The sequence below is a fragment of the Lytechinus variegatus genome, chromosome 15, assembly GCF_018143015.1.
Source record: "Lytechinus variegatus isolate NC3 chromosome 15, Lvar_3.0, whole genome shotgun sequence".
Lineage (NCBI taxonomy): Eukaryota > Metazoa > Echinodermata > Echinoidea > Temnopleuroida > Toxopneustidae > Lytechinus > Lytechinus variegatus.
The window spans coordinates 14,095,511-14,220,981 of NC_054754.1; the positions used below are offsets into that span (position 1 = coordinate 14,095,511).

The window sequence follows — 125,471 nt, forward strand, 5'->3', positions numbered from 1 at the left end:
TAGCAAAGATAGGACCGATGCCCTTGTGTCTTCGTTTCAATTGTTCAAAAAAAGATATGTTAATTGTATGTATGAAAAAGCAAATTCCATCCTTTTATACAGATCTATTATGTTCATGGTATGACATACGTTTTACTGACTATCATAATATTAATAGTATAAAACACGAAATTTTATGGTATAACAGTCATATAAAATTTGAAAGAAACCTTTTATATTTCAACAGGTGATTTGACCACAATATATTTTATGTTCACCAATTATTACGTAATCATGCCTGGAAACCTTCCGAAGAAATTTTTGAAACAGTAGCATGTAAATCTCTTTTAGTTGAATTTGAATATTCAAAGCTAAAAAGAGCTGTCCCAGCTGAATGGACTGACAAATGTGACACCTTATCTCCAAAGCTTCCAGAAGATCTTTTTGAAATTAGGGGAGGAGATATTGTAAATTTAAAGAATATGAAATCAAAAGATTTTTATGATTTACTCATAACCCCCAAAAAGTCCGATCCACATATTATACAATACTGGCAATCCAAATTAGGATTACCAGTAAACTTTGAATGGCAAAATGTTTTTAATTTCAAACTTAAGTATTTAAAGTATAACAAGATTCGACAATACAACTTGAAAATGCTTCATAATTTATTACCCTTTAAATTCAATTTATGTCGCTGGAAATTAGCTAATGACACATCTTGTATGTTCTGTGAAGCAAACGAAACTTTTGTTCATATTATGTTAGAATGTAACCCTGTTGCTGATTTTGGAAAAAGATAAAGAACTCTCTGCAATTTATGTTTAAAATCACAATTCCTATTGACGAAATGACGTTGTTCATTGGATATGAAATTCACGATCGCAAGTTTACTTTAGTTAATTTGTTTATGATATTTGCACAGTACGCAATATACAAATCATATGTCTTGTATAAAATGCAAGGAAGAGCTTTTGATATATATTCAATTTGGTATGAGTTCAAGAAAGAGATACTTTTTTATGTAAAATGGAGATTTAAATCCAATGTTCATTTAATTGAAATGTTCGAAGAGCTTTAACCTTACAAATTTCATTTCTATTACAAGTTAGCTTATTTAAACAGTTGATGTCTATTACATGTACATGTTTATATGCAACTTGTTATGTAACTCTATACGCTCTGTGTTACGAAAGAAATTGTTAAAATGAGAAAGGAATATGAAGAATAAAGTACCTCTGAAAGAGGAAAAGAAAAAAAAAGAAATGACCTTAAAAAAAAAATATGAATACTAAAACACCGCCAGGAGTTAGACAAGTTATAGATATTCAATGCTTATACTTCCTATAAATTGCAGCAAAAAAAATATTCTCTCTCTCCTTTGGCCATCGAGGTAATTTCTTGCACACGTGTGTCAACGAAGATATAGATGAGAACATTTGGGTTTATATTTTTTTCGAATCATTATTCCTCTTCAGCATCAACGGCATTGCTTATAAGAAGAAGCATAATAAGAGTATGTAGGCTAACATATAGTATATTTTATTGTTTTTTTTTCCGATGGACCTCTAAGTTGCTTGCTTATAAAAGATTATTGATTTTGATACATGTCGACAATATATAAAGTTGTTAAGACCTCTCAATTTCCTCACTGCTCTCAGACATATCAATCAGTGTATACTTGCCACACCCTGGACTCCTTTTCCTTGCAGTAAAGTACGACGTTTATCCCCTCTACGACGATCTTTGTTGACAATTTCTTGTGTTTCCTCAAGTCGTACGCAGTTTTCGCGAGGATGTTACGACGATCTTTCAGGACTGGGGGCAAATCTGTACGTACAGAGATCCTTCTAGCTTCTTGTCCCTCTACTCTAGGGGGGCGTCTGGATTCGAAGGTTGACAGAATTCTGTTGCGTTGGTGCATGTATACCATCTTGGCAATTATTGGTTGGGGAATGCCCTCCGTCTGTCTCCTCTGGGGCAAGCGGTGGGCATTTACGAAAGCTACCGAATCCGCCTCTTCTCTCGTTTAATGTAGACAAGCGTTTCCTTTAAGACTTCGTACACGTTTTCTTCTTTTTTCTGTTTGACTCCGTAGAAAAGCAGATTACTCTTCCGTTGGTAAATCTCTGCCAGCATCATTTTGTCCTTAATTTCCTTCATTTCTTTCTGCATCTTCTGTATATATAACACATACCCGCACGCTATCTTGGAAAAGTGAGTGATAACATGGATATATAGTTATGAAGAGATGGATAGCGGCCGTGAATTCACGAACAAGTGACTGTAATCATGGTAATTGCCATCTGACTAACATTCTATTCATATTACTTGCGCAGAAGATAATATATATATCAATTAAAGTGGTACTCAAGGCTGAAAATGATATATATAACACATACCCACACACTAGTTTCTTGGAAAAGTGAGTGATAACATGGATATGATTATATGCTTCGGTGATTTTTTTTTCATGCAGAAACGAATTTTTATAAGAATTATACAATTTATCCATGCCTTTGCATGCATTGGGGAAAATGCAAACGCATAAATAAATTACATCGATAAGTCTTGAATAAGAATGATGGATACAATTAAAGATGAAAATTTAAAACTGTTAATGATTAGGTTTGATTTCATTGGAGTAGTCACAAATGGATATCTCTTTTAAGAAGATCACACACATTTTCTTTAAATGACTTGAAATAGTTATAAGATATACTTACACGTTGGTTGCACTGTTTTGGTTTTTGCCTCAGTGTTGATATGACTTGAAAGTTTTACAAGTGATGCAACTGAATAAAAGAGGTCGTTTTTTACGTTTCAGAAGAACATGTTCTGAAGACGACTCCCGACGACTTTATGTTGATTGACTGGCAATATAGATCGTGTTTCTGATCTATTTAGTGATTTCGTTCGGAATGATAGCATCTTCATCGACAGACCGAAATAAGAAGTCACCGTGACCTTGATTGTGCGCGCGACGCAACAAGCAAAGATGAAGTATTTCCGACTTTCTGATTGGTAGTCTAACATGGACACAATGTAATGAATGTTCATCATTTCGGAATAGATTTGCCTCCGTATAATTGGTGCATATACCTTACCTCCATGCTATGTGAAATCCATTTCCGCTTGAGGACAGCTTCCTCAGACGGGGATGTGAATCTTCTGACAAAAAACTTTACCAATGTAAAGTGTCGAAAATCTGTCTATCTGACGGTCAATCAGATCGGGGTTGCCCTAGCTACCAATCCGTCTCTGTGGTTTGGTGGTTAAGGCACCGGCGTTCAAAGCTGGGGGGCCCGGGTTCGATTCCCGGCAGAAATTTTTTTTCGCCATCACCTATTTTTCTCTTCATCCATTTCTTTACTATATATATATTTATATATTAGCCTAAAGCGACCAAACCATTTTCTTCAAAAAAATATCCTTAAGAATTTAACAATCTCAAAGCGCTAACTTTCGGCAAAATAGACAAACCCGGAGTTAAATCTTGAATTTTACGATATGAATATTCGTGTTAAGTGAAGTGGAGTAGGCATATTTGAAGAAAAAAAAGTCGATAGGCATTTTATTATTTTTTTTTCAATTTTAACATTTTATTGTATTGCAGGGGATCGATCATTGACTTGATAAACTCGTACTTCATGATAGCATTAATGTATTATGCATTATGCATATTATGTTATTTTGTTGCAAGGGAGCGTGTAGCGACCGAACTAGAAAATATAAGGCATTAATCTTAGACAGTTAGAGCACTTGACGACTTGAATACTGCATTGCTAAATACATAATATACGCATAGGGCCTACATATCTATTTTTTGTTCTTTGAGGTCGATCTTTTTATTTTGGGGGGGCTTCAGCGATTTTGAGGGTGGCTTCAGTCCAAATTCCCCGAAAATCCCCCCCCCCCCCCAGAACCGCGTCTGGTGCCAAGTCGACTTACATAGAGTTTTGTCGGCATTAAAATATACATTAAGTCCATTACGTATCTTGGCAAGTCGACATGGACTTGACATGATAGCATATCTCACCATGTTAACAGGACCACATGGAAGAACAGTGGTATCTTATTGATACCGCTGAAATGGGCCATCCTTCATACGGTCGTATGTTATGTTATTTCAAATTGAGCATGTATATTTTTTATCTTTTTATATGGAAATAAATACAAACAAACATACATGGTCGAAAATGAAAAGATTTATCTTTCCCTCTTCTTCGATACGGCACTTTTAAAGCTTCCATAATGAGATCAGATAACAGACCGGCCTATATATAAATATATATATATATATATTTCCCTGTTTGTCTCGTTCTATGCATGGTCATTTTCTCGTGACACAACTTTTTTTTTTGGGGGGGGGGGTAAAAACAATTCAACTTGTTTCAATTTTTACTAAAATACGTAATTGATAGAACAGTCCTAGAGGGTTTAAAAAAACATATATCTTATGGGCCTCGGTTATCAACCCCACATAAAAAAAATCATTAAATCTATGCCCCCTTTCCATTCCCAGTCTTACCCCGACCCCCCCCCCCCCCCCACCTACGTCAAGTCTCCAAATAAATGGTCTGACTACCATTCAATGTCCAACAAACTAAATCTATGGCATAATCAAGATAACTATAAGTGCAACTCAATAATGTGCCGGATGCGATCGAAATGGATGAATTCATCAATTTCGAAACTCTCAGTTGCGTTAACGAAGAATTCCCCAACACTAAATAGTGATTAGTTTTGGTAGACTTACCCAATACTAAGGTGTCTTATAAAATGATATGTAATTGTACAATATAGTTGGCCTCCGCATCCCAAAAGAAGAGACATGAGATGATAAAAAATTATTTTCCTAACCAATAATCGACGTTTAATTGCATGCATTGGCGTATAATGTGCTATTAAACAATTTTTAGGGACCGGATATGGCGTATCGGGCACAATTATTGATAAAAAGTTACATTTTTATTAAAAAAAAATAAAATTTTGTCATTGATCTTGATATTATCAGAAATGATTTCATATTTCAACCTTCTCTCTTTCCTTTTCTTTTCTTTTTCTCTTTTTATTGGTCTTGGAAAACTTACTTATGATTATTTTCCATTATTTATGTACTAATTTCTCTCCCCTCTTGCGCTTATTCACTTTTATTCCATTCTTTGTCAACTCGATATTCTGTACGACTGTCACTGCATGCATATACATAGGAGCCATAAACCAACAAGCCTTCCTTTTCCTTTTTTGGCTCTTTTATTTCCACATCTCTCATTTTCTTTTCTCAGTCATCATTTCAGAATAAATACAAGATATGATTTTTATTCCTTCCTATATCCATGTAATCATTATTTTTTTATTTTGTATAGGCCTATTTTTTTTTCATCATTTATGTTGTCCTGCGTTGGAAAAAACATGAGGGCGACGGGCGATTTCGCCATCATGACTAGTGCCCCTAAAATTCCCCAAAATGAGTGCTTTGGGTCGGCCATGCTTTCTAGAGTCGCCCCAAGATGATCTGTCCAAAACAAAGTTCAAGACTATTTAGAAATTCACTATTCTATACCTGTGGAAAAATGATATTGAAATTCGATGTTTATTTATTTATTTCTTTTAGTTATAAAAACTGTTCGACGTATGAAGGGGCCTAGCTGTATCAACAAAAAGAAAAAAACATAACAAAACAATAATATATGCAATAGTCAACAAAATACACATAATATGATATAATTGTTAATGATAAAGAAAAAATACACAAAAAGGAGGAAAATGCAAATAACCAAGAAACTGATAAATTTTAGTGGTGTATAATCGCTCAAAATGATTTACAGTCACAATTTGCATACATATGTATTTTCGCGCGCGTATACATGGTATAAGGACCAATAGTCATAATACCGGCTAATACAGTAGTCATAATAATCATAAGGGTCACGTTCATAAGGTCTATGTTCATAGAGGTCGCTAAAGTCATAATCAACTATGGGGACGCCCCCCCCCCCTACAAAAAATAGTAGGGGGACACAATATCAAAATCCCCTTCTATTTTGGTCTTATATGATAGAGAAAAATACATCATGCACAATCGAAATAACTGTATTTTGGACCAATCGAACTTACATTTAGCATGTTTAGGGTGAATGAAAACCTTTTTTTTGGGGGGGAGGGGTAAAAATGGACGTACGTTGTTTTTTAGGGGGAGAAGGGGGTAAATGACATTACATTTTTAGTAATAACTCTTTTTTTTTGCTTATCAAATTTTCCAGCTCCTGGTCCCCCTAACTTTGGGAACAGATTTACGCCCATGCAGTCATAATAGAGTAGAAGAGGTTCGTCAGTCATAATAGTATATAGAAATACAGATATGTATACTATTAGGGTCGCCAGTCATAATAGCAAAGAGGTTTTCCAGTGATTCATAAGAGGGTCGCCATATTATGAGGGGAATGAGGGTAGTATCGGGTTCTCCTGACTTCGCCAGTCAAGATAGTGAGGGTCGCCATGCAAAAGAGGTTCGCTAGTCATAGTAGAAGAGGGTCGCCAGTCATAATAGATTCGCCATCATTATTCTAGTACCCCCCCCCCTCCCCCCCATGACTGTTCTGTTTGCGGCTGCACGGGCCCCTTATCACAACTGGATTCGCAGGCCAAAGATATTCATTCGAGCTAACCCATTGCTCAATTTTTAAATTTGATATTGCTGATTGACAAAAATGAATGAATATGACTAACAATCCAACACTGCATCTAGGGCAGGCGCGGATCCAGGAGGGGGCCGAGCCGGCCCCGCCCCCCCCCTATTTTTTTGACAACCTGCAGAAAAAAAGTGTACTCTTTACCTTGATAGAAACTACGAAAAACAGAAAGAAAAGTAAGAAAGAGGTATTTTACCCATGATGTGTTAGCCTCGTAACAACCGGCCCGACCCCGAAAGGAAACAAAAAAAGGTGAGGGGAAGAATTGGAAAATAGACTTTATATAAAATTTTTCGCTCGCGCTTCGCGGCTCGCATTGCCTGTGTAATGATTCCCATTCAAAAGGGTTAAATGACACTAATATATATATATGCAATCCAGTTCTGATATCAATTTGCACACAATTTTTTAGCTCGCCCATCAAAGCTTTCATTATTTTGTTTGATTTACACAAATTGTTAATGTGTATCAAAATGTTCAGCTTGCGCTCCGCGCTCGCATTGTTTGATTTGTGAGAAACCTATGCTCTTTGGAAATTCTTACCAAAATTTTTCAAAATGCTCCTTTATCATGACAGTATATCAAAAAAATTAAGCTCATGCGTCGCGCACGCATTTAATTGTTTGAGACACACAGCTTGTTTATTTAAATAAAACGCGCTTAGACTGTTCATTAATTTTTTTCAGATCGGAATATCAGAAATTTTGAACTCGCGCTTCGCACTCTCATTATTTAATTGGCGGTACTTGCATCTTTTTCATTAATCACTAAAAACAAAAAACTAATTGAGTCACTTTTCACGTTACTATGTGATAAAATTTCGGCTCGCGCTTCGTGCTCGCATTGTTTAGCTGGATACGTATCTTTGTTCATGATTATAAAAGTGCTCCGAATCTTCAGTTCTAAGGACATGAAATATCAAAGATTTTTAGCTGGCGCTTCGCGCTCGAATTATTAAGACCACATGAGAAACCTTGTATTGTTTATAAAAACTAACATATACTTTAAAACTTCAGTCTTTAGTTAGGATTAACCCTAACCCCTGTAAAACCAACAAAAAAAGCCAGGTTGTAGCGGCCAATCGAGAAAAATATTGATCAAAATATTTTCGCCCCCCCCCCCTATTGGCGAAAGCTGGATCCGCCCCTGTAGGGAGGGTACCTACTGAACTTACTTTTTCCAAATTGGAAAGATATGGAATATGGAATATATTTTCACTGGCGGAAGAATTAGGGTCATTTTACTCTCTCAAGTGATGAATCTGGTCCGTCAGCTAGGTGTAGTCTTCGTAAATGCTGATTTATTTTTAAAATGAGCCGGTCGAGGTACCCTTTTCTCCGGGCCTTTTCTGGTCAGATATGGAATGTCAGACATTTATCCTATCTACTGGTAGTAAGCATTCAGCCCTCGAATTTCCTCATTTTTTTATGAATTCTTTTTAAGTGCCACACGAGTCTATGGCAAATGAATTAGGCCTGTGGTACGGTACCGTACGCCGCGCGGCGTGCGGAATAAGCTAGGAGAGCGACCTCGAAAACAAGGGGGGCGGTTTGGGGAATCCCCGAAAAGCTTGGCGTACCCCGGAACTCATTTATTTTGGATGACGTACGTGACGGAATACCGGCGGATGACTGGAATCACATGTGTTCTTTGGAAGAATTCAATCAATCAAGTTCAACAAAAGACCAGGGTAATGCGCAGCTTAGCCTTAGAGTTAGAGTTAGACTCACAAATGGTAAAATTTGCATGATATGTTACTTTGTCTTTGGCGCAGCCGCAGCCATACTACTAAGCTAACGTTAGCGTTGTTGATGTTGGATGAGTGGCTTTGGCTTGCTTTGGCAGCAGATAAGTGTCCGGTCGGTATGTAGCTCAGACACTGACACAGTGACAGATATGTGAAAACAAGGAGCTTCCTCCTTCGTAAAAATGACAGGGGTATAGTCTACTAAATTATTACTAAAACCCCAGGAAAGTCATTTCTGAATTCTGGCATTTCTGCCTTAGATTTTAGATATGTTGCGGAGAAGTTTCTGATTTTTTTTCCCTCGATCCTCTTCCACTTGAACTGTCTTGCCTCTTGGACTTGGTCCTAAAACATTAGTCATACAGTTAGACCCTACAATTTATTATGGAGGCCAGGGGCAGAGTTGATGTCGCGGATGGTATGAATTGATTTTGAAAAAGCAATTAATTGTTTCTTATTTTTTCATTTTCACGTAAGCAGGGTCTTTCACAGAGCTAACAAGGTCCAAGTCTCATGCATTGTGCATGAGACTCATGCATCAGGGTTCGTCTCACAATCTCACGCATGGCACCCATTTTTCTCACACATCGGGACCCGACAGAAAAAAAAAAAAAGCATTATTCGCCAGATTATACGACTGGCCGACCGCCTTCGAGTCTAGCCCGGCACGCGAGACGAATCGAGAGTGCAGTCAGCGCACAGCTAGTACGTGATACGATGAATCGCGTGCGTGCATCGCATGGTTTTGAAGCCCATATCTCATGCATGCGCGCCTTTTCGCAACATACGAGTGTAAGTACTGGCCGCGTGTGCACAGAGACGTCGAGTCATGAAAATCTCACGCATAACATTTCGTTGAACTTGGCATCTCTGCTTTCAATAAATGTTCATTGATACACAAACTGCTACTGAGACTTACTAATACTAGTATGATGGTGGTCCCCAAGTCTGCGCACCTAACAATTTGAGTTAGATTTAAGATGAATTTCTTCTTATTTCACAAAATCTTTCAGTTGATAATGTTCCTTACATCATAATGAGTTAGTGTGCCAAATATCTCATAAGACTTTGAAAGAAAGGTATGATTTTCTTGGAAAAAACCTCGGGCAGTCATTTTCAGATTGAAAAAAAATGGTACCCCATGTCTGCGCACTCATTCACATTGCACACGATTCGGGGATTTCGATGACAAAAGGCTGCATTTTGAGGCCGTCACATGAAATGCCCTGAATTCATTATTTTTCCACCATTTTGAGTCAGATTTTTAAAGAATACCTGTCTATGCAATGCATGTGTAAAGTTCGTGCTCGTTGCGTATCTTTTATACTAGAATCGCGCAGATACGCAGGTGCACAGACTTGGGAGACCGCGCAGACATGGGGGAACTGACCATACAAACTACAATGAATTGTCCAGTAAACTGCACATTTTTCTTTTCATTCTGAAGACGCGCTTACATTGTCCTCTTTTTTCCTTTTAGCTTTTTTGTTGTTACCTCTTTGTTGTTACTGTGGCGTCGTGGTCTTGTCGTTACAACTCTCATCTTTCAATTCAAATTTATTTCATTTATTTGATTATTTAAAAATTACATATCAAAATAATAAGCAGAGAAGAAACAGGAACAAAGCAAGGCAATCAGAGGGGCTTTAGTTCTAATCAAAGTCATTGCATGTTTCCTACAGCAAGAAATTTACACAAAATGTGCTGCACTCAACCCAGGAGAGGTAAATGGGTACAAAGCAGGATTGATTCCTTGAATGCACTGAGTGCTGCACACTGGAAGGCACCAGGTGCTAAAGCTGGGGAAATAATAATAGTGCACCTCAGAATAGATTATTTCTAGAAAGATGATGGTAATCCTTACTATAATTTGGCTAATCTTGTGTGTCCTTCCGTTTGTTTGAAGCAGCTTTTCTCCGTGGTTTTCCACTCAATAGAGCTGGAATTTTTTCTAAACATGATTAAATTGTTCACAGATTGTCATGAGGGGGGTTGTTTGTGGTATTTTGGTCGCATTATTTAAAGTTTTTTTACAATTCGTAACTTTTTGGCATTCCTTTTCGCAGCCCCGAGTATAGCTTCGAAGTTCCCAGTCCCTTTTACCTCTCTCGGGTCAGCAAAATACAAAGCGTGCATGCCATCATGCCGACATTCGACCGGGTAGCTACAGTAAACGGTAAATGCGCTGGCTGCATTATATGCATGTGTGTGCGGCGCTGCTGAAACGTAAACAACATACCGTAATCGGCCGATGTCCTCAGTGGTTAGGGTTACCGTACCGGTGAGTACGACTTTCTGACAAACCTATTTATTTCTTTTATTTTGAATGATTCTGCAGTGAAGCCCCATTCTGTCGTTCTAACGTATGATAAATTTGTTACTTAAAAGGCTCAAGATCTAGAAATCTATATAGCCTAGCCCTGGCCTAGGCCTAGGCTAACAAATGCTGGTCATAACTGGTAAGAAAGTCTTTATGTTATAGGCAGTGAGTGTGGCCACACGCGTGTGGTTATATCCAATACAAGGCCGGTAAGCACTAAATAGGTACATCCAGACGCAAGCTCATAAATATTCTTAAATATTCATAGGATTAGGATGAGGATTAGGATCCTAACACTGGCATTTTATTTCTTTGCTACACACATTCAACGAAATTAATGTCTCTAAAATTCATTTACAAATATAAATGAACTATACTTAGTATTATGTTCGCCAATTCATATGTTTAACTTTATTTCTGTGTGATTAACAAAATACTAATGTAGTGTGATCGTAATAAACAAGCATTGGTAAAATGATTTTACAGACATGTGTTGCCAATTTAATGATTTCAGTGCTTAATTTCCTTCTTTTAATTCCTGATAAATGCCAAGTGGCCCGGGGGGGGGGGCCACTTCCACCTTGATCGCGCAAATCGGACTCTAAACACATGAAGTGTTGGGGCCAAAAGGACATCCTTTATCAAACATTTTAATTTTGTTTTATCATCCCCGCAAATTCGACCCTTACACGTAATTTTCCAAGCGAAATAGATAGCCTTTTTCATTATTTTTGTGTTTTTGACACCCTTATCACGTCACGTACATGTACATAACGTGCCCGATCGTGAAAAGGACATCCTTTTTACGTGTTTTTTTGTTCACGCATGGTATCCACTCGTCAATGTAAGTGGCCCACCCCCCCCCCCAGTGGCGTAGCTAGGATTTTTTTCCCGGGGGGGCACTAGGGGGTCATTGCTTTTTCAGGGGGGGCACCGGCCATTTTTCCGGTGTGTGTGTATGTGTCCACAAGGGCGGATCCAACTTTCGCCGATAGGGGACGGGGCCCCAAATTATCTTCACCTATATCAGTCATTTCTTAGTTTTATTCTATCTTGTTCAGGATCACACATAACATTGCCCAGAAAATTAAATTTTCAGGAAAAAAATACATTGGAGTAAAAAAGAAAAATCGCTCGCGCTTCGCGCTTGCGATTATTTATGTTTATATTGTTTTAAAAACAATATAAACATAAAATAATCTCAACAATATAAACATAAAATAATCTCATAAGCCTCAAAAAGTGCGAGCGCGAAGCGCGAGCGATTTTTTTTTTTACTTTAATGTATTTTTTCCTGAAAATTTAATTTTCTGGGCAATGTTATGTGTGATCCTGAACAAGATTTGCATTTACCCCCAAGCGCGAACAGATTTTTTTTATCAACTGTTCTAGCATTATCGAAAAGGGACCTGTTAAGGACTGCTTACAGTTACCCACGAATACGGTATATATTTCAATAATGCGAGCGCGAAGCGCGAGCAAATTTTTTGAAATTCCGACCTAAAAAAGTGGTCATTCTAAGCATTTTTTGTATTAATTCATGGGATAGGTATCTAACTAAACAATTGGTGCGAACGCGAAGCGCGAGAGGAAGAAAATTGAGACTTTAGACTTAAAAGTGGGACACTCTATTCATATTTTGTAAGTCATAAATATGATATAGTCAATTGGGTATCATTAATAATGCGATCGTGAATCGTGAGCAGACAATTATTGATATTTTGATGTAAAACTGGACTAAGTACATTTTAGATAAAGAACATGCAGGCTATCGCGCATGTTTTAGATTTAGAATCTGGGCATTCTGAATACATTTGTTTAATGGAACATTATGGAATACAATAGTAGACAATATGAACTTGGCAAATCAAACAATGTAACCACGCAGCGTGAGCTTAAAATGCTGATATGTAGACAATAAAACGGACATTTTACAGAGCAAAATATAATAATGTAATTAAGCACGATGTCCGAGCTAAAATATGTTTTGCATATTGACTTCAAAACTTGCTCCACATCAGCCTATTGAGCAAGATATGAATCTCATCGAACAGGAAATTATGGCGCGAAGCCCCAGCAAAAATTTTATATAGTAACATGAAAAGATTTTTTTTAATTGCAAGTCTTCCCCTCACTATTTCATTCACTAGTCTTCCTCCTCTTATTTTCCTCTTCTTTTTTTCTTCTGTCTTTCTTCTTCTTTTCCTTTTTCTTTCTTCTTTCTCCCTTTTCTTTTCTTTTTTTTTGCTCTGCCAATTTTTTCTGGGGGGGCACCTGGGGGGGCACACCAAATCTCAGGGGGGCACGTGCCCCCCCAGGCCCCCCCCGTAGCTACGCCACTGCCCCCCCCCCCCCCGGCCAAGTGGTAACACTACACAAATGAGCTTATTGTGTGCAGATATTTTAGCTCCTTCTGCTGATGCATCCAATATATATTTTTTAAGGCTCTGAATCGTAAGTTATTGAGTCAAAGCACAAAATGTGGGCAGTTGTCACAAAGAGGTTAACCCTATTCTGACTTGGCTTTTTGAAAACAAGTGTTGACTGGGGGTTTGCTGGGGGGTGAGGGTCTACATATTTAATCCTATATTTTAACAGATTGGGCTACCTGCTACTCAGTGCTCCAAAATCAAACTGTGCCAATGCTCTGTTGTACACAGTTCAGTGCATGGTTAGTATTTTGACGTAAAATGTGATATTTATATTGAATGATTGATGCCGCAGTAAATCTAAATACCAACATATGATGAAGTTGTTTGGTTGAGTCAGATTGTCAACTCAGTGTTAAGTTCCAAAACCCAAAATTAAAATTGTCTTAAAAAGATTTGCTATTAACCCTTTTAAGGCAAATTTGATCAGATTTTCTTCTGCAAATTGGCAACACTGGCATTTTTTCTTTTTTTGCTACACACATTCAATGAAATAAATGTCTCTATTATCATTTACAAATAAATTAACTATATTTAAACATTATGTTTGCCAATTCATATGTATAACTTTGTTTCTGTGTGATTAACAAAATACAATCCTTTCTATTAAACATAAAAACCTGTGAGGTAAAGTAAGAGTTTGAACACTATACATGTACATACACTATCACAACTACTACTTTTAATAATAATAACAATGATACTATTACTACTACTTTTTTTGGGGGGGGAGGGGGGCGGGCGAAAATATGTTTTACCCCTCCCCCACTTTTTTGTTTTCGGGGGCGACTGCCCAGCACCCCCCCCCCCCCCCTCCCCCCACTTCCGGCGCCTATATGCTGGGGGGTAAGGCTCTAGATCTAATGTTTCTGCCCAGTTTCATTAAAACATTTAATCCTGTATTTTAACAGATTCAGCTACCTAGCTGCCACTCAATGCTCCAAGGCCAAGCTGTGCCAGTGCTCAGCTCTGTTGCACACAGTTCAGTGCATGGTTAGTATTTTGACGTAAGACATAATATTTATATTGAATGATTAATGCCGCAGTAAATCTAAATTCCAACATGTGATGAAGTTGTTTGGTTGCATGAATCTGATAACAACTCAGTGCTAAGTTCCAAAAGCCAAAATTAAAAATTTCTTAATAGATTTGCTATTAACCCTTTTATTTAAGGGCAAATTTGATCAGATTTTCTTCTGAACATTGGTAACACTGGCATTTTTTTTTCTTTGCTACACACATTCAACAAAATTAATGTATCTAAAATTCATTTACAAGTATAAATGAACTATATTTAGTATTATGTTCGCCAATTCATATGTTAAACTTTATTTCTGTGTGATTAACAAAATACTAATGTAGTGTGATCGTAATAAACAAGCATTGGTAAAATGATTTTACAGACTGTCTCACTCATTTTATCACCCTCCCCTTTCTCTCACTCTCACTTCTTTTCGACATCCTGCCATACTTATATATGATTGAGCAACCTTTAATTTAAAAAGTACAAACAACCGCAGTCTAATGTACATTGTAAGGTACATGTGCAATGTACTGACATATTTATTTCTGACCCAATACATGTAATCATAACATTTCTATATCACAATAATTGCCTCTTGACTGCTTACTGAATACATACATTTTTCCATTTTATAGTTAGATTTGGATTTCACTCTGTAATGATTATTGAAGTTCTTCCTCCAGTTCAACCCAAGATGCTTAACTTCATTGAACCTCCTATCTATATTGAAAGAGAAGTCTGCTATGAATCAGTTGTCTAATATATTTCATCAATAAACTGCTTGGCTTTCAGTATGAATAGGCAGTCTAGCTGTACATACAAGATTGTCACCCCTCCCCCCCCCCACACACACTTTGATAAAGATAAATGACTCCTACCCCCTGTGCTGCCACGGGTAATTGCTGCTAGTAATGATAATAATAATCGCGCATGATATGGTCTCCATAGATGTGCTTCTGTGCATCTTCATATTGGCCTACATTACATTACAAGATATCAGATGAATTATTAATTTGAGTTTCAGTGAATTACAATATTATTCTACACTATGGTGCACTAGATTATACATAAATGCCTCCATAATGCGATTATTATTATTATTATACATTTACTTCTTAGGAACACCATTTGAAGTAAATCAGGAGAGATGGCCATAGGGCAAGAAAGAGCTGAGGAAATCCAGCGAAAATTATTCAAAGATATTTGCAATGAAGTAACAGACCGAGAACTGGATCTTATAAAACGTAAGAGTTTATATCGTTACCTGTGTTATGCAATATTGAATTAGTATCAGTATCCTGATTTATTGGAAACTACAGGCTTGGTCATTTGGCAGCAAATTCAGGGAGATACGAAGTTTCAATAAAGTATTTTGTTCTGCCCTCAATTGCTATGTTCCTTCATGATTTTTGTCTTGCCTGCATAGCAGAGCGAGCAAATTTCCGACGGCGGTGGCGGCGTCAACATCAAATCTTAACCTAAGGTTAAGTTTTTGAAATGACATCATAACTTAGAAAGTATATGGACCTAGTTCATGGAACTTGGACATAAGATTAATCAAGTATTACTTACCATCTTGCATGAGTTTCATGTCACATGACCAAGGTCAAAGGTCATTTAGGGTCAAAGAGATTATACCATGTTGGGAGAATTATTTTCAAAATCTTAACCGAAGGTTAAGTGCCCCCCAACCCCCAGGCTACAGTCATATCTGTTAACAAATACATAATGACAATCAAGTTTTTACTCTTCACTGTTTGTAGCACATTTTGTAAAATTATTTTATTTAGCATTTTTATACTGGTCTAAAAGTTGTCTATTGTAAAAACAGATTTATTCAATTTCTCTGCACAGCCATGATAAGTTCAGTATTTGTTTTTTCAGTGAATCTATTTGATGACTTTTTTAAAATGTATAATGATTGCCCATTCTGTGTTTGTAATTATCTTCGTCTTTGAATACATTATATTTATTGTAGTAAATTTGTATCTTTTATTTCAATGTGAATGAATAGATCTTGATTGAATGAGTGAGTGGGTGGGTGGGTGGGTCGGTGGATGGGTGGGTGGGTCCGTCGGTGAGTGAGTGAATAACCATTATTCAGATTGTGAACCATTCTTCTTATTTCTGCGTAACTGAATGCATTCTCCTTATTTATTGTGTCCATGTAATCTTTTCTTTTATAGAGGAACTTAAACAAAAAGCCTTTGGTGGATTCAAATCTGGTGAAATTGAAAGGGAGCTGAAAACAACAAATGATATTTTAGAAAAATTAAAGAGAAAAGGTTTGATTAAAGTAAGTATGGTAACAAATATTACTGGTAGTCATTCTTTCATATAAATCTGTTCTTAATTCATACAAAAAATGTTTTCAACTTTATTGCACGTTGTAACCGTTAGCAGAGTTCATGTCATAGGACTATTATACAGTGTGTCCCAGAAAAAAGGGAAAGTGGGGTTCCCATATCTTTTTTCTGCAAAGGCAAGAGAATGATGATAATTCATTTACCCAAATCACACAAATCAATTATTATTCTAAATTTTGATACCTAATAATAAAAGATAAATTCTTTACGTTTGAACGAGCAAGACGAGTTTGACATTTTAATGTAAAAATCAGGTTCCACAAAAAGATTGGACATTATTGATTCTTGATAAAACGACTGCTTATTCGATGTATGGCTCATCACCTTTTCTTTTGTATTCTTTGGTAAGTTTCTCTCACTGACTCCTGAAATGAGAGTTGATTAAAATACACACTTGAGTTTCTGCGCAAATCGTTTATATGTCTCAGTGATTCTTGTTTCTAATTTGCCATGCATGAACATTTTGCTAAGGCTAAGCTATCGGTTTCAAATGAAAGACAAGATGTCACTCTTACCATGAGTATCAAATTGATAGTATGGTAAGGTCCCCCATGTCTGTGCAGTCCCCCTTGTCTGCACATACACGCATCCGCGCGATTCTATAGAAGATATGCAACAAACTGAAATCTAAGTCTCTAAAAATGGGTTTCGTTTTTTGTGGGATGCACTGTACATTAAAGAGGCACACACATGATATCAAGAATTAATTGCATCTACATGTTCCTCCCAATTTTCTTGACCTGTGTCTTTTGCACCACAATGTGAACAATAGGAAATATTGACCCGTTTATACTAACTGATTATTATATTTTATTGATATTTTTGCATGGGACATGTCAACAAGTTTACTGAATTATTTACAATTTCAGGGCCCCATCTTGCAAAATTTTACAATTGATCCAATCAATCCCTACTCTATGGAAATTTATCCATGCCATAATTTTTTTCTACATGAAATTTGCACAATCTTAGTAAACTAAGAGAATCTCACTGAATCTTCAAGGGAATGATGAACATGAATATGCATCATACATGTAATATCTAGAAAATATTTTGAACAAATTTGCATTTTAGATGTTGACGTTGCTGGTTGTCCATAGTTGTGGTTAATTGGATCAATCGCAACTCCTTGTAAGAAGGGGCCCTTTTTTGCTTGCGGCCATCCTGCATCAAACACATTATGGCTATAGTATAACACTGCTTAAAATCTAATGTTATTTTCATTCACTCTTCTGTCAGCATCTTAATCGTTGTTTTTCATAGTGTACATGTAGTGTATTGAAGTACATGTATAATGAATTCTGACGTTCTTCATTTTCATGTATCTTTGTTGTCGTCCTTGCATTGCATAGATTGGTGATTATGGAATATTACGTAAGCTTGCAGGAGCTATAGAGTCACAGCCTCTACTGGATTATGTAGCTGAAGCAGAGAACTCATTGGCTGCAATACGTAAGTGGTGTCAATTTCATACACTCTTTTTACAATAGCTGAAAGTATTTGGATTAATTCTATGAAATCCAAGAATCGTGCTTTTGTGTATATAGCATAGTTGTGTTCGAAGCACGAATTTTGCTAGACCACACTTTGGTATTTCTCTTAAGATAATAATGTAATTATATAAAATGGGTAACAGGAACGAGAGAGTGTGATTTTGCCATTTCATTTTTTTTTCAAAATGATAGTAACACCTGGGGCCCGTTGCAGAAAGAGTTGCGATCAATCCCAACTCTAAAAATCATCGGCAACTTGATTTTCAACCAATCAACATTTGGGACTTGCGATTGATTTTTTGACTTGCGTTTAAAGGTCAAGTCCACCTCAGAAAAATGTTGATTTGAATCAATAGAGAAAAATCAGACAAGCACAATGCTGAAGATTTCATCAAAATCGGATGTAAAATAAGAAAGTTATGACATTTCAAAGTTTCCCTTATTTTTAACAAAATAGTTATATGAACGAGCCAGTTACATCCAAATGAGAGAGTTGATGATGTCACTCACTCACTATTTCTTTTGTTTTTTATTGTTTGAATTATACAATATTTCAGTTTTTACGAATTTGATGATTAGGACCTCCTTGCCTGAAGCACAAAATGTTAAAATAATGGAATTCTACGTGTTCAGGGAGGAATGAAACTTCATTTCACATGACAATGACGAGAAAATCAAAATATTTCATATTTCAAACAATAAATAACAAAAGAAATAGTGAGTGAATGACATCATCGACTCTCTCATTTGGATGTAGCTGGCTCGTTCATAAAACTGTTTTTGTGAGATGAAGCGAAACTTTGAAATGTCATAACTTTCTTATTTTACATCCGATTTTGATAAAATGTTCAGTGTTATGCTTGTTGAATTTTTCTCTTTTTATTCAAATCAAGTTTTTGTTGGGGTGGACTTGTCCTTTAAATGCAACTCTTTCTGCAACTTTCTCCAGGTAATTTATTTTGGTAATGATCTACTATCAAATGATGGCAAACAGAATTTAGATATACCAATATTTACCCAAAAATGAAATTTAGTGTGGATTCATACTATTTTTGTGAATGGTCAAAACGTATTTTCTGTCTCATAACCTACTAAAGTTTATCATGTGATTTTGCAAACATGGTCTGTATATTTGAGATCTTAATTTGATCACAACTGAAGTACTGTATTTTTCATATAATTATTATTTATTTCTTTGTGAACTCTTTGATCACTAAATTGGTAAAAATCTCATTATGAGTTTGAATAGAATCCAATAAAATGACCACCCAAGTGTTTGTATGTTATAAGAAATTTAGGGATCTTATGCCAATTGTTTCAGCTAGAGAATGCATAAATGTTGAGAAATAAACAAGTAAGCAAAGTTACTTGTAGGTTTGGACGAAAAGTTCCCATAATTATCCTGATCGAGGGTGATGTGATTATGATCGTCATTGATTTTAATGCTCTTTTTTAATGTATCATTGTTTGCCGTATTTGCTGCCATTTTGATATTTTCTACATGTATGTATCTTGCCTTTATGATACAGTTGACAGTGGACTATTCTCATGTAGAGGTAATACAGACTAACAGTCATTTGTCTGCCCCTGAAAATGAGAGCGAAAACTACATGTAATGTGACAATTTTTATGCATTTTCAGCCCTCACACTAGTTTAATAGTTCTCAGCTTGGCAAGGGGATTTTTTTTAAATCTCCATAGTTAGAAATACTCTCGGTAATAGTGGAATGAGGCAAGGCGGTCAAGGCCGGCAGCCAAGCTGATTGCCTTCGTTGGGTTTGTTTAATACAAGCCATGGTTGATATTGATTGTAGTGATGAAGAATGAGCACAATATCAATACCCACTTGCAAAGTATTAATTAGTTTCTCCTTTTTTCTCTCCGTATTATAGACTGGCCTGTGAAGCAGCCAAAAACCGATCCATCTCCAAGCCCAATGCCTGGAGCAGTAGGCTATGGAGCATATGGTGGACACCATGCCCAGTTCCCAGTGCAAAATACCCGTCCTCCACCCCCCTACCATCATTATGATGACCCTCAACCCTACCAGCCTACAATGGGACCTCCTCAGCATCAGGCTCCTCGTCGCCAGCAGCACCGTCAATACCAAGATAGCCCCACGTTAACACGTCATCAGCAGCCTGGCGCACCTATCCAACAGAATCCTTATCAACAGGGTGGTGTAGCGCCCTCTCAGTTGACCCAACCTACAACCGATCCCCACTATTCTCACCAAGATGGTGGGAGCAGTAGGGGAAGGCGGGGTAAGTTGTGGCACTTTTTGGATTTTGCATGTTTGAATTGATGTGACTCGTAATGTAGAAATAAGTACCTTGCCCTTAAATTTGATTCTTGGGAAATCCTTTACACCTATATATAACTTTCTACCCCCACACTGAAAGTCATCGTGACCTTTGAAAAAAACGATGTCAAATGGCTCAACTTGCCCCATCTGTGGGGTAAGTTGTGCCACTGTCCGGGGTAAGTTGAGCCACAAAAACTGTGTACAAAATGTATGCAGGTAGAACCAGGATGTCAAATCAATTTTTCATTTAAAGTATTTTCACTTGCTAATTCTCCATAAATACTAACATCTTCTAAAAGTAAAAGAACTGTCATGTGAACAAGCTCCTCTCTGCCTGCATATCAATGACTTTTTTCATTCTTATTTTTTTTATTATACATCACCATAAGAATTACCATGGCTCAACTTGCCCCAAGTTGATTTGGCTTAAATTACCCCAGTCCAAACTTATTGCGATATTTTCACTCCACACATTTTTTATGCATTCATCATGTAAAAAACTATGACAAGAATGAGAATCCATGCCTGGACTATCAATATTGTTGGTATTCATATAATATATTTAAAGATGTGTGTGGGTAAAAAGCACTTATCTATTTTACACCCTTTTTTACTTTTTTGGGCAAAATTTGTATTTTTCCCTCTGAAAAATTACTTTTGTTTCAAAATTGAAAACAAAGTGGTGGGGTTAAAGGTTATTTAATGGGTCATCAATATATGACACCACCATGATGTAAGACTCATTCATTATTAGCCTAGGGGTGGTGGCTCAACTTGCCCCTATGCTCAACTTACCCCGCCTTCCCCTACCCATCCACAGTCCGCTTTCCCACAGTAGGGGAAGGCGGGGTAAGTTGTGACAGTTTTTGCTTTTTGCATGTTAGAATTTATATGATTAATAATCTTGTTGAAATAAGTACCTTGCCTTGAAATTCAATTCTTCTGAAATATTTTCCACCTATATATAACTTTCTATCCCCACACTGAAAGTCATCGTGACCTTTGAAAGAAACGATGTCAGATGGCTCAACTTGTCAAATTTTTGTTTAAAGTCTTTTCACTTGCTAATTCTCTATAAATACTAACATCCTTTAAAAGGGAAAAAGCAGTCATGTAAATTTGCTCCTTTCGGCCAGCATTTCAATCGATTTGTATGGTTTGTTTGTTTTTTAAGATACATTACCATAGGAATTACCATGGCTCAACTTGCCCCATGCTGTTTGGCTCAACTTACCCCAGTCCGTACTTAGTGCAATAATTTTGTATCCACACATTTATTATGCATCCATCATATAAAAGACTATGACAAGAATGAAGATCCATACCTGGACTAATAATGTCGTTATCATCTCTTTATCATATTTAAAGACGTGTATGTTTATAAAGCATTTATCTATTTCACACTCTTTTTTACTTTTTTGGCTGAAATTCATGTTTTTCCCTCTAAAAAACTACTTTTTGTTTCAAAGTTGAAAACAATGTGGTGGGGTTAGGGGTTATGCTATGGGTTATCAATACATGACACCACCACAATGTCTGACTCATTCATTATTGGCCTGGGGCTGGTGGCTCAACTTGCCCCTATGCTCAACTTACCCCGCCTTCCCCTACACTTCCTCACCAGGTGATTTTTAAAATAATTTCTAACATTTGCTTTAGTAGCCCAAGTCCCTACCCCATTGGAGCTGAGAGTAGTTCACTCATTTACATAATAATATGTCTTTCAGAAATCAAGCCTCAGGATCTTAGCTTCCATTGGCAAGTGCTAGTTGAATAATTTATTAAAATCTCTATTTGGTACATATGAATGATAATGATAACAACATGAATAGTTGAGCCAAACATTTATTTGAGCCAAAACTGTAGCCAAGTTAAATATTTATAATATGCATATTAATTGTATAGACGTAAATAAAGAATAATTTGAATCTACTAGCCTACTCATTTGGAAAACATAATTTTTTTATTTTCAGACCTACTTTTCACAACCTACTGGGCTTAATTAATCTGCAACTTTGCATAAGCTTGAATATTGCAATGAATGATGAAGGCCTCTTTTTTTATTTTCCAGAGTTCTTTTTGAGTTTTCCGGGGTTGAAACCGCCCTGAGCCCATTGTAACGATTTCCCCTGGCACTCATTGTTAGTTAATCATAACTCATGATAGTAGATTTTAGATAAAAATCAAGGATTGAATGCAAGTACTTATACACTATATCCTTCACATTGGACTCACACTAAGCTTTCACAAAAGTCAACAGGTCAAAAAATTAATACTCAATTAAATATTTCCTACTTTTCTATGACACAGCCGAGATGCAATTAAGATCAGGCTCATCCTCAAGCAGAAGCATTGATGACGTATTCTTGCCAGAACGACGAAATATTCCGTTTGATAATCGCACCGAGTATGAGCCAGGAAAGGGGTATGTTCTCTTCATCAACAACATGTTCACCAGGCAACCAGATTACCGCAGGGGTAAGAACGGCATATGTGTGACCAGCCACCACATAACCAACAATAAGTTGCCAGCAACAGTTCTCTGTCAATAACCAAAATTATTATTTGGTCTTTAAAGAGAAATGCCAGTAGTTGCAGTTAACACTGATTTCATGAGAAAGTCTGTAAAACCAGGCTTAATTGTCAGTGTATCATCAAGGATCTAGATCTGGTAAAGTTGCATAAACTGAACTTTGTGAAATCTTGAAATCTACGCTAAAAAATGTTCACACTGAAGATCACCAACACAGATAGGCACATGTGGGACAGTGTATTATTATTGCTGGAATAAAGACCCAACGAAAGTGACCGAATCCGCGCTTATTTTGCCGATTTCTCAGCAATTACACAATTTCTTCCAGAATCCTTTGGCACATATTTTTTATTCATACAAACAGACACTTGGGTGCTCATTATATTAGATTCTGTAAAAAGTCATTTTGAGATCGTTACCAAAACTGGAATTTATCTTTAACAAGAAAAAAATAGCTTATCTGAAAGATTGATTCTTCTTCATTATACGGTCAAAATTTGAAGTTGTAAAACTGAATAAAATACAAGATACAAGAGTTGCTGTGACACTAGTATTTTTGCAGACTGTTTGGAAGTTTGGGTGAGATTGCATAGTGTGCACATGTATGTCATACTTTAGTGAACCTCCACAAACTTCAAACATTCTTTTCTCCTTATATTTCGAAGGTTTCACTTGGTTTCTTCTGCATTCATCAAGTACTTGGGTGGGTTATTGGTGATCAATTTTGACAAGTTATATATTATTGAATACCTTAGGATGTGCTCTTTCAGATTAGATAAAAATCACAAAATTCATTTTGGGCACCTGTTGTTTGTTTAGAGGTAGCTGGTCACATATGATAATAATATATTGCATTTTAATGGATATTCTAATTTTTGCGACCCGAAGGGTAGAGCTACACGATATGGCATGATGGGTATCATGAGTAGGCAGTCTTATCCCCATGAATAATTTGCATACCATTGTTGCTTCAAAGGCTGACATATGCCTTTTTTTATACAATATTATAAGATGCATTGTATCATTACTGAAATATCATCAGCAGTATTTTAAATACACAACATATGATTTACCCCTGTTGCAGAGCATGATTCACTCCTGTCGCAGAGTATTTTATCAAATCATCTTCAAACATGATTAGTATTAGTGTAATATTGAACCATGAAATGAAACAAAGAAATTAATGTGGGAATTTTGTTCAGATTTATTGGTTCCTACAATTAAAGACCAGGAGTGGTAGCAACATACATGTAGCATGCAATGTACCACCAGCATGACTGCTAGGAGCAGCTAGGGTTGCGGTAGAGGCTAGCTACCTGTAGGTACAATCAAGATTTGTTGACCAATCTTTTCACCTTCTCTTCTTCTATGCATGTTCAGGTGCTGAAGCTGATGAGACAAATGTTCGTAATCTTTTTTCAAATACCCTGAAGGGTTACTTCTTGCAGTATATGAAAGATGTAACATATGAAGAGCTCAGGGGTTACTTGGAGTCCTTTAAGGACACCCTCTCAACGGGCGTCTACAAGAGCTTCATCCTAATTCTTGGAACACACGGTGAACCACAGATGTCTGAACGCAACAAATCCATGAAGGTAATCACTGAATTATTATAAGGGGAGGTGTTGTGCTTCCGTGGATAAGTCCCCAGACTTTGAATCACAAGGTCGGGGGTTTGATTCCCAACACAGCACTTGTGTCCTTTTCTGAAATAATGGCGTCAGAATATTGGTATAGCGAAAACTATATCGAGGTCTGACGTCACGCAGGATCATAGTTGAAATATATTTTGTCACATGATGCTATTTGAACCAATCACTATAAAGGATTCAATCAATGTAGGATATAGAAAACAGTATACTTCCTGGGATATATTTAGATTACTGTCCAAGGGAAATGGATTCTTAGAGAAAAACACAAATCCCTGATAATTAATTACATGGCCTATGGGAAAGTTGTCTTTGCCCCTTGTCATAATTTACTTACCCAGTTGCCAATCTGAAATCTACATATAGTCTTAGTGATCTCAATTTCAAAACAGCCATAACTTGCTCATTGCTTGACTGATTTCTTTCAAACTTTCACCATTCTGTTTATTTTTTTCTCCTTTCCAACACAACATTTTATGACCAAGGCTGGATTTCCCTTTAATGTTTAATACATGGTTTGGGGGTAAACTGAACGCCTATAGTGCAACGATTCTTTTTAGCTACTCATACCTGATAGTTGAAATTATACATTATAAATTTGTATCAAAAGGATGCCAAAGACACTATCCTCAAAAGTCATGAAAGCTATTGATCCATCAATATTTAATCAAAACTACCTTCAGCGACTGCACAAAGTGGTCAGAATCCCATAGACTTTTTATGGTATTGGGTGTTCTAACAATTTTGGCCACAACTGTCGATTGATGATGATATATTGGTAAGAACATTTTAACCTTGGTTTTACTGCTTTTCTTTTGAAAGCAATGTGTACGGCAGCTACTCTGGTCTTTAATTTAACCATTAAAGTTCATTTCCTTTGCACTACCCATCTAATTTACATCTACTCTACATCTCTGGCAGGATGCTGTTCTTATGGCTGATAATAAATGGATGATGGTGGAGGACATTGTTAACAGTTTCCATGGCGACCAGATACCTGCAATGAAGGGTATGTATGAAAAATATTCAAACTGGCCTGTCATCAAGAGTGGAGGCATTGGGCCATCCATAGTTTGCATGCCCAAAAATATTCAAATGACTCTTGTCAAGTTTATGGGGTTAATCAGTACTCCATCTTGGATTGTTTTCAACTTTTATTTTCAAATTCACTCTTTGATAGACTTCAATATTTTAACAATCTCTAATTCTTTTTTTTTTCCTTTATGCTAGATAAGCCAAAGGTTTTCATCATCCAGTCTTGTCGTGGAAAGACGATTCAGAGATCCGTGTCTTTGTCTGACAGTCCTGCCATTGTGTCGGATACTTATCCTCGGCAACAACCAGAATACATGACCCGGCCCGTCAACTCAGACATTCTAATTGCATATGCGACCTCAGAAGGTATGACTTGTTTTATCCCAAATTCAGATTCGTGAGGGCATGTGTGGTTCCTGATACTGTATTTTGTTTTTAAAAATTGGCGGTGGAGATGGTAATAATGACAATGATGATGAAGTGTTGATGGTGACAATGTTTGTGGTGATTATGGTAATGATTAAGATTGATGATGGTGATGAGGGAGAAGAAAATTTTGATGGTGGTGCCATGGATGTTGATATTGTGGTGGGAATGGCGAAGATAGAAAAAAATACAGAAGTGGTGATTATGGTGATGATGTTGGAAATGTTAATGGTGATTGTGGTGATGTCATGATTACATTGGTGATGATAAAGATGATGGTGATGAGGATGAGGCAAAAGAGGGGTTTGATGGTGATGCTATTGATGTTGATAATGATTATGATCGTAGGGATGTTGAAGATATAAATTATAGTGGTGATTATGATGATGATGATGTTGATTTTGATGAAATGTTGATGATGGTAAAGAAGATGAGGATGATAATGATGGTGGTGATGGCGATGGAAATTGTGGTAGTGATGGTGACAGAAGTAATGATTAAGGTGGGGATGATGAAGATATCAAAGGTAATACTAATTACTATTGATTTTAGGGTGATAAAAATGACGATGATTTCAACTTTTTAAAGGAGATTAACATTTGTCATATGATAACGCTTTGTCAGAGTGGGTTAGTACATAGGTATCAGTGAGGTGCCATGTTTCATCCAGAGAAACACAAGACTATAAGTACCGTAATTCAAACTCAGGATAATAGGAGTAATAGTAAGGCATTTTCCCCCCAGGAACCAAGGCATGGCGGAACGAGGACGAAGGGTCTTGGTTTGTGAAAGACCTATGCGACGTCATCACCGAGTACTGCGAGAAAGAACACATGCTAGACATCCTTGTACGTGTCAACAGCAGAATGGTATGGCGAGAAGCAACCGAGAACCGCGGGAAACAGATGCCGTGCTTTGTCTGCACATTCACCAAGAAGTTCATGCTTGCATACCCTAATAAGTAAAGATGATGATGATGTTTGGGATAGACGACACGAGTCGGATGAATCTAGGGTAGGCGTTGAATTTGTATATTTCTAGGGTACTTTTCCAGAAAGCACATTCTCTATGACAGCACAGATGAAAAAAAAAAAAGGTTACGACCGATATCCAATGCCAATGAAAGGGGCACTTTTTAAAGGCCAGTCACTAGAGAATGAAAAAGGTCATGGCCTTGGTGGCCTTGGATGGAAGGAAGCCCCATTGTAGCCCTATTCACCTTCATGGTGCCAATGCAAGATTAAAACCATCTGAAAAAAAAGAAATAAAATGAAACTTGATTTCTTAGATTTGGAAACTTAGCTTCATATCGAGCGTGTATGCCTCTCTGCAATGAGCTTCATGAAATAAGTGTCAACTGAGATTAATCCCACTGGACCAAGCGCACTATCTGTACCGTCTCCCTCAGGGTCTATTGTACACTGAATCCATTTCACATCGGTCAGTCAGTCAACTAATACCTCATATCATTGGACCCAGGTCCATAGGTACCACATCCCATCCTGTGATATTATTTCCCATTGATGCCAGTGTCCTTGGGTAACATATAGAGTTGGTTAGACAATTCGTTAGTAACCCGTCACATAAAAATTCAGTCTACCAGTAGCACCTGCCATTATTTAGATGGTGCAATGGTTTCATCTACAATTAGTTTGATGTTCCATAACTCTTACCTCCCACTGGTCCGAGAGTTTGCTGGTTCCATTTCTAATTGATCATATGGTACAGTGATACCATATTCCGTAAGTCTGAAATTTATTAAGTACTACATGTATATCACATTCGTCCGAGAGAAGTTTGCTGGTATCATCTTCCTTTTATCATATGGGAAATGATACCATATTTCGTAAGTCTAGCATTCTGTAAGTATATCCCAATAGTCCAAGAGAGTTTGATGGTGCAATGGTATCATCTTCTAGTAGTTTGATATCTCCCAAGGATTACCTCCCATTTTGTCCAAAAGAGTTTGCTGGTATCATTTTCTATTGATCATATGGTGCAAATGGTATCATATTCTGAAATTCTGACATTTAATAAGTACTTCCTTCCACTTGTCCAATAATTTCAAGGTACAATCTCCCATCGAGCAGACGTTCCACAATTACTACCATTATATTAACCTTCAATCTGTCATTCCATTGTTATGATGTACTTTTTCCACATTAGTCGAGCAGTCAAATCCTTCCAGCATCCACTACTCAAACAGTTCATCTCAAGTTTCACTGTATTTTACAGCATATTTGTATAATAGTGATCTTTGATTATGGTCTTTGATCAGTTTATAATGAAATTACAAATATATTTTTTTCATAAAAACAATGATAGATGCAACTTATAGTGTACCAAATCCACTCTGCAAAGTGGAATAGCCACACCTTGCCTGGCTGCATTAATCATTGGATGTTTACGAGTGATGATAAATTCTTTGAAAAAAAAGGGGGCAGCCACAACAAATTCTCCAAAAGTCGGCAGCGAAGGTTCTTCATAATAGCCAAAATAGTAAATTTGTCTTCAAAAAGCCAAAATTTTAAAATATGCTTTATCTAAAGGAGTATTTCTTCTTTTAACTGTAAAATATTCAAGTTGTAAAAGATACGACTTTTGCAAGAGTTTCTTTAAATTAAAAAACACATGCCTTTTCAGACAGCTTGGAAGTTTCATACAGATTGCCCGTGTGTCCATCGCATGCTTGAATGAACTCTGAACTTCAAACCTTGTTTCACCCAGATGATGAGTTGGTTTTTATAAAAGCAGAAATATAAGAGAAAAGGATTGAAGAAAAACCAACTTACCATCAAGGTGAACTTCTCCTTTAAGGCTCTTGGGTCATGATTGAACAATTGTCTAAGATTTTTTTAAGTACTAGTAATAACAGTACTTGATATATGGGTAGGGTATAATACTCTATTATATTTTTTATTGACAAACTTTGTAAATTAGTACAACAGTGTTCTGTAGAATAGTCAAGCACTGTAGAATAGAATGTTGTGATACCCAGCATCATAACATAGCATTTAATTCTAGCTCTGATTGAGTTATGTAGGCCTACTGATTTTATATTATGTAATCATAATCAATTATATGATTTTCGTATTAATAGTGTACAATGTATATATAATCTACTACATTCCTGTAGTGTCTATGTGTTCACATGAGTGTTCTTTGTATCGTCATTCTAACGCTTCAGTACTACACAATTTGCTTCGTAGAGCACAATCTGCATAACAGTGATATATCCATTTCATATGGTGTAGAGCGCATAATCCTAATGTTTCCAAATGCTGCTGATTATAATGTACAAGAAATTGTTTGACTTTTTATCTATTCAGATCAATTGTGTGTTATTCTGATTAGTACTAGTATTTATTGCTTGTCCTTTGATTCTTAAATCAGATTTTACAGCTCCTCCCTCCCACCAAACTTCGTTTCGTTTGGTGGAATACTGTTTAGGTTTCGGGGGGGGGGGGGGTGTTTCACAAAGACTGCATGTAAGTGTACCTTAGAGTAATGCTTGCATTATGCTAACGTGCTCATGTTATTTCTTATCGATGGATATGGGGTAGTGCACATCCCGAGCACATGATCTGACCAATGCGGTGATGTGATGATACTGTATGTAACTGAAATCAAGTGTGTCTTCACATCACACCTAGATCTTTGTGAAACATCCCTTGGTCATTTGTCTGATTAGCCAGAAACCTGCCCCTGTTCAGGGGTGTGAGAGTTCAGATATTTAGCTGATTTCAGATTTTTATTCAGCTTAGTTTCAGCTTATTTTTGGCTTTCCTCTGTACAAAAAGTATGGGAGCTCTTTCTATTTAAGATTTTTTCAACACTCTTCAGTTTTTTCAGATCTTTTTATTTGTGACCACTCACACCCCTGTCCTCTATAATGTAATTAATCGTCAGCATACGATGGACTGTCCGGAAACATGGCTCATGTATACAGAAGACTACATGACGTTGGATTGTTTGATAAATTATAGGCATACTGAGTGATTCAAGTGTATGCTTGTTTCTTTATTGGAAACCCAATAACAGAGCCCCCTAACAAGCCTTTAACATGTTAGTAGTACGGCAATAAAGAAATTACAGTACTTAATTGAATCTGGTTTAGCATGCAACTTGTTGCTATTAAAGTCTGTCAATTTACCTCTGGCAATGTTTCAGGTTGTCCAGAACAACCTTCATTCGAAAAGTATGCATAGAATTTGAATATGTTAGTAAACGTGTCTGTTATGAACCATTTTACAATCACAACTCTATGCATGCTTGTATGGACATAATGACCTGATTTGACTATTAATGTTTTGGACAATTGAAAAATTGGTTTATTTTAATTGGATCTATCCATTATAAGTACATGTAGTTATAACAACTAATGTAGTCTTTATTAGTATTTTTAGTATTAGGCAAGTATTCTGTATTAACATCTCATAAATTTGCTTATATTTATATTCTTGCTATAAATTTAATTATTTTTTAGATAAAAATTATTACAATTTTTCCCTGCTGAATTTCTTGTATTCAACTCCAGATTGTGCAATCTGAAATCAGATAAATAATGTATGCCTTGACAACTTGTCACTAAATCATTTTGTTTTGTTTGTTTTTTCTTCTTGTGTGTTCAAAATTCAAGCTAATTGTTTATAACATTTTCATGTGTTCTTTGGTTGTCATGTGTCTCTATACATTTTGCATATATATTGTAAAATAAAGAAGTTTTTGCATCATTATTTTTATACCTAGATTGCAAAATATAGACATTTTTACGGAGTACTTCATATATCTGGATTATTCCTTATACCTTTTTACCTGTAGACAAATTGCAGTTTAGTAGTAGAAGTATAGTTTAATAGTGCAGTTGTGTAACACATATCAGTTCGCTTGTTTTTAACAAAAATGCAAATTTTAAATCAGTAAAAAATTATATTTTATATTTTTTGTTCGTCAACTTGGTTTCATTGTAATGGAAACTTGTGGATATAAAGGTTACCGTTTGATAAAAATTGAAGCATTTGAGGAATTTGAATATTATGATTTACTACTATGTTCATTGACTTGGTTTCAATGTTCATGAGATTGCAAAGCTAGCACTAGGTCCAATGCTACCTATTTCATAGCCTTGTGGAAATGTGTCGTAAGTCAATACCGTTAATGTAACCAAGCTGTGTAAATAGGTGTCAATCTGCATTTAAGAAATGTAGCTATGGATATCCAGTAATAAACCCACATAGGGAGTGTGTCATGAAGAGGCCTTAACGCAATTTCACTTGCTAGATCTACACCAGCCAATCAGATGCAAGTATTTCAGTACCTTATAACAGTTTGATTTAAAGCCTCTTGATCAGTTACTTCATGAAAGTGGAAACACTCCACAGGGCGCAAGGTGGCAATTTGAATTGAAGTAATGAAGGCATACCTGGTATTTTGGGAGATAAAATCTGTGATTAGACCAGATTTAAAAGCCATGTTATAAGTTAGTTTTCATTGTGGGAGTGCATTGGTTTGCTGCAACCCAGGACCCAGAGTTATGAAGAGAACTAGAAACAACAGTGATCTAATGTCACAGTGAAATTGCGATCCTATCCGATTCAGAAATATTCATTGACCTGAGTTTCAGGCATTGTTGTCATGTGATATCAAACCTTCGGAGGAATTGTGTGGAATATCAAGTCCATTACATGATTTTTTTTAGTAGTTTCTTCCCCCTTACGTGATACCTGTTCTTGAATAAGCACCCAAATAATATGGAATTTTCCATAAAAGCATGATAAAAATAGGTCTTTGAAGCTATTAAAACATTCATGAAATGAATTTTATTAATAAATGCAATATTTTCCTCAATATTCTTGGTGTTTTAGAAAGATTTTTAATCGAAATCATACTTGGAGGATATTTGGATATTTGTATAAATATACTGTGTATAACACAATGTGCCTGTTTGTACAAAATGTATAAGTTTGTTGTCCAAGATCTGTGTATAAGATCTTTTGTGTAAGATCATGTGCAAAGTATGCAAGTTTGTCGTATAAGATCTATGTGTTTGCGAAGGATCATTGAACAAAATGTATAAGTTTCTTGTACATGATGACTGTATAAAGATCTTATGTGAGAACATTGGACGTGATGTCAAGTTTGTTGTACCAGTTCTTTGTAAAGACCTCTGTGTAAGGTCTTTGTTCAAAATGCACAACTTTGTTGTACAAGATCTTTGTATTATGTGCGAGATATTGAAATATTTGTATTAGATCAAAGCACCATCCCATCTATCTTCCATCCTACTTGCAAATAAAAGACAAGTCCACCCCAACAAAAACTTGATTTGAATAAAAAGAGAAAAATTCAACACGCATTTATAACACTGAAAATTTCATCAAAATCCGATCTAAAATAAGAAAGTTATGGCATTTTAAAGTTTCGCTTATTTTCAACAAAATAGTTATATGAACGAGCCAGTGACAATCCAAATGAGAGAGTTGATGACATCACTCACTATTTCTTTTGTATTTTATTATATGAAATATGAAATATTTTTATTTTTTCGTCATTGTCATGTGAAATGAAGTTTCATTCCTCCCTGAACAAGTGGAATTGCATTATTTTAACATTTTGTGCTTCAGGCAAAGAGGTCCTAATCGTCAAATTCGTAAAAATTGAAATATTTTATCATTAAAACAATAAAAACAAAAGATATAGTGAGTGAGAGACATCATCGACTGTCTCATTTGGATGTAACTGGCTCGTTCATATAACTATTTTGTTGAAAATAAGCAAAACTTTGAAATGTCATAACTTTCTTATTTTACATCCGATTTTGATGAAATTTTCAGCATTGTGCTTGTCTGATTTTTCTCTATTGATTCAAATCAACATTTTTCTGAGGTGGACTTGACCTTTAAATTGTTACTACATTTAGCTATATGGTACTACGACTACTAGTATTGCATTTATGTTATGCATTACTTACAAAAAAAAAGAACTAGGCGAGCCAAATGTGTTTCTCAATCATGTCTCATTACACCAGCTAAAGCATGAATGTGCAAAAAAGAATTGTTCTTATTGACCAAAACTCATATTCAACTCACACCTTGACCATTTCTAAAGATTTAATCGAGTTAATTTTGAATACAGTTGTTGTGTAAAATGACAAAATCACAGAAATGATGACACTTTATATTCCAGTCCGAGAGTTTTGTTTGCATAGCTTACAATAAATTAATTAGTTAAATCTTGATTCCACCTTAAGTTGTCGAGAAGATAATATGTCGATGGATAAACTTCTCATATAGTTATCAAATTTCCAAATGAATGATGAATTGAATTGAATTGACATACAGCCTTTTTAACTGAGAGGTATAATGGTTCACTTCAGTCTTTTAGATAATTTTTTAAACTAAGTATATAAGACATACCTACGAAGACGGCATTCTAGTAAATGAAAATGTTGAAATATAAGGTTCATGTACATGTAAATCAATTTTCTTTCTAGGGTCAAGAATAACGCTAGTTCCGTAATTGACATGCAATTTACTTTTAGACAAGTCATTAATGTTACAACTAAATCATGTTTTTAAATACGCAAATATTCAAAATATTTTCTTACAGACATTTTGACGAATTCAATATTTATTGAAATAGAATGTGGTTGAAATTGTATTTTTATTTGCACAATGTTTTCTGAAACCATGGTACAATAAATTGCGATTTTATCTATTACCCTCAATCAATAATCCATGTGTTATTTTGCAGTATTTGCACACTTCAACTTTTCATCTTTTGCATATTCCTCCAAAAAACTTTCAATTTCTACCTTGTTTTCATACATCGAGTTTTCTTTTTTTATGTTAATTCTTCTTCATTATTATCGCCCTCATCTTCTTTATCCCCACTCTCTCTCTCTCTCTCTCTCTCTCTCTCACCTACACCCATCCCTCTCCGTTCTTCCACACACATACGTACCGCATACATTCGTAATTCCAAAGCTTTGTTTTTCCGAAGGTTCGGATATTCCGAAGGTTCGTTTTTCCGAAGGTCCGTATTTCCGAAGGTTCGTATTTCCGAAGGTTCGTTAATCCGAAAACGAAATAAGGTTTGTTGTTCCGAAGGTTCGTTAGTCCGAAAACTAAACACCAAACTTTTAACCTCTGTGTATGAATTACACTATCCATGCAGTCTCAACCATCTCACAACCCCCCCCCCCCCTTCGTTCTCCAGGCTGACCCAATACAACCTGGCCTAAAAATCGTCTTTTGAGAGCCATGGTGAAATGGACAGGGCATTCCAATAATTGATATTTTTAGCAAACATATCGGCATTTGTTATAAATCTGACTTTTCCATTTTTTTTGTTTTCAAAATTCAGTGAAATCGAACAAATGCACAACTGATTATTTCAACAAAAAACAATGGTAAGGTACACATTTTTATATCTTGCTTGGGACACTGCAATAAATCAATTTTCCTGACAAGGCGTATAGATCCCAAATTTACCGTGGCGGCCACATTGCCAAAAAAATGCCAAAATTGACCCAAAAGAAACCTCGGGAAGGGGCAAGGGCGCCCTCGCCCCTGAATCAAAACGCAATTTTGGATGTCAGTTTCGAAATGCAAGTTAGTTTATTAAATCACAGAGGAATCGAGTACAACAAACTCAAGATCTTTTGACAAAATATGATGACTGTTCCATTGTTATACATGTACAAACAAATTTATACAAAACATAGCGATAACTAAAATATGCAAAGTGGCGTTCTCAGAGTCCGTGTAAGTTTTGAAAGTATGATAACATTATGTGAACCATATGAATCGACCAAGAAAGTAGTGGGTATGTGCCGCGGGCGAGACAAAAAACTGGGGCCTTGCTTGGAGCGGGCTTATTGTAAAAAGGAGGGTCCTCGGAACGGGCTTCGGAACGACAAACGGTTGTGAAAACGGGGGTCCTTGGAACGGGTCGCCTGCGTGTGATTGCGTATTCGTCCCTATGGAACGGGCATACGTGCATGCAGCTAGCCCGGCGCCGGGTGCGCTAGCGCAGATGCGATGGTCGGACAGCGCTCTGCGGCCGCTTTTCACCAAAATTGCGGCTCATTGTAGCAGATGAATATGGCTGGAACGTCGTAACGGAAAATATGCGAAGCTTTGGAGCGGATTTCTTCTTTTCTTTTCTCGATAAGAAGAAAATGCTATGCTTTGGAGCGGCTTTCTTTAGCTTTTTCTCAATAAGACAAAAATGCTATGCCTTAATTGGAACGGAAATTTGAGTGTAAAAATGGGGGTCCCCTCCGCGGCACATACCCACTATGCATTTATACTGAGTGCCCCTCCCCCCCCCCCCGGTGGGTGGTGAAGTCAGGAGGTTACTTTATAGGATGATCATTAGGCCTATCAGGGTAAATAGCTTATGAAAATAAATGCTTGAAATATCAATGAGCATGGTACTATGACGGTACACGTGTGTCAGTATAAAATGAAGCTTACAAAGAATTCTTCCTAAATTTATATTTATATACTTTCAGGCAGTTTCCTCTTAGCAGCATAGTATGAGGACATAGCTGCCCCAACCGAGCCGCCGGTTACACACAGAGCACCAATGATCTTCCATGCATTTGGAGTTACATCAAAGAAAGCATAATCCAAGATGAATGCGATACTAATGCCTGTGGTCGTAATAACGGCAACGACTGCAGCATTTTCCGTCTGAAGCGCAAAAGTAATGGCTGTGATTTGAAGGTAGCTCATGATGCATGTTGCTAGGAGCAAGAGACGATCGTGTCCACAGCGCGGGATGGACCAGTCGTTGAGGGCGGTCTCTAGTAAGACGCATCCAAGGGCTCACGGGCCTAATTACTAGTGGTAGGCCATAGATATTCATTCGAGCCAACCCATTGCTATTTTTTTTATTTTGATATGGCTGATTGACAAAGTGTATGCATATGATTGTACATCTAACACTGATTCTATTTTTGGTAATTACTGAACTTCCTTTTCCCTAATTGGGAAGAAATATCACCAATTTTGGACTATATTTTGACTGGCGGAAGGATTAGGGCCATTTTGCTGTTTGAGTTGATGAATCTGCTCCCCCCGACGGTGTCTTCAAACACGCCAATTTATTTTTGAAATGAGCCGGTCGAGGGACCCTTTTCTGGTCAGATATGGATTGCCAGATATAAATCCTATCCACTGGTAGTAAACATTCGACCCCCGAATTTCATCCTTATTTTTTATGAATTTTTTAAAGTGCCAATTTAACACATGAGTCTATGGGGAATGAATTAGGCCTGTGAGACCTATATATAACCTGGCATAGCCTATTACATGGGGAATTCCTTAGTGGACGAAATACCTGCCCAACTCTTCAGTAGCAGATTATTTTTACTAGTAGACATGTTTCAATCATCAAGAGGTCCAAAAACTGAACTTCATGGCTATACAAGGCTACATAGGGGGTACTACAGGTAACAAGTTGTTATTAGTAACTAACTCTGTGTTTGTGTACCTAGGTCCTAGGGCCAGGCTAGGCTGTGTAGGCCGTGCGTGGGACTTGCTAGCATGTTGTCGTGTGTTTTTGTATACCGACAAGCGCTGCTGTAAATCGTGTATTGCACCCATCACGAGATAAAGTACACATTAGATAGGCCTTGCATCAATTGTGCTTGTGAAATTGGTTCATGGGGAAGGGAATGAGAAGAGAAAACTTTAGAATTTGGCTGAAGAGTGGTGGATTCAAGAGGGAGGGGGGGTAGAGAAAAAGCATAGTTAGTATGTGGGGGGGCTGAGAATGAGTTCTACATACTGCTATCTTGTTCAACTTTTACTGACTTCTAGCCAGACTAGCCCCCATCCATTTAGAATACAAGCCATCTAACCCCCTGTCTCTTTCTCTTACACCCTGGCTTGGGCCCTTGTCATAGGAAGATGTGAATTTATAGTATGCTTGTATGTTGATTCTCATTTCTTTTTATTGTTATCTAATTAAACTCATGTGAATCTGGTATTTATATTGTGGGCAGATCTTGAATCCAGATATGCACACTATTCATATCTACAATTTGCATTATAGGATTTGGGCCCTACATTGCATCCATTGTTGAGCTACATATAGGCATGTAGGATGTGTGTAAAGCCATAGGGCACTACACATTAGGAATAACATTAGAAATGGTCATTACATAACACATCTGTATATTTCATGCATTTCTTTGTGATAAAGTGAGTGTACAGATGTTGAAGAAAAGCCAGGAAGGTAAATTAAAAAGAAACCTTCATGTGCCATACAATACAGGTCTCACGGGCCTAATTACTAGTGGTAGGCCATAGATATTCATTCGAGCCAACCCATTGCTATTTTTTTTATTTTGATATGGCTGATTGACAAAGTGTATGCATATGATTGTACATCTAACACTGATTCTATTTTTGGTAATTACTGAACTTCCTTTTCCCTAATTGGGAAGAAATATCACCAATTTTGGACTATATTTTGACTGGCGGAAGGATTAGGGCCATTTTGCTGTTTGAGTTGATGAATCTGCTCCCCCCGACGGTGTCTTCAAACACGCCAATTTATTTTTGAAATGAGCCGGTCGAGGGACCCTTTTCTGGTCAGATATGGATTGCCAGATATAAATCCTATCCATTGGTAGTAAACATTCGACCCCCGAATTTCATCCTTATTTTTTATGAATTTTTTAAAGTGCCAATTTAACACATGAGTCTATGGGGAATGAATTAGGCCTGTGAGACCCATCCAAATAGGCTGATGCAGCCGTACGTAAAAGTAATAAATTGTGCGGTCATCTTGAAGGGGGCAAGCAAGCGGAGTGAGAGAAAGGTCAGAGATATAGCAATCGCAGCAAAAAATGCTGCGAGTATGCCGAGCAACGACTGGTCACTGATATTTTCAGGGAGGCCCCCAAAGATAGGTGTTGGCTGAACAACAAGCAAAACACCGACCATACTGGCGCAACATGATAAAGTCATTATGATGGAACAATTCTCCTTCAAACAGATGCATGCCAGGATACAGGTTATGAAGCTAGATCCCTCTATGATATATCTGGCAGTGGAAACATCGAGTCGTTGGAAGGCATAGTACGAGTTTAGTACACATGACATGCCGGAAACTCCCCTGAGAATTAGGAATCCCCAAGCTTTCCGTGGCAGAGAACGCGACATATTATGTTGCCGTAAGATGTTTGGTGCCGTGAAGAGGACGAGTGTTAACGAGCGACAAAGTGTAATTTGATTAGGGGATACCCCACCAGACATGAGCTTACACGCCAGAGCAATGAGGGACAGAAGGATTGCACTCAGCAGCGCCCAGAGGGTCCCCCTCCGTTGGACAACCAGCTTACAGATTCTTTCCCATACGCGTTTCTCTGGCTCTCTTTCGGGGTACCCTGCAGATAATGTGCCACAAATAGAATCCTGTTGTGTCTGATCGAGGCCTACGTGGAACTTGGCCCTCATACCATCATCTTGTGGAAGACTCGTTCGGGACATCTTTTAAGTTCGAGTGACTTCATCAACATGTTTTCTTGTGGACCTCAAGTTTCATTTGCAGGAACTCGTGACACATTCCAAACGGTTTACCACCTCTGCCTTTAGGACCAGTTCGCGAACGAGGCCAAGTCCGAAGTTCAGCAGCTATTATTGACCTGAGCAGTCAAAACTTTATTGTACAAATTTCATTATCTCTTCTGGGCGCACAGTACTTTAGTTTATTTGTTAGCTCCAGTGTGTACGAATATTTAAGTTACTCAGAAGAATTCCGTATTCACACTGATATATCCTAGTCTGCTATGCAGACTCTGAATGGCCCGTATGGTGGGATCTTAGCGCGCGCTGATACCAGTTTGCCAAGCAAACCAGCCTGAAAGGGCGAGCGAAGCGAGCCATCTGCAGCCACAGTAGACCTATAGTCTGCTATGCAGGCTCTTTGAATCAGCTGTGGTACACACACTGCAGATGTGGGTCTACATTTTGTAGACTAGCTATATCCCTTGCTGTTAGTAGTCTGAATGGTCTCAGTATGCTAAACCACCCCAGTGGGGAAACTGAAATCGCTGTACTTTTTCCACACAAAAGCAGTTTTTCACTTAATATCTTTTCTCCTTCCCCTCACTCTCCTCGAATCCTCTTTCATGATCATCCCTGCTACCGGCCCCTTCCCCCCACCCCCCCTCTCTCTCTCCCCCCTCACGCGCACCCGTTACCTGTCTCTATCAATACATGTTATACCATATTTCTTTATACCATGTTTACTGTTTTTCCAAAATACACAATAAACAAGTCGACCTTCCTATCACGTTGGCTACATATACCCAACGCCCGGGGGGGCCACTTACATTGACGAGTGGATACCATGCGTGACCAAAAAAACACGTAAAAAGGATGTCCTTTTCACGATAGGGCACGTTACGTACGTAACGTGATAAGGGTGTCAAAAACACATGAATAATGAAAAAAGGGTATCTATTTCGATAGGAAAATTACGTGTTTAGGGTCGAATTTGCGGGGATGATAAAACAAAATTTAAATGTTTTATAAAGGATGTCCCTTTTGCCCGAACACTTCGTGTTTAGAGTCCGATTTGCGCGAGGTGTAGAAGGTGGGGTCGTACTAAACCAAATAAGGTAAGCCGACGACCGAAGGACCCGTAACAATAAAACATTCCTGTACTTGTTTAGGGGTTCATTTCAGGGAATATTTGCCAAGAGTAACGTTTTGTTTCCAATACTTGTTAAGGGTAGGGTTTCACACGCCAATACTTGTTAAGGGGTGCATTTTCAGAATATGGAAATTACGTGTTTAGGGTGCTTTTCGAGACCCCATGGTCGCGCATGGTATCCACTCGTGAATGGAAGTGGCCCCCCCCCCCCCCCCCGGACCCAGCGTCAAGAAGGTCGACCTGTTTATTGTGTATTTAACTCGCCCTTTTGAATACATGTATATTCAAAAGGGCGAGTTTATGGCATAATACGTTGGATCTGGACAACTGGCTTGTTGGCAATGCGATGTCGTACCACGTACCGTTGTAACGTTGATCGCGATATCGCACCGGAGGGGGGGGGGGGGTAGTCAAATGTATTGCTATATACACATGCGTGACTAAATTATTTCCAAACACCCCCTAAACGAGTTTTTCTTTTTGTGAAAAATAACCGCCAAAACAAGTTTATTCGCTGACTTAATTCATTTACATGTTGTCCCCTACGTACAAGTTGTCTCCAGAATATGACTCCAGGGGGGGGGGAACATACCCTAAACAATATTTGGTTAGTCTTAGAAAAAGATTTGGAAAAAAAAACATACCCTAAATACGTTTGACCCCGAGATTGACCATTGACTGGTCTTTCAAAACCACCCTTTAAAAAATGTGAATTTTATACCCTTAACCATGTTAACGAGTGCACGCGCGGCCCGCGTCCAAAACTGAAAAAAAACCTATATAAACGCGTTTTTTTTTTTTGGGGGGGGGTCACGCATAATTATGTACAGCAATATATTTGACTGCCTCCCCCCCCCCTCCCCCGATTGATGAAGAACGTTCATGCAATAATATACAACCGGAATAAGCATACACCCATCGTTTGTAATACAAGTATTAAAATGAGGTGGATTTTAATTTGGACATTAATTTTGTATTAATTATTTGTCAGATATTGTAAACTGTTCTGATAAAGAGGTCAGTGACAGGATTAAGTGGAAAGGACCAGGATAAAGGATTGCAGATGCGATGAGACTGCAATGGCGATATTGGTCAGTTTTCATATCCTTTAAACAAATTTCTATTTTGATCGTTTGCCAAATGTTAAAAACGTAAAAATTGGGTGCTTTTATTGTAACGACGTTTGAGCGACCTTGCAGCGTCAGAAAAACGTATAACTACGATGGACAATCGCGGCGTTGTAAACATTGCATGGCTAAATAATTATGTATGTGCTTACACTTCTATCGGCCAGTGTTATAGGCATGAGCGAAAATCCCAGGGGGACGCGTCCCCCCTACCAGAAATAGTAGGGGGACACAATATCAAATGTCCCCCTACTATTTTGGGTATTTTATGATGGAGACAAATACATCATTCACAATCGAAATAATACATGTATTTTGGACTAAATGACGTTACATTTTGGGTGAAAACCTTTTTTTGGGGGGGGGTTAATGGGTGAAAGCCCTTTTTTGTCCCCCCCCCTACCTTTGGGGACAGATTTCCGCTCATGGTTACAGGGGACCTTTAATTAATGGTTCACCAGCGTTGGAACAGCTTTTCTAGACTAGCCTTGTTGCTAGTTGACGTTGGGCCAATGTTGTAAACCTTGTTTGACACGATGTATTCACGCCATATCTATCTGAATGAGATGTTTAATCAATTTCTGTAATTGGTCCGTCATTGCAGTCTAAAGAAAATAAAGAGCAGACCCATAGGCATGCTGAGACTATCTGACGTGCTTTTGTCGAAACAACTCGCAAAATTGAACAAAACAAACCTCAAACTTACAAAATGGGAATCTAGAAGGATCATATGGTGCAAACAAAAAAACAACTTGTAGTTTGCTTGGCCTTATTTTTTGTGCATCAAATAAACGTGTCAACCTTTTTTTTATTGATCCAACAAGTGGACTATTATAATATATCATGAATATTCGAAATGCATGTATTGATAAATTCATAGAGGAACCCCAAAGTAAAACAAACCTAAGATCACGGACGGAACAAAGTATAGCAAAATGTTTGTTTTGTCAGGGTATACAGTTCCAATATACAGATCAATATACCCTGTGTCTCAAAAAAAAAGTAACACTTTTGAAATGGTTGCCAAATTGAAAAAATGTCAATATGTATGAAAAGCTAAAGGACCAACCTTTCATATGAAATGAAAAAAATGAAGAAAAAAATCATGCTTCGATGAACAGGGTTCACTTAAGTTAGAGGTATGAAAATGGGCCTGCGCAGGATTTTTCCTTCCAATTTTGGACAGGTATAGCATACAAAATAAATTTGATATGAGATATTCATGATCGATGGATTAAGAGTTAAAAGGATGGTTTGAATACCAGTCCTTTCTCTCTGTCATTTATCAATCCCCAAACACCACCCATGCCACACACACACACACACACACACACCAACTTCCACTCCCATCTTAATGTATCATTGATCTGGTAGATGTGAACAGGATGAAGGAAGAATTGGAAAATGTTTAATTGAAATATTCAAAATCATAATCGACATGCAACCCAAGGTGACGGTGTGGGCCGGTCTCACTGGCAGAGGGGACATCATCGGGCCTGTCTTCTTTGACAACAATGTCAGCAGTGAAGCCTATCTCCAGATGATCGATGGACATGTTGTACCTGCCCTCAATACAGTTGCAAGCTATCGCCGTGGCAGGAATGGACGGTTCCGACGCGTATGGTGGGCGTAAGATGGGGCACCTTGCCATCGCTCCAGGGATGTCACAGAGCTCCTCACCCAGCTCTTCGGTGATCGAGTGATTTCCCTCAACCGCGAAGTTGAATGGCCTCCACGTTCACCTGACATGACGCCTCTCGACTTCTTGTGGGATGGCTCAAGGCCAAGGTCTACACCACACCTCCCGACACACTGGATGATATCAAGGAGAAAATCACCCATGAGATTGATGTCCTTCGTCAGGACAGAGCCACAGTCAGGAGAGCTGTTCATGAACATCTTTAAAAAAAAAAAAGATTTAACTTGTTTTTGTCATGTCTGCCCTAATGTGTGTGTGTGTGCCCGCGCGGGCGTGTGTGTGTGTGTGCGTGTGTGTGGTTTGTGTGCGTGTGATAATTGGTTTGAGCAATTAATTGCTTGATGGAATTAATGTTTCAGTGATTTATCGATTGATTTCATTGATCAAAATGAGTGACTGGTTAATAATTTGATTATTAATGGAAAAAAAATGATCCACCAAACTTTCAGAAGAAAAGTGATAAAAAAGGAAGGAGTAGGTGAGAGGATAGGAAGAAGGTTGTATGTGTGTGTGTGGGAGGGGGAGGACAGTGGGTTGCGTAATGTTAATTATGATTTGGAATATTTCAATTTAGCCAATTCCCATTCATCCTTAATCCCGTTCACATCTACCAGATCAATGATACAATAAGATGGGAGTGGAAGTGTGTGTGCGTGTGTGTGTGTGGGGGGGGGGGGGGTTGGGCGGTGGTGTTTCGGGATTGATAAATAACAGAGAAAAAGGAATGGTATTCAAGGTATTCAAAATATCCTGTTGATCCATCGATCATGAATATCTCATATCGACCTTATTTTGTAAGCTACAAGTAACTTACCTGTCCAAAATTGGAAGGAAAAATCCTGCGCAGGCACATTTTCATACCTCTAACTTAAGTGAACACTGTTCATCGAAGCATGATTTTTTTTCCAATTTTTCATATCATATGAAAGGTTGGTCCTTCAGCTTTCTATACATATCGACATTTCTTCATAAAATTACATATGCTCAATTTGGCAACCATTTCAAAAGTGTTACGTTTTTTTGTTAGACATACGGTATTGATATACAAGAGAACCATTGTCCTGAAACAAAGTGAGCTCAAAGTCAATGTAAATTTTGAAAGTTGAAACTTGAAAATGTAGGAATTAACATACAACATGGCCCTATACGAACAAACACATGAACATTTGAGAGAAGTCACATATATTTCGACAGAAGTATGAACTTAACGAACTTAATAGTTAAAAATTATATATATATATATAATAGTTGTATTCCTTCACCTATACCGGTTGTTATAACAAGGCAAAGGAAACCAAAGTCTCTGGTTTCAAGAGAAATCAATTGTGATAATCTTAAGGCAGTCCCTATTGTATGTAGCTCTGTAGTACAATCCAATAATAATGTATGTCTATGGAATGCACATTCTATTCGTAACAAATCAACCGAGATAACAGAGTATGTACAAGAAAATGATGTTGATATGCTGTTTATTACCGAAACATGGTTAAGTGAAACAGATTATGTAGTGATTGGGGAGTGTACACCACCAGGTTATACATTCATAAGTTATCCCAGAATCTCTAGTACTCGAGGAGGTGGTATCGGCGTATTGTTCAAAACATCATTAAAAATGAAGAAGAAGAATGATGTATTCGTTTCTTCAACTTTTGAATTTGCCCATATTACAGATATCTCAGGCTCAGTTCATTTTATTGTTGTGTACAGACCCCCTCCTTCAACCGTGAACATGTTATCTTTGTCAGATTTCCTTGCAGAATTTGATGAATTTATCACAGAAACTTCTCTGATTCCAGGAAAGTTAATAATAATGGGCGATTTTAATGTACATTGGGAAAATGCATTAAAGAATGATGTTAAACACATTATGAATACTGTGAGCGCTGCTGGGCTGGTACAGCATGTCCAGGGCCCGACCCATATCCAAGGTCACACCTTAGATCTTATTTTTACTCGTGATGATGCTTTCTTATTTGATTGTCATACGCTAGAAATGTGTTCATCAGACCATTACATGATTCATTTCTCCTTAAGAAAGGAGAAGCCCAATCCTAGTTTGATTACAGAGACCTTGCGCAATTATCGCAAGTTAGACAAAGTAAGGTTCATGAATGCATTGGAGGAATTAGTATCGTTAAGACCACATGATCATGATTGTGATGCACTTTTTAATTGGTATAGTGTTGAAATCACTAAAATTTTGGATGATCATGCACCACCCAAAACAAGAACATGTGCTCCAAAGTCGCGCTCTCCCTGGTTCAATGAGTCTACACTTGTTGCCCGCCAGCACCGCCGTCAAGCGGAAAGAAAATGGCGCAAAACAAGGCTAGATTCGGACCGAAAACTATTTTTGGAGCAAAATGATAATCTTAACAAGGTTATTAGTGTAGCTAAAGTGAATTACTTCCAAGAGAAATTGAGTTCTTGTGATAGTAAGGAAGTTTATCGTATTATTTATTCTCTTTTGAATAAGAAGTCTGGTCATCTACCTATACATGACTCAGCATATACTTTGAGCTCACAATTTTCTCAATTTTTTGTGGAAAAGATAAGGAAGATTAGAGAAGAAATTGACGCTCTGAATGTTGTCCCTGACACTAGGTTTATTGATTCAGTTGACGAAACTATTCCTCTCTTTGAAAGTTTTCAATCATATACTCAATCTGATGTGTCCAAGCTTATTATGAATTTCACTAACACATCCTGTATGTTAGATCCAATTCCGACATGGCTTCTAAGAGATAATCTTGTTCAGTTATTGCCATTAATCACCGACATAATTAATAACTCTTTATCTACAGGTAGTTTCCCTTTAGGAGCACATTCATCAATTGTTAGACCACTGTTGAAAAAGCCGAACTTGGATAAAAATGAACTTTCAAACTACAGACCAGTTTCTAATCTCTCCTTCCTTGCTAAACTCATTGAAAAAGCAGCTTGTTCACAACTAGTTCAACACATCGAAAGCAATAATATGTTTGATTCTGTTCAATCTGCTTACAGGTCGCATCATAGCACAGAGTCGGCATTGGTTAAAGTTAAAAATGATATCATGTTTTCCCTTGACTGTAACAGAGTTGTTTTGATCGCACTTCTAGATTTATCTGCTGCTTTCGACACGATCGACCACAAAATTCTTTTATCTCGTCTTTACAGCAGAATAGGTGTGAGATCTACAGCTCTGTCATGGTTTGAGTCGTACCTCACAGGATGGTCCTCCAGAGTTAACATTACTGGTAAACTATCCAAACCCACTAACCTTGATTTTGGTCTTCCGCAAGGTTCGGTAGCAGGCCCTATCGGGTATTCCATATACATCCTACCAGTTGGTAATATTATTACACATCATTGTATCAACTACCATCTTTATGCCGATGACACCCAATTGTATATTTCATTTAATCCGAAAATCCCAGGAGATTTAGTTGTCGCTCTGTTTCGACTTCAGAACTGTATCTCAGATATTAGAAACTGGATGACAGTTAATAAATTGAAGTTGAATGACTCAAAAACAGAATTCTTCATAGCGGCCTCTCCACACAGTCTACGCAATCTGCCAGATCTGAAGTTAACAGTCGGCGATATATCCATAAGCCCTTCAGTTACTGTTAAAAATCTTGGTGTAATTTTTGATAGAGAAATGTCAATGGTTGACCGTGTTTCTCAAATATGCACTACTGTAACTTTTCATTTAAGGAATATTTCTCGAATAAGAAGATATATTACTCAATCTGCCTGTAACAATGCAATTCGTTCTCTAGTTCTGTCCCGTTTAGATTACTGCAATGGTCTTCTCTCTAACATTCCTGTTACTCAAGTAGATCGCATTCAAAGGCTTCAAAATTGGGCAGCTCGAATAATTTATCAAGTAACAAGATTTCACTTCTCTAAACCACTCCTTGAATCGTTACACTGGCTTCCCATACGACATCGTATAGTTTTTAAGTTACTTTTGTTAGTTTTTAAGTCTCTCAATAAGCAGGCACCTTTATATCTGCGTGATTGTTTGACCCTATACACCCCTCGCAGGAATGTACGAGCCTCCAGTGACCCATTCCGTCTCACATATAAAATCACTAAGAAACTGGCTGGAGATAGGACTTTTACCATAACCGCTTCAAAATATTGGAATCGCTTACCTTTTACTCTTAGACAATCACCATCTGTTCCTTCATTTAAAAAGGGACTTAAAACCTTTCTTTTTTCCAATCCAGATTTTTAGGATTGTACGTTTTCATTTGTATAGTTGTAATAATCTCCTTTTCTTCTTGTAAGCGCTTTGGGCCATTCTGGGAAAAGCGCAGTATATAAATAATAATAATAATAATAATAATAATAATATATATATATATATATATATATATATATATATATATATATATATATATATATATATATATATATATATATATATATATATATATATATATATATATATATATATATATATATATATATATATATTGCATTAATTCATGAGTTTCGTTCCAATTGCGGCTTATAGCACACTTTCTACCCGTAAATTTAATGTATTTTTTTTCGTTTCATTTCACAAATATGTATATATACAGTGCATCCTAGAAAAGTCAAATGATTTATAAAATTTCATTTACATAATCATATAATGCAATTATTTTTCTTTATTTTGATACCTAATATAAAACGAACTCTTCACGCATTATTGAGCAAGACGAGTTTGAAATTTTAATGTCAATACCAGGTTGCGCAGAAAAATTGTACAAGACTGGTTCGTGATACGACGACCGTGCATATTTGACGATTGGCTCATAAGCATTTATTTTGTATGCTTTGTTAAGCTTCTCTCACTGAGCTCTGAAATGAGAGTGGATACAGACTTACACGTAATTTCTGCGCAAATCGTTTAATCTGATATGCCTCAATATTTATTGTTTGTAATCTGCCATGCGTGAACGATTTGCTCAGCTGGTGGTTTCAAATGAGAGATGAGATCCCACTCTTGCCACGAGTATCAAATTTATAGTAAAAACATATTTCAAAATTGTGAAATTTATCTCTGAAAACGGGTTTCCTTTTTTTGTGGAACGCACAAAAATATATATATATATATATATAGGACTTCACCCGTCCGTTGTAAAATTGCCGTTTAGTTCACTTCAAATTCCCACCGCTAAGGATCATCGGGTTAAAATGAAAAGACGTTTAATATGTACAACACAGAGAAAAAAAGATGAATGAGTACATACAAAGGCAAAACATATAGCTTTACAAGATATAATAATAATAATTAGACCATTTATATAGCGCAGTCACTATGTAAATATACTCTACTGCGCTGTAGTGTAACAGAGCTCCCAACAATATCACCTAGTATTGTAATATTTGAAATTTATCGTTGGTATGTAGGCACTACATATACCGTTACAAAAAATTTGTGCACTCTAATCTAGTTATGTGCCATTCTCCCATGATGGACCTAAGAAAATCGTGAATGTCAGTGTAAATACATTTCTTCCTTTTAGTCGCACATTTTTGATGAATTGAAATATCAGTTCTTAATGCAAGTAGAACCTTTACTTCAGTTGGTGTACTGGTATGACGGAGGATTTTTTTTATAAACATACTGTGATTTTACATCTGATATGTCTTTAGATTCCTGTATGCAGTTCGTATCCCACTAGCTGCTCCCAGCATTTGATAACAAGTTATATAGTTTACAGCAGCAAACGATAATAGATGGGGCAGAGATTGTAGCGAATTGTGCGTCAGGGTGCATCAGTAAATATATCTTGGGTTGAATATGGTCGCCGGCTAACAAACTGTGGGTATTAAAGTGGTGGCAGATTCACCCAAACTCAAAATCCTCTTGTACTTTCAGAAAGTCTTCTCTTGGCTGCATAGTACGACGACATGGTTGCACCAATGGAACTACCCATTACACACAGAGCACCAATCACCTTGAAAGCATTTGGGATAACATCATAGAAGGCGTAATCCATGACAAAGGTGGCAAAAACTGCTGTTGTCGCAACGACGGCCACAACTGCAGCACTTTCCGTCTGGAGTGCAAGAGTGAGGGTTGTGAGCTGAAAGTAGCCAATGATGCAGGTAGCTAAGAGTATCTGACGTTCATATCCACAGCTGGGGATGGACCAGTCGTTGAGGACGGTCTCCAGTAAAGCACATCCCAAGAAACCGATGCAGCCGTATGTAAAATTAATTTGTTGCGCATTTATCTTGTAGGGAGCAAGTAAGCGGAGTAAGAGGTATATAAGAGCAACGCCCATCGAAGCGGAAAATGCAGCAATTAATCCGAGAGGCGAGTTACCATTGCTGCTCTCCAGAAGACCCCCAAAGATTTTTGGAGGTTGAACAACGAGGAATACACCAACCACACTGAAGCAACAAGACAAAGTTATTGTAATGGAACAATTCTCCTTTAAACAGACGCATGCCAAGATAAAAGTGATAAGGGTCGAGCCCTGTCTGATGCATTTAGCGGTTGATATATCAAGTCGTTGGACAGCGGAGTTAAAGCTTATGCCCGTTACCGTACCCACCATTCCCCTGGCAATTACGATACCCCAAGCTTTCAGAGGCAAGGAGAACGACACTCGCTGCCTTAAGAGATTTGGTGCCGTGAAGAGTACGAGTGTGAACGAGCGGTAGAGTACAATCTGATTGGGAGATACCTTGCCTGATAGGAGCTTGATGGTCAAACCAAGAAACCCAGTCAGGATTGCGTGTGACAGCGCCCAGAAGATTCCCCTCCGTTGGATCACAACCTTACATATTCTAGTCCAAATGCGTTCTTCTGTCTGTCTTTGAGTACAACTCTTAGACGATTCCTCATTACTAGAGCAAAGACGATCGCTATCAACGCCTTTCTTCTCTTCGCACCAAGTAGGATCTTCTGCCTCTGGTTTGGCCATTGCAGTTTCCTTCAGGAATTATCTATCCGATTTATACTTTCTAGATTTACTCTCACTCAGCTCCATTTATCATTGATAAGCTTCTCGACCCCGGCTTTACTTCCAGCATGTCCAGTAAACAGTGATCCGGTTGTTCCGTTCAGAAATTATCTATCCGATTTATACTTTCTATTACATATATATTATTGACTGGCAAATCGATCTTTAGTACCGGCCGGTATATTTGTTTGCTCAAACCTTTTCTAACCTCCTACGCCAAGGTTAAAGTCCAACGGCTATCATAGGCCATGGCCGATGTTGGTGTACTTTTAGGTAATAGCATAATAGACGAATTAGACGAAGTGCATGTTATTTTTTTCATGAAATCAGAAGTAAATTAAACTGTGACGTTACTGATCTTGCTAGCTTATAGAATAGAAAATTTCCTTGGGAAAATTACACAGTGACTTTACTGATTTTTTTTCGTGCCCTAGCTGACAGAATAGAAAACAACACGGCTTTGCTGTTGAAAATAGTAGTAGTCTTCATATCGAGCCTCCTCTCACGTTCCTTTTCTCGTAACTTCTCTTTGCGACCTTGGAATCTTTAATACAAATTTGTCAGGCATTCAATGCTTGAAAAGTGATATTTTTGTTTTAAAGGGATGGTCCGGGCTGAAAGTTTGTATAGCTTGATAAATAGAGTAGAATTCACTAAGCAAAATGCCGAAAATTTCCTCAAAATCGGATAACGAATAACAATGAATTTGAAATTTTAGCAATATTTTGTGAAAACAGTCGTCATAAATATTCATTAGGTGGACTGATGATGTCACATCTCCACTTGTTCTTTTGTATTTAAATTATATGAAATGAGGTTTATTCAATTTTTTTCCTCCAAGAACTAGAAAACTTGGATTGACAAATGATTTAGTGCATTAGATATTTATTGCTACAACGTATCTCATTATAAAGGAGACATATTATTCACACAAATATGAAATAATGAAAAAAATATGATTTTATGTAATAAGATAACAAAACGGAAAGTGGAGATGTGACATCACCAGCCCACCTAATGAATTTTCATAACGACTTTTTTTTTTTACAAAATATTGCTAAACTTAAATCTTCAATAACTTTATTATTTGTGAACCGATTTTGATGAAAATTTGGGCATGTTGCTCAGTGAATTCTACTCTATTTATTAAGATATAAATATTTTCAGCCCGGACCATCCCTTTAAGTTGTAGGTGGTCATTATCGATCAGTTGGTTGAAGAGCACAAGATTGCTTAGCAAAATACCTTTCCATTTAAAGTAGGTTTTGGTGCTACGTGCAAGAAAGACTGGGTCATAATTTGATCATAAATTGGATCATACAGAAAATATGAATGGTGGACATATAGTGGTATCGAAACCCGGAGGGGGGGGGGCAGTCAAATATATTGCTGTACACACGCGTGATCAAATTATTTCCAAACACCGCCTAAACGATTGTTTTCTGTGTGTGCAAAATAACCCCTTAAAGGGGAAGTTCACCCTGAAGAAAACTTTGTTGTAAAAATAGCAGAAAAAATAGTAAAAAATATTGGTGAAGGTTTGAGGAAAATCCGTTAAAGGGTAAGAAAGTTATTAGAGTTCAAAATTTTGGATTTGTGACGTCATAAACGAGCAGCTACCCCATGTGTTATGTAATATAAAATGTATGAATTTCAAATTTTGTATGGTTCCTGATGACTTAATTTTGTTTTCATTTCATGATCGGATGTGAAATGATTTGTCTATTGATATACGAAAGTTACAGTGAAAACCATTTTCAATTCTCTGAGAAAATGACATTTCATTGATTTTTTACCATTCGCTATGAAGGAATGCTGCTCGCATATGACGTCACAAATCAAATAATTGAATTTCTAATAACTTTTTAATTATTTGATGAATTTTTCTCAAACATTCGGCAATATTTTTTATCATTTTTTCTGCTATTTTTACAATAAACTTTTTGTCTGGGTGAACTTCCCCTTTAAACAAGATTTTCGCGGGCTTTATTTATACAATATGGCCCTTAAGCAAGTTGTCACCAAAATATTACCTCGGCGGAAAAGCTTGGGGCAAAACCTTGGGAAAACATATCCTAAACACGTTTCGCTACTCTTTAGAAAAATATATTTTGGGGGAAATATATACCTTGAATACGTTTGACCCCGCGATAAGCCCTATAGGCCCTACACAAAAAGTGCGAGGGCGAAACTCAAGTATTTTTTTTTCATATTTCATTTTCAGGACCAGGCTTGTCCTGAAAATTTAACATTCTGGGCAATCTTTGTGATCATGAACAAGATGCGTATGTAATGAGATAATTACTGCAAACGCCAAGCGCGAGCAGAAATTTTTAATGTTCTAGCATTACCGGAAAGGGACCTGCTAAGGACTGTTTACAGCTACCAAGAATACGGTACATATTACAATAATGGAAGCGCGAGCTAAAACTTTTTGACATTCCGACCTTAAAAATGGACATTTCAAGCACTTCTTGTAATCATAAAACGCATAGGTATGTAACTAAACAATCGATGCGAGGGGAAGAAAATTGAGATTTTAGACCTAAAAGCGAGGCACTCTATTTATTTTGTAAATCATGAATAGGATATGGCTAATTGGGTATCAATCATAATGCCAGCGTGAAGCGCGAACAGACAATGATATTCTGACTCTGAAACTAGATAATTTAAGCATAATTTTAATAAAGAACATGCAGGCTATCTCAATAAGCATGCGTGCGCATGTTTTATATTTTAATCTAGAACGGGACCTAGAATCTGGGCATTCCAAATACATTTTTTTATCATGAAGATCAATAATGCAAACGCGAGCTGAAAACATTTGATATTGCGATCTGAAAAAGGTCAATTTAAACACTATTTCAAGACTGATTAGGAAATTGTAAAGTGGATGCGAGCACTAGCGGATGTTTTTTTTAAATATTATTTTAACAAAGGGCCGGGACATTCTAAGGGCGTTTTGTCATCATATGAAAATGATGACTATCTTCCCATTATTCCTAAGCTTGTCGGTATTCCATTCTGAAAAGACCCAATTTAGTTATTAGGAATTCATGAAAATTTTATTTTCATTGATTAATAAATTCCGAGTGATAATGTCACACTTCTGCCTGATCATCTCAATTTCGTGTAAAAAGGCTTAGCAATAAACAAGGCACCTAAGGGAAACAAGTGGAATGCCTCTGGCCGTCTCACCTGCATCACGCGGTTCAATATAGCATCAGTGCTGACTTTGAAAACTACTCTAACTCGCACAAGATGTTCAGTGATACATGGTTACTTTTATGTCCACTTTTTATGAACTAGACCAATAAACTTACAGAGATATGATGGTTATTCAACAAAAAAACCCAACATGGCCAAAGTTCATTGACCTTACATGACCTTTGACCTTGATCATGTGACTTGAAACTCGCACAGGATGTTCAGTGATACTTGATTACTCTTATTTCCAAGAACATGAATCAGATCCATAAACTTTCAAAGTTATGATGGTAATTCAACAGATACACCCAATTCGGCCAAAGTTCATTGACTTTTGACCTTGGTCATGTGACATGAAATGCGCACAGATGTTCAGTGATACTTGATTACTCTAATGTCCAAGTTTAACGAACTAGACCAATAAACTTTCAAAGTTATGATGGTAATTCAACAGATACCCCGATTCGGTCAAAGTTCATTGACCCTAATGACCTTTGACCTTAATCATGAGAGCTGAAACTTGCACAAAATGTTCAGTGATGCTTGATCACTATTATGTCCATGTTTCATGAATCAGATCCATAAACTGTCAAAATTATGATGGGAATTCAACATATACCCCCAATTCGGCCAAAGTTCATTGACCCTAAATGACCTTTGACCCTGGTCATGTGACATAAAACTCACGCAGGATGTTCAGTGATACTTGATAAACCTTATGTCCAAGTTTCGTGAACTAGGTCCATATATTTTCTAAGTTATGATGACATTTCAAAAACTTAACCTCAGGTTTAGATTTCGATGCTGATACCTCCAACATGGTCTAAGTTCATTGACCCTAAATGAACTTTAACCTTGGTCATGTGACATGAAACTCTAATAGGATGTTCAGTAATACTTGATTAACCTTATGTTAAGATTTGATGTCGACGCCGCCGCCGTCGGAAAAGCGGCGCCTATAGTCTCACTGCTATGCAGGTGAGACAAAAACGGCAAATCACAATAAATTATCAAGAATGTACATGTATTCCATTTTACTCCTTGAAATCAATTTTTAGAGAATCCAAGATGAATTCCACTCATCTTTACTGAAAGAGATGATTTAACTGTGATGGTTTCATTCTGTTTATAAGTGATACTCTCACATTGACAACACCAAACTTGAGACCACAGACTCCAAATTTCTAAGGACTGGGGATGGAAAATGGAGAAAAGGCACAAAAAAATGGACAGCTGTGATACTCAGTCCAGCAGACCACAGTTAAGACCCGCTTTCAACATAGACTCGGTCATATTTTTAGAGGTAAATCCCAACACCAACTTGCCTCGGAATAGAATGTTTCTAGATAGATGGCGCTATATAAATGCCTATTATTATTATGTGAAGTACAGTGATAAATAGCACGTTTTGTTTTTACTCCAACAAAAATACATCAACTATCAACACCTTACCATATTTCATGTATGAATTAAAGAAAAATGAAATTGTTGCCAAATTAAAGATGATTTTCAGAAGAAACATCTGATATTTCAATAGAAAATATGACCCCGTGAAAAAAAAGAGAAGGAAACAAAATATTGTTTGATATGAGGGGCCCTCTTAAATTGCCTTTTATTCACATTATGATCAGTAAGTTTAATATTTACATTATAACACATACTTCTATACATTGTACATTCTCATATACATTTAGACATATATATTTACATCAGGAATTATATGTACAAGGCATTATCATCTTTACAAAATTTATATGCTTTTTTTCATTCAGGCTTCTCATCATTACAGCATCCTAGCAATAGTTGATTTTCAATGAAATGTTCCAGTAATAATGATAATAATAATAAAATTCATTAAAAAAATCCTACAAACATGCAAGTTAAATGCACTTGGTAAGAAAATTTCCATTATAATGCACAAAGTTACTGGTAAAATAATAAATAAAAGGATATTGCAGCCATCACAATTTTCCTGCAATAAAAAAAAGTGGAGATGCTTAAAAACTCTGAGTATATGACACATTTCACGTAAAATTTGTCTTATTTCAGGCATAAGCAAATAAATAATAGAGTTAATGGATAGAAAAAGTGAATACGTCTGTGATTCATTAGATTTTTATCCAGGTGAAATGAATATACATGCCATCTCGCAATATACCCACATGTTAAAATATTACACATGGAATATCATATTTGCACTTGGCCATGTTTAACATGATATGCCAATTGAAACATCATCATCACCTTGAAAATGATCCAAATATATATATTTACATATCAACAGCCCAACACATACTTGACAATAAATGGTAGGACAAAAGTGTAAACCTATTCACTTGCATCTATAGCTCAGTTTCATCTAAATACACACCAGCTGCAGAATCCTTACTGTCAAATTCCAAACCATTTCTGAGTAACATAATTGCCCCTTGTCATCAACACTTTATCAAAAATGTACACTGAATTACAAATTATTAAAATACCTTTTTTTATATATATGAAAATGATAGCAAAATATAGCATGTACATCTTGGTGAAGTGCAGAATACTCAGTAGAATGTCAAAATAAAGAGGATTATTCCTCCCTGTACAGATATATGATATAAAGATAAGCTGTAAAATATTGGACTGGATACATACAATATAAAAGGCAAGGATTCCGGTAACGAGATTAGAATGACTCGGTTGTCAATATGCCTGTGTTTGTGGACCACTGTATTCAAAATCATCTCTTGAGAGTTATATCATGGATTCTGTTGACCACAACCACTTGATAAATATTTTCATTGTCTTAATACTCTGTCTCTTAATAGGACAACATTGACCTGATGTCCTTTGACTTCCTATTATTCAAACAATATTGATTCACCTTGCATGCATTCTACATAGTTTATACAAATTTGATCAATTATATTTTGCTTGTTAGTTGTGAGAAATAAGCTGGGGCGCTTGGCCAGCATCAAGAATTTACATATATTTCAGAAGTCAGAGATTCTAGGCCCTGGGTCACGTTTTTCAAATGGACATGTTAAGAGTTGGTCCACAGATCTATGTAAAAACCAAATTACTTACACACTGACAGGATGGACAAAATCTACACATCCTGCACCACTAAGGGTTGCAGATGCAGAAAATGTTAAATTGAATAAGGTTGGCTTGAATAAAATGTAATGCTTTTGATCTTTAAATAACCTCTGTTATTTCCTTTAAATATGCTAACATGTAGGTTTCCAGTAAGAGTACTGCGGTAATTTCTACAACTATCATTGTCATTGTTACCTCATTTCCCCTAAAGACGGTCAGGTTTGAATGAAAGCAATGAATTAATCATTTCCTAATAGCGAATGAGGATAAACCCAGACTATTTCTTTTTATTATATGACCTATTTCTGTGTCTTGGCCTTATCAAATATAGGTTTTGCAACAATAACAGAATAGTTCCGATTTAGTTGTTTTCTTTTAATTTGCAATTAATCCAATGCCCTTGTGATATAGGACCACCCTGTTGCGTGTTGACAATGAACCCTTAAAAATATTGCATCAAAAACATGGAAATAAAAATGCTTAACTCAATTTTCATGTAAGAAAACAACTTACTTGTTATAGAAAAGACTAAGATCGATATGTTATGAACTTTATTTGATAGGGCAAACCGACTGGCAAGGTTGCTGTATTTACAATAAATCAGGCATAATACATCAAAGGCAGCTTCATACATATTTTGCATAGCAGACCTGGGCCCCATTTCATAAAACCTAATAAAAATTTACCACTACAAATTCAAATGTCACTTGACTGAGACTCAACTGCATATATCACCACTATGATGAGACAAATATGAATTCGATCAGAATGCTTTATATGATACAGGTCAAATTTGGATTTGTGGACAAAATGTAGTCAACTTTGAGGTTTACTAAATGTATGGGGTACTCTCATTTTGAACACAAGTTCAACAAAAAAATTGACAGACAGGGACTGTATTCCAAATCTCTAACATCCATACAATTTGAAGAAAAGAGAAAAAGGAATGACGTAGTATGGATCATATACAACTTTTCAATGCAAATGTTTATATCGTTGTAAACTTTTTTTTCTTTCGGCATAACAGCCACAGACAGGCTTATAGTACATGTATTACATTGTTGACACTCTTCACCCCATAACCCTTGCTTAGAACAAATGACAACAGGATTTCACGGACCATCACAAACCAGGTATAAAAATCGATATAAAACTATTGAATCATTAAAAAGTAACCAACATATAACATTTTAGAAATGTATCAGCTCTTCAATGCTTAATGAATATGCAAAATATGATCCAACCATTATTGCAAACCATTTCGTTTTCTCTCTATTAGACAAAGAAAAAAAATCCAATTTGGATGGATGAAAGTGTAATGTTTTAAACTTAATTCATTTCACTTTTTAGACATAAGGAACCAGTACATAGGCACTTCCCTTTGGCCAGTATGGAAGAAGACTTTCATTGCATCAAATTCACATCAATGATTAACAAGCAGGAATGAAACAAGCGATTAACACGACTATGCACAGAAACTTCGAAAGAACCACACTGAGCGCAAGACATCAAGCAACACATTTTAGATCATAACCTGATCGAAGCCAAGTTTCTGCTTTGTTCAAAAAAAAAAAAATATTTCAAAACTTTCATAATTTCTTTAAATTTTATGGTTTGGTCAAATAGTTATTTAAGGGGGTTTCACAATGGCTAATAAATGCAAATGTGATTTTTTGGTCAAAATATATGTTGCGCATAATGGCAACAATTGGAAGCAGTCACACTACCAATTGTGAAAGGGGCATTATTTCAAAGCCCTGACATATGACCTACACAAAAGAAAAAAAAATTTTAAACAGGGATTTATGCATATATAACCACCATTTTGAGCACATTACTAAGCAATTGGATAAAAATTTCTTCTCTCTTATAACAATGTCTTTAGATTTTATGGTTTTGATCAAATAGTAATGTACTACCTAAATATCACCTACATTCAAGAACATTTTGGGGGCCAATATCTGGTTTAATTGTCCTCCCAAAATTAGCATTGGTATTTCTACCATGAGTATTTTCATTTCCCCCGGTATATACTGTGAATATCAAGGATTAATTAGCAATACAGGATCTTAGCTACCTCCCCATAACTTTAAGGAATTAATAAAAATATAAAACACAGATATTGTGATACTATGTGATTATGGGACACAATTTCATGATATATATTTTATGCCACAGAGAGTATACACTTTCGCTTTAATAGAGTTCCATAATCTTAAATATTTCACACACATTTCAAGCTGCATATTGTAAATGTGCCAATTATGCCTCTGAATAGTTTCCATCTGAGCAATGATGCTATGATCATCAATTATAATATCATTAAGCAATCAATATAGGCATCACCCTTCATCAACCTTTCACTATGTAACTGACTTAAACCACACACTGAATGAATGCAGCTAAAAAGTGTCACAATAAATTGACATTTACATCGAATATAGAGAAAATGACCCAAATTTTGGCTTCGATGGATTAAAAGATGCCAACATCCTCGCCGGAGCAAGACAATGGCAAGTCTTCTGCATATTCTGTTTTAATAACAAAATTTTGTCTTAAAGAGTGTCAAGTATCTGTCATTCTGTTAGCACCCTTCCAGATAATACATGTTTCGTGAGATGGTTTCCAAATTAGTTTCAGTAAACTATTTTCAAAAACATGTCTAGTCCAATAACACAGCTACTATGATAATCTATTCTATGCAGATGGCCATTGATGATGATGAGACACATTAAGGGTTTGTTCCCCCCCCCAAAAAAAAAGTGATTGTAATCAGTAAAAGCATTGCACATGGCCAGAGAGCTAATCTCATTGGTAAAGAAATACAACACTACCTAGCACCAAACCATCATTATGGGAGAACTGCTGCCCTCAAATTCAGTAGTGACCTACCAAAAGGATATTCCTCCTGATCTGTAAGGACCACGCCGCTGTCATCTGATTATCAAGCTGACAGTCAATGAGGATTCGGCGCAATGTCAGGATGAGTTCTTGGCTCCCAATCTTTCCTAGACGGCCGTTGACAGCTGCTCACTGCCACATTGCTTGATCGACGAGACACCAGCATGCCTCCAGCACTTCTTCAAAACTCTACATCATGGTGGCTGAAGGTATCTTCTTGGCGGCGTTCAGCTCTTGCTTTCCGCTTATCCTCAATCTGATGCAGAGCAATAGCTGTGTCAACAAGCAATGACTCAAAGAGTGCATCTGCCAGCTGCATTTTGACGGAGAGTTCATCATTGTCATAGTCTATCCATTCTGGCTCTTCCTCTTTGAGTTCATCAATCAGAATTTCATCAACATGATCTTTCTTTTTGCCAAGTTTGCTGCCACCTACAGCACCAACAGGTTTTTGCTTGGTAATGAGACCAGAAAGGGCCAATACTCGCCCCTCCACAGCTGTAGCCATATCACTTTCATTGCTCGGAGGCTGCTGGAAGAAGTATCGACGGGGCTTCCGCTTGGGTTTCATCCAAGGAGGTTGGACGGTCGGTTCCTGCTCTTGGCAGATGGCTTGATAAACTTCACCAGACAACGTAAATATCAAGTTCTTGTATGCTTTACGACTTGTGCTTTCAATGTCTGATCCTTTGGTATCAGATCCCATAATGGCAGATGGTGGCACAACGTTTATAACTGACTCGTCATTTTGCACCTTTTCATGGAAGACTGTAACTGATTGGCTGGCAAGATCTTTCACATCATTGATATTATGAGGCACTGCATAGAATGGTTCTTCTACTATCTTCTTCAAGTCTAACTTAGCATTTCTCTGTTTAGCTGCAACCTTTGCCTCCTGGGCAGCCACACCTGCGGGAGTCTCTGCTTTCTTTGGTGAAACTATCCTCTCTGGTACCTTGATGATGCTTTGACTTTTCTTCATGGAGCCAAATTCATCATCAAACCATTCCTGATCTCCAAACAGATCTGCCTCAAGAATGTCTTTATCGAGGAGCTGGAGTTGCTCAAGTTTCTCATTGAGTGCATCTGGGCTCACGCTTCCAGATTCACCAAAGATCGGTGAGCCTGGTCTTGCCACAGGAAGATTATCACTACCAGAGCTGGACTCAACATGTACCCTATTTATAAAGATATCATCATCAAGAGGAGAAATATTGTCAAATTTCCTTTCAGGACTCTTATCTGGAGTGTAAGGAGTTTCTGCCCGAAGCTCTGGAGACAATGAATCCTCTGGTGTTTTGATGTCCTGCGATGCCAACACATCTAATTCCTCTTTCTTTACTCTCTCATTGGCAAGTTCAATTTTTGCATTTTTCTGCTTTCTCAACTTCAGAGCTTGACCAATGGCTTCATTTAACAGTGACTTAACAACAGATTCTGCTTGCCTCTCAGCACTCTGCTTTGGTTCCTTCTCTGGAATATCTTCTTCTGCTTTTTCAATGGGCACTTCAGAAAATTCACTATCACTCCTTGGTGACTCCGCAGAAACAAGCAATTTCAATAAACTGTCTTTTGATTTTTCTTCTTGTTCATCCTGTTGCTGTTTACCGGCTATTTCTAGTACAGCATCAAATGTGTCCTTCACAATTATTTCTGTCAAGTGATCTGTAATTGAGTCGACTATATGATTTTCGGCTTCATTCTGCTTAACCTTCTGTTCATCCTCATGAGGCAGTTCTTCAATGTCTGGATATTCATCCTCTGGTGCTCCTCTGGGTGTCTCAAGAGCTGGATCTACCTTCAACAGACCAGGTTCGTCTAAAGAGAATGACTCTACTGCTTCTGCAGCATGGCTAATGAGCTTTTCTAAGGCATCATCATCAATGCCACCTTCAGATAGCTCATCTTCTGTGGCTGCTTCAAGAATGTCCTCAGATTGGATTGATGTGAGTTGAGATAGTGACCTATCACTCTCCTTGTCCTCTTCCTCCACTTGGCCCTCTCTAGATCTATGCTCCAGGGCTTTGTCGTGACTGACACTAATGGTTCTGACAAGTTCGCTTTCAGAAACTGTCCTCACAGATGATTGGCTTGGAAGGTCTTCCTCGATGGAGGATGGTTCAGAGGCTTCCTCATCCTGAGAATCCTGAGATGGCTTGTAATCCTTAGGAAGGTGAACAATCTTATCTTCAGGGGCAAAGATTCCATAGTTTGGTTTACAGGTGAAGTAAGTAACACCATTGAGGGTACCATTGTTGGTTCCTTCTGGCTCATCAAGCTCAATACCTATCCAGTTTCCGGTAGCGAATTGGGTGGTGCCCTTGAAGCGCAAGGTGCCAGGTTCTTTCCCACCGATGAGAACACGATCCCCTATCTGGAAGCCAGGAAGAACCTCCTGTATAAAATAGAAAAAGGAGAATTTTGTTTTTTTTCAATAAAGGAATGGCTTAATTAAAGACAAAAAGGCTAGTATTATTCTTCTGATTATTTTCATATTATATAAAGGATTTCTAAATTTATTTTGAAATAGAGATCTTTAAAAAGGGAGGAAAATTGAAGAATGTGGTACTCTGAATCATAACTGCGAAATATTAATAAAACTTAAACTTTTCAATATAAAGTGGCTGACAAATATGTTTAACTTACAATCTAGATTGGTGTTCTATCAACAAAATATAACAACATCTAAATAAAATGCAAACCTTAATTTCTGGCTCCAGTGTGGCATCTGCAAATATGTCACAAGCAGGTTTGTCATCAAAGACCTCTTCTTCCTCCTCCTCTGGCTTTTGAGGGATTATTGTGACTTCTGGTTGGTTGAGGTTAAGATCAAGACTGGGATCTTCATGAACAGGGGATTTGTCCTTCAAGTCAAATACCAGGTGCCCTGAAGACTGACTGAGGCTACTTTTCGCAAGAGACACTTCACTCACTTCACTCAAATGTTCGCTGATATCCTCGTCAGTATCAGATTTGGAGCTTGGACGCTTTGATGTGGGAGATGATTCAATAAAATCTGCACTGTAGCTGGCTTCAGATTTAACACTAGAGTGCGAAGAGCGTACATGGATGGAACTAGGTATTGATTGTTGGCTCCTCTGTGAGGCATCTTCAGGGACTGGCGTAACAGTGGCTTTTCTACTTTCAGGTGACTGCGAAGCTGGTGGAGAACTATGTGCATGTCTTGGAGACTCCACAAAACTGTCCCCAAATGACAGTTCATGATCAGATTCTGGCAAGTTTGAAATAATGACAGCAGATTTTGATTCTTCGAAGGAGTCCTGAGTTTGTATGCTGGCTGCAGAGATAATCTCCTCTGGAACAGAGGATGAAACAGACACATCATCGTCAACTTCAGCTCCTGGTGATGGGGTAGGTCTGTAAGCCAATGGTGGGCTTATGCCTGGAGTAGTCTTTGGAATGTCCTCTTCTGCATCCCTTCCATCCCCTGATCTTCTTCCATTAATCATACCAACACTTGAAGTTCTTTCTATATCCTTTACCTCCTCCTCATGATGTTGCTGCTGTAGTTTCTCTTTTATCTTCCGATGATCCTCAGAGTCAAATTTCTCAGAGTCCTGTGCGCTCTCTCTATCTGAATAATCACTCCTAATACTGATGTCTTCTGCAATGCTACTACTGGCTGAAGCACTGTGGTCCCTGGAGAGGCTGTATGGTGACTTGGGACTGACTCCACCTGAAAACAAAATCAAGAAAGACATTTCACAAGTTACAAAAAGAAAAATATTGACAAGTGATGTAGAGATGGTATTTCAGTGGTAAAATGAGCACTACAGAGAAATTTTATAAATACATGTGCACATTTTATGCAGATGGCCACTAGAAAGATAACATTCAAGAGGGGAAGACATATCTACATACCTCCCGCATATATGGAAACTGAAAAATTATTTATGCACTGCCTGCATGGGAATGGAATGTCAGCATTTCTTTGCTTACCTTCACTGTGGTGAGTGCTTGGTGAGGAAGTAGCACTGAATGACGAATAGGACAAGGAACCACCAAGAACACTTGGGACCCTCTCTTCTCCGGTCACTCCTCCCTCAAGACTGGACCTACTCGATCGTCCACTCTCAGACATGCTGGGTCCTCCCTTGATAGATACCACACTCCTTGCCTCAGAAAGGGCACCCTCTTGACTGCTATCCGAGGCTGTCCTCTGACGCAGGGCGCGGGCGTGACGGAGGGAGTCTGTGCCAGCCTTGGGTTGTTTGATCTGTGGTTTGGCAGAGGGCATAGGAAGAAGATGGCTGCTTGCTGGTAACTTCTGCTTCTTGGATTCCTGTTCAAGTTCGGCCTTGGTGGTCTCTACGAACCTGTCATAGGTCTGCAATGAATAGAATTTACAATTGTAAAGTGATATTAGTAGAAAAAAATGTGATTTTCCCACTCAGCGCAAGCTACTTAGATAAAAAATTACTTCAATAATGATTTTATGTACAACTCTGCACTATCCAGAATATCATTTCAATTCAGCTTTTTGACTGAGAATGGATATATTCATCAAAATACTTTACACAAAATGAAACCCTTTCATCAATGCATGAACAAATTTTCCAATTTGGAATCTCCCCCCCCCCCGTGACAGAAGACTTTTCATAAAATGAGGTCTTGTTTGCCACCATTCTAATTAGAACCAATGTCTGCTCCTTCCCTATGTAACTTGAAAATCTCATGATTATTTTCATTCCTCCCTCTTCTGGCTTTGGTAATTCTCAGTTACTTACAAGCAATTCAATAAAATAATCGATCTTGTAGTATGTCTGAACCCCATTCTTCCCCATTCTCACTTCAATTAAACAGTTCAAGCCAATATAAGTGGGGAGTATTACAACTTTTCATATGAACTTATAAAAAAAGTGGGAGGTATCACACATAGGTCGTCGGGCGTAAATACAGAATTGGCCTTATGTTGACTACAATCCTTCTACACCAAAAGAATGTTTTGGTGTGGTGAGCCTTTTGGTGTGGGAAAGAACATACATGAAGAGAAAAACCTTACTCACCTCAAGTTGTTTCTTCAAACTCGCTTCTTGGGCCTTAAGCTTCTCTCGGTTCAGTCTCTTCTGTTGCTTCCTCAGGCGATCTGCCTCCATCTTTCTCCTCTTGAGGGCGTCCTTCAAAGCTCGCACACGACCTTCAATATCACTCTGGTCAGAAGCAGTCTCTGTTCCAATGAAATGTGGTGAGTTTATTAAAGTGAGAAAGGTTATGCATTTACAACCAAAAGGTCATTGAATATACACAGGATAAAAACATAACATTCGTGAGCAACAACTGGAATTGCATTATGGTTCAGATTAGAGGTGACAAAGGCAAATGTGTGATAAACAAGATTACAAAATTTTCAAGACAAAATTTTACGATGTTGAAATCTGAAATAAAATTTCGCAAAAATTACCCTTCTAAATTTATCTGAGTGAAATCTTGAACTATATGTATAATAAAAGATTGTTTGCATCTTGAAAATACTTAGAATTAAATATTTTCGATAAAAATACTGCCGTTGTGACCTGAAAATTAACCACAATCCAAATGTCAAAATTATGGTGTTGTCTTAAAAGTGACATCGCTGAAAAATTAGCTTTCAATCCCTTCAAGCTAAATTTGACCAAGCAGATATAGACTATTTAAAAAAAAGGGAAATATGAGGCAAGAACAATCTAACATGAAGTCAGCTTTTGGGGAACGACACTAACCTGACATAGTCTGTGAGAAAGATTTCTCAGACTCCGATCCACTGTCTGATGGATGTCGGTTCCTGTTGCGCGGTATGAAGGGACCTCTTCTTGATGATGACGCAACCGTGCTTGTACTGCTCACAGACTTGGGTGTTGAGGAGCTAAGGGCAGTCGGACCCTTGCCTGGTGGGGTGGACACACCGGCAGGAGGCACCTGGCCTTGGTGGGTGCTGTGTTTTGATGGCGTGAGAGTTCTATCAGCAGTAGACTCAAAGGAATCACTGGTGTATTCATGTAGGCCAGAGGCTTCCTTGATGGTATCGTCACTGGACAGTTCAGTTCCTGTATGGGGGCTCTCAGAAATGCTGGAAAAGAAAAAGAGGGGAAATAATGATGAGTCGAAGGATGAAACCGAAGTAGATTCCACTGAAGTATTACCAGTTATTTTCAAAAATTAGAAATAAAGACCAGCCAAATATATGTGAATCTTGTTTCATCCAGTGGATACAGCATGATCTAACAAATTAATATGAATTACGATATCAGAGATATCAAACTACTACTTTCATGTACAGTTCTATTTTGACAGAAATAGAGGTATGTTTTCATTTCTACAAAATGAAAACCTAATAATATATCTTTTATTTACAACATTAAACAGATTAAAAAGGCTCAGATTTACAAAATGAGAGTTGTTTACATAAATATTGGAAAGTGCATAGAGCAATGTACATCAAAATATGAACACTGTACTTTACAGAGGTCAGGATAATGATATTGATTTTAACAAATTTTTCATACACACACTAGAAGGTCAACACTTGAAATTACACAATGTTGTCTTTGTTATTTACTTGCATGTACGCATTCCTCCTAATCCATTACATTTTTGTTTTTACTACTTTCCACGATCAAGAAAATTTATGATCATTAGAGATTAGCAGGCCAGTCATCAGATCTAGACAGGAAACATTTAAAGCATTAACTTGATCCTCTATTTATCCCAAGGTAATCTACTAATCATGTCATGGATACATATATGCCATGCTGTAAAGTGTCATTCCTTTTACTTTGTGATAAATATATGCAGACCAGGCAGCCAGCCATTTCATTAAGCTTTTTACGCATGATTTTATGCACAGTTGGTGACCCATTTGTGTAAAAAAAAATTTAATATCCATAAATCATTGAAAAATAACATTTATGCATTCAGATGAACTTTGACAACATGAATGCCATATTATACAAATATATCAAGTGAGAGAAAGTACATTATTGGTTTGGCAATTATTATTTTTCACAGGGAGTGAAGCCCAGGGTGAAAATAGTAACATTGCCGGACCAACCGAGGATGAATACTTCCCACTGTACTTTCTAAAGAGACACCCAGTACATTTATTTTATATCCCTTCCAAATAAAATTTTGAATGAAAAAAATATTTGTAATCTAGTTCACACTGATCCATCTCCATGATCTGGACAATTTAATTCATGTGAAATTGGCCTATCATCTAAGCTATGATTAGTCACGTGAAGGACTCTCGACCAATCAACTAGCAACAAATTTTCAGTAAGGGATATAAATCTAATTAGGATTTCATCTTTAGCTCATGGGAATACAATCTATTGATGAGATTTATATCAGGAAAGGGTCACCAATAGTGTTTCAAGAAGTGAGTAAATTTCAAACACCTTTATAAAACACTACGCAACAATCAATGTCATATTGACAATTGAAATTGAAACTTTATTTACCACAATCTTCATAAAAAACATACAAATCAAAAAGTATAAATATTTCAATAAAATGCATTATGACAAAAGTGAGTATATTTAAGAATAGTGGAAGGATCACTGAAAAGTTAGGAAAAAGGAACTTATAAGTTAACGATCCTGGAATTAACACAAAACAACACAATAAAAAAAAAAACACACAAAACAACACAATTAAAAAAAATCAACTAAAAGATGTGTCATTAATGGCAATAAAATTGACTTGCAATTGATTGCATGTATTATGATGTCCCTTTAAGTGACTATTTCACAAATTAGACAAAGGTGAAGTAGGAAACTAAACAGAATTTATAATTGGTAAAAAGCACATCTACATAATACAATAATACAAAAACTGGTCGTAGATGAAACAGGACCAAAATATAATTAAAGGGACAAAACTAGCACTAAGCAAAGATTTGATTGGCCAAATGGCCTCAGACCATGTGACAATTTATGACAAACTTGCTCACCTTTTCGCCGACTGAGACTTCTCGGAGCCTATCTCCTCTGCAATACTACTGGTCTTACTTTGTATATCTTCCATTATTGAGGCATCACTACTGCTACCCAGTCTAGGATCAGGACTAGGAGTGGTCTTGACACTGGGGTGTTGAGAGTGAGACCTGGTCGTACTGACATCTGTCTTACTACTGCTGCTTGGCATAGAGTAATCTTCCGATTCCTCATCCCTATCGCTCTGTTAGTTTCAAGATTCATTACAGTATAAAGTGTCAAGTTTACACTAGGAAGTGATTCCTTATTGATAGCCAAGTAGAGTCAGGATAACACTGGATTCACAACTCGTGCTGAGACTAAAATAGTGTGTAGTCTCTGTTCCGGTAATGCAGCACAAACATTGAACCTTATGCAATTGTTAAGCTTAAAGTTTCAAATAAATGTAGACACCATTAAGAAGGCATTCATTAAGATGTGGTCACCAGAATTGGCAGCCTTTATCGGGCAGAGAAAGATTGGGTTGCCATTAGAATCAAATCGTGTTGCCTAGCACAGCTGGAGTATTGTTACAGGGTTTTGGAGCCTCCTCTTCCAATCTATTTTATGAACATACCACCCTTTAAAGGGCTTCATAGGGCCCTTTAATTTATATACAGAGCTTAAAATTTCATAATTTTAGGGCAAGGTTAAGGGGCATAATCATATATTTCATCCCTTAAGGGAAATTTTAAAAAGGCAAAAATATATCCAAAGCCAATAAAAGGAGCATTCAGGCCAATCTATGGGGCATCTAAGGCCAATGGCCTTGGATAAATCTAAGCATAAAAACAAAACTAAAGTAAAGATGTCATTTAGAATTGTGTCTTACCTTGGTCTTATCTCGAGCAGGTGAAGCAGGTGCTGAGGAGGGGGTATCAGCAGTGGGCTTCATCTTGCGTTTCCCACCATCCCAGAGGTGAAGGACCTCATGCTCCATGTGAGCTACATGCTTCTCCTCCTCGTCCAGTCGCTGCTTCCAAGCAAGGAGCTCTTCAGCGTTCTTCCGCCTCTTCTTTAACTTCATCTCACGCTTCATCAGTAACCTACAAGAAGAACAATATAATAATATACCACAGGCAGTGAGTTTTAAAAATGGGTATAAGACTATAACATCAAAGAGCAGATCAAAGTGAGATTTGTGAAAGGATGTAATAAAGGTATAAAAGAATCAAGAGATCTTCCAACCTTTATATGTTTTATATGTTAGACTGAAAAAAAACTGCAGTCTATCAAGACAGTGGTGTGAACTGCTCATTTCAAACATATGATATAGTGTATTAATAATATACAAGTAGTAATCTATTCAAACCAGGGGACAGGGGTAATTCCATACATTTAAATTAAAATATTTCAATTGCATCACCTTTTTATTTTAAGTTAACAGACAAACAGCAGATATTTCAATGGAAATGAAACTAAACCTTGAATTAGACGGGTTTTTATGTTTTAATTCACCATTTCATTCATTCACTTTTCTCTCATACTACATGAACGTACTTCATACTAAGGGGCTGTTGCAGCATCTTGAGCTTCTGCAAGACCCTTGCTTGCTTCTCCGTGGCCGAGGCATCCATGGTGGAATCCCTGGCTGCCGCCGCTTCTCCTCCTGGAGGTGACAGGAGCATGGAGTCAGACATGGACCCGGACATGGAGCCTCCTATAGAGGCATCGTCTCCTTCACTGGGAGTTGGCAGAATGGAGGACACGTTGGGTGATGCTGGTGGCAGGTCCTTCATTTGGTCTTTGTAGCGAGCAGTGGCTCGACGCATTCTGGCGATTTCTTGCTGCTGGTGGAGCAGGCGCTGCCTTTCGAGGCTTGCCTGCCTCTGTGAAGTCAACATCTGCTTGATCTCATTCTAGGGAATGGAACAAAGAAGGATGAGGACATGAATCATCTAATGTGACGAAAAGTCACTACTTCATTTTCAAAGAGAAAAACAAATATCGACTGAACTACAATAGCTGAATCAGATATGAAGGGAGAAAACAGCTGCATGTTTTCTTTCATACAAATTCCCTGCATAAACCTTGCTTTTATTGGAAGAACAAGAGAATTATCAAATTCTTCAAGTGAGCCTCTTTTTTAATACTTTCTAAGCACTACCCTCTCCTACAAGGTCCATCCTTGTGCGAAAGGGTTTAAGTGCTGTGAAAGCATCAAGGTGCTACTGACCTGCTCAATCTGAAGCTTGGACAACAGAGCTCTCTGTCTCTTTCTAAGACTGGTGACACCATCCTGATCGTCCTTCTCTTTCAGCCTTCGTTTCTGATGCTCTAACCACTCCAGCTCAGCATTGGTCTTATCAACCAGAACCTGTTGACATGAACCAAGAATGTCAGGTGTCATCTCATAGTTCATTCATCAGACCATTTCATGAACCTCGAGTTCTTTTAAACAGCATCATAGTAAGTTTATTTTCATTGGTAAGTAATAATTATAACCACTGAGAGAGGCTGGTTTTATGTAGCGTACTTTCTGTGAGATTTGATGTTCCTAACACTCCACAATATCTACCTTTGGCTATACCAAAATACATAAGAAATTCACATAACAATAAATGACATAAGTGTTAATTAGGCTTTAATCATTGCTTGCGTTTAAATTGCTTCCCTCTTATTCTGGCATTAATAGGCTTTCTTGGAGAGAAATAGTAATGAAAACAAACTGCATTTATCTATTTGCATCATTCAAGAGATTTCTTTTCCAATGAAATAATCAACGTTGCAGGATGTTTTCAAGATTTTTAATATCTGTGCAAATACACTTCATCTCCATTAAAAACTGGTAATGAAAAATACCACTAAAAATACAGAATACAATTGGTTAAATTATGACACTGTGAGCACTATGACAAAGATATAGTACAATAAAAATATTTTTCCAGGTACCTTCTCCCTCAGCTTCAATAAAGTGACTTGCTGTTGGGACCTGGACTCTTCTTCCTTGAGCTGTTTCTGAAGCACCTCGATGGTCACACCACTGAAAGATCCTTCCTTGTCAGACTGCATGGAGTCTGAAGAGTCTGGTCTATCCTTGACGGCATGCTTCGATACAGGACGGGAATCCCTCTTGGTCTCAGATTTATCCGGTGAAGGAGACACAACACTCAGGACAGAGCTCCGAGAAGAGGAATCAGAATCCTCAAAGGAAAGGGAATACTGGTTGGACTTTGTCTTGTCTATGTCCTCAGATATACTGTCATTTGTGATTGAGCTGGCAGCCCTGGCACCAGATTCAGTTCTAATGGATGAACTAGCAACACTGGCTGCGCTTATACTTGCATCTCTACCAGATACAATGTCACTGGCTGTTGCTATTGAATCAGTTTGGTCAGGGAGTCCTAATGACAAATCACTGGCAGTCTTGATGCTCTTAGAGGCATCAGATTGACGAGAAAATGAGCTGTCTTGAGCAGTGAGGACCCGATGAGAGGACGATGCCGTGTAGGCTGAAGATGGAGTATGAGATGATGATGTGTTGGTAAAGTCTTCAGAGTAGTGAGCGGAGGGTGTCCTAGTGTCCATGCTTCGGCTAGGTGTCATAGAGCTTGGCCTGGAGTTACCTGCAGCAACACTCCTGTTTGGGGGAAAGAATTTTTTTTTATTGGCACATATTTTCCAGATGCAACATTTTGGGGTAATTTTGATACAAGGCAGAATATCATTGATACAATCACATTTACCATGTAATCATCGGTACCACAAACACCCCCTCCTCCCCCCCCCCCCCACTTCTCCACATATACATCATTAGCAGCAGCAACATCACCATACTTATTATCATCACTACCCTCAGTAAATCACTGCCATCATTATAACCATTTCCATCCCTAACATCATCATCATCATTCCAATCTCCATCCTCATCATCACCATCATTTATATCCTTCGCCTCCCCAGCAATATCTTCTCATTATAACTGTGTAACAGAAATCTTCTCACCTTGTGACTGGTGGTGGGGGATGCACCGAAGCTCTCATCTCATGCAGCATATCCTTCTGATGCAGTCTCTGTTGCTCCAGGGCTGCTGTCACTGCTGCCGTTGCTGCTGCCTTTGCAGAATCTGCTGCCACCTGGCCTGGATCCACTGGGAGTGGAGGTGATGGCTTACTAACTGATACCTTGTGAGCCTAGAAAAAAAATAAATAATGCAGAAATTACACAAATTGAAGTAATATTCACAACAGGACTTTCAATTTTGTTTTCCCTTGTATAAAAATGCACAGTACTAAAAAGTGATTCAGATTGATAAACCAACATCTAATATTCTGGACTTCACTGAAATTCACTTTATATTGATGAAATTCGACATCAAAACTTAATATCAAAACTTCTTTGATGTATATTGGTAATTGTACAACAAAATAAAAGAGGTATATTGTGTATACTTCTAAGCAGATTTCATAAAGAAAGAAATACAGAATGCTAAAGATATCAGCTATTCTGCAGAGCCATTTATGGGTATTGACATATTGTTTGTTCTTTTTCACCTCAGCAAGTTGCTTGGCAGCCTCTGCCGTTATCCTTGCAGCATCGGCCTGGGTCATGAGCAGCTTCTGCGCTGAGTCCCTGGTCTCCGATGCTGCATCTTTCCTAGCCTTCACCAGCACTTGTTCTGCCTCAAGCGCCGTCTCAACTGCCTTCTGCTTGACCTCTTCCAACTGCCTGTTGGCCTCTTCAACCTCCTGCTTGGCCTTCAAAGACAGCATCTGCAGCTCCTTCTCATGATCACGCTGACGGTTTTGCAGGATCTTAGCCAGAGAGGCACTTTCCTCATGGGCCAGGGACACTGCCCTGGTGCGTTCGACCTCAGAGAGTTGCCGCACAGACTCCTCCAAGGTTTCCAGAAGATTGAGCTCTGCTGCCATCTTGAGTTGGAGTGCACTAGGTGAATAAAACTTTGGTCCTGGCTGGAGAATCGTTGAAGTCAGCGTTGAAGTCTATCAAAGAATACAGAATATGCAATTAGTTTTCGGTCAAGACTAAAAGTCCAACCACAACACACACACAAAAAAAAATAATAAACCAGTAAAATGAATTTATCATCCATTATGAATATCGATGATAGCTACAAGTGAAGGGAAAGCACTTGCCTGTAATATATAAAAATATGACTTTCACTGCAATTTTCAGCATTACAATCTTTCCTCTATCCCAAGTTTCAATTTCAAATTTTCCTAAAAACACCATGTATATATCTGAGGAGATATTTCAATATCATCCAAATTCGACACTGTCCATCATGAGAGAAATTATTTTACACCCCAAATTAGCTGACCTACTGTAAAGACATCCATTCCTTCTCATTGTTTACATAAGACCAAGTTTCACAACAACAGGACAACTCACCGTGCTTCTGCTTAGGTCAGAAGACCTTGCAGACATCTCACTAGCAGGTTGACTGATGGGCTTGAAGTGGCTTAGCACCTCCCTTCTTACTGGAGACTTGGCATTCCTATGCAATGAACCCTGACTCGGTTGAGGAGTTGTAGGCGAGTCAACAGGTGTTCTGACAGATGGTGAATGACCTTGTGATGTCCTTGACCCTGGTGACATCCCACTCCTGACACCTTCACTGTGCACAGACTCCCCATTAGATGTAGATTTCTAGAAAGAAATGTTAACAATAGTTTCAACATTTTACAAGCTTCTTCACCAAATTCCAAACTTAATTTTTACCTGGCTTCGTTAGTTTTACATGCATGACCCGAGCATGAATATTGAATTACTGAATTTTACATGCATACTTGTTATATCTGAAAATCATACTCGTGCTTATTGTAACCAAGAAAAGAAATGGCTGTAAGCAATTTAAAGGTAAAAATATCATAATTTCAAGTTCTTTAAGATTTCTAAAGATCACTGAAGAAAAAAAAAAGAGTCAAAGAAATACCTTCAAATCCTCAATGAGCGACCTGATCTCATCAACCGGTGACTTGTGATCACTGACAGGAGATCGAGCATCGCTGGGTGGAGAATGGCTTCCTCTACTGCTGGACGAGCGTGACTTGATAGAGGAAGGGGAACTCCTGGAGCTGGGAGGGGTCTGGGTTCCAGCGTCGCGTAAGGTCGTGGGTCGGGGACTCGGTGTTCTTGATCTTTTCTTGTCAGAGACGTTCAAACTGCAGCAGAGGAATATATATAGAAGTCTACATGTTTATCTCTACAACCAGTCAAATGAAAATTCATACTTTATACACAGCGAATCAATATATTTTTGATCTATAAGACAATCTTGATTCAATCTGCCTGGTAGAAACATACATATTTCACAAAACTTAATTTACAAAATCTCATCTTCCAAATACAAATGTTTACTGCAACTAAGCTCATTCATCTCCAAACTGACTTTTCACTTCTCACCTGTGTGAACTGTCTGCAAAGGAATGTGAAGTGTCCCTTGGTGAAGGTAATGATATTGATCTACCGGTTGGAGGTCTGCTTGTCACAGTATCCTGAAAGAAAACAAACAAATGGCTTAATGATGAGTCACATTTATCCCCACGGCTAAAAAAGCGTGTATGATTGCTGTAACTAAGCATCTACGGAACCAATGTATTCAGGTTCACTCTGACTAAGTAATGATGGTTTGAAAAGAAAATAAAAACACACAACCCACACCAATAAGATCATCACCATCATGAGCAGGCAGCCTCTTTGGACAGGAATTGAGACTACAAACACGACTTTACCTTGGTTGATGGTTTAGACCTTGGAGTGGTGAGTTGGGAGATATTATCAGCTGAAGAGGAACTGGGAATGGGGCTACGTCCTGTCTTGCTGTACTCTGGACTGTCCAGTGGAATAGAGTGGATGTGTGATGATGATGCTTGACTTCCTCCAGTGAAGTCTTCTGAGTAGGACTGTGGTAGGCTGGGTGATTTGTCTTGCTTCACAGGTCGTCCGCTCTGCCTAGTCATAAGGTCTGTTAGGGGAGAGCAGACACAAAGTTTATTGAACCCATTGTTTCAATTTAAGAGTAAAAGGCTTATTTAAAAAAGGTGTACTATAATTACCTATCATTTGCATCTATAGTTTTACCATGGGAAGCCAAATTTGACAACATTGTATTTTCTGTCATGCTACTTATCTCTGAAAGCAGAAACAAATTTTATAAATTTCTAATGCTTTTCATTACATGTATGAATAAGCATATACCTGTGCATTCTAAATGATAAAATATTAGGGGGAGGATATCAGAGAAAAAGATAATGAAAAAGGATTTTTTTTAATGTTACTTGTTATATATTGCCAATCAAAGTATCACCAACCTCTAGAAGTGAGAAGATTTGAAATGAACAAACATTTACTTTATAATTAAAAAAAAAATCCCCCCAAAAAAATAGATATAGTTTAGTGTTAATACATTTCCATTGTCAAATTTGCAACTGTAACAGTTATGCCACTGTAAATGCAATGTTTAGTTATAATTACACAACTGTCAGTTACAGAGTCAGTATTACACGCACCTCTTTGAGCCTCCTGATACCGTTTCATGTAGATGTCGATCACACTTAGTCCATCCCTTTCTGGCCCCTGGGGAGAGGGACCAAAGTTAATGTTGGTCTGTTTGCTGTCAAGGAGATGCTGAGGTCGGGCACGAGTTGGTAAGCTTTTGAACTGTTGGAAAATTTATACACAAGAGGATGTAGTATGTAATGTTTTATTACAAATGTTTACGATGTGAGCAAGACAAATTTCAATGTGGACAATAAAATGATACTGAACTGAAATGAATTGAAATGTACACTAAATACATAACTGTTAATTAAGCATAAAAATGTCTTTAACTTTCAGTGATTATGACATATTGGTCAGTTTTCAATTGCCTTATCAAATTTTGGCTTGGTAACCCACTGAGTTGATGATAGAAATGACAAAATTTTTGGACACAACCCTACCATATAAAGCAGCCATTCTCAATTACTTTTTTTGAAGCGCCACATTTCATGTTGAGAATCTGTAATGCTCCACTATCCATTACGCAAACCAGCAATGTATCAGCGGAGGGGGTTCAGAGGCCCCTGGTAGGGGTCGAGGGGGCAGAGCCCCCAGAAATTTTATGATGCCTTTTAAATTGCACAGAGGGGCTCTAATCAATATCAACAGAAGAAATACAAATGCCAACAAACTACACAATATTAATATTGAAAGAAAAATGACCAGTGACTTTTTCACAACATACCAATGATACCACTAGCTTAGACTGTTCTGCACCAGATCTATTGGCTGAAGCAAGTGGCGTAATGAGTAAAAAAAAACAAGAGGAATGCCTCTGGCCGTCTCACCTGCATCACGCGGTTCAATATAGCAGCAGTGCTGACTTTGAATACTACTCTAACTCGCACAAGATGTTCAGTGATACTTGATTACTCTAATGTCCAAGTTTAATGAACTAGACCAATAAACTTTCAAAGTTATGATGGTAATTCAACAGATACCCCCGATTCGGCCAAAGTTCATTGACCCTAAATGACCTTTGACCTTAATCATGAGACCTGAAACTTGCACAAAATTTTCGGTGATGCTTGATTACTATTATGTCCAAGTTTCATGAATCAGATCCATAAACTTTCAAAGTTATGATGGGAATTCAACAGATATCCCCAATTCGGCCAAAGTTCATTGACCCTAAATGACCTTTGACCTTGGTCATGTGACGTGAAACTCATGCAGGATGTTCAGTGATACTTGATTAACCTTATGTCCAAGTTTCATGAACTAGGTCCATATATTTTCTAAGTTATGATGACATTTCAAAAACTTAACCTCAGGTTAAGATTTCGATGTTGATTCCTCCAACATGGTCTAAGTTCATTGACCCTAAATGACCTTTGACCTTGGTCATGTGACATGAAACTCTAATAGGATGTTCAGTAATACTTGATTAACCTTATGGCCAAGTTTTATTAACTAGGTTCATATACTTTCTAAGTTATGACGTCATTTCAAAAACTTAACCTCAGGTTAAGATTTGATGTTGACGCCGCCGCCGCCGCCGCCGTCGGAAAAGCGGCGCCTATAGTCTCACTTTGCTTCGCAGGTGAGACAAAAAAATGAGGGGGCTAGATGTGGAAACTGAAGCAAAAATATTGCAACACAAATATCTATATTTCGACATAATATTAAGAAAATTATACAATATTCCACTCTTTCCTGTTCCTATTCTTTCCCTTTCTCCTTTTTTGGGAGAGTCATGAAACACCTGGGGGCCCCAATCGCCACCCCCATCTGTACGCCAGTGGTTGAAGCTATGTTCCCCGATTTTGCAAGGGCTGAAAATTAGGCGTTGCGCTGCACCAACGCCCCAACTGCCCCTCTCTCTCTACAACTCATGTGCAGTATCAGTCATTCAGTTCATGTTAAGCAAGAGTGCATGCAGGCAATCACGACAGACAATGCATCTGAGCATACATGCAACATCGGATTCTAATCGGCTTCGGAAACAAAGTTTCTGCTTGTTATGTCCCAAATTCATAATCTTTTATGATCAGGATGTTCTTTGAATATCATATTTATGCTTAACTCTTAACCAAAACGTATACTCTGGAAATGCAAAAATTTCTCGCCTTTGAAATAGAAATCCTACAAATGGGATTTTCAAATCACTTGTGTGGCACATAAATTTTGTACAGCGTATAGAATAAATAAAAATGAGAACACCATCGATTCTCCATTATCGGGATTATCGAGTGCTAAATTGGACAAAATTTGAGGAAATCAATTAGCAATTAAGTGTCAAGTAAAGAGTTTTTATTTTCTCTTTGTATTAAAATGATCACCAAAACCTTATTGCCAGGTTACTGGTAGATACATTTTTTCTCCCTTATTTTTTATACCGGCTCCCAAGCGCCACTCCGCAAGGCTCGGTGCGCCACAAGTGGCGCGCGCGCCACCATTTGAGAACCCCTGATATAAAGGTTTCTGATCTATCCCAATTTGGCAGAATAGATGTACCGGGTAGTAACCAATCATTCTTCTAAGGTTTTGATTGGTTATCTCCATTCCCCAATTGATAACAAATTTTGGTACATTGCATCAAAGAACTAAGATAGATTTACCAGAATCTTCTTTGTTTAGTGTCAATATCAATTCTACCATCATAATCATTTTCCCCATACATCTACATTATTTCTTTCCTGAGACTCTATGGCCCGTATTCTAAACTCGGGTTTAAAATAAACCCTAGTTTAAAGTTGTGGTTTAACTATGGAGAGTAAATTTGGACACCAATCCCTAACAGTACACATCCAATGTATTGACTCATTTGACACCCAAACTTTTCATAATTGTCTTGGAATGATAACCAAAGTATTTTTCCTCATTATGAAAGCAAAAGGAAACAAAATAGTAAAAGAATAAAAAATGAAATACAACATAAACAGAATTTTTGAATTTTTGGCTCCCCATAATTTTAGCACAGAGTTAGACCGTGGTCTAAGTTAAACCTGACTTTAGAATACGGGCCATTAAATTTCAATTCAAAACCTTTGACAGAATCTGGGACCATGTTTCACAAAGCCAATTACCAATATGATTGGATGGAGGCAGTATGTTATTGATAAAACAGGGTCTCAACGTGTATTGTGGCATGTACACTCAGCAATGATATACACACCCACATGCAGTCAATCTCGCACACGATCAGCATACAACCACAGGCAAAACAATCACTGGCTCAAGGCCAATTCTGTCTGAGTTCATGTTTACAAAAACACCTGTTCCTTCCCCTATCCCTCTAAGCTGGCGGTGAGTCATACCATGTAAGAGGGCATGTCATCATTTGATTTGATATGGAACAATGGAAAAAGGGAGGGTAAGGGGGTGTGTGCCTGTGTGGTAGACATGACATAGATGTTTGACAACAATCTTTTTCATGACACATGATGAATTTCCACCCATATTGATGTGCGGTCTCATTACTACTGCTATTGCTAGATGAATATGAATGCTACTACCACTGATGCTGGTTAATACTTCCAAATTGACTACATTTATTGCTCCTGCTACTCAATAAACTTTTTCTTTTAATCACTTCCACCCTACTACGTCTTCTACTACTACTATTCACACACTACCTACTACATCTACTACTACTACTACTATTACTACTAAAACTGCTGCTACTACCTACCACCACTACAATGTCATATACTACTACTGCTTCTGCTATCATACTACCTACCACTACTATGTCATCTACTACTACTACTACTACTACTATTGCTGTCATACTACCTACCACCCCTACTATGTCATCTCCTTAATGGGGCGTCGTGGTCTAGTGGTTACGACACTCGTCTTGCAATCAGAGGGACGTGGGTTTGAATCCCAGCCATTTTTTTCTAGCTTACCTTTGGAGTATATTCCTGGTCCACTTCTGCTTCACTAGATTCTGCAGACAAAGGTCCCTCGCTGAGCGACTCTCCATCAGACTGGAGCACATTATTTGGAAGGGACAGCCCTGTTGATAGTCGTATCTACGTGGTACAATAAACAAATGTAAAAAGACCATTAGACGTTTAAACCACTCACCACTGTCCACCTTTGTCATTATCTCTTTCAAAATATTTTGACATAAAAATAATCAAAATTTGTTTACAATCGATTATCACATTGGATGAAAGATACTGTTTTGATATCTTTGTATTCAACAGTAACTTCTATGGAGTATGTGATTCAGACCGACTGCTATCACTTTAATATACTATGAACTATTGGGCGCCATAAATATCTGAGCATCATAGACTACCTGTGGAATGGGAACGTCTTCTTTCCTGCCCTGGATGCGATCCTTCAAGGTGCTCCCGGAGGGTAGCTCCCAGTGGAGCTTTTGCCTGACCTGATGGCCCCTATAGGCTGCTTGGATGGTGGTGGCAGCACTGCTCTTGGCCTTCTTCTCTTGAGACTCCTGGGCCTGATCAAAGAGACTTCTTACACCTTCAGGGAAAATAACAGTTGATAAATTTGTGCTATTCATGAGACTGAAGAAAGACTGAAATGTTGATGAGTTTGGGGTCCATCTCTTCAAAAGCTTTCAAGATCCATCATTTGGTTGTACATCATAAACAAGAATTTTGTATTACATAGACATAATCAGATAAATCATGCAATTTTAGATGGGCAATTAATTGTACAACCACGAAATATCATTAGGGAGCAAATTTCTTCAGGATTATCAATGCAAATCTTGTGATTTTTGTTTTTGTTTTTTGCAAGCACTTCATTTCAATAACATCTTTCCAATTTGGAAGAATCATCTGCAAAACCACTATACATATTTCAAACACAGGAATCAGAGGGGTATGGTGAAAATGTTTATTGCAATATTATATAAACATTTTACATCAAGAATGATTTTCTTCTTCAAATAACCAACCTGGCAGCTCCCCTTTGAAGACATTGAAATCCTGGTTGGTTCCAGCTACTTTCTGATGCCTGGTGAGTTTGTCCAATGGAGAGGTAGGCTCTGGTTCGCTGAACCTCACACCAGTTGCCTTGGTAGCCGATTGTGATTGGTTACTGATGGTGGGTACGGGTGGTACCCCTGGTCTGGCTGGTGGTGATAAGCTACTGTTAGGCAGTGCAGCAACCCCTGGTATAGGATAGGCCCATCTATCCACTGGACGGCTCGAAGGTGACCTTGAAGCTGTTGGTGAGATACGAGATGGTGAATAACATTACTTTTACAGTGGATTGTGTCAAACTATGCAAGATCTTCATGGGGGTGTACACCAATAGCTTATTCCTGCAACAGTTTGATGGTAATATCATGTTACTTGGACCAAGGAATCTGCCTCCCCCCCTTCCTGGACTAGTTAGGATGAAGTTAGTTGCTAACAATAAAATCCACAGCTTTATCCCACTTTACATTCCGGTAACATAAGATGCACATAATTGTTCAAGTACTTTATGACAGTACTTGAATATATTAAGATGACTTATATATAATGAAAATGCTTACCTTGGTTGGACTGGCCTGGTGCCAGGGCATTGGCAGCCAGGTTGGAGAGGTCCCCAGTGAGTTGCCTGACTTCATCCTCTAGCCTGCCTTGTAGCGCTGCAGCAGTAGCCTTGAGTGCTGCTATCCGCTCTGCCTTGCTACGGGGCTTCCCAGGGCTTGGGGCTGGGTTGGGCCTAGGAGCAGTGACAGCAGCTGCCTTGTCTGCTGCAAAGCAACAATGCAATGTCAACAACACAATGATTATTACATTCCAACTATCTTGCAAAAAAAAGTAATTGAGGTATAAGAAAATAGCACAATCCCAGAAAATTGATTTTGGTCAAAAGGATTTGATTGTAAGAAAATTATCAATACTACCTTAGTCATTAAATACACTCTGTACAGCTACAGTAGCCTTAACATTTACCAAAAAGAAATATTGTATACTGCTGAATACATTTAGGAAACATCTGCCTCAAATATGCTAACTGTCTGTAACAGAGTAACTAAGGGAATATAGCTGGCCGAGTATGGAACGATGTGTTTTGTATTTTTTCCTCTTTGTTTTTTATACTTTTACTTGACCAGCTGAACAGACTTCACACATCATCCCAAAACAAACTGCTTTAGCCAATTTTTCCCAGGCAAATGAAATTGTTCTACATACCAGGTTGTTCTCCCCTTTTTGCATTCTCATTGAGTTGGTTTCTTATCACAGGCAGTGATTCCTCCTCTTTCACAGGTTCCAAGACGATGTCCCGCCCAATATCCTGCTGATGCTGCTGGTGGTCCTGGAAGCCAGGTACCCCAGGTTGTTGTTCTTGAGGGGTGGAGGATGACAGGTCAGTCTGGGGGCTGGAGCGAAGTGAGCTGTCGCTGCTGGAAGTGCTCCAGAAGGCACGATTCTCCTTGTCGGAACCAGTCGTGTCAATCTACAGAGACATTAACATTAGCAGAATTATGATACAATTAGACTTTAACATATATTAGTGATGTCAGCATTTTTAAACTATACAATTCTTTCTACCCACAGAGGGATTTTGGTTCAATGGCTACTAAACAGCCTGATTTAGCAACTGATTCAAAATCAATGTTGACAGATACATGGGGGGACTTAGAGCAGTAAAATCCCTTTTCTAATTCTATTCATTTGTGAAAATGTGCATCGAAAATAGTAACACACAATTGAATCTGAGCTTTGTAAAAAGTTCACATCACAAAACCTGTTGCCAATGACACTTTACTAATTTTGATATCAGTTACTTCCATTATGTGAAATATGAGAGCATAAGTCCCTTCATTAATCAAACCCTTACATCATTTAAAACTATCCAATCTATGACAGAATAAAAGCCTGATGAAAATTTGTAATATTAATTCAGGAATAATCATTTTTCTAAATTACGATTACACAATTCACTCACCTTTCTATGGTTTTCCTGGTATGGGTGATTCCTTTGAAGGGTGGCTGGTCTCACAATGCGCTGTTGGTGCTGCTGCATAGAACCTTGACCCTTGCTGAATGTTTCATCAAAGAGTCTAATTCCATTATCCACTGGTATCCTTTCAAAACTCCCGACTCCCTTCTGACTGGCTGTCTTGGCATTCTCACGTTGTCTCTTATATAAATCTTGCAACTTTTCCCTTTTCTTCTCTGCTTGTAGCAACCGTTGTTTTTTATCTTCCTGCAGCTTTCTCCGTCTCTCCAAACGTTGTTTAGCCATGTACTTTTGCACCTCTTCAGCTTCATAGTGCCGTAACTTCTGCACTGGAGCAGAGCTGTTGCTCATGTCTTTTGATTTGGACCTGTTGTTCTTCTTTTTCCGTGACAATCTTGGTACATTGTTGTTGTTTTTGCTAGACTTGGACTCTGCTGGGGGAGGGGATGAGTCTCTCCCATCATCTGAGTCATCGAGATGCAAGTCATTTAAGACTTCATGGGCTTCATCAGGTAAGTGTCCTACAATAGGAGCTTGCCCTTCTGGCTGCTGGTGAACGTTACTATCGTTGTCAGACTCAATAGGATGCTCTGATAATCTATCAACTTCATCATCTGTGTGAATCCCAACATTGTCTGTGGGAGCCTCAGAGTTTTGCACCTTTTCAGAAGTAGAGTCTTTTGTATGCACTGTATCGATAGTCTGCTTAGGTACCTTTGGTGGAGGTCCTAGCACCTTGTTAACGGTTTTCTGCCCCTCCCGCCATGCCCTTGCACTGACACCAGGTGCAGGTTCTGGTTTCTTTGGCTTCGTAGTTGGAAGAGGAGTTTTACGGACTTTACGAACAGGCTTCTGGGGCTTCTTATGCATTTGATTATCTTCTGTCTGTCTGTGTATTGGTTGTAGAGGCTTTGATGCTATAGTTTTTGCACTATTTCTAGACTGATTGGAAACAGGCAGTTGTCCTTGATTTTTCTCATTTGGCCTGCTCGTTTTTCTTTTCAGCTGATCTTCGGTAACTATCCTACCATCTGTTATTTGGAAGCGTGCCTCTGCCTGATTAAAACCTCTATATGCAGGTGCAGCTGGAGCAGAAGCCACCTTGCGAACAGGCACTTTTGGATGAAGACCCAACAAGAAATCAGTTTCATTTTCAGAATTTATGCGGACTGGATCCCCTTCATGATGTCTCTTTCTCTGTGCTTCTGGATCCCTATCTCTCAACCTTGCTGCTGCCAACTGCTGCTGTTGCACACGTTCTCTCAATCTGTCCATGTGATTAAGCATTGCTGGATCCTTAGTCTTTGTGCTGGAGGATATCATTTGAAGCAGCAACTTGTTCTCTGGGGTATAAGCCACAGAGGATGCTGCCTTGTCCTGACTCAATTTCATCACAGGATTATCCCCGAACAGCCTGTCATAGGCAGGGATGTAGTCCTTGCTCACTCTTAAACCTGGTGACACTTCAACCGTAGATGCCTGACGAACAAGGCTAGGAGTCCGGATATCATTCAAGACTCTGATCTCCGAGCTGCTGCCTATGGACAGGTTTGCAGAACCATTTCCGAGGATGTCCCTGCTGGATGTCTCCCTCGGCCGGTCTGGTGCTGAAGTGCCTCTTTGAGGATTCATACTTTTGCTGACTGTAGTGTCTCTAAGAGTTGTGATTGCACTGTCAGTTATGTTGCTTGGTTGTTGGGAGCCTGATCGCTGGGAGTGTATTGTGCTTGCTGTTAGATCGGGAGGAAACAGTTCCAAATCCCTCCTTTGCTGTAGGTCTTCTATGAAAAATAAAACCAAATCAAACATTAATAAGGACAACATGATCCACAATAATTTACAGCAGCATTTTGAACGATTGTAAACATATACCTGTACCGGTACCAGTCTGAATATAAAATTGAAAGTGAAACTATGGTAATGATATTGTAAATTCATTAATCATTTGCAAGTCACCCCATTTGTAGTACTGTATTACTAAGAAATTAATGAATCACTGAAGGAAACTACTTTCACTTTCACACATTCACTGCTAATTACTAATTACAAATTATGACTTACCTTTAATGGTGACCTTTTTTCTGGGCTTTTCATATGGATGCTTCCTAGTCTTCTGAACCTGCATAAATTATCGATAAAGAAAAGTGGTAGAAAATGCTAACTATGGGTGAAGAAAAACATACTTTCCAATTTATCAGCTTGACGAAACCAAGAACTATTCCCTCTATTTTGCCAAATTCAAACTAGAAAGTGACTTGACAATAATCCATAACATAATCTCAGTCCAACATTTGTGATTTATCATTGTATATCATTATGCAAAGATTGGTAGCAAGTGGTTGTTTTTAAAAGGTCAAGGAATTTGGAAAATGTGACCGGTGTGATATCGACTGAAGTAACTGAACCCTGTATTATTTTGTAGCTGTAACATAAAATGATAAAATTCATAGGTTTTTTATAAAATGAAACACCTCTAAATATTATAATACATGTTTAGTGAAATTTACTTTTGTACATTGTAATCCTATTTTTTTTTTCTAAAGCCACATATGTAGCATATTAGCACAAAGTAGAGATACCAACAATATTGTTTAAATTAACTCGTTTAGAGGTGGGAGGACATTTGTTTGCTCACTAACCTTTGAAGTACATGTAGGGCTTGATCTGATTTCCATGGACGGTACAGAATCTACAGGTAGACGTGCACCTGTAGGATGCCTTGGCTCTAGGAGGCTTCCTGAAGTATCATCAAGGTGTTCTATGCGGGCTTCAGCTCGATATAACTGTTTATAAATAAAACAAATATTCTTACTGCACAAATATGCTGATTGAATGCTGACATAATAAACATGGTCATAAATAAACATGGTTATGATTTATGAATAAACCACACCTCAGTTTTTGGAAAAATGGGGGGAAATATCTACAGAAAGGTGATAAAGATATTTTTTTTCAATGCCATCAAAATGCTGATAGGTTTCCTGTATTAAAGCACATTACTTTTTACAATTTTTTTTCTATTTACATGCCGACTATTTACTGCTGGCAATTCAAATGAGATTACATAGATAAGATTGCATTAGATTGAGATCTGCACTGATCCGTATTCAAGCAGTGAAAATTGGCCTCAATTGGCAGTACTTGCCATGAAAAAAAAAACTCTGGCTGAGAAAGGGTGACAATACAACAGGATAAAAAGTCTACAATTTATATACGGTAATTACACCATTATCTAGAAATACATAAGGAAGTGAAACTTACAGCTGACTTTGCTTCTGTGATATTGTCCCATGCTGTAGCCAAATCTGAAGAAAAATATAAAAGTCCAAGGTACTAACTTTGAGGACAGGAAAAGGCTTCAAATTCTTACAAAACGTTAAGGAAGTAACAAGACACCATACATTTACTTGTAACAAGATAGAGGTCCATGGAAGAGACTACATGTATGTAGATAACTAATGGCATGTTATCAACAGGATTATAGTACCATTTCATCTCAACCCTTCCCCATAAAATAAATGTATAATGACAGGAAGGAAATTCTGTGGCATAGAACTGAAAAAATTGTATAATAAATATTCACTAGATCAATAATAAAGAAAATCCCAGCTTTCAACGAACTGCAATATTGTCATTTGAAATGAAAGATACATCTTCATTTGTCAAAACAAACCATACAGTCAAGGCCAGAAGTTTACATACACCCAGGAAATTCAAAGAAAAGTTGACACTGCCAAACATCATAAAATTTACTGTGTCTTAAAAAATATTTGTGTTATCATGACAAATTTGATATCAAACAAATGAGTATGTCATGCCCATTCATCACACAGCTTTGTCATCAGGAGCTGAAAAGTATGTAGGTGTCATTTTTTTCCCCAGAAATCTTCATATTTTAGACAAGTAAAAGTAACAACTTGAGCACAAACATTTCATATTTGTGCTTGTTACTTCTCAAGACAAACATTTCTGGGGCCCGTTGCAATCAATCGCAACTCTCAAACTCATGCGCAACTTGATTTTCAACCAATCAACAGCGCACATTTGGGAGTTGAGATTGATTTCTTTGCTTGCGTTTAAACGCAACTCTTTCTGCAACGGGCCCCAGATTACACTTTTTGATTCAATGGTGACATACATACTAGAAAATGTATATTATAAATCATAGATTTGATATTTATATCTTTTTTCTTCAAAGAAAATTCCACCTGAAATATACTTTAATCCAAACCGCATCCCAATCACATGAAAGAGCTAAATATGCTCTTTCATCATCGTAGTATTTATATTTATGAAGATATAGTAAATTTTACGATGTTTGGCAAGTGAACAAATTTCACTGAATTCCATGGGTGTCTTTAAACTTTTGGCCTCAACTGTATATAAACTTAAGTTAACATGCATGTAGCATTTGGAAAAAACAGGGTGGTACCAAACAAAACCATTGTTGTGAATTTGCCTTCAGGTAAATGCAAACATATTTTAACTTCTGAGTCTAGCTGTATCGAAGAAAACCCATGTAAAGGTCAAAACGAAATAGGGAACAAGTGGTAATTGAAATTTGGCAAGCTTACCTGCAAGTGGCTTTTCATCATCGACTTGAAAGGGATGTCTTTGGACTACAGTAGGCTCAGTTACCCGCCTTGCTCTCACTGTTGTACTGGCCATAATAAAGCACCAACTACATTATATCACCTATCATGTCTGAAAAGAAACATACAATGTAGGAACATGAGTCTAAATATATTTGCTAATATATTGTATGATTCACTCACTCATTCAATCATTCATTCATTTTTTTTACTCAAAATTGTTAATCAACATCAAATCATTTGCTTTTCAGGAATATGAATCTAAAAAAAAAAACACTTGTATTATTCACTAAATCAATGGCTTTTTTCAAATTGTAATACATCCTTAGACAGTAGAGGCGCACGGCCAATATTGGAGACTGTCTCCAATGAGAGAGATTATCTCCAATATCAGAAACTTTTATGAAGAATTTGGGTATCCAATTTCACAGACAGTCTCCAGTTTGGGAGACCAATTTTCTTTGTTTACATTTGCTTAAAAAGGATTACCTTGGCGGCAAATAAAAATGTGATAAGCAGATTCCTAATGAAATATTACCCCTTTTCACCATCTACTTTTGTTTTTATAAGGATTTTTGTTGTCATCCACACACAAAACAAATGGGCTTCTGACCTCAGTGGGACAAAAGCTTGGGTGGAAAAAATGGCCATTCCGTGCTTTAGGAAACTGGACACTTATTTGAACCGGGATCTACCTTACCATGATATTCTAAAGAAATCCTCGCTTCAACAATTTTCAAAAGATCTGATGCGAAACCTTTTGTTCCCGATGCGAAACTCTCCACACAGAGCAGTCGCTTCTGGTTCCTTGCTCCTCACACAATATTCTATTGAACGACTTTTACAGCTAGGGACGGTTTTTCAATCGACACCAAAATATAAATTAAAATCATTATTTAACAAGGTTTAACAAGCTTTTATCTAGTCGTGAAATAGGACACCAAAATTAAAAGTAAAATCATTAGTTAACAAGGTTTAGCAAGCCTTAATTTACTCGTGAAATAGGACACCAGTCTGTAGAAACGCACGGAGAAACTCTCCGTAGACTTGTACACAGTGGACACCTCTTTCCCCACGTAACTTCTCATTGACATCCAACCACCAATTAACAAGGTTTAACAAGCCTTAATTTAGTCGTGAAATAGGACACCAAAATACAAATGAAAATCATTATTTATTAGGGTGAACAAGCTTGAATATAGTCGTGAAATAGGACACCAAAAACACTAGTTAACAAGGTTTAGCAAGCCTTAATTTACTCGTGAAATAGGACACCAGTCTGTAGAAACGCACGGAGAAACTCTCCGTAGACTTGTACACAGTGGACACCTATTTCCCCACGTAATTTCTCATTGACATCCAACCACCAATTAACAAGGTTTAACAAGCCTTAATTTAGTCGTGAAATAGGACACCAAAATACAAATCAAAATCATAATTTAACAAGAGTAAACAAGCTTTAATATAGTCGTGAAATAGGACACCAAAACAAAATAAATCACTAGTTAACAAGTTTTAGCAAGCCTTAATTTACTCGTGAAATAGGACACCAGTCTGTAGAAACGCACGGAGAAACTCTCCATAGACTTGTACACAGTGGACACCTCTTTCCCCACGTAATTTCTCATTGACATCCAACCACCAATTAACAAGGTTTAACAAGCCTTAATTTAGTCGTGAAATAGGACACCAAAATACAAATCAAAATCATAATTTAACAAGAGTAAACAAGCTTTAATATAGTCGTGAAATAGGACACCAAAACAAAATAAATCACTAGTTAACAAGGTTTAGCAAGCCTTAATTTACTCGTGAAATAGGACACCAGTCTGTAGAAACGCACGGAGAAACTCTCCATAGACTTGTACACAGTGGACACCTCTTTCCCCACGTAATTTCTCATTGACATCCAACCACCAATTAACAAGGTTTAACAAGCCTTAATTTAGTCGTGAAATAGGACACCAAAATACATTATTTAACAAGGGTAAACAAGCTTTAATATAGTCGTGAAATAGGACACCAAAACAAAATAAATCACTAGTTAACCTGAGTTAACAAGGTTTAGCAAGGAGCAAGCCTTACATACATGCGCACGAGCGACTAAATAAAGCTATATGATGACATCATATCAGACGAGAGATTGAGAGCTCGAGTACACGAGTAGAGGGAGACATATCGCGGCGAACCGAAACTGAGCCTTAAATAAAGGAGGACATGTTTTTCATTTGGTAAGTGTCCGGGGGAATTAGGAAACTGGACACCTATTTCACGATATTGCCGAAAAAATCATGTTTTTGTTGGTGTTGTTTCTTTTGTTCTTTTACAAAGCAAGTCTCCAATATGGGAGATTGTCTCCCTTATTGGAGAGAGTCTCCCATATTGGCCGTGCGCCTCTACTGTTAGACTCTACTACAAGCTCAGGAAAAGCTATTCCATAAGTTGCAGATTCTCAATGTAAAAAAGCTCTTACATGTATTCTTATTATTAGCTCTAGTCTAACCTTGAAAAGCTTGTGTGCTAATTTCCAGGGGTTTTTTGCTGACACAGAAATTATAGATTAGAACAAAAAAAATATCACACAAAATATAGCTCTTCTTTCCACTCTCATTGACTTTTTACACAACAAGCGCACACACACTTGAAGTCTGAAGAAGAGAGGTGACAAATTCCACGATAAGGCCCCTAACTCTACTGTCAATGACTGTATAATACTTTTTTTTCAACAGTCTAGATCTATATCTACTCATATTCATAATACTGCAGTGCGCCTGTGGCTGAGGCGTCCGAAAAAATAACGGCGAGCTGCCCGTTGCTGCCGAGCGAGTCATTTGCAATTGCCAATCAATAGGCCCACACACGATACCGTACTGCACTGCACTGCAGCCACAGCAGTCACAGACGCGTCCAGTCAGTTTCAAAACAACACAACACGAGTCCGTTTGATTACAAAAATTCTAAATCAAACATGAAATTTAACCGTCAAATTAATCATCAACATTTTCTAGAACATTGAAATCGACAGAAATTTATCAAAAAACAGATGGAATGTGTCTGAACGACAACTAAATCTCACATTCAAATGTACGTATTCACAACTACACGGAAATACTCACCCAAACGCCATCTTGATATTAGAGGGGCAAATGATGCATTGTGGGATATATCCTTTTTGCTGATTCTCGGATGGTGTTACGATAGTTGATACCACTCTTACAAAGCTAAAACTGTGTTCTCAGCGAACAAGGTGGGCGGAGTTGTCTGCCGATACATATGACGAAGTACAACGGGATTTTGTCAACATCGACTGAGCTGAGCCGAGCAAGCTGAGCTGAGCAAGCCAGCGAATATGAATGATGTGACTGATGGTCTGGCAAAAACAATCGACTCTCTCTACAGCTAGAGCCAGCGCCAGGCAGGTCCTACCGGGCGGTACGCGGTATAACCGGTAGGTAAGGTACCGCATCCCGCTCCCGCGGCCCAAACATGATTATGATGTTCGCAGTTGCCCCGAGGTGACTCTAACTTACTTAGTTCAGTCGTTGACATCGGAATTTGGCTATTTTGGGGGGCGGCCGTAGCTGAGCTAGGGGCCAGCCCTAGTTAGATCAGATCAGTTCAGCCAAGGCAGCTCAGCCTCAGGCCCCGGGAGGATAGACACGGGACGGGCCGACGGGGGAGACCTACATGTAGCAAGGAGGCTAGTTCTACTTCTAGAGAGTAAAAATCATTTATACATAGTCACGTATTGTATTACCGCGGACACTATTGTGATTCCGGACGCGCGTATAACTGCGTTCGAAAACAATTTCGTACCGTAAGACTTCCGCAGTTTAATTTCACAGATCAATTCAAATAGGCCTAACAAGATTGCAAAAACAAGGCGAAAAAAATCTAACTTTAACCATATTTTTCTCTAAAATGACAGAAAAAGCTTAAAACATCATATAACATAGTTTTGCGCAACAATTTTGATCCCAATTGATCATTTGATCTTATCTTCGGATGGAAATACGGACCTGATTTGACGAATTTCAATCTCGTCCGCCCATCGATCAAATCGTCGACGGCTAGTTCTCAAGTTACCCGGAACCCCGGCCGTGCGCGAGGTTTACCTTGTCCGTGATAGAGAGCCGTCGACGATCGACAGCGCATCGATAAAACTTGATGACTGAGGGTCACAATATGAACGAGCATTAACACTGGAAAGTGCCATGTCGAACGCACAATTAAAACAAAAATTGAAATTAGTTAGCAAATAGCAAACATAAATTTATTACAAAGATCTGCTCAGAATAGATATATAAGAAAGTAAACAAAAACTTTACTCATGATATGATATATCATGAAAAAAATCAAAATTTTTTTTTTACATCATAATAATGTTTTTACCCGTCCCGCGCGTGTCCGGAATTATGATGTAATTTGTCACGCACAAAAATAATTGTTTTTCGCGGAGGGGTATGCGGCAAGTGCGGTGCAAAAAAAACAGTTGGAAAATATTAAATAATGGCAGTGTATACAGCCACACGCGTGTGTCTTTACCATCCAGCCACAAGCGTGTGGTTATATCCAGAACACCTATCTGTGGATACCGCCACACGCCGCCAGTAATAACAGTAAAACACGTACTGGTATGTAGGTCTGACCGTCTATATCACGATCAAAATAACCTCATTTCTTCATTAAATTCTTACATTCTAAACCCCTTTGATATCCTTAGATCGTTTCAATTTCATTCTCACCGTCTTCTCTCCTTGCTGTTCTTGTCTTGTTACAAACGGTCGTCTGTTTAACAGCAAATTCTCTTTTTCTACTTGTGTCGATTCTGGCTTCCTTCGCGGCGGCGGCAGACCCATACAGCGTTAGCGCAGCGCAGTAGTAGACGCTGTATGGGTCTGCCGCCGCCGCGAAGGAAGCCAGAATCGACACAAGTAGAAAAAGAGAATTTGCTGTTAAACAGACGACCGTTTGTAACAAGACAAGAAAAGCAAGGAGAGAAGACGGTGAGAAAGAAATTGAAACGATCTAAGGATATCAAATGGGTTTAGAATGTAAGAATTTATTGAAGAAATGAGGTTATTTTGATCGTGATATAGACGGTCAGACCTACATACCAGTACGTGTTTTACTGTTATTACTGGCGGCGTGTGGCGGTATCCACAGATGGGTGTTCTGGATATAACCACACGCGTGTGGCTGGATGGTAAAGACACACGCGTGTGGCTGTATACACTGCCTTAAATAATTTCATCATATTCATAATTTTCAGAATATTTTGAATAGCAAGTGATAATTTTTCTTGATTGAATACTCTAGTTGTCATTTTTAAAGCCCTGAAATAAAGGTGTCCGGCAAAAGGATACACTGCCATACTACTAGATCTAGTATAGTAACGTAAGGTTACTCTCAACGAAGCCAGGTCTTCCTTTCTATTCATTTGCGTGTACCACAAAAAAACCTGAAACTTTCGCCCCCGAGATTTCTACTTTATTTCTAAAAAATCTAGCCCTAAAATGCTAAATCATGTAGATCTATGGGATAGATTTACAACTTCATTTCTGACATTTCTATGCTATGCCTATCGATTAATATTTTTAAACAAGAATTCATCAAAAAAATGAGAAAAATATCATGAAAAGATGGAAGAGACTTGCCCGATGTTTACGCCGCCATCTTGTTTTCTATTGTTCACCCACGATACGGACGCTTGCGTCGCGTAACAGCTCCATGAAAGTTGAAACTTTGATTTGAACATGTTGTTGGAAGGCATGATGTGGTTTTTTTGCAACACTTGCATTGCAGCATGCAGGGTCATTCCATCTGGATTCACCCAGTGGTTGCACCTGACCGTCTCAGAATTTGTTGCAATTCAGTAAACATAAAATTCCCCATGGCCCAAGCACAAAACAAAAAAATTATTTCAATCAGTTCTCGCGCTACGGCCCGCCCTTTTCTCCTTGTTTTGACAAAAATGGGCATGACCTTCAACTTTCAATGGCCATTGCATCGTAATTTGTTGACCAATTTTCACGAAACTGGCACCTTTTTTTAGGAAATTCAGAGAGGAATCCAAAACATACATCAAATAATGTCTTGGAGCGATTTACACGTATAAGGTAATGATCGACCTTTACTTTGTCCTTGAGTTTGACCCCCGGACAAATAATTTTTTAACTTGAGTTTAGTGTATTTTGATTATTTGTGTGATATTGACAAAATGTGTTAAAACCAATGATGATATTTTATTTCTTTATCTTTTAAAACTCTTCCAAAGATACCATGAAATTTCACTCTAGTCCCACATACTGATATTCATGTTAATAAAGTGTTCACCAGTTTCATGATTTCTTCCAATGTTAAGTCACAGTATGCAAACACATGAAAAGAAATTAAGCTCATCAGTTCACAAATGAAACAGTACACATTTATGCTCATGAATAGGTATCTGTTTAGGCAATTTGATGTTCAGCAATATATATGTTAGTAAAGTGTTTACTTTTATCATCAATTTGTTGAGTATATGCCTATTTAAGTCTCCCATGATATATATATATATGATATATATTGCTGAACATCAAAATAAACTTCCATGTACTTACTGAGAGCCGTACATTCCATCTTCATAGTTTACCAAATCTAAGTGGATTGTAGTGCTGCAAGGGGGGGGGGGCTATTCACCCTTCCTAACCCCATCCCAAAATGACTAATTCTGTTTTGGACCAGGCACCAATACCTAGGACCGCACCTTGAACTACAGAACTTAATACCTCACTCTGCTCTGACTTTAATTTTGTTCCTTGCACAACTCTTTGTGTTCTTTTTTGTTAACAAGGCCTGGATATGTACTCCAATCCCATGAAGAAATCAGGAAAAAAATCCACTTGGCTTGCCTCTATTAAGTGAACCTATGACGGACATACCTGTTAGATGACAATTAATTGAATAGTTGTCAGATCAATTCTCCCCAGTTCATCATCTATTTTTGTGTGACTTTCCATCTTCCTAGAAATTTTGATTTAAAAAAATGTACCGAAACCTGATATGTTCTTTTCGACTAGTGCACTTGATTGGTGATGGTGTCGGCCATCTGACAGGTGAATGGACTTTTCTAGATCTCTTTTACTTTGACAATTAATGAAATCCCTGTTTAGAGTGCAAATCTGTGACATCTGAACAAAAACCCCTGTTGGTTTGCTAGTTGACAGAAATTGTTTCATCTGGATATCTTGGACTGTATTTTTTTTACTAGATGCTGTTCAAAGGTAATGCATGAGAGAAGCCTACACTGACCAAAGTCTTTTTGCATCATTCATCAAGAACGTCAAACTATAAAGACAACATGGGAAGCAGATCAAGAACAGTGTTTACAAACAATAGAAACGGATGGAACAGGTTGTCATGGGTTCCTTCCAGGATCTGGGATTTCAGTGCTCGGTATACCTTGATGCTGCTTCTGATTATGGGTGGTATGCCACAGCAGCTGTACCTAGGAAGAACCTCTGGACAGGTCCTGGAGATGATGGGTGCGGCTGCGGCCATCACATGGTCCTGGAAACCTTGGTGTATCTGGGAATGCTGCGATAAACCATGGATTAATGTTAACAATGTTACAGCAGGTATGATAGGATGGGCAAGGAATATGGTGGAAACTGAAAAGGGGTACTCTAGGTTGAAAATGATTAGGATTTAAATTTGAATTTATTAACAAACTTCATTCATATGGCATGAATATTTTGTTTGAAAATATATACAATGATAACATAAACAAAAACATTCATAACTATACATGTATGTCGTATAAAGCAGTAATACATCAATTCATAGAATTAAAATTATTATAAAGATATACAAAAGTAAAGTAAAAATCAGATAAACAAAACACTGGAAACGTCAAAATCGTTTAAAGAATCACAGTTATATTTTAAAGTCCTAATTTGGTGAAGCAATTCATGAACGTGCAATGAGCAAGGTGATAATGTCATATCCCACTTATTCATATTTTTTGTCTGCATTTTATGAAGATATGAAATTATATGGATTCATATAGATGTCTTCCAAAAATAGCTATTTAACATTCTCATTATTGAAATGGCAACCATGAATCATTCTGGAGTTTTTACATCCAGATCAACATCAAAACCATTCATTTTTTCATAAGGCTGTTTGTAAACTTACAAACAACGCTATGGACAGCTGGAACATGTTTTTAGGATCGAATACACTTACAAGGGGTTACCAGTTCGTAAAGTTGTACGTAACTTACAAACAGCTTTATGAAATTACCCACCTGGGTCCTGTAACACAAGGTTAGTAATTAATCTTACATTGTAGTCAATGGAATCAATCGTAGAAAAATGTTCTGCGATCATTGCTAAGCTTTGTGTTTTATAATCTTAAGTTCATTCCCACATTTTATTTCACAGGCCTTGATGCTGTTCTCAGTGAAAATCTTTTTGGACAGCACATAGTTCAAGAGACCGTTTCAGCTGCTCTCCAGGGTCATCTATTAAATCCCAATCCTCCTAAACCCTTGGTTCTGTCATTTCATGGTCGGACTGGGACCGGTAAAAACTTTGTGAGTCGTATGATAGCAGAAAGCATCTACAAGGAAGGGTTGTCAAGTAAATATGTTCATCTTAAGATTGCCGATAGAGATTTCAGGCATGCATCAAAGCTGGAGGAATATAAGGTGACCATTGAATCGATATTTAGCTTTGTTGAGTAAAGCAGGAGGGTCATTATTTTTAGGAAATGTAATTTTTCGAATTGGCACACTCTTCTTTTTATAACAATGTGAGAAGAATTAAAAAGGACACAAAGATATATAATTTCAGCTACAAATTTGCAGTTGATAAATCAGTATTAAAGGGGAATCCAGCCTTGGTCAGAAAATGTTGTGTTGGAATGGAGAAAAATAAGACAGAATGGTGAAAGTTTTTAAGAAATCTGACAAGCAATAAGAAAGTTATGGCTGTTTTAAAAGTGAGATTCCCAAGACTGTAGATTTCAAATTGGCAACTGGGTAAATTATGACAAGGGGCAAGGACAACTTTTCCATAGGCCATGTACTTCATTGTCAGGGATTTGTGGTTTTCTCCTAAGTACCTATTCCCCTGGGGCAGTAATCTAAATATAACCCAGGGCCCCGTTGCATAAAAGTTACCATTATGGTAACTACCATGGTAACAATGATCAATAGCCAATTAGAATCAAGGATTTCATGAAAGTTACCATTGCATGGCGAAGTTACCCTATGCAGGATACCTGGGGGGGTTGTTTCACAAAGATTGAATTATAACTTAAAAGTCGCACTTAAATGCCTAGTTTTGTTGGGTATAAAAGGCTTGACTGCAGATTGTGCCATGAGGATGCGCACTCCTGCATATCATTGAGATCGCGCATTACATATAATATATGCGTCAGCATTTGCGACTTAAGTCATACTTGATTGAAGTTGATTCATATAAAGGTAGTATGTATTGCTGAGGAATAAAATTTTGTGTTGGTACTTTCAAATATTCAAGTCAATGTTGATTCACAGGTCCTTTCTCCTCAACCTTCTATTTCACCAGGAATCTCTTCACAACGAGGTGTTTTACAGCGCCAAGAAGTGCCCTAGACAACTCTATATATTTGATGAGGTAGAGAACATGCCCCCTGGTTTGCTAGACACCATTCGTCCCTTCTTAGAGTACAGGAGTTACCTAGAAGGTGTTCAGTTTAACAAGGCAATATTTATATTTCTAAGGTGAGGCTTTTATTATCTTTTATAAGTACTGCCCAGTGAAGGCTCCTGGCTTAGATGAGATGTAATATGGTATGTTTAGGCTTTTAAAAGCACTATCAGTGCTGAAAATGAAGCCGTTTGGCATTTATCTAATGGAACTTTATTATGCAAAAAGAAATGAAGTAGTCCATATAGTCTGGAGATGTAAATCACTTTTTACTTTAATTGATGAAACATCCTCAGAGGGATTTAATCATAATTTAACTTATAAATTAAATACAGTGACTTAACAGAAATGATGCTGATTTTATATTTCAAGGAATTTTATCATTGATTTTAAGATTAATAAAACCAGCCCTGAGTGATAGCCTAGTTGCCAGTCTGGTTGTACTTTACACTACTGGATCATTTCTCTAATGATCTCCATTTTGCAAAAGAAGGTACGGTAACTGAAAAAATGCTGAATATTTTTGGGGTAGATTTATGCGTAACATATCTGTAACGTATTGATTATTTTGAATTCAAGTTCATATACCTTTTCCAATAGGGTGTATAAAATGGAATAGTGATTCATTATTCTCCATTTCATTTGAATGTAGCAATACAGCAGCAAGGGAGATATCAAATTATGCGTTGTCTCATCTTCAAGCTAGTAAACAGAGAGAAGAAATTACTTTGCAGAGTCTCGAACCTCTCATTGAACAAAGCTCGTTTGGTTCAGCAGGTAATTAATGAAAAAGGATTTTAAAAATGTAATTTGAATGATTTAAAACAAAATAATTATGATTTGCCAGTATTTCATCATCATTGTCATCAGCCCTGTACTCACCGTCACCATCGTAATCACCACCATCATCACTGTCATCATCATTATCACCACCACCATCATCACCACCACCATCATCATCACCACCATCATCATCACCACCACATCCATCATCACCACCATCACCACCACCATCATCACCACCACCATCACCACCACCACCATCACCACCACCACCATCATCACCACCACATCCATCATCACCACCACCATCATCACCACCACCATCATCATCACCACCACATTCATCATCACCACCACATCCATCATCACCACCACATCCATCAACACCACCATCACCACCACCACCATCATCACCACCACATCCATCATCACAACCACATCCATAACCACATCCATCATCATCACCACATCCATTATCAACAACAGATCCATCGTCACCACCACATCCATCGTCACCACTATCACCACCACCATCACCACCACCACCATCATCACCACCACCATCACCACCACCATCATCACCACATCCATCATCACCACCACATCCATCATCATCACCACATCCATTATCAACAACAGATCCATCGTCACCACCACATCCATCATGACCACTACCATCATCAACACCACCACCATTTCCGTACAGTTGAGGTTGATAGGACCAATAGTAGCTCTTTGTAAGACGGGGCCCAAAACCTGTCCTGGGGCTAATTTACAGCATGCTTACAATTGTGGCAATTTTACTGTTAATGTAAACACAGTTGGTAAAAGGTCTCAACAGCCAATTTGAATTGAGGTATCCATGAACCATAGTGATTAACAATTAGTCTATATGAAACAGGCCTGGGAAAAGTAAAATCAGGGAGAGGTGGTCATAGAATTTAGACATTTTCTGCAGGGTAAACCCCAGTCCAACTCAACACGTTCCATAGAAGAGGTACATTATAAAGTCAACCCTAACTCATATGTCTATCCATTGCACATGAAAAGAGTCTCATGAAACATCTTGTCACTGGTTTTCACTCACTAATTTGCTTTCCATCAATCAAATGCAATGACTTCACTAACTTTTAACAGAACTTTGTTAGTGTAAAAATCCATTACACTTCATTCCATGAAATGCTGCTCCCCTGGATTAAACAAATATGTTAGTTTTAGCCGATGAAGAAAAAAGTGTGAGTGATTACTGCCTTTATGGGGATCTGATGATATACACGTATTGTATTTTTGCGACAGTAGGGCACCTGAATTCTGATTTATTGGGCCCCATGTATGGCCCCCTTCAGAATTAAAATGTGATATACGTCTACATACATGTAGGTTTCAGATTTCCAGGCATATTTCTTTTTTTTTTTTATTCCGCACATTCACACCCACATCCTGTTACAAATTGCCCAGAATTACAGGTCACAAATTTGTAATTTGAAGAAGTATACATACATATATAATCAGTTGATACACAAGTAAACTTTAATGCCCAATTCTGAATTACTTTGCAGGAGGTGGATTTGAGAGTACTCGCTTGATAGACAAATACCTCATCAGCCATTTCATCCCTTTCCTACCACTGGAAGCAAGCCACGTCAGGAAATGTATCAAATCAGAGCTTCTTGCCCATTATATCCATTCTGATGATACCGAAGACATTGTGGAAGAAGTCCTTAGACAACTTCAATTCTGGCCAAAGGGATTGGAAATTTTTGCAACCAAAGGGTGTAAAAGCGTCACAGAGAAACTGAACCTGGCTTTATTCAAACGACACAGGAAGAGGAAAATAGCCAATCAAGAACACTCGGAAAAGGAACTCTGATGTTGCAATGTTATTATATTAGAAAAAAACTTCCTTTTTAATATCAATCATGTTGAATGATGAGACACGCTGAAACTACTGCATTATGCCCATCAAGAATAACAATAATAATTTCCTGGTTGTAGTTCATGAGGTGACTCCTGGAAGTTTGAACTGAAGGTAAGAATTCAGTCGTAAACTTCAAGAAGTATATTCACAAGTAACAAGTTGACGATAATTCCTCCTCGAAATGTAAGAAGCGCTAGCTACACAACACTACGAGTAGACCGGACGTTGTTGGATCACACATCACTGAACAAGAATTAGACTGTCTAGTTTAGTGTGCAAAGTGAGTGGCAAATTTACGCTGTGTGCTACATCCGAGAATTTCTGGTTATTGTCGATTGCGAATGATTGACGAAAACCAAATTCCTGTGATGTTGACATTCACTTGTAACATTATGCATGGGCAGACGTGAGTTTACATACATTATATAGAGACTATGCCTCCAAATTTTTTGACTTCCTTTATGTTGTATTAAAGGCTTGCTGGAGAAATGTAAACATATTTCTGGCTTGAACCCAGTAGATGAGATCACATATTCAGATCCAACATGGCAGCATTCAGGGATCTAATTAACTGGGTAGAAGCTAAAAATGTATAATCATTCATGTTTTTTGAATGTCACTTGTTACAATATTATTTCAGAAGTATTTTCCTGCATAACATATGCTGTCGCTCAGGTTTGCCTCAATATATTTCCACGAGAGGTTCGTCGTGATTAAGGAATAACCTGATGAAAATAATTTGCTTCATAAATTGCACAAGGACAAAAAAAGGGTTCCAACATGTATTTCACTTTCTCTTCATGAATTATTTTTTTACGATTTTTCATATAGAGTATTCAGAAGCAATTGTTTTCTTCTGGTTCAAATTTAGATCAATAGAAGATGGAATATTACTTTAATAAGTGGCAGGGAACCAAATACTCTCTGATAACCTAGTAAAACAGAGCTTGGCAATGATACATTACTGAATATTGATTGCACACAAGCGTTTGATGCAGTTCATCATCAATCCTTTAAAAAAAAAGGTTGCCAAGCTACATGTACATGTTTTAAGGGTTCATGTACAAACTACAAAGGGGTATGTGAATTTCACTGCATGCAGTATTATTACGTAAAAATAAATCACACTTTTCGACAGTATTATTTCCCCGGATGTGCCTTTAGGTGATAAAGAAAAAGAATCCATTCTTGATAGATATGTGTACAGTATGTTTTCAAATAAGACCTCCCCCCCAAAAAAAAATGGTATATTCAGGTGAGTACATCTCTTGAACTGAACATTGGTACCACCGATGAAACTCTTTTGTGTTTCACCCTGCTTGTATGTTTTGTTAATGGAATGTGTTTGTACATATTGGAATGTATAATTTATGCATAGAGAGTAATCTTTGCTTCAAATGGTGCTATATGAGTTCATTAAGACGTGAAGGCATCATTACAAGTCATTCCAGGGTCATCTTCTTTACATAAATAATGTCAATTTATAAAATCAAGCTGAACAATAGAATTAAGGTATAACGGTAAAAAGTGAAGAGTGATGTCGCATTTAGAATGAACTAGGGGGATTGGTCTTTCAGCATACAGCAGACATGATGAAAACCCATCACAAATCTAATTTGACACAAGGAAGTTCATTTGGGCGCAAACCTGTGGACACATGACTACCGACATTAACACGTAGCCTTATTGAAATTTGAATTTCAATGTTTGAGACAAGTATGTAGAAACATGTTGCATGACTATATTAATAATCCCACCGCTGATTTTTTTCTTTTCTAAGATGCAGAAAGTGTATCCAACTCAATTTATAGAGCAAGGTGTATTAAATGTATATAAATTATGAGAATTATTATGATAAATGAAGAAGTTTGAGCTGTGCTCTGAATAAATAGCTAAAGAAATGCAAGTTAACATGTCCTCCTTTACTGATTTATTTTAGAGGTAATTGAATTTATATACTCGGGTAATAATAATAATACATGTAAAACACGCTGTTTTCAGCAGTTTCCTGACTATTTATGCTTGAAGAATGAGGTGTAGAAGAGAAGACACATAATTTTACATAAATCATTTTAAAGTACATGTACATTTACAAAAGTAATTAAACCATGATTCGACTAGACTTGAAGAACTGGAAGATCACATACAAGAATGTATGAGATTACCAGGTACGATAAAATTTTGTATAATTTGGTCTAAAACATTGTTTTGCCTTGAATGTTGGGCCAGGAGAGTCATGCTTCTATAGACACACTTCACTAAATAAACAGATTGGCCCGAATTCACAAAGGTGGTTTTTAAAACCCACGGCTGAGTCCATGGTTTATGCATATTTCCTGTATAAATTATGCTTAATTTAGCGCATATCGGGCGCATGTATAAAACTTGTCCAATGCTGATGCACGCTTTTGTCACAGTGCGCCAAATTAACACCTGTTACCATGGTTAGATATGCTATTTTATTCAGGAGTCCACTGTTTGAAGAGTGGACTCATGAATAAAATAGCGTTGATAACCACGGCAACAGGCGTCAATTTGGTGCACTGTGACAAAAGCACATTAGGATTGGACATGTTTCATACATGCGCCCGATACGCGCTAAATCAAGCGCAATTTATACAGGAAATCTGCATAAACCGCAGACTCAACTGTGGGTTTTCAAAACCACCTTTGTGAATTCTGGCCATGTTGTTTCAAGTTCATCTTCAAAAGGAATGGTCTCCTTCAAAACACTGTTTAAGTCTCTACAATATGCAGTCATGATACTGTATTTCATATAAAATGGAATTGTAAAACATTCTCTCTAGACTTAAAACTTTATGGCAGACAAAGTTCTGATCTAAAATAGGAAGAGGCAGGGTAGACGGGATGAAATCAAAAGGGTTGAGAGAGAAGCGGAGGGGGAAATGAGGGAGAGAGGGACGAAAGACGGAGAGTAAGAAAGTGAGAGGAGGAAGAAAGAGAGAGGGACGAAAGATAGAGAGTAAGAAAGTGAGAGGATGAGAAAAAGAGGAGGAAGAAAGAGAGAGGGACGAAAGACAGAGAGCAAGAAAGTGAGAGGAGGAGGAAGAAAGAGAGAGGGACGAAAGACAGAGAGTAAGAAAGTGAGATGAGAAAAAGAGGAGGAAGAGAGAAAGGGAGAAAAGAGGGTTGGAGAAAGAAAAATAGAAAAAGAAAGGAGAATAGAAGGAAAATAAGAAAAGGGAGGAGTGAAAGAGGAAACTCACTGAAATGGAGAGTAACTGAAAGAGAGCAAGATGCAGAGAGACGCTAAAAAGGAGAGAGAATGAGAGGGGGCATGATAAAAGGGAGACACTACAGAAAGCAGGAAGAGAATGGGGAAGGGAGGAGCTTGCTAAAAATGCAAAGATAAGGGGGAAAAGAGACTTAGATAGACAGCGTGAGAAAATATAAATAAATTGGCACAAAAGGTAATTACAAAGGAAAAAGGGAGAGAAGAAGAAACAAGATTAGAATGGAAGGAAAGTGAACATGAGCTGCATGTGGAACATAGAAGTACATGTAAGTGCAGATTTTCATACAATGATATCTAGGAAGATAGTGAACAATCTTGCACTCCAAAACCCCAAGGGGGGGAGGGAGGGGCACTTACATTGACGAGTAGATACCATGCGCCACCCAAAAAACATGTAAAAAGGATGTCTTTTTCAAGATAGGGCATGTTAGGTACGTAACGTAATAAGGGTGTCAAAAACACTGAAATAATAAAAAAAAGGTTATCTATTTTGCTAGGAAAGCTCTGTTTTTAGGGTTAAATTTGCAAGGGTAAGAAGACTAAAATGTTGTATAAAGAATGTACTTTTTGCCCCAACAGTCAACACTATGTTTTTAGAGTCCGATTTGCATGAGGTGTGCGCATGTGGGAGGTGGGGCCGTACTAAGCCCAATGATGTTGGTAAAGGTCAAACCGATGTCCGTGACATTGAAATATCACTGTACTTGTTAGAGGGTTCAATTCAGGGAATACTTGCCAAGAGTACTTGTTAAGGGTAGGGTTTCACACACCAATACTTGTTAATGGGTGCATTTTTAAAATATGGAAAATATTTGTTTAGGGTGCTTTTCGGGACCCCATGGTCGCTCATGGTATCCACTCGTCAATAGAAGTGGCCCCACCCCTCTCCCTCCGGGCTCCACAAGCTCCAGTCTATTTGGAGGTTTGAAATATCAGTCACATGATCTGTCCTCTTCCAATTTAAACAACATGACTCAATTTTCATACAAGAACACATTAACCCCATCATAAAGAGCCCTGCTTCACTTTATGATCCATGATTTTCAATCTTCTGTGAAACAAAGAATTAGACTCTCCCGGAATATGATTGACCTCTGTATGAAAAAGAATGTCATCTTATTTATTTGCAGCACTGGGTCCATGCAAGCTAGACTACTATAAAATGACGCCTGACCACAAGTCATGCACAGGAACATTAAAATATTCTCAATCCTCATTATTGCAAAAGATATAAAGGATCAATACAACACAATCATTCTTCAACTGAGTGACTTTAATCCCTTCCATTTTATCAATATCCATATGGCTTGCACTTGGGTCTTTCCTTGGTGACAATGTGCCACAAAATAAGTATGTCACATTCTTTGATCTTGGGACATCTACAGAATTATCCCATGTGCATGGTCCTGTTGCCTTTCTATTGCAATATGTCCACAATGCTCCTATCCATCATCAACTGTCCTTTCCTTGTGCAACCTGAATGCCGTAACGTTCTAGTTCTTCGTTGAGTAGTGTAGAGGGCGCCCCACTCATTAGGTCGTTACCGTCCACCGTCTTGGGAAACGCGATGACATCTCTGATAGATGGCTCACCACAAAGCAACGATATGTACCTATCAAAACCTGTAGGGAAAATTGAAAATTATTATCAAAGCATATTCTGTATATGCTACATTGAAAAATATTTTACTGGATGAGATATGCAATTTGAGAGCAATTCTCAATGACTACTTGAAAATAGCTGTTATATGATTTGCAGCAAAAACATTATTTGGACGACAGTCAACACTGATTTACTTTGGTTTAAAAGAATAGTCTACTTTTCTCCTTCCATAGACAATGAAGTTTTTAATATGTCTGAATGAATAAATGGATTGATGGATGAATAGATGTAGGCAAAAATAAATAAATTAAAGATTGTTTGAGAAAAAGAAAACTCTTCAAGATATAAATTGTTGCATCAAGGAATACGGACCCTACCTATTGCTATTCCGCCATGAGGCGGACATCCTGATTCCAAGGCTTCTAGCAGATGTGACAGGCTGCTGGAATCCTCCTAAAAAAATGAATGAATAAAGATCATAAATGGCCATTCATGGGTAACTTTTAGATAAAACAGGACTTGTCGGATAAAATGTCTGACAAGTCCTTTCAATGGAACACTCCCCTGTGCTTCTCAGCCAAACAAACTCAAGGAAGGCTGTCGGATGAAAAGTGTTTATGAAACACACTCCAGGGGAGCGTTTCATCAACATTTTTGTCTGACAAGATGTCAGATCCGACAACTTTCCTTCATGTTGATTGGCTAAGAAGCAGTATTACTATGGTAACTGTCGAATAAATAGGAGTTGTCGGATAAAACGTCCGACAACTCCTTTCATGAAACGCTCCCCAGGGCTCCAAGCACAAAGATTTAGCATTCAATCGTTAAATGGACTGACCTATCATGATCAACGTAAAACACGCATTTAATTCAAAATACTGACCACCAACCAATCAGAAGTGTTCTTTCATATTTTGATATTCATCGCAAAGCTTTGTTTGAGAGAACCCAGGGAAGTGTTTTTATGAAGCTTCTTGTTAGTTATTTTCCCTGAGTAAATTGTTTTGAGCCAATCAGATGAATGGATTTCAGTAGCTTATAACCGTTTTCAGCAAACATCACTGACTAATTTTGCTTCATGAAAATGCCCCCTAAGTGGAATAATACCTGGCAACATATCTCCATGGGAGAATTATCCTGCTACAATTCACACCACTACCATAGAAGTCATCAAAATCACCATCACTATAATAATATCACCATCATCACACCAGGGGGGCGTTTCATGAACAGACTTGTTGGATGTTTTATCCGACAATTACCATAGAAACAGTGCCTTCCAGCCAATCAAAATCCATGGATTGATGTCAGATCTGACAACTTGTCGGATTAACATATTGATGAAACGCTCCCCTGCTATTACCATTACAACCTTCAAGCTGCCTCTATTAATAAACATCCCATTGAACCTCACCTTGAGAATGTTTTCTAAAATGTATCTCTGAAGGTCAGCACTGTGGATGCGGATAGAACCACCAGCAATCTCCATACCGTTCAGCACAAGGTCATAATGTTGACCCTTGACCTTCACCATGAAAACAAATGGAATAAATTATAAGAATAAAAACATGGATGCTAAAACAAATACAACAGAAAAGATTATTATAATCCTGAATCGATACAATGCATGTACGTCTGTTAATAATGAGAGGTTTGAATTGACATTTGTTTCTTTCTTGTATTAAAACATAGTATACATCTATTCCTGTCACCCACAAATATTAATGAAGTATAGTAGACTCTGCATATGTCAACATTCCACAAGTTTAAGAATTGCCTAACTACTTCAGACCTGGGCCTTGTCTTATAAAGAGTTATGATTGATCCAATCGATTGTAACTCTATGGAAATCAATCAGTGTCATAATTTATTCTACATGAAATTTGTAAAATGTCCTTTGTAAACAAAGGAGAACACACCATATTGTCAAGAAATCAATAAATTTATGGATATACATTCATATCTAGAACAAGTATTGCACAAACACGCATTTCATTTGTTGACTTTGCTGGCTTTCCATAGTTGCGATTGAGTGGATCAAATCAACTCTTTGTGAGACGCAACCCAGAATATTTGTTAATAACATCTTTTTAATAGAATTAAAATAGTGGAATCACCTGTATAATACTTAGAATCCCAAAATATTATTTGGATGTATCACTTGTTACCATGCCTTGCAATCCTCACGCAAATTTTTCAGGTTCTCAGGAACAATCTTTGTTTATAAGGTCTAATTAATTGATAACAAATGCTCCTTAACAGAGACCACCAACTTCTAATAGACAATGGCCCATATTCTGAAGTCAGGTTTAACTTAGACAATGGTCTCTGTGCTATAATTATGGGGAGCCAAAATTCAAAAATTCTGTTTACATTGTAACCATATTGTTTATATTGGTAGTCATATGAGTTAGTAAATTGGATGTGTACTCATAGGGATTTGTGCCCCAATTGGCTCTCCATAGTTAAACCACAACTTTAAACCAGGATTTGATTTAAACCCGAGTTCAGAATACGGGCCAATGGGTTTATAATCACCTTGAGTGGGGATGAATAGACCAGTTCTTCTTCCCCTTTCATTGGAGCAGTGAACGGATGATGAGCAGATTCAACATCCCCCTGACTTGTTGATTCCTCATCTTTAGGTAAGAAAAGAGGAAAGTCTTCCACCCATAAGAAATTAAATGATGACATATCACGGACTGATACACCTGATAAAAAGAAAGGAAGTATAAAAACACTGAATATAGTGGCTGAGAAAGAAATTGGAAAAGAATAAAGGTATATAAAGTTTATATGGCAATTTGAATATGAAGTAAAATAGAGAAGTTGAACTCTAAGTTTGAATAAAATTGTAATTCATAAAGTTTATACACTAAGATGAATAGAAATTTGAATAATTGTTGAATGGAAAGTTTGAACAAAATGATGATTTATAAAGGTAATACTGCAATTTAAATAGAACTTTCAATCAAGATGTTGAAAAGAAAAGATGAATACAGACCTTAAAAAGAAATGTTGAACAATAAATAGAAGAATTGAGTAGAAAAGAATAAATACTGTATAATTTGTGAGAAAATCACAAAATGCTGATGTTAATGCCAGATAATGAAAATGTTATTCAAAGTCATCAAGCAAATGCTTTGTTAGTCGCTCTCTTGTTTTTTCATTGAAACTCATATTTAATAATTAATACTGATGTACTTTTAGATAAGAAAAATCTAATTGCTAGCACATCCCCCAAAAAAGTGCCCATACAGATCTAAAAATTCTGGCAAGGAAGAAGGCACTCAAAGGGGCGATTCCATGCTAGAACAAGGCAAAAGCGATTTTGTGTCTCGCCCACGTATGAAAATAACCAGAAATATCGTGATTCGCGAGGGCATGCAACAGAATTGTATCGAAACTTCATTGTAATATGACTGGGATGGAATAACACTTGCCTTAAGAGCCTTGCACGTAAAATGTAACGTAAATTTGACCTTATCATGTGACCTCCGACTGCAGCATAACATGCAGGTCACCCAAGTCCATCTACCATCCAAGTTTGGTTGAAAAGCGACTTACGGTTGCTGAGTTAGGTAAGGTTGACCTGAAAATGACCTTTGACCTTATCATGTGACCTCCGACTGCAGCATAACATGCAGGTCACCCAAGTCCATCTACCATCCAAGTTTGGTTGAAAAGCGACTTACGGTTGCGGAGTTAGGTGTCATAAGAGAGTCTTGCATGTAAACTTTAACGTTGACCTGAAAATGACCTTTGACCTTACCATGTGACCTCCAACTGCAGCATAACATGCAGGTCCCCCAAGTCCATCTACCATCCAAGTTTGGTTGAAAAGCGACTTACGGTTGCGGAGTTAGGTGTCACAAGAGAGTCTTGCATGTAAACTTTAACGTTGACCTGAAAATGACCTTTGACCTTACCATGTGACCTCCAACTGCAGCATAACATGCAGGTCCCCAAGTCCATCTACCATCCAAGTTTGGTTGAAAAGCGACTTACGGTTGTGGAGTTATGTGTCATTAGATTTGTGACGGACAGACGACGGACGACATTTGGATCCTAAGTCTCGCCTTCGCCTCTGATGGGCGAGACAAAACATCAGCCATTTTCACAACATTTTCCAGCCTGCTGTCCAAATGAACGAAGAACTTCAATATGTTCTGTGGTAATATTGTAAGTACTACTGGGAAAACATGCAAAAAACTGACAACCAACAAAAATATGGTTTTCCATAGGTGAATTAGAGCTTAAAATGTTGTGTGTCGTACGGGACATTTCTGCGTCCCGTATGACACACAACATTTTCACCTATAATTTACCCATAATCAATTTTTATGTGTTGGTTATTAGTTTTCACATGACTACCCACTATAGCTTTATCATTGAAAAAATACTATTTTATTGCTCAAGCATTCGGCGAGGAAACTAGCAAATATTATCAAAATGTCCCGTATGACACGTATGGAATCACCCTAAGTGGTTGTCTGCCCCAACTAAATACAGCCTAATGACGATTCTCACCATTCTCTTCCAGAAGACTGGCAGCTTGTAACCTCACATGTCCAAGTATTTGATTCTGAAGCATGAGCCAAATAAAAATAACACAATAAGAGACAGAGGCCCGTATTCTGAAGTAGGGTTTAACTGAAACTCAGGTTTAAAGTTGTGGTTTAAGTATGGATAGCCAATTGTTCCATAATTCACTAACAGTGGAGATATCATATTTCAGCTCATTTGGCTCTCAAATCATTCTCAATAGTCTAGGAAGTATAAATAGATTATTGTCTTCACCATCGATGAATCAGAAATGAGCACAGTAAACATAAGAAACATACTACTTAATAAAAATTTTGATACTTTTGGCTTCCCATAATTTTAGCACAGAGTTAGACCGTGGTCTAAGTTAAACCAGAGTTCAGGATACGACCAGAGAGTCAAAGCCATTTGATAAACCCTTTCACATTAGTGACTATGCATACATCAACTTAAAGGTGAAACCAGAGAAATACATAATACAATCTTTGAAACAAGATGGACAACCTACCATGAAAAAAAGCTCATCAAAATTTTGAGGAGAATGGAGCTAAAATGGACAGACGTTCTCTATAGAAATTAGGACACTATTTTCACAGAATATGAGGTTGGATAATTATCATATTTCTAACTTACAGCTTTTTCTAAGCTTCCCTCATTTTTTTCGACGCGACGTAAGGTTTTAAAAACCAAGTGACAAAGTGGGTTAACTGTCAAATCAATATGCATGTGATCCAAGTTTCAAATTTTTCTGACTTAAATCATTTCTTTTTTGATTACTTACAATATCCTGTTCTCCTGCGGCAATGAGGAACAGGTCACCAGGCTCTGCACCTAGACTCTTTACCAGCCTTTCTTTGACATCACCCCCTACATACTTTGCAATGGGTGACTTCCAAGAGGCTGGGGATGCCTCTAACCTAGTACCAATCACACCACCTTTCTCCATTCCCAGCTGACTTGCTTTTTTCCTTCCTTCGTTCTCTAATAGTTCTACATGCTTCTTCTTCAAATGACTCTGAACAAGAAAAAGAGAAATATAGAGACAGACAAATATTTTTTTAATATAAACAATAATCATCTGTTAAAGATTTCTCTTAAATTTTTCTCTTTAAAAGATTCTGTAAAACATAAAAATATCTATAGATGAACGTCATCATTTATTAAAGATGCAAATATTGCATCTATCCCAAGTAGGTAACAGCTGTCATAGGATTACAATTGATATGCTTCAATATCCTCCAATTGGCAATATTTCTTGATAATTTTGTATTCCTTTCATTCTTTGATGAAAATCAAATGTTGAACTTGTATAACTATCTTAAATAACTTGTCAAAAAAATTATTAATAAAAAAAATCCATTATAAATCTGCTACCAGCTAATTGAATAGCATGATTTTAGCAGCTTGTTACAGGCATTTGAACTTATTTTTATTGATATTATGAAGCAGTTTCCTGGGTGTTTTAAGAAAGATCAACTCACTGCAGCTCCTTTACAGTTGATTAGCTTGATTCTAAAAGATGGTGAACTTGAATCAAATATGGCTGCTCCACTCCCCTGGAGAATATCTGTGACATCCTGGATCTAAATAAAGATACAAAATGAAAGATTACAATCTGGAGGTGTTTCATAGGAGTTCAATTTGACCCACAGTCCTGCTTATGTGCTTAATCCTATATAGCCCGGGATATTTTGAAATTGCATATCCCGTCATGAAACATTACAGCACGAACTTTTCGCCTACAGATTTATGGTGAAAAATGTCAAGGGGGGCTGTTTTTTTTAATGACTTATGTTTCAATTGCAGCTCATCTTTCTATAAAGTTTAGCAGGGAATAGAGTAGCAGGAAAGACAAAATGTGCAGTTCTACTTTGAATAATGTGAGAAAGAATAAAATGTTATGAATTTCACTACTGAAAGTATATCCCTACAGCAAAGCCTAAATATACATAAAAATATTCTTCAGCAGATTATTAACAAATACATTTCTTAAAATACAAAATCTAAAACACGAATGGGGGGGGGGCAAGACACCTACCTTCATATCAAATCTGGTATCTGGTTTGTCAACCCCATACTGCAAAAAGAATGTTAATATCAAGTATCATTTTTAATAGGAAAAAAAACAAATATGAATGTACCCTTTCTCAGCTATAAACTGACCTCAAACACCCTAAACTAATCTTTAATGTATAAATGAGTCAATTTTCAAGTCAATAAGTCCAATATATAACCTCTATTATCAGGGGTCATGGAACGGTTTTCAAAAAGGGGGGGGGGGGGTGGGGGACTGACCATGCAAAAAATCACAATCATATGGTAATTTTTACGTTTTTGTACACGGTTTTGGAAGAAAGTGCGGGGGGCCTACCCCCCTCCCTCCCCAGCCACCCGCTTCCGCGGCCCCTGGTGATCTTTGAACTTGATTCCCTCCCCCCCCAAAAAAAAAATTAACATCATCATCACTGTAAAATGGATACAATATGAATAGGTCAAAGCTGAATTATGCACAGCTGTTCTTTGTGCTAAATTAGGTTATTATTCCTATCAGCATGAGTTTAAAATCCGATCTTTGAAGATTTGAATTCTTTTCATTGATAAGCATCTAACTACAAAATTTATTACGCATCAAATATCCCTCCCACAGTATCAATATGAGTAACATTGGGAGTGTCTAGTTTGGCGCAAGAACAGGTCAAAAGATACATACGCTTTAGTATTTAAAAGTCATCCATTTCTTTTGAACGGCTTTATTAAACAACCAAGAGGAATACAGACAGCTCGATGGCACAGAACCATAATGCCTCCAGCAACCATCTTATGGTTGGCAAAGACATAAGAATGGGTAGAAAACCAAATCGATATTAACCTGATTCATTGCATCCTCATAGGTCATTCTTGGAAAAGGAATGGTAGGAGTTGGTAACGACTCTGGCCAAGAGAATAAAATCATTTCCTCAATCAGTTGATAAATCCCTTCTTTGGTTATGAAAGACATCTCAAGGTCAACCTAAAAAAAGGGAAATTTATACAGAACAAATAAAGAATGTGAAAAGCGACAAGGCATTAAAACCCATAGCAATAAGGGGTTTCAGAGATTATAACAATTATAAACAATCTGAGGCAAATATATCATGTAGATTAAGTTTTCAACACCTACAAAATTACACAACTTTTTTTCCAATAGCTTGAAATTGAATAAAAATGTCAATAGCCGTTTCAAAATGTATGGATGATAGAAATACTAAGAAATGTATTCATATTTCCCAGAATTGTCAGCTTCTCATTGTTTCAAAGTACTCATCTCTACTCTAAAACTGACCATTTTTTTATAAAAAGACAATGATTCTTCAGTTTAAAATTTCAAAATCTGTTACCGTTTCCAAGATTAATCGTCTATAATTATTATCCAAAGTAACATTCTAATGAGATGATACCTGGGTGAACTCCGGTTGCCTGTCAGGTCTGCTACCCTCATCTCTATAGCAACGGGCAATCTGGAAGTATCTATCAACACCACCTACCATGAGCAGCTGCTTGAACTGAAAGCAAAAATGTGAGGCATGGTAGAGTACACATAAACTAAGTCCCTTATTAAATTGAATTAGTTAAAATTGAAAGAAAAATATAACTAGAAACATAATAAGAAGAAAATCTGAGTAAAATAGGATGAAGAAGTCAGAGATCAATGTCCAAATTTACATGAACATTTTAATAAACAAACAAAAAGGGAACATTTGAGGAAAATAGGATGAAGGACTCACAGATCAATGTCTGAATTACGTAAACATTTTAATGAAACTGCCCCATGCTTCTATAAAAACATAGGCCTACATTATCAAATAGAAAATAGACAAATTAGGTTTTAAACAACACCAAATGGCAATTTACCATTTGACGATGTTAAAAAATAATTTTGAAAAATGTAGTTTGAGGAGACATTTCTGAATGGATAATGGATCTTGAGCTTCGCCACTTTTTAATATAGTTGAGCTCTCTTGAGTTATGCAAAGAGAAGAGGTGTCAAGTCAAACCTGTTGGGGACTCTGAGGGAGAGAATAGAACTTCCCACTCTGTTTACAAGGCACAGGAAACTCTTGGGCACCACCTGGGGTCTTTCTGAACAATGTCGGTGTTTCAACCTCAACAAATCCTAGAATTAAAAGATGAAAATAGGAGAAATAGTAATAAATAATATTAATTACAGCATTTGTAATATGCCATTGATCTAGTGAACTATATTTGGAGGTACAGAGGAACAAAGAGAAAAAATGAGGAGATGCTAAAAGGAAAGGAAATATACCTATATATTCAATTATGATTTACCTAAAAAGTAGACGTTAAAATGATGATGGCCCATATTCTGATAGCAGGTTTAACTTAAACTCAGGTTTAAGTATGGATAGCCAATTGTTACATAAATCACTAACAGTAGAGATATCATACTTCAGCTCATTTAGCTCTCAAATCATTCATAATTGACTCGGAAATATAAATAGATTATTGTCTTCACCAATCGATGAATCAGGAAAGAGCACAGTAAACATAAGAAGCATACAATAATAAAAAAATTTGATACTTTTAGATTCCAATACATAAACCACAACTTTAAACCTGAGTTTAAGATAAACCCGACTTCAGAATACCGGCTGATGTGTCTAACTGTTACAGATTTATCACCTCAGTCATTGAATTTTATCAAGCTTGCCTCCACACAGTGTATGCCCTCTATCCACTCCCTGGAGACATTATTTCACAGACTTACCATGCTGTTTCCAGAGAAATTCTCTCATCTTCATGACGACATCTGATCTGAGTCTGAGATTCCTCTGCATCCGTTTACTCCTAAGATCAATGTATCTGAACTGCATTCTAACTGCTTCCGAAACCTGCACATCAAAATTAAAGTTTTTATCAAATTACTATTGAAAAGGAGATTACTATTCATGAGTCATCTCTGTTACTTCATGAGCGCCTGATTTACAAATTGCACAAAAAGACACCATCATATTTGAAACATCTGTGGGAAATGAGCCAACTACAAACTGGGAAGCGTTTCATCAATATTTTTGCCTGACAAGTTGTCAGATCTGACAACTTTCCTTGAGTCTGATTGGCTGAGAAGCACTGTTACCATGGTAACTGTCGAATAGTACAGAACTTGTCGGATAAAACATCCAACAAGTCCTTTCATGAAATGCTCCCCAGGTACATTGTAGCAAAAGACCTTCTACATTGGCATCATCATGCCGCCATCTTAGAGGATCAAACCATTGCTTTACAGGCACTGGTGATCTGTTTACCCATATTTCTATATCCTCTGAGGGAGGGCGCTATGAGATTATGACATCACATGCATAAAAGTCTATGGCACATATCCTCAAGATTACTTCACAATTAGTCCATACCAGGCTATTAATACATACTTTGCTGAAGTCACCAAGTTGAACTGAAAGCTGCTCCTTACATGGGTTCAAAAGCTCCACAGAATCTGCAACAATCTCTATGTCACCAGTCCCCATTTCCTGTTCAAAATAAATACATTTCAAACAGTTAAATGCTAAAGCTAAATTACAGTAGTTGTAGTAAAACACTGATTTCGTGAGAAAGTCTGTAAAACCAAGGTTAAGTATTACTATATCATCGTTGATCTAGATTTGGTACAGTTACATAAACTGCACTTTGTGAAATCACAAAATCTAAGCTGAAAAACAATCACACTGAAGATCGCCAACACAGATAGGCACACGTGGGACAGTGTACATTATATCGCTGGAATAAAGACCTGACGGAAGCGCCGAATCCGGGCTTATTTTGCTCATTTCTCAGCAATTACACAATTTCTTCCAGAATCCTTAAGCACATATTTTTTGTTCATGTAAAAAGACATTTGGGTGGTCATTATATTTGATTCTGTAAAAAGTCCTTTTGAGATCGTTACCACAACTGGAATTTATCTTTAATATCTTAATGAGAAGGGTCTGTACGGTGAGCTCTTGCTTGATTCAAGCCATGGGCTTAGAGGATGTTGCAAGAAACATGTCAATTTTAGTTTAAGACATTGACCAAAAGATTGGTAATAGAATATTGGCGATTGATTGCTACAGACCTGCCAACATCTGGGAATGAAAGATTGTATTCTGTGATTAAAAAAAATGTATTTTTCCCCCAAAAAGTGTATTTAATAATAAAATGTGTGGCACACTCGCTCATTGCGGTGCTCAAGCTGCATGCAAGCTAAAATGCGCACTGCTCTTGCAGATGAAAAAAAAAATGAAACATGTGTATATCTCATCCTGGTTTAAACAAAATTATTGAAAAAAAAACAAGTTAAACATTGATCTAATAACCATATTTGTTTAAGTTTTATGAAATAGAGACATATAGAGATGATTTTTCTCAATACAATACAGTTTTGTTTAAAAAAAAAATTAATATTTGATTTTTTTTTTATAAAAACATACTTTTTAAAGAAAAAACGTACTGCCATATTTTGGTTGCAAAAACGTACTAAATACGCACTAGTTGGCAGGTCTGTTGCTAGCCTTCTCCTTGTATCATAATCTATGTATTCATTTGGAATGGTCATTGATTAATTGCAAATATGGAAAAGGTCAAACTTCATTTACTGAATTCACAGAGTACTAATCTCATGTTTTGAAACTAGGTTCTTCATGCTTTGTTGGTGAAATAATCCAATCCTCCTTACTGGTCAGTTTTGAATATTTTTACTTGTCGATTGCAAAAGTTCAGTTGTTACCTTATTCTTGAGACCATCGGGTCTCAGCTGGACATGACCTTTGACCTTGATGACAGATTCCTGGTAAGCAGCCGTCAATGTCTCCACAAGCTCCTTGCTTCCTTGCTGTGATTTTAAAAAAAAGCAGATATCAATTTAAACAATGCTATTGACTGCAACAGGGAAAGGTGTTTGCTTTTTACTTAATTTTTCAATGTACAAGAGCTTTTACATCTGGACGATATAGCAAGCATAACGATTTGTTGATATCAATTAATAGGATCAGATAATGAAATAACTTGCCACACATAAATCTGCATATGCTGGCTAAACTATCCTGGGGTAAACCATTATATTTGTTGCCTTTTATGGTCACTGTTGTTGCTTTTGTTGGGGGTACTTAATCCCAGGGGGGACATCAAATCAGCTTCCTGTAATCTTTATTGTTTTTCTTCATAGGAAGAGAGCAATAAGAAAGAATGATACACTGAAAAATATTTGTGACATCTAGTATGAAGCCTTCTGGTACAAAATTAAGCGCCGACTTGAAAAAAAAAGATGGAGAAGATTAGAACGGAAGAGGAGGGGGTAAATTTTCAGGGTTAACAACATGTACAAATGAATATAAAAAAAAGTGCTAATACAAAATCACCAGCATTACACTATTTTTACCTCTTCTTTAGGGATAATGATCTGAACGGCACCAAACGAATCCCTGAGTGTGAACATGAAATCAAAGCGACGGTGCTGGAGCCATCCACATATGGTAACTTTTTCTCCAACATGATGAGATCTCAGCTCACTACAGTTATGACTACGTTCAGTAAGAGATATGTTACCTGCAGAAGTGAAACAAAATCACAGATCCATTTTTTTAAAGAAAACGTTTAAAGAAACCTTAAAATGGCCTCCATTTCATTGAATTAATGGTAATGGCCTCCTAAAACACTTGACTATAGTGAATGTTCAAGTTATGACACTATTAATGATATACATTCCACATAATTTATTGAAGCTAGCCTGGAGCATTCACATTGAGCAGCAATTTCAAGCGAAATTCCTGAAAATCAATTTAGTTTATGTACATCTATCTCAAGAAAGTTCTGACATGGTTAACATGTATTTTGTAAAACAAACATGAAATAATGAAATCTATGCTGAATTGTGTAGCAGCAAAACAAATGACAAATGGTCATGAACAGTGAATTCAAAATATACATGTTCTTTTTGTACGGAGTAAATCAGTAATATTCTTTGTTGTTGTGATTAATGTTGCGAAGATTCTGAGATAAAATGGTTTGTCATGGAATTGAATACCTATACAGTATGCAAGAACTTAGAAGTAGAGCCTACATGTATAGCCAGTTTGTTGAGTGTTTACTTGAACCTTTGTACCCTTGTATTCATTGCTTCCGAATGCTCTTGTAATGTAACAACTGTATTTTTCCAGTAGATGCGGTATAAGCGGTATAAACAACTGTCAACATGCAACAGATAGGCCGGGCAGAGCACTGATTCACTGCTACCATTCTGCCTGTAGAGAATCTACAGGTAGGACTATGGTATGCCAATGCTCTATTGGGCACACACTTTAAAAAGTCATTAAAATATCACTTTTGTGACCAAAATTATTCATAGTAATTTTTGTATTGACCAGAGCGCTCAAAAACTTGAATTTTGTGCATATTTTTGTGTATGCCCTCTATTGGTGGAATGCAATATGGCAAGAAAATTTTCATTTTCAAGCTCTATTTTTAATAAAGAAAAAATACTAAAGAATCAAATTTACTTCCAATAAGAGCCAAGTTATAATGAAAAGCTGTATGGAAACTGACAGTGTAATAATATCATGCATTTGTCCAAAAGAAAAGGAGAAAATAATCCAAACATTGTCAACCTTATTTTGCCACACATAGAGATGTAACTGAGAACAATGTTATATCAACCTTGTTCATTGAATGAGTGGGGCCGAGTCGATCTCTCGATCTATTGTGGAAATGGGTGCTCTTACTTCACAAATATGAATATATGGGACTACACATGAACTTCATGTCTAAGACACGAATATTTTTATAGAGTTTAATATTGATCAGACATCATTGAAACGGATGTAACTTACCAATAGTTGAAGATGCTCTTAAATTACAATATTTTCTTGCAACTGCTGCAAGAGGACGTTGCTGAAATAAGGAACGAAACATTTTGTCAAAAGCTCCAACTCCAGACACTGTCACTGCTCCGAACGGCCGAACCCGAGGTGTTACGCAATATGATAACTGCGTCGTCTGCTAGGGCTAGGCTCTCACTGGCTTCCCAAACTTTGTGTGCACGCACGGCATATGGCGGTATATTTTACTGAAAACATGAAAATTGATAATTCGCACGGTCTCTTCGCCTATTCAGTGCGTTTCAGAAAAAAGTAATCCAAATCTAGAGGGCCGATATTCGGATCAGATTTAATTTTGTGGAATTCTGCATGAAAATGAAAGAGAAACTCATCAGCTTTCCATACCCTATTTGTACCATCTGCGCCACTAATGACCGAATTAATTAAATTGCAGGTACCACTTTTTCAAATTTGTGGTAAATTGGGTAATGCGCTTGACAGAATAAAATGTAATAAAGTAATTTTTAGAATGAAGAGTCAATCTGAAATGGTGATTGAAAGGATAATGTCTTATTCACCAACACCTTCAGGCATGTTCTCCTCTCCTTTGCACACAAAACCGGTATGCATGAAAGGGATAGGATGTCTTGGACACTTCGTCTTACCATTGCCGGATCATTGCACAAAAAGCATCCACCTCATATCGAATTCAGGCCTGCAAATCATCAAGATCTTGAGTAGGAATTGCAAATGTACCTTTATTTTCAAGGAGCTTCCAACAAGCTCCTTGGGTTTTTTTAAGTGTCCCCAAAGGAATCACAGGCGCGAGGTCATGGAATCGTGGTGGCCATTTTACGTCATGGTTGAGGGCAACAACTTGATGTTCAAACTCCAAAGAGTTCTTTGAGTCTATCTCGAAAGATGTTGGAACGATGGACAGGAGTGCTAGTCCTGAAAAGTCACCAAAGATGCAGGACACGGCTCGATCGAAAATGCCTCTCAAAATGTTGGTCCAGCGACTGTGGTACAATCTCCTCGTTAATCGTTTGCAATTATACATTCGCCCATTTACACTCCTTTTGACGAAAAAATTCCTATCAAGATTTTTTGCAAGCTCAGGCATTGATGAAAGTATTAATTTCCATCAGCATCTGCCCTTTCATCAAGTTTTCAAAAACTTGGAAAAGTGGTATCTGCACCTGTTGTCTTCAACATCATTTAATTTTGTCATGCGTGGCACAAATGGCACAAATATCAATGGAAAGCTGATGACTCTTTCACATCCATGCATAATAATTCCACAAAATTAAATATGATTCGAATACCGGCCCTCTACATTTGGATTACCCTTTTTCTGAAACGCACAGTATAGCTTTCACTTTAATCAATATCTTTAACATAAAGAATATGTCGTATGGCCTAATTGTGTAAAACGTGTTGTATCATCAGCCTTAAAGGGATGTTCCAGGCTGGAAATATTTATATCTCAATAAATAGAGTCAAACAGACCAAAATGCTGAAGTTTTGATCAAAATCGGATAACAAATAACAAAGTTATTGAATTTTAAAGATTTGCATTATTCCGGTGCAGTTCTAGGCATGTCTTTATGGATATTCATTAGTTCGGCTGATGATGTCATATTCCCACTTGTTCTTTTGTATTTTATTGTAGGAAATTTATTCAAATATATTCTACTGAGAACTAAAACAATCGGATTGACAACTATTTAAGTGCATTAGTTATTTATTGTCGCAACTTATTTCACCATGATGGAGACACATCATTTATACATGTATGAAAAATGAAACAATTATTATTTCATGAAATAACATAAGAAAAAAAAAGAAAGTGGAGATTTGACGTCCGATCAGCCGACCTAATGAATATTCATGACGAAGTGCATATAACTGTTTTCACGAAAAATTGATAAACTGTAAGATTCAATAACTTCGTTATATGTTATCCGATTCATTTTCAGCAATTTGCTCTGTGAATTTTACTCTATTTATTTAGATATAAATATTTTCAGCCTGGACCATCCCTTTGATAAACTTTGTAATTCTACCGGCCTACTTTTAGAATATCGTTCACTGAACCCTTTGTAACATGCAACCAAAACCTGCTTACAAACAAGGGCGAGTGGCAGTGGCGGATCCAGAGGGGGGCGCCCCGGGCGCGCGCCCCCCCCCCCCTTTTTCGCCGGATTTTTTTTTTTTTTGATGGTTATATTTACTGGATTGGTACAATGTAGTCAATTTCAAGGGCTAGATCTAGTCAAAACTATATTTTAACTTACGCTCATGGCCTTTGTGTTCGCACAAATGCACCTCTGTCATACTGTATTGCAATATGTAAATTCTGGAATTCCAGGGCGCGCAAGTCGATTGGTTGAAAAGTTGCACCACTTGTAATCGGGAGTTGCAGTGCAGTGACCAGTGTGAAGATGTTGGATTGGATATCATTTTTTCCCGAAATTTTGTGTTTTTTGTAACATGCGTTTGTCCGTCTTTATGGCAAATACATGTAAATTGTAAGTAACAGATCGCGAGAGAAAGTGTCAACGATGCGAATGATAATGTCTATCCCCGAGATTATTCTTCACTCAAAGATGAAGCCCTATATCGGGCCTTGGTCATGTACGTTTTCACTGAAATGTATAGGTCAGACACAGTGGCGTAACTATACGGGGGGGGGCATGGGGGGGCACGTGCCCCCCCCAATCGGCTGGCCCCCCCCAAAAAAAAAAAAAACGGGGAAAAGGAGAAAAAGAGGGAAAAAGGAAAAGAAACGTAGTGGGGGAAAGAAGAAATTGTTGTTATCATAGTGTTATATTATATAACATACGAAGCATTTTTTCACAACTTTATGAAACATTATTTGCTTAATTGTGTCTTCATTGTTCCTGGTGCTCGCATAGACTTTTTAACGAGATATATAAACCTGCTGTACTAAAGCCTCCCGTTTTCAAATCAATATACAACAAAATAATATATTTCCTCTCAATTAGAGTTATTATTGTTTTAAGTAGTGATATATTCTTATTTTTCATGACTACTGAAAGTAATTGCCCTATTTTAAGGTCTTAATATAAAACATTTCCTGTCCGTGCTAACTTTCGCATAAGTGGATTGGTGAGATTTTTGCTCTTCATGAACTCCTAAAATCAGTCATTAAAATGTCAATTTTTCTGATCTGAATATCAAAAGATTTTTACTCGCGCTTCGCGCTCGCATCATTAGGTTAGTGAAATACGTGGGGTCTTAGTGAATTCCTACAAACAAGCCTTGGAATGCCCCTCTTCATGTCTGAATTTCCTAGATTTTTCAGCTCGCGCTTCGCGCTCGCAGTATTTCATTAGTGAGATGCGTATAATAATCATGATTACAATGACTTCAAAAAGTGCTCCATGTGTTTAGATGTAATTCTAACAAAATCAGCAAGCGCTTGGCACTCGCATTAGATGACTATGGTGAGATATGTATACTCTGTCTTAATGGATTCGTAACTATAGTCCTTAAAATATCCATGTTTGTGGTCAATATATACAAAAAATTCAGCTCGCGCTTCGTGCTCGCATCATTTGGTTAGTCAAATACGCTTTTTGCGCTTGCAGTATTTGATTAGTAAGATGCGTATGATAATCATGATTACATGACTACAAAAAGGTGCTTCATGACTGTGTTCAAGTAATTCTAACAAAATCAGCAAAGATGGCAATAGCATTAGATGACTATGGTGAGATAATTATACTCTAAATGGATTCTAAAATATAATCCTTAAAATTTTCTTGTTTAGCGTCAATATATCCAAAAATTTTAGCTCGCGCTTCGCGCTCGCATTGTTTGTTTAGCGAGACAGATAAGTATCATGATTACAAAACAATGTGCTTATGATGTCAATATTTAGCCGTCAATATCAAAAATTTTCAGCTCGCGCTTCGCGCTCGCATTATTTAATCAGTGAGATACATATCCGTTTGATGGCACTGTATGTCCTTAAAATTTCTCTATTAGGTCAGTATACCTGACAACTGAGCGCGCTTCGCGCGCTCCCTAAGTGACCCGAAATTTTTGCTGGTGCCCCCCCAATGCCGTGACCCACTGGTCAGACATATTTGTATTTAATGTAAACTAACTTTTACACTTTCTGGTAGATTCAGAGGCATATTATCCAGGGCGCCCCAACTAAGTTTCGCCGAAGCAATCATTCCAACGAATTATCAAGGAGCAAAATTGTATATTCTCAATCACCAGTCGACCCCACTCCGCGTTTGCTGTGTATAGGCAGCTACATGTCAGCGTAAGGAGCGAAGATTTTATGTGACGGGGGGGGGGGGGGTGGGGGTTTAGGGGGAGAATAAAAATACTTTCGTGCTGGGGAAAAACGTCCCGAGGACACATTGTGTATTGTTAAAAAGTAACTTATAACTTATACAATTATGGACTGGATATCAATGCTCCTTACATGTATTTTCTAGCATTTTATCATTGACCTTATTTAATTATTTGTGGTATAGTTTTAACAAGTGCTTCGAAAAAATTGATTATCTTATGTTAAAATAAATATAAATACAATTTCATCCTGGCTGGTCATAAGTTAAGATGGCAACGCGATGAGAGACTTTGAACGTAAACAATAAAAATGATGAGAATCCCCTTAAGAAGCATTATATTACTTTGAGGTTGTGCAGAATGACTGGATTATTGAAGATGATTTGAAAATAATACGAGGGAAAAGGTTGATTACCAGAAGATGATGTCGTTTTTCCTGTAGTTTGTAACAATTTACTGTGCATTTTGGGGAAAAAAGAACAAAATTTTATGCATGTTGCCATACGACTAAACAATTCTTGTTTGAAACACACAATGTAAATACACAAATGACAGTAAATTATTATTCGGAACTTATCGATTACAAGTCTCAGTTTCGTATCATTTAAATTTGACGTTTCAATCACACGATGCAAGCAAGTGAAGAGCCTTTGCCAAATGTATATTTTGAATGACCGCTTATACGGTGTGTGACTGGAAACCAGCTCCTAAATGAGTCAGTATGTGTCTTTTATTCATGAAGTTACAGTGATTTAAGTGTGCATTTTTCTTCTAAAGGTGCTCTCAAAATACGACTTTTGGACATGATTTTTTGAAAAAGTCCTTGCCGTCGGAGGGGGGTATCCCCCCTCCCACACCCTCCCCCCGCTCGGTCGCTTCGCTCCCTCGCCGCTGGCGCCCCCCTATTTCAAAATCCTGGATCCGCCCCTGAGTGGTGTGGCCAATTGACAATTGGGTCTACTCTTGTCTTATATAGATAATGGGGTAGTCTGATCAAAAATACATGTAGGGATTTGTCACTCCTACGAAACCAGAAAAAAATATTGATATCAAATTAAAACCGTTTTATACTACTGAATATCTTGCCGTTCTAACGAATTTATTAATTTTGATAATGACAAGTTATCGCAAAGTATACAAGACATATCACTATCAAGCTCCTTGCAGAATTTAAAGGTTGTATTAGCTATTTTCATTATTTTATTTAGCAATCGTTAAAATACCCCCGGCCCCTATGTATTTTTTCCCCTTTGAAAGTATATACTTTTTCTCATTTTCTCATGATTAAATAGAATCAATTGCCTGTAAGTGTGCCCCGCTTTTTTTTTTAGCTCTCCTCGTAAAGTGTTCCCATTCCCGGGGGGGGGGGGCACTCAGTATATAATGCATAGTGGGTATGTGCCGCGGAGGGGACCCCCATTTTCACACTCAAATTTCCGTTCCAAGGCATAGCATTTTTGCCTTGTTGAGAAAAAGAACAAAGAAAGCCGCTCCAAGGCATAGCATTTTCTTCTTATCGAGAAAAAAGAAGAGAGAAATCCGCTCCGAAGCTTGGCATATTTTTCGTTACGCCGCTCCGATCGCATTGAATGAGCTGCAATTTGGTGAAAAGTGGCCGCAGAGCTCCCCGGCGGAGGCCGCGCTAGCTGCATCATGCACGCATGACCGTTCCATAGGGATGCATACGCACTCACTCGCTGGCGATCCGTTCCAAGGACCCCCGTTTTCACAAACATTTGTCGTTCCGAAGCCCGTTCCGAGGACCCTCCGTTTTGCAATAAGCCCGCTCCAAGGCCCCCGTTTTTTGTCTCGCCCGCGGCACACCCCCACCACTTTTTTGGTCGAGTGCCCCCCCCCCGGGTTCCCATTTCAATTCAATAATCTTCTCTTCAAACCTATTGCAGCGATTGGTATACCTGATGTATGAAGTGCACAGTAATTCATTCAATAAACATGACAATAAGTTATTGAAAGTGCCATTGAAACCGACAATTCGAGAAAAGGGCCCCCTAAATTCCCGAAACTTCGGATCCAGTTTACCCGAGCCTTGCTTATACACATTTTCAAAGGCAACGGGTAAATTGGACCCGAACATTCGTATATTTGACTAAAGATTTTATCAAAGCATAGGCTAACCACTGGACCCACCTTTTCAGGAATCCATGGGCCCTTTTCTCGAACGGTCCGGTTAAGTGATTGTCCGACCTGATGCGAAAACCTGATGCGATGGCACAAGCCCCCGTTTTCCCCGCCTAACGAGATAAGTTGGAAAAAAAACATACAGACGGGATGTTCTTAATGAAGATGCATAAGCTCCGGTGTTATCCCGGGGTGTTATGAACGAATACAAATCTATAAGTTACGTAAAATGCGCCCAAAAGAATGTTTTAACAATTAAGGAACTGCTATTTTGTATAAACATTTCATATTGTGTACTGATTGTTTTGAACTTATAATATCACATTGTGAACAACCGGTTGTCTCCTGTGACAGACCCCCATGGCCCTGGGAAGCGGTGGGTGCTGAAGCACTCCCAAGATCCAGGGGGTGCTGCGTGTATTGTTCTCGATTGGGCAGCACCGTATCCTCTGGAATTCTGGTAGGTTAAAGGGATGGTCCAGGCTGAAAATATTCAGACCTTGATACATAGAGTAGAATTCACTGAGCAAAATGCCAAAAAATTTCGTCAAAATCGGATAACAAATAATAAAGTTATTGAAGTTTAAAGTTAAGCAATATTTGGTGAAAACCATTGAGTCGTCATGAATATTCATTAGGTGGGCTGATGATGTCACATCCCCACTTTCCGTTTTCTTATGTTATTACATAAAATCATAATTTTGTCATTAGTTCATACTTGTGTGAATAATATGTCTCCTTTATAATGAAATAAGTTGCAGCAAATTCACTAAATCAGTTTTTATAGTTCTTGGAGGAAAAAAAATGAATAAACCTTTTTCGTATAATAAAATACAAAATAACAAATGGGGATGTGACTTCATCAGCCCACCTAATGAATATTCATTCATTTACAAAGTATTGCTAAACTTTAAAATTCAATAAATTTTTTATTTGTTATCCGATTTTGATGAAATTTTTGGCATTTCGCTCAGTGAATTCTTCTCTATTTTTTTAAGCTATAAATACTTTTAGCCCGGACCATCCCTTTAAGTGGCAAATTTGAGAAATGTAAGGAAAATGACCAATATTTTGTGTTGAAACCCTTCTCTTTATCTTAATTTTATTTTTCGCTTGTCGAATTTCTTGGGACCCAAACGACCTTCATTTTGTAGGGAAACTTTTTTTCCATGTCAAATTTACTTCAGCACCCCACGCCAAAAAATCGTTCCCAGAGCCCTGCAGACCCCGACGCTTGATACGAGAGCTATTTGAAATAGATTCTACGACAAAAACTAAAAACACAATTAGGTCAATGTTGTATTTTTCGTACCTGTTTTATTATGATCAAATTTAAGAGTAAATTATACAACCTTACGGGAAGCTGAAATACAAGTAAGTGACATAGAAAAACAAAACGTATAGGCTTACACGCTGGGGCCTCCTTCTTAAATATCATATGCTTGCGGAAAAGATTTGTACCAATTTTAACATGCACCATACATTTTTTTTTAATGGCTAATGCCTTATACTACAGTCTACAAAACCGGCTTCCAACCAACCAATGGTATGTTGTTGGAAATGAAGTAATAGCATGGAAATCATGAAAGTTTCAAATCATGATCATGAACACTTAAAAAAATGTAATTTTATTTTGCTCGTTCGCGTATTCCCCATATGAAATAACGATTTACAAATAATACAATTAAATGGGTTAATTAAAGTTATAGTGCTTGGTAGATCCAATACAAAAAAATCCACATTTATAGATAACAAAATGGATATGCCTGCAATAGGTACTACTTCAGCTTCTGAGCCCTGAATGATGGGAGGTAATAGTATACACATTTACTGAAGGAACTTTGTTTCAGAGATGAAGAAGTATTATTTTTATAGCACAGAAAGATCCCTTAGCTGGTTTACATTAATAAAAATTAGACACAAAATGAATCCCAAATACGTGTTGAATATCCACATTTTAGCTCACCTTGCAATTTAAAACCACTATGCCATAGAACATACATGTATGCCATGTGCATGAAGGGCATCCTTGTCCTGTTAAAAAACAAATCTTTGTCTGAATAATGTCATGAAAAATGGCAAAGGTGGAATGTGGTTTGGGAGTTCTTAATGGGAATCAAACATTTGATCCACAATGTGCTGCACTCAACCCAAGTGAGATAAGTATGCAGCACTATGTAGAGTGTGCTTAGAGCCTTCTGACATTGATAAAACAAGTGTTAAGCAAGTATAATTATTGTAATAATACTAATAATTATTATTGTTATCAGGCTGTACCTTGAGCTACAAATAGCTCCAAAGATACCATTGTAAATTGTAAATAGTAAATTCCCTAATGAGTATATCAAACACATATTTTATGAACAATGACGACACTGTGATGTACAATCCTTGTGAAGTTGTCAAACGTTGAGCAATAAGCAGTTTAAAGGTCAAGTCTACCCCAGAAAAATGTTGATTTGAAGAAATAGAGAAAAATCAAACTAGCAAAACGTTGAAAATTTCATCAAAATTGGATGTAAAATAAGAAAGTTATGGCAGTTTAAATATTTCACAAAACAGTGATATGCACAACTGAAATGAGACAATGATGTCCCTCACTCACTATTTCTTTTGATTTTATTGTTTGAATTATACAATATTTATTTTTTTTCATAGATTTGACAATAAGGACCAACTTGACTGAATCATATAGTATTTAACAATGCTCATTCCCCATGTTCATAGAGGAATTAATCATTATTTCACTTGATAATGAGAAAAATAGAATATTCCCTATT

At 37.5% G+C, this 125,471-nt stretch overlaps 6 protein-coding genes and 1 long non-coding RNA gene across 16 annotated transcripts; 3 read left to right on the top strand and 4 right to left on the bottom strand.

Moving 5' to 3' along the window:
* The first annotated feature begins 8,253 nt into the window (after positions 1-8,253).
* Positions 8,254-30,912, top strand: LOC121428577 (cell death protein 3-like). Of its 3 annotated transcripts, XM_041625295.1 has the most exons (11): positions 8,254-8,364; positions 14,082-14,163; positions 15,314-15,438; positions 16,381-16,490; positions 17,913-18,012; positions 19,946-20,317; positions 22,669-22,836; positions 24,272-24,486; positions 25,462-25,549; positions 25,771-25,941; positions 26,746-30,912. In XM_041625295.1, the coding sequence occupies exons 3-11, from the start codon at positions 15,342-15,344 to the stop codon at positions 26,964-26,966; spliced, it is 1,542 nt and encodes a 513-aa protein (XP_041481229.1). In that variant the 5' UTR covers positions 8,254-8,364; positions 14,082-14,163; positions 15,314-15,341; the 3' UTR covers positions 26,967-30,912. The 3 variants fall into 3 exon arrangements, with proteins under 3 accessions (XP_041481229.1, XP_041481228.1, XP_041481230.1); XM_041625294.1 differs by lacking the exon at positions 14,082-14,163 and having other exon boundaries at positions 8,255-8,364; XM_041625296.1 differs by lacking the exons at positions 8,254-8,364; positions 14,082-14,163 and adding an exon at positions 13,396-13,412.
* Positions 30,913-35,294: 4,382 nt separating this feature from the next.
* LOC121429036 (solute carrier family 35 member G1-like) lies at positions 35,295-39,159 on the bottom strand. Its single transcript, XM_041625933.1, has 3 exons — positions 37,749-39,159; positions 36,304-36,313; positions 35,295-35,833 (listed from the first exon to the last, which is right to left on the bottom strand). The coding sequence occupies exons 1-3, from the start codon at positions 38,505-38,507 to the stop codon at positions 35,505-35,507; spliced, it is 1,098 nt and encodes a 365-aa protein (XP_041481867.1). The 5' UTR covers positions 38,508-39,159; the 3' UTR covers positions 35,295-35,504.
* An 8,736-nt stretch (positions 39,160-47,895) lies between these two features.
* LOC121429209 (solute carrier family 35 member G1-like) lies at positions 47,896-49,647 on the bottom strand. The gene has a single exon (XM_041626168.1). The coding sequence runs from the start codon at positions 49,413-49,415 to the stop codon at positions 48,339-48,341; it is 1,077 nt and encodes a 358-aa protein (XP_041482102.1). The 5' UTR covers positions 49,416-49,647; the 3' UTR covers positions 47,896-48,338.
* A 4,592-nt stretch (positions 49,648-54,239) lies between these two features.
* On the bottom strand, positions 54,240-88,796 carry LOC121428915 (centrosome-associated protein 350-like). Of its 4 annotated transcripts, none has more exons than XM_041625802.1 (28): positions 88,710-88,796; positions 85,576-85,705; positions 84,263-84,306; positions 83,641-83,784; positions 83,063-83,120; positions 80,987-82,779; positions 80,230-80,494; positions 79,584-79,787; positions 78,999-79,268; positions 78,372-78,559; positions 77,974-78,099; positions 74,089-74,239; positions 73,312-73,544; positions 72,983-73,074; positions 72,513-72,741; positions 71,969-72,226; positions 71,110-71,559; positions 70,562-70,749; positions 69,509-70,196; positions 68,793-68,933; positions 68,117-68,475; positions 67,449-67,662; positions 66,595-66,821; positions 64,367-64,713; positions 63,674-63,834; positions 62,607-62,994; positions 61,349-62,343; positions 54,240-61,041 (listed from the first exon to the last, which is right to left on the bottom strand). In XM_041625802.1, exons 2-28 carry the CDS (start codon positions 85,667-85,669, stop codon positions 58,828-58,830), a joined length of 10,521 nt encoding a protein of 3,506 aa, XP_041481736.1. In that variant the 5' UTR covers positions 85,670-85,705; positions 88,710-88,796; the 3' UTR covers positions 54,240-58,827. The 4 variants fall into 4 exon arrangements, with proteins under 4 accessions (XP_041481736.1, XP_041481735.1, XP_041481733.1 ...); XM_041625801.1 differs by having other exon boundaries at positions 79,584-79,784; positions 80,987-82,782; XM_041625799.1 differs by having other exon boundaries at positions 80,987-82,782.
* Positions 86,154-87,621, top strand: LOC121428918. The gene is made up of 2 exons (XR_005971855.1): positions 86,154-86,566; positions 86,832-87,621. It is a non-coding gene; the product is annotated as an uncharacterized LOC121428918 (long non-coding RNA).
* Positions 88,797-88,883: 87 nt separating the features above from the next.
* On the top strand, positions 88,884-99,856 carry LOC121428916 (torsin-1A-like). 5 transcript variants are annotated; one of them, XM_041625805.1, is made up of 6 exons: positions 88,884-89,108; positions 92,846-93,212; positions 94,020-94,285; positions 95,169-95,344; positions 95,923-96,047; positions 97,613-99,856. In XM_041625805.1, exons 2-6 carry the CDS (start codon positions 92,936-92,938, stop codon positions 97,921-97,923), a joined length of 1,155 nt encoding a protein of 384 aa, XP_041481739.1. In that variant the 5' UTR covers positions 88,884-89,108; positions 92,846-92,935; the 3' UTR covers positions 97,924-99,856. The 5 variants fall into 5 exon arrangements, with proteins under 5 accessions (XP_041481739.1, XP_041481740.1, XP_041481737.1 ...); XM_041625806.1 differs by having other exon boundaries at positions 88,884-89,045; XM_041625803.1 differs by having other exon boundaries at positions 88,884-89,041.
* Positions 99,857-102,021: 2,165 nt separating this feature from the next.
* LOC121428909 (aspartate--tRNA ligase, mitochondrial-like) lies at positions 102,022-116,388 on the bottom strand. Its single transcript, XM_041625792.1, has 16 exons — positions 116,233-116,388; positions 114,786-114,952; positions 114,135-114,239; positions 112,801-112,899; positions 112,140-112,263; positions 111,409-111,527; positions 110,812-110,916; positions 110,244-110,384; positions 109,413-109,451; positions 108,856-108,957; positions 108,156-108,389; positions 107,360-107,414; positions 105,368-105,540; positions 104,244-104,354; positions 103,207-103,282; positions 102,022-102,849 (listed from the first exon to the last, which is right to left on the bottom strand). Exons 1-16 carry the CDS (start codon positions 116,312-116,314, stop codon positions 102,680-102,682), a joined length of 1,902 nt encoding a protein of 633 aa, XP_041481726.1. The 5' UTR covers positions 116,315-116,388; the 3' UTR covers positions 102,022-102,679.
* Between the last annotated feature and the right edge of the window lie 9,083 nt (positions 116,389-125,471).

Excerpts from the sequence above, each read along its gene's own strand:
- LOC121429036 (XM_041625933.1), bottom strand. The coding sequence starts at position 38,507 with ATGTCCCGAACGAGTCTTCCACAAGATGATGGTATGAGGGCCAAGTTC.
- LOC121428916 (XM_041625805.1), top strand. The coding sequence starts at position 92,936 with ATGGGAAGCAGATCAAGAACAGTGTTTACAAACAATAGAAACGGATGG. Across the intron at positions 93,213-94,019 it reads TGTTAACAATGTTACAGCAG|GCCTTGATGCTGTTCTCAGT; the intron begins GTATGATAGGAT and ends TTTATTTCACAG. Across the intron at positions 95,345-95,922 it reads GCAATATTTATATTTCTAAG|CAATACAGCAGCAAGGGAGA; the intron begins GTGAGGCTTTTA and ends ATTTGAATGTAG.
- LOC121428909 (XM_041625792.1), bottom strand. The coding sequence starts at position 116,314 with ATGTTTCGTTCCTTATTTCAGCAACGTCCTCTTGCAGCAGTTGCAAGA. Across the intron at positions 112,900-114,134 it reads CCGATGGTCTCAAGAATAAG|GAAATGGGGACTGGTGACAT; the intron begins GTAACAACTGAA and ends TATTTTGAACAG. Across the intron at positions 108,958-109,412 it reads ATACCAGATTTGATATGAAG|ATCCAGGATGTCACAGATAT; the intron begins GTAGGTGTCTTG and ends ATCTTTATTTAG.
- LOC121429209 (XM_041626168.1), bottom strand. The coding sequence starts at position 49,415 with ATGGCCAAACCAGAGGCAGAAGATCCTACTTGGTGCGAAGAGAAGAAA.
- LOC121428577 (XM_041625295.1), top strand. The coding sequence starts at position 15,342 with ATGGCCATAGGGCAAGAAAGAGCTGAGGAAATCCAGCGAAAATTATTC. Across the intron at positions 16,491-17,912 it reads AGAGAAAAGGTTTGATTAAA|ATTGGTGATTATGGAATATT; the intron begins GTAAGTATGGTA and ends TGCATTGCATAG. Across the intron at positions 18,013-19,945 it reads GAACTCATTGGCTGCAATAC|ACTGGCCTGTGAAGCAGCCA; the intron begins GTAAGTGGTGTC and ends TCCGTATTATAG.
- LOC121428915 (XM_041625799.1), bottom strand. The coding sequence starts at position 85,669 with ATGGCCAGTACAACAGTGAGAGCAAGGCGGGTAACTGAGCCTACTGTA. Across the intron at positions 71,560-71,968 it reads CTGACCTAAGCAGAAGCACG|ACTTCAACGCTGACTTCAAC; the intron begins GTGAGTTGTCCT and ends ATTCTTTGATAG. Across the intron at positions 68,934-69,508 it reads TATTGAAGCTGAGGGAGAAG|GTTCTGGTTGATAAGACCAA; the intron begins GTACCTGGAAAA and ends TCATGTCAACAG.